The sequence below is a fragment of the Gopherus evgoodei genome, chromosome 2, assembly GCF_007399415.2.
Source record: "Gopherus evgoodei ecotype Sinaloan lineage chromosome 2, rGopEvg1_v1.p, whole genome shotgun sequence".
NCBI classification, from domain to species: Eukaryota; Metazoa; Chordata; order Testudines; family Testudinidae; genus Gopherus; species Gopherus evgoodei.
The window spans coordinates 91424097-91567620 of record NC_044323.1 but is presented as its reverse complement, the minus strand read 5'-3'; the positions used below and the strand labels follow the sequence as shown (position 1 = coordinate 91567620).

At 42.9% G+C, this 143524-nt stretch overlaps 2 protein-coding genes across 5 annotated transcripts; one reads left to right on the top strand and one right to left on the bottom strand.

The window, feature by feature from the left end:
- Window positions 1-1336: 1336 nt before the first annotated feature.
- Window positions 1337-58265, bottom strand: ANLN (anillin actin binding protein). 4 transcript variants are annotated; one of them, XM_030551360.1, is made up of 26 exons: window positions 58057-58265; window positions 57278-57330; window positions 48008-48161; window positions 47124-47420; window positions 45815-46155; window positions 44843-45047; window positions 42052-42245; window positions 41775-41882; window positions 40894-41014; window positions 39716-39832; window positions 38951-39186; window positions 37017-37168; window positions 36206-36353; window positions 35363-35498; window positions 34798-34980; window positions 31085-31211; window positions 29404-29452; window positions 29263-29322; window positions 26769-26807; window positions 26387-26408; window positions 25517-25629; window positions 23850-23903; window positions 16512-16598; window positions 7165-7272; window positions 4475-4647; window positions 1337-3986 (listed from the first exon to the last, which is right to left on the bottom strand). In XM_030551360.1, the coding sequence occupies exons 3-26, from the start codon at window positions 48111-48113 to the stop codon at window positions 3863-3865; spliced, it is 3300 nt and encodes a 1099-aa protein (XP_030407220.1). In that variant the 5' UTR covers window positions 48114-48161; window positions 57278-57330; window positions 58057-58265; the 3' UTR covers window positions 1337-3862. The 4 variants fall into 4 exon arrangements, with proteins under 4 accessions (XP_030407220.1, XP_030407218.1, XP_030407221.1 ...); XM_030551358.1 differs by lacking the exon at window positions 57278-57330; XM_030551361.1 differs by lacking the exons at window positions 39716-39832; window positions 57278-57330.
- An 18014-nt stretch (window positions 58266-76279) lies between these two features.
- KIAA0895 (KIAA0895 ortholog) lies at window positions 76280-134784 on the top strand. The gene is given in 10 exon segments (XM_030551357.1): window positions 76280-76705; window positions 92111-92115; window positions 101872-101958; window positions 101961-102076; window positions 102078-102555; window positions 115879-116022; window positions 117713-117845; window positions 118924-119229; window positions 119853-119950; window positions 131468-134784. Coding segments are annotated over 10 exon segments (1557 nt in total). The 5' UTR covers window positions 76280-76677; the 3' UTR covers window positions 131630-134784.
- The last annotated feature ends 8740 nt before the right edge of the window (window positions 134785-143524 follow it).

Here is a 143524-nt window from a genome sequence, read left to right as displayed (position 1 = left end):
ACACTGGCCCGCCCAGCCCTGCACTGCCAGCATGCCCCTCTCTCAGGGGCAGGCCTGCACCACACACACACCAACCTCCAGCACAACACCCCCACCCCGATTCCCTATGCCCAGTGCCCCCGCCCAGAGATCCCTCTACAGACCCTCCCACCACAACTGCACAGCACCCTGCACCCCATCCAGCCCTCCCCATGGCCCAGAGCCCCAACACAGTGACCCCTCTCCTTGCCAAGCCCTTTCCCACACCCCACTGTCTGCTGGGGATCACACTGGCCCCTCAGGAGAGATGTGATCAGCCAGGTTGGTGCAGAAGCAGGGCTTGCCCAGGCCAGGCTCCCTCAGGACCCACTTACCCAGCAGGGCCCCCTACCTTGGGCTACTCAGCTCTTCCCCTGCCACAGGGGGCTGCTTCACCTTCGCTGCTGGCAGGAAAGCTCCAACAGACTGCATGCATTGGTGGATTAGCTGACAGGGCCCATGCCCAGGCCCCCTGGAAAAATGTGTGACCTAACCCACTCCCCGGCAGCAGTGCTGGGGGAAGCCCAGCACCCAAACTGCGGCTGCGGCCCTAGAACTGGATGAGCTGTCTCACTCCCGCTGCAGTCCCGGTGCCATGGCAGGGGGTGGAAACGGAGCTTCTCCGGTCTCGGGGCTGCAGCGGGGGGGTGGGGGCAGAAAGGTGCAAACAGATGGGAGGAGTGGAACAGGTCAGCACAGTGAGTGGAACAGAGGCAGGGGCCACAGGAGAAGGGGCAGAGTGAGTGGAGCCATGGACAGGGCTGTCGGCAGAAGGGGTGAGGAGCCCTCTCCCTTCCCATTTGCTGTGGCCCAGGGCCCCACAAAACCTTAATCCACCTCTGGCTGCATGGTGCTGTCTCCCTCCCGCCCACCAGACCAGAGTGGGGAAAACTGAACTTTTTGAGCACACAGCTGGGACCCCAGAAGCATGCTAATTTTCCCCCCAGTCCTTGTTACACCCACTGAGGTGCTACAGTCAGCAGTCCAGATTCAAAGTACGTGGGAACAGATTTAATTAAAATACAATAATTTTTTTTTTTAATTGTCACTTTCAAGTCCCTCAAATAACCTTTTTAACCAAAAAAAAAAACCTTATAGTTCACATTTAAGAGGATTAAAAAGACACTGAAATATAACTACTGAAAATTTAAACACCTGCTCACTGATAAACTAATGAAGCATGTTTCTGCTCACTGCAATCCTACAAGACTCAATCGCTCCATCCAGGTCAGCCTGTAATACTAAAATAAATTAATGTGAGTAGAAAGGCAAAACTGGATGTTACAATTCACACACACACAAAAAGTACACATGAGAATAAGTGTTTTATCACCCAGGTTTATTGACTAATACCCTCGAGTGAGTTAGGCAGGACATTGAAACTCTGAGAAGACATTTCTCACATCAGCTTGTCATGGGATCTGAACACACCATGTATTTACAGACTAAAATTTAGAAATGCACTATTCTTTTATCCTTCCACTTATAAAGCTACGATCCCTTTGTACAATAAGACCTACTCTATAGATCTCAGTTTTACAAAGTTTTAAAAACACTTCCATACACATAAAATTTTGGATCCAATCTCTTGGAGTTTTACTAGAACTGGAAACTAGCTACTAGAAGGATGGGAGTCCCTGGCTTTCTGTTGGGACAAGGCATTTCCCCTGACACATGGAGAAGAAGGTTCTAGCTTTGGAGTTACAAGGTATCAAAATATACCCATCGTTGTGCAGGAATTACATTGGCAACAGAAGCTTTTTAAGCTGCTCAGGAGTTTGGACTGCTTGCAGTTCAAAATGAGATCGATCATGAACAGCATGCAAATTAAATAGTCAGAAGTTCAAAATAGAGTCCAAAGTTTTCATTTCAATAAAATTTAGATTCACATAGCAGGCCTGATAAAAAAAAGCAGGGAGGGCAGTTTTCTGTAACTCGCATCGAATTCTGAAGTACCTACATTTCATATGTCATCAGCTCCATTACCCTCAACTTGAGAGGTCTCCCTTGACTCTGCTTTGAGCGTTGCTTATGTTTTGAGTGTGTCCATTACTGGTGGCCCAGAGACTTTCTTTGCAGTTTTCCTGGAAGCTGTTCACTTGTCATGGAAGATAGGTGCATAAACTTGGAGACTAAAGTCCTCTATCCAGATAGAGCATAGACAGTGGAAGTACAAGCTTTATGCTGCCCTGTCAACATGCTTCAGTCCTGACCAGGTTGGACCACCACTAGGCCCCATACCCAACACTTGGTCTCTGATGAAGTTGCCAAGAGGGTAGAGGTTTGTAGCTTGATTACTTGACCACTGAACTGGAATGAATATATCAAACAGACCAGACAATTGTCAGATCACTACAGACTTAGCACAGTATGGGCCAGACCTCAACAATATACGAGTCAGTCTTCCCCACCACTAAGCACAACCCAATCCACCATCTTATATGGACTAGAAGCCCTGAAATGTTATACACTTCCTTCACAGACACTCTTCTCCCCCTCCAATCCAAAGTTTACTTCTATGACTGCAGACAACCCATTTCTGAGAAGCTTACTCAGTGTTTTTATTCTTTACATAAAGGAAATAAAATAAATCTTAATACATGAATCTGAAATATTTAAAGATCCCCCCCCGTCCAAAAAAAAAAAAAAAAAAAAGCTAGATTCAAGAGCGATAGTACAAAATGACAGGATGAAAAAGGTATAGGTGACAGAATTTAGTGTTTCAAGTGTGAAAATTTAACAGCCTATAGCAATTTAAAATGCTGTAGTACTTTATACTAAGTGCGGTGGAAAGCTTGTGAACATTTCATATTTGGACTTCAACTGAGTAGTTCTGCCATTTTACTGATGGCTTGAAGTAAAGAAAGTTTTACCTGCACTTACAGCCAACTCTATGGTATTACTTATGGCCAGAAAAGTATTAGTTGGTATATAGCAGCTTTGTTGAGTTTTATAAAAAAACCAAACAATTTTACAATATATTTTCCTGGTGCTCAAATGCGGAATAGTGAGAATTACAGTCTGTACAAATCATGAGATTCAGGAACCATAATTAGGGCAGTTTGAAACTAAATTTATAAAACCCTAGTAAAATATTCAAGATATTTTATTTCTATGAAAATGTGCAACATACCGCATACATAATTCAACTCCTGTAAACCACATAGCGTGTGCCATGCACTTGTCCATAAGAAATGGCAGACAAGATTAAGAATGTAAGAAACAGTTATGCATGTATCTGTACATTTTTTGTTCTGACCACAAGTAGTTTCCACAAGTGAAAGTTTATACTGCGCTCTGAAAAGTGCACAAAACTGGCAACTTTTCTGCCTAAGGAAGAATTACTAACAACCTCAAAGCACTGAAGTTCTGTCCTGCTTCAGCACCCTACCTAGTAAACTGTGTGTACTCTGATGAGTCGCTGTTCTCTTAAGGAAAATGCAGTTAACTAGTAACACTTGTGGTTTACAAGAAATTTCTGGATTTCCTGTGAAGTCCTGATTTAGCTGTTTCAGAATAAACTGGTATTTTAAGAGAACATACTAAGCTGTATAGATTTCCAAAAAGTGGAAGTTTATATTAATATTTAGCACAAAGAACTTAATTGCTTCCTATCACACTCATTAATGCTAGGAAAAAAAGATCAGTTAAAATTCTAAACAGAGAAATACTGCATAATATAGTCCTGTATAATGAATGGCACATACTCTTCCAGATTTAAAGCATGAAGTATAATAAGTAACCCAGAGGACCTTAGACAATCCTATATATATATAAGGATTTATAATGTAGTTTGTGTTTGTTTTCTTGTACATAAAATCTCATGGCAATTTTCCTCATAGTTTCAAGGCTTTCCAATAGGTTTATAGCATGCGTCAGGCTGCCACATACGAAGGTCAACAAGAACTTGGTTGAGTTTTTGCATCCAAAGATTACGCTCTTCTTTAGTATCAGCAGATAACCAGTTCCTTTAAAAAAAAAAAATTAAAAAATTAATAAAAAGTCTGTTGCTACATCCTTCCCACTCTCCATCTAAGTCACTAAAGCCAACCACCCTTCTGAAAAAGTCCTGCTAATCCTCCAACCAATCAAGATGCAAGGCTCAGAAAAAAAATGAAGAAAAAAAACAAAACCAAAAACCAAAAGCCTTCAGTCTGCCACATAAAACACAGCTATGCAAAGTGCTGCCAGACAAACTATAGGACACTAGTACTGCTCTCAAAATGAGAGCTGCAGTTCCTCAATCTCACAACACTGGATGTGAGCAGAATAGTAAAACAGAGCTAAACAAAATGGCTCAAGATTAACCCACTCAGTGTCTTAACATAGCAGTTGATGATGGTCCTATTCAAATTCTGAAGACCAACAGCATCACAGCCTGTTAATATCAATCCTAATACTCTGCAGAAAGGTTACAGCACTTTAAAGCAAAAGAAAGTCATATGTATTCACTCACTTGGTAACACAGAGAGTGTCTTTACATTGGCTGACTAGAGTCTCTTTATCATCTTCCCTCTGAGGTCGGACAGTGATTAGCTCAAAAGTGTTGGGTCGGGCACAGAACTCTCTGTTGGCTGGTTCAATCTGACGATTAGTGCAGTTAGCCAAGTTTATCCGGCCCATAGGATGCTGAAAGTTAGTGGAAGAGTCAGGTTATAGCAAACAGGATTTGTAATGCTACATAGCACTGTTAGCCAAAAAGTATCCTATTACGTGCACCCAGAACAGATTTTCCACTCATGCATGAACAGGGTTCTGTTCACCCCAAAAGTTGAAACAGCCACATCTGGAGTGGGAGACTGCAGATATTACAGTGGAATAAGCAAGACCTACCCTGCCATGTACTCCATGGCTGCAGAATTCAACACTTGCTATAGAACTATGCTCCAGCATCTACTTAAATTTTCAGAGTTGAATGACATAAGGGGGAGGAGGTAGGGGTCAGACAATTATTGACTGACAATTGTCAGCATCACATGTCAAAATATACAAAACAAATATCCTTAAATCAAACTAAGTTCTCAAGTAGCACTTTTCTTACTTTACCTATCATCTATGCAAAAAGGTAGGTGTGTGTGTGTGTGCGCGCGCACACGTGTGCACACTGTGAAATTAACACTTAGAAATCAAATCCTTACAAACCTACTCATTAGTCACAAAGATAGCTTTGGAAGTATGAACGAAAACTGGTGCAGTGATGGTTGCCCAAATCTACTGAAAGCCTGAAACAGTAGCACTGAGATGTAAACTGCACCATTCATTTTAGTGCACAGCATGATTAGCCACAAGGAAAGTTAGTTTTATTACATTGTACAATCCCTGCACTGTTCCAGAGGCAGAGCTGTAGTCTAGGTTTGCAGCTAGGTAGCCAGGGAACAAGGGTAGGGCTCATAAGCTGAGCAGATGAGCCACTTAAGGCATTTCCCTTGACACATGGAAAAGAAGGTTCTAAGCTGGGCTACTGAAACCACTATGGAGATACAAAGAGCCCTGGGGCACCTTACAGACTAACAGATGTATTGGAGCATAAGCTTTCGTGGGTGAATACCCACTTTGCCAGACGCATGTAATGGAAATTTCCAGAGGCAGGTATAAATATGCAGGCCAGAATCAGTCTGGCGATAATGAGGTTAGTTCAATCAGGGAGGATGAGGTCCTCTTCTAGCAGCTGAGATGCCACAGGACTCTTTGGTGCTTTTTACAGATCCAGACTAACATGGCTACCTCTCTGAAACTATGGAGATATGTTTTCTTAGACAGACCAACCTATTGTTTAAAGTAATCATTGACAAATTTTAATGTTACAGGAGCCATAGTTCTAGTGGGGAATGAATGACTTTGAGATAGAGTAAGTTAGCACTGCCACGGAATTTAGGGGTTCTTGCCATGGTATACACAAGACCTTGTGTATAGGCCAACAGGAAGAACAGTGACAACAACAGTTACAACAAAAATTACATGCTGTTAATAATGTTACCTATTACCATTGCTGCCCTGCCCACAGTTACTAGAAAGAGGCAAGGATACAACCTGGAAGATTTGATACAAGGAAGTTTGGGAAGCAATCTCAAAGCTCCTTAGACAGCAAGGTACAGAGAACTTTCCTATCCAAGCCATCTTTCAGGCTGTAAAATAGAGTATAATCTCTCCCAGGCAGCAAGGAGGAAAAGTATATGATACATTATGGCAAAGCTGGCCAGTGTACTGTCTTCTTCTGCTAACAGGGAGATGCAATATCTATGCATGTGGACTGGCATAGAAAGCCCAAGAGGTTCAGTGTTTGCCCCAGAAGTTTAAGCAGAAATTTGTGCTTTGACAATAAATTAACCTTTTAACGGTAAACTACTTAAGTGAGCCAGAAAACACCTTGAAGGGAGCCCTCGTGAATTGAAAATATTTACATACACATATAGAACCTGACTGAGGAGCCAAGAGGGGTCCAAATCAATGAGAGATTAACCTTTTTGATTTGGGCTATTAGTTAAAGAGTAACTCAAACTGTCTACAAGATGTGTGTTTAAGCACGACAAACTCAACCATATTAAGGAGCTGCAAGACTACAAGCCATAGTTGTAACATGGTTTAGTGAACTCCGTAGGCAGTAAATCATGCTATAAATACAGTTGGCCCTCTACTTTGGTAAAGCATACTGCTTAAAAATAGGCTTTATCGATGGGGTTTGTCAGACTAAGGATGCTATTCTTTCTGACAAACTTGTGAGGCAATCCACATACCATTTAAATGAAACTTGCTTATTAGAGTTGTCAGGGGATGTTACATCACCTCTTTTAAATTGAACAAGACACATCAATCATCACACAAGATCACTAATGGAAAAAGCTTTAAATCTTGAAAATTAAATAGTGAAAATGAGGACCTCCTGCTCCACTACCATGGAAAATGCTACCAACTTCAGGATCTGACTCTCCATTTTTGTCCTGGGTTGTAAAGAACTTAATCAAATTGAGAGAAGAGTTATCTTGCACATCCTACCCCAAAAAGCTTTAAGAGCTTAGGTTTCTAAGGACTAACTCTGCATCAGTAAAAAATGAATGCAGGATTAAGGGAAAACAGATACTGTGAAATAGTGCAGATTAAGAACCCCCACATTAAGCAATATAATAGGTGGATCATAAACTACATCACCTTTCGCTTTTCATCATCTGGATATGTCCAATAAGAGATGCAGTTTCCAGAAAGTACACACCAGCGCCGATGCCAAGCCCCAAATCCACTAACATCTTCAAACATTGTCTAAAAAGAAAAATTAAGTGACCTGTGTGAGTTAGACATGTTCTGCACACCTAGTTTATCCTGGTTTAAATTATGTTGGCTAATCATACTGGTATAAGCACCTCTATATTGACCACTGTTTGTTTTGCAGGGAGCATACCACTTTAATGATATTAGTATATTCAATTTGTGTATAGTCAAGGCTGTAGTAAATCAGAGGCTAGATCTTGCCTTTAGACACAGTAGGACAGATTTTCAAGAGTTCAGCACCCAGCATGCTGAGGTTTTGAAGTCTAGCAGTGTCATGGCGTCCCTATGCATTTAGGAACCAAAGGATAGGATTGGCCACCACCAGCATTTAGAATTCAATATACATGTAACATTTCCTCCCCCTCCCTAAATATTAAAACATGCTTTGTCTTCTCACAATACTTAATTCTCATATAGGGCTTTTCACAAGAGCCGATTCACTGCTAAGAGCTGGTATTTGTGATGACCATGATGTGACACGAGGTTGCCTTCCAGGGATGTCACATCCATTAATGTAATGAGCTTTAATGTTTGAAAAAGCTCTTGATATGCAAATTGAGCTTTATTTTTTTAAAAACACATCTGCAATCTAGAAGTTAATTCTAGGTTTAGAGCGCTACTACCCCCAATATTTCATAAAACAAAGTTAAGAAGTTAGTTTAAAACAAACTTTTTTATAAACATTTTATATTCTAGCACTGAATTGCAAGCATCTCAAGTGTTAGCTAGAATAGTGGTTTTCAACCTGTGGTCCGTGGACTTCTGAGGGTCTGCAGATTATGACTCAAATTCAGGGGTTCACATCTCCATTAAAAAAATTTTTAGGGGTCCACAAATGGGAAAAAAAAAAAAAAAAAAAAATGACTGAAAACCACTGACCTAGGACAGACACTGGCTGAAAAGGTTCAGCAAAATGCAACTGTAAGAGTGCAATATAGAAGTCATTAAAAACATTAACCAATCACAGTTACACAAAAATCAGAAGCTCATTTAACATATTATTATGCAGAATTTGGCCATGTTACGATAAATTCAGTGAGGAGTCAAGTAAGCTTAAATAAGAAGTTGGAGGGGGATTTGCAGATGTTACAAAATGTGGTTTGAGCTTTGGCCTGCTAAACCCAGGGTTGTGAGTTCAATCCTTGAGGGGGCCACTTAGGGATCTGGGGCAAAAATCAGTACTTGGTCCTGCTAGTGAAGGCAGGGAGCTGGACTTGATAACTTTTCAAGGTCCCTTCCAGTTCTAGGAGATATACCTATCTCCAATTATTATTTAAAAATTACTGAAGATAGCTAAGTCCCAGGCAGATTGCAAAGAGTTACAAAGGGATCTCACAAAACTGGGTGACTGGGCAACAAAATGGCAGATGAAATTCAATGTTGATAAATGCAAAGTAATGCACATTGGAAAACATAATCTCAACTATACATACAAAACGATAGGGCCTAAATTTGTTGTTACCACTCAAGAAAGATCTTGGAGTCATTATGGGTAGTTCTCTGAAAATGTCCACTCAACATGCAAGGACAGTTAAAAAAGCTAACAATGTTGGAAATCATTAGGAAAGAGAGATAAGAAGACAGAAAATATATTGCCTCTATATAAATTCATGGTACGCTCATATCTTGAATGTTGTGTGCTGATCTGGTTGCCCTACCTCAAAAAAGATATACTGGAATTGGAAAAGGTACAAAAAATGGCAACAAAAATGATTAGGGGTATGGAACAGCTTCCATATGACGACAGATTAAGACAGGGACTTTTCAGCTTGGAAAAGAGATGACTAAGAAGGGAGGTCTATAAAATCATGACTGGTATGGAGAAATTAAATAAGGAAGTGTTATTTACTCCTCATAAACACAAGAACTAGGGGTCACCAAATGAAGTTAATAGGCAGCAGGTTTAAAACAAACAAAAGGAAATATTTTTTCCACACAACACATACAATCTATGGAACTCTTTGCCAGATGATGTTATGAAGACCAAAGATTATAACAGGTTCAAAAAAGAAAAGATGGTTATTCACCTTTGTAACTGTTGTTCTTCGAGATGTGTTGCTCATATCCATTCCAGTCAGGTGTGCGCACAACGTGTGCACGTTCGTCGGAAGACTTTTTTACACCCTAGCAACACTCGGCAGGTCGGCTAGGCGCCCCCTGGAGTGGCGCCGCTATGGCACCGGATATATACCCCAGCCGACCCGGCCACCCTTCAGTTCCTTCTTGCCGGCTACTCTAACAGTGGGGGAGGAGGGTGGGTTTGGAATGGATATGAGCAACACATCTCGAAGAACAACAGTTACAAAAGGTGAGTAACCGTCTTTTCTTCTTAGAGTGATTGCTCATATCCATTCCAGTCAGGTGATTCCCAAGCCTTACCTAGGCGGAGGGGTCGGAGTGAGATGTGACAGCGTGCAGAACCGCTGAGCCAAAGGCTGCATCATCTCTAGACTGTTGGACCAGAGCATAGTGCGAAGCAAAGGTGTGGACCGATGACCAGGTCGCTGCGTGACATATCTCCTGGATAGGCACATGGGCCAGGAAGGCAGCTGATGAAGCCTGAGCTCTGGTAGAATGTGCCATGAGATGGCCCAAAGGGACATGAGCCAGGTCATAGCACATGCGTATGCACGCCATTACCCAAGAGGAGATCCTCTGGGAGGAGATTGGTAGACCTTTCATCCGTTCAGCCACTGCCACGAACAGCTGGGGGGGGGGATTTCCAGAAGGGCTTTGTCAGCTCAATATAAAAAGCGAGCGCCCTACGGACATCTAAGGAGTGCAACTGCTGCTCCCGTCAATAAGAGTGAAGCTTCGGAAAGAAGACCGGGAGGAAGATGTCCTGGTTGGTATGGAAAGCCAACACTACCTTAGGGAGGAACGCCGGATGAGGTCACAACTATACCTTGTCCTTGTGGAAGACAGTATACGGTGGGTCCACCGTAAGCGCTCTAAGTTTGGAGACCCTCTGGCCGATGTAATGGCCACTAGGAAGACTGTCTTCCACGACAGGTACAGGAGTGAGCAAGTCGCCAATGGCTCAACAGGTGGATGCATAAGTCGGTTTAGGACTAAGTTGAGGTCCCAGGTGGGGGCAGGGCGGCGTACTGGGGGGTAGAGGCGCTCCAGGCCCTTAAGAAATCTAGTAACTAAGGGGTGGGAAAACACAGAGTAGCCACTTTCTCCAGGATGGAATGTGGAGATAGCCGCCAAGTGCACCCTCAGAGAAGATATCGCCAGGCCCTGTTGTTTAAGAGACCAGAGGTAGTCCAAAACAGCGGGTATCGAGACCTCAGAAAGAGTAACATTCTGCGTTGTACACTAGCAGGAGAAACGTTTCTACTTGGTCAGGTACGTTGACCGAGTGGAAGGCTTTCTGCTACTTGGGAGAACATGCTGTACCAGAGCGGAACAGCGTAACTCCGGTCTGTTCAGCCATGCAGGAGCCATGCCGTAAGGTGAAGGGCCTGCAGGTGGCGCCCCCAGAACATGAGGAATGCGTCTGTGATCATCCTGGTGAAAGACCCTGGAAGGAGCAGAACGCTTGGCATTTCCTGTTCGTACAAGAGGCGATCAGGTCTATGAGGGGCAAACCCTACCTCTGGAAGATGGAATGAATAACGTCTGGTCTTATCGACCATTCGTGACAGAGGAAGGATCTGCTCAGCTGATCTGCTAGAGTGTTCCGAACCCCTGGGAGAAAGGACGCTACCAGGTCTATTGAGTGGGCTATCCAGAAGTCCCAGAGTCGAATGGTCTCTTGACACAGGGGAGAAGAGCGAGTCCCTCCCTGTTTGTTGATATAATACATAGCCGTTGTGTTGTCTGTAAACACTGAGACACAACGGCCGTGAAGATGTTGCTGGAACGCCTGGCACGCGAGGTGGACTGCTCTCAGCTCCCGGATGTTTATGTGGAGCATCAGCTCCTGTGATGCCCAAAGGCCCTGGGTATGAAGGTGACCGAGGTGAGCCCCCCAACCGAGAAATGACACATCTGTCGTTAGGGACAGTGAGGGCTGTGGTGGATGGAACGGTAGCCCTGCACACATCAGGGAGGGAGTCAGCCACCAGTCGATGGAGCGTAAGGTGCTCGGGAGAACAGTCACCAGAATGTCTATTGGGTCCCTGCCTGGGCAGTAGATCAAGTTGAGCCACGTTTGAAGGGGCCAGAGGCGGGGTCTGGCATATTTGGTCACGTAAGTGCAGGCGGCCATATGGCCTAGTAGGCCGAGACACGTGCGAGCCGAGGTGGTCGGGGAGTTCTGCAGACCTCGAATGATCGCAGTGATCGTCTGGAAACGTGGCTGAGGTAGGTAGGCCCTGGCTTGAGTGAAGTCCAGGGTTGCCCCTATGAAGTCCAGCCTTTGTGTGGGAACCAGTGTGGACTTTTCTGCATTGAGGAGCAGCCCCAACCGGGAGAATAGGTCCGTGATTATGTCCACGTGCTGTCTGACCTGAGTCTGGGAGGTTCCCTTGATGAGCCAGTCATCCAGATACGGGAATACATGTATCTGCTGTCGGCGGAGGTGGGTGGCGACGACGGCCATACACTTCGTAAACACCCTTGGGGCCGTAGAGAGACCGAAGGGGAGGACTGTGAATTGGAAGTGATGGTGATTGGCTACAAAGCGAAGATACCTCCTGTATAGAGGGAACATGGCGATATAGAAGTACGTGTCCTTCATATCGAGGGCGGCATGCCAGTCTCCAGGATCTAAGGACGGGATAATAGTCCCCAGGGAGGCCATGTGGAACTTCAACTTGACCATAAACTTGTTGAGGCCTCGTAGGTCTAGAATGGGCCTGAGGCCTCCCTTGGACTTGGGGATCAGAAAGTAGCGGGAGTAAAACCCTTTTCCCTTCTCGTCTGGTGGTACCTCCTCTATTGCTCCTGCGGCGAGGAGACACTGCACCTCTGGCCAGAGGACTTGCTCGTGAGAGGGGTCCCTGAAGAGGGACTGGGTTGGTGGGTGGGAAGGTGGGGTTGAAACAAATTGGAGGTGGTATCCTTGTTTCACTGCTCGTAGGACCCAGATGTCTGAGGTCAATTGGGAAGTAGGAGAGGCAGTTGGAGAAGGATCTTGTCCTGAAACTGGTACGCTGTCCTCGTGCGTACCTTCAAAAAGGTAGACTTAGGCCCCAGAGGTGCTTTTGGGGGGCCCGTGGTTTTGACCCCCTTGGGGTCCGGACTGGCGTCTATGGCCACCCCGCCCGCGCCTTCTGTTGAAGTCTTGTCTGTGCTGGGGCACAAAGTACGGCCGGTGGGGTTGGGGCCGGAAGGGTCTGCATTGGGTCACAGGCGTATGCATGCCCAACGAGCGCATGATGACCCTGTTGTCCTTTTAACTCTGCAACCTGGGGTCGGTCTTCTCAGAGAAGAGACCCTTGCCATCAAAGAGTAAGTCCTGGATGGTGTATTGTAGCTCAGGTGGCAGGTTGGAGACCTGTAGCCATGAGATACGCCTCATGGTGATACTTGAGGCCAGAGTCCTGGCTGCCGAGTGGCTGCATCGAGAGAACCTGGAGGGAGGTTCTAGCCACCTTCTTCTCTTCTTCAAGGAATGTGGCAAATTCCTGGCAAGAGTCCGGGAGTAGAAGTTCTGTGAATCTACCCACCTCCGCCCAGGTGTTGTACTTATAACGGCTCAGGAGAGCCTGCTGGTTGGCCACCCAGAGCTGTAGGGCACCTGCCGAATATACCTTGAGGCCCAGTAGGTCCATCCGCCTAGCCTCCTTTGATTTGGGGACTGGCACCTGTTGGCCGTGGCATTCCCTCTCGTTGACCAATTGGACAACTAATGAGGAGGGAGGAGGATGGACATATAGGTATTCGTACCCCCGAGAGGGTACCATGTATTTCCTCTCAACTCCCTTTGCCGTAGGGGGAATGGAGGCTGGGGACTGCCATAAGGTGTCAGCAGTGGCCTGGATGGTCTTGATGAAAGGCAAAGCCACCCTAGTGGGGGTATCTGCCGACAGGATGCTGACAACTGGGTCCTCGACCTCCGGGACTTCCTCTACGGGAAGATTGATGTTGAGCGCTACCGTCCTAAGGAGGTCCTGATGGGCTCTGAGGTCTATCGGCGGGGGCCCTGATGATGAGGTCCCTGCCACCGCCTTGTCCGGGGAGGAAAAGGATGATATGCCGGGGATGAGGGGATCATGAATGGCCTCTTGCTCATGGGTCAGTTCCTGCTCCAGCAGTACCGGGGAACCTGGTGGATGGGTTATCTGCTCCTCTGTCTCAGCTGGAGGGGGACGGCTAATGGTGGCCTCTGAAGCTCGAGGCTCTGAGGAAGCAGAGCAGGTCTTGAGCAATGGAGCACCTTAGGCCTGATGGTACACCCAGGGTGTCCAAAAGGACCACTGGCGAGGTCCCAGGTCCTGAGACCGGACCTCCTGGAAGACCCCAGTAGGCACCTCCGTATCTCGCTCCTGGTCGTAATAACTGTCCGCGTGAGAGGACACCGACGTCTGCCAGGATGGCCATGGAGGAGCAGAGAAACCTTGGGCTGAGGTTCTGACGGACCTCGCTCCCTTCTTTAACGGGGACCGGTGCCGGTATTCGTAGCGGTACTGGGATCGAAATCGGGACCTGCGACCAGACTGGTGCTGGGAGGTCGACTGAGATCTCAAGTCTTTGCGGTGTGAACGGCTCCGAGAGGTACGGTGTCTGGATCGGCGCCGAGAATTGGAGCGGTGCCACGGATAGTGAGGTGGAGAGCGGGCGTCTGACTGGTGCCGCGAGTCTGACCAGTGCCATGTAGGAGAACGGTGCCAGGACTGCGAGTGTCATCAAGAGCGGGAGCGTCGTCTCAACCTGGAGCGTTTGCGGGACCGCGATCTTGAGCGGTGCTGGTCCGCTGTGCCGACAGACGGTGGTCTAGTCAGGGTCGGCTTGCCCCGAGATTGGATTACCCGCACCGGCGGTGCCGAGGGTAGAGGCAGTGCCGAGTCCATTAAGGCGATTAAGTCTCTCGCCGCCGAGTACGCCTCTGGCGTGGATGGCACGGTGAGCTCTACCGCGGCACGCGCTGGGGAGCTATCAGGCGCCGGACTCGACTGCCCTTGTGGGTCCAGAATCAACGGTGCCGATTTAGTTGGTGCCGCGGCAAGTATCGGCACCGGGCGGTCCGATCTGGGCGCACTCTCTGGCTGCAGCGTGGGCGGTGCCAAAGCAGGAGTCTTGGCCTTCTTCGACATCGGGGAGAGGGAGCGACGTGGAGTCGACTTTGGTGCCGGTGGTGGCTGGTGCCGAGAGTCTTTAGGCGTACCGGTGCGATCTGGTGCCGTAGGGGTGCCTCTACTCACCGAATGACCGGCACTCGGTGCCGAAGGTGGCAGTGTCAAGGCCGCCTCCATGAGGAGCTGTTTCAGTCTGATGTCCCGCTCCTTTTTAGTTCGCGGCTTGAAAGCCTTGCAAACAGGGCACTTAGCTGTTAAGTGCGATTCCCCGAGGCACTTCAAACAGGAGTCATGTGGGTCTCCTGTTGGCATCGGCCTGTGACAGGCCGAGCACGGTTTGAAACCGGGTGAGCCGGGCATGAGCTCTGGCACTGGGTGTGGGGAAAGGGCTACTCCCCGAATCCCGCTAAGTAGCACTAAACTAACTATACTATTAATGTAAGAACTTACAACTAAATCTATCTATAAGAATAATAACTATGTATACAATAACGAGAAATTACGAGTAGCTAGGGAAGGTGGAGGTCAGCTAAGCCGCAATCCACTGTTCCAACGACTGACACGGGTGCCACTCCAGGGGGCACCCAGCCGACCCGCCGAGTGTTGCTAGGGTAAAAAAAAAAGTCTTCCGACGAACGTGCACGTGGCGCGCGCACACCTGACTGGAATGGATATGAGCAATCACTCGAAGAAGAACTAGATAAAGTTCATGAAGGATAGGTCCATCAATGGCTATTTAGCCAGGATGGGCGGGATGGTGTCTCTAGCTTCTGTTTATCAGAAGCTAGGAATGGGCAACAAGAGATGGATCACTTGTTCTGTTCATTCCCTCTGAAGCACCTGGCATTGGCCACTGTTAGAAGACAGGATACTGGGCTAGCCTATGCCCCTGTATTTCTTTAGTTTATACAGAGCATTTACTTCTCTTGGCAAGATTGACAGTTTCCCTGTATCACATTAGACACCCTTTTCTAGGCAAGTCAGAAGGCAACACATTTCAATAGTGCAGGAAGCCAGTGTAAAAAAGCCCACTCTAGAAGGCTTTTAAGACTATAGTGAAAACTTAAATGTTATTGTTTGTGCTTAGCACAGTATAGCAGTCCATTTAAACACATGAAAATAGAAATTTAATGCTAACCCAAAAGAGATTGTTAAGGAAAGCGGGGGCATAGATAACTAAGCATGCAAAAATTTGCAGCTCAAAATGATGAAGGGGATTCCAAGAGGTAGACTGTAAGCTCCAGTTTTTTTCCTACATAGAGAGGAAAGGAAGACAGACCTTGGACTAGGAATTAATCAAATTATAGTAGACACTATTGTTTTGCAAAGGCATTTTCGCAACACATTTAGTGCCATCTGCTGGATACAAATGTAATAATGCATTTCACTAGGCTAGAATGGCAGCTACATTTAAACAACCAAGGCCAGATTGATTAAGGTTTGGTTTTACAGATGTTGATTTTAAACAATTTGTTTCTGATACAATGAGAGTAACTTGCCTGCTATAAGCCAAAAGCTAGAAGGGAAGCATAATGAGTACATTAAAAAAGTTTTGCCTGTTCACAAAAAAGAATACATTCTATTACATATGATTTGTTTTTAATAGGTCAAAAAAAAAAAAGAGTCGAAGTTGTCAGAAAAAAAGCTTCCAGTAGCCTCTAGACTCTCACTCAATGTCACTATAGTTTACTAGCCAGATTAGCTCCTTCAAAGGGAGATTAACAGAAGGGCACGATGACAATAAAACATCTGGGCACAACCATACAAACAAAAAAAAATCAGTTTATCAAAAGGCAATATTGATACAAAGCAATTTCAGCCTAAGACAACTTTGCAGATTCAATAGGCTCTGCTGTTTAGCTAGGCAAATAAAATATCTTAAACTGGTTTTACAAACTACTTTAAATCAAAAGATTTAGGTAGAGTGGAATCATTTCAACTTGAACACTTATTAAGCCTGGTTTGGTTACTGACAAGATACATTAAGTAAAATAAGCACATTTAAATCAGAGTGATTTAGCAAACAGTGAACAAATTACCTACCAAAAATCCTTTTTCCTCCACAAAGGAGTCTACTTGACATTTTAGTTTTAGATGTATATGGCCTTCCAAAGGAGACAAAAAGGGAACCTGCAAAAAACCAAAAAACCTAACTTAGTTATTTAATTTTGATGCATCTCAACAGCTTTGTTCCCAGTACAAAACAAATCAACACCACCAAGAGATTAGCAAAGAATGGTTTTGACATCTGTCACTGGAAGAGTGGCCAGAGATCCCTAAATACCAGGGCCAACAGCCACTTGCTGTCAAAAGTGTTATTGATCTTCAGACTCCACTTATCTACACAAGGAACTATTCCTGATGAACTCCATGTGTGGATGCTCTTATTTGGAATAAGAGTGCCATATTCCAAATAAAATTAATCCATTCCCAAAGGCTGCACAGGAATAATCAGGAATAGCTACTCCAATTTAAATTCACAACCCACCTTAATCTGAATTAACTTCTCAGTATAGATACGCCCTTACTTTTCTAGGGTATGAGCAGGGATGCTATTTGTATAGCCATCTAGAAAGATTCAAGTTCATGGTTTGGCTATGTGCACATAATCTACTGTCCTCAGTATTAGGAGGCACTGGGATGCCATCTGAACTCTCCTTTGCTTATTTAACCACCCACCCATGCCCCCTCGTAAAGGGGAAAACATAACCACAAGACAATATATCCACCAATAGTGTTTTGTAGCTAAACCTAAAAATCTTGGTTAGAGTATTCATTACAGTTAAGCCATGAGATAAAATAGGTTTTAACAGTTGTTTGTATAAACCTATTAAAACATTACCAAGCTAAACTAGGACATAAGTAGGTTCTGTGTAACTAAAGGGTAATTAAAACACTAAGCCTTGAAACAATTCCATGTAAACATGAAGACTCATATCTAAATTCTATCATCATCCCATATCATTAACAGGTCTCTATTTCAGGGACAGATAAATTGTATATAACAAGACAACTGTTAAAACCTCAAATTTTGCCTTGTAGAAGCTGTTTCAGTAGGGGGAAAAAAAACTTCTTGCAATAAAAGCTAAGAGGTTCACAGAATCTCCCCAGGATTGGAATGATTTGGTAACTCAAAACCGAAGTGTGTTATTCTGAAACATAATATTTTGTTTACTAGTGTTTGGATCTCATCAATAACATGAAAAACAATGTAGCCATGCAATGTCTAAAAGCAAAAAAGCCCATGCTTCCAGCAGATATACCAATATTGAACCACCTGTGTGCTCACTACTATACAAGAGTCCCTTCTCCCCGAGATGACTTTATGTGTATATCAAGTGAAGAAACATCCAATGGAACCAATGCCATCCATCACAATTGATAGAAGTTTTGCCAGTGACTTCTATGGGAACAAGATCAGGCCCTTCATATTTACTGCTTAAGGGTATGTAAAATATCAAGGCGAAAACTTCTTAAATAAGATGACATTTTAAACCATGCTTCTATTGGTAGTCAGAAATGTTAACACTCTTTGGCCTGATCTACACTATGCGTTTAAACCGATTTTAGCAGCATTAAACCGATTTAACGCTGCACCCGTCCACACAACGAGGCCCTTTCTATCGATATAAAGGGCTCTTTAAACTTGTTTCTGTACTCCTCCCCGACGAGAGGAGTAGCACTGAAATTGGTATTACCATATCGGATTAGGATTAGTGTGGCCGCAAATCGACAGTATTGGCCTCCGGGCGGTATCCCACAGTGCACCACTGTGACCGCTCTAGAAAGCAATCTGAACTCGGATGCACTGGCCACGTAGACAAGAAAAGCCCCGCGAACTTTTGAATTGCATTTCCTGTTTGCCCAGCGCGGAGCTCTGATCAGCACGGGTGGCCATGCAGTCTCAAATCCAAAAAGAGCTCCAGCATGCATCGTGTGGGAGATATTGGATCTGACCGCTGTCTGGGGAGACAAATCTTTTCCATCAGAGCTCCGCTACAGAAGATGAAATGCCAAAGCATTTGAAAAAAATCTCCAGGCTATGATACAGAGTCCACAGCACAGTGCTGTGTGACAAGCGTAACGGAAAGCCAAAGAATCAAACGGATGCTCATGGAGGAAGGCAGGGGGTACTGAGGACTCCAGCTATCCCACAGTCCCCAGCAGTCTCCGAAAAGTGTTTGCATTCTTGGCTGAGCTCCCAATGCCTGTAGGGTCAAACACATTGTCCAGGGTGGTACCGAGTATATCTTGTCAATTTGCTCCCCCCCCCCATCCCCTTGAAAGAAACGTGAAAAAAGTCATTTGACTTTTTTCAATGTCACTGTATGTTTACTGCATGCTGCTGGTAGACACGGTGCTGGGGCAATGAACAGCAGGATCCTCTCCCCTCCCTTCCCCGGTGGCAGATGGTACAGTGCAGAAGAACTGGTAGCCGTCCTCGTCATCAGCCTGTGAGTGCTCCTGGCTGTCCTCAGGTGAGGTCGGCCGGGGTGCCTGGGTAAAAATAGCAATGACTCCCAGTTATTCCTGGTAGATGGTACAGAACGGCTGGCAACAGCCCTCATCATAGCAACTGGGGGCTGAATTCCATCAGCCACACCCTTTCATGTCTAAAGAAAAGATTCTGTACTGCCTGGACTATCATAGCAGCTGGAGGCTGCCTCCCCCTCATTTTATCTCACTAAAAACTCTGATTCTTATTCCTGCATTCTTTATTACTTCATGAGACAAATGGGGGGGGGGGAACCCTGCAATGGTAGCCCAAAAGGGTTGGGGGAGAAGGAAAGCAATGGGTGGGGTTGTTGCAGGGACACCCCCTAGAATGGCATGCAGCTCATCATTTCTGTGGGATCTGACATGGAGTGGCTGTGCTCTCTGGTACACGGATTCTCTAGTACACTTGCCCCATATTCTAGGCAGGACTAACTCTATTTTTAGATATAACATAAAGGAGCATGTACTGGATGTCGCTGACAGAGGCGGTACTTCAGCGCTACACAGCAGCATTCATTTGCCTTTGCAAGGTAGCAGAGACGGTTATCATCGTTCTGTACCGTCTGCTGCTGTCATGGGTGCTCCTGGCTGACCTTCACTGAGGTCAGCTGGGGGCGCAAAGACAATGACCCTCCGGGTCATTCCCATTGTCGTCTTTGCGCCCCCAGCTGACCTCAGAACCGTCTCTGCTATCTTGCAAAGGCAAATGAATGCTGCTGTGTAGCGCTGAAGTACCGCCTCTTTCAGCGACATCCAGTACACATACGATGACAGTGACAAAAGGCAAAATGGGCTCCATGGTTGCCATGCTATGGCGTCTGCCAGTGCAATCCAGGGAAAAAGGGCTCGAAATGATTGTCTGCCGTTGCTTTCCTGGAGGAAGGAATGAATGACGACATTTACCCAGAATCACCTGCGACACTGTTTTTGCATCATCCTGCATTGGGATCTCAGCCCAGAATTCCAGTGGGCGGGGGAGACTGCGGTAACTATGGGATAGCTACCCACAATACAACGCTCCAGAAATCGACGCTAGCTTCGGTACATGGACGCACACCACCGAATTATTGTGCTTTGTGTGGCCGCGTGCATTCGACTTTCTACAATTTGTTTTACAAAACCGGTTTATGTAAAATCGGAATAATCCTGTAGTGTAGACGTACCCTTTGTATTGAAAAGCTTTTAGGTAGTAGGTATGGTTAGCCCAGATACATAAGGCACGTCTGCAGAGGCAAGCAATCTGACCATTTTTAGAGTACTAGATTATCCCAGATGAAGTGTGTTGTTTTATTCCTGCACTAGGTACTTTAAGTAACAGAGAAACCATGGCAAATGTATCTTGAGAACCAGCAGAGAGGAGGTCTTCAGGTACCAGATCAGTTTAAAAAAAGCAAGACTATTATAGATTGGAGAGAAAAAGCACTAATGCTGGATTTTTGCTTCCAACAGCAGAAGTCCCATGGCTAAACAGTTTACTGTGTGTAATGAGAAAGTTACTTGTATTCAAACTACAGTAAAATTCACTTTAAAAAAGTTAGTTTAAGCAAGTAGTGTCTCCCTTATTAAATTAAAAGGGTCTCTATAGTGGCAAGAATAACATTTCCAGTGAGGATCATAGCTATCATCTACTTTGTAAATGATAGGAAAGTTATCAAATACAGCTGCATGGCAGCTAAAGAAGGCTCTTGATCATGTGACTAACAAGTTGTCATTGAGGGTATGTCTACACTACGGGATAATTCCGATTTTACATAAACCGGTTTTGTAAAACAGATTGTATAAAGTCGAGTACATGCGGCCACACTAAGCACATTAATTCAGCAGTGTGCGTCCATGGTCCGAGGCTAGCGTCGATTTCTGGAGCGTTGCACTGTGGGTAGCTATTCTGTAACTACCCCATAGTTCCCGCAGTCTCCCCCGCCCCTAGGAATTCTGCGTTGAGAGCCCAGTGCCTGATGGGGAAAAAATCATTGTCGTGCATGGTTCTGGGTAAATGTCGTCAGTCATTCCTTCCTCCGGGAAAGCAACGGCAGACAATCATTTCGCGCCTTTTTCCCCTGGATTTCCCTGGCAGATGCCATAGCACAGCAACCATGGAGCCCGTTCAGCTTTTTTTTTTTTTTTTTTTTACTGTCACCGTATGTGTACTGGATGCCACTGACAGAGGGGATACTGCAGCGCTACACAGCAGCATTCAGACAGCAGAGACGGTTATCTGTTTTTCTGTACCTTCTGCAGCTGTCATGGGTGCCCCTGGCTGAGGTCGGCCGGAGGCGCAAAGACAAAAATGGGAATGACCCCCTGGGTCATTCCCACCTTTATGGTATCTAAAAATAGAGTCAGTCCTGCCTAGAATATGGGGCAAGTGTACTACAGAACCAGTGTATCAGAGAACCAGAGACCACAGCCGCTCCATGTCAGATCCCGCAGAAATGATGAGCTGCATGGCATTCTAGGGGGTGTCCCTGAAGCAACCCCACCTGTTGCTTCCCTCCTCCCCAAACCTTCCTGGGCTACTGTGTCCCCCCCATTTGTCTCATGAAGTAATAAAGAATGCAGGAATAAGAAACATTGACTTGTTACTGAGATAAAATGGAGGGGAGGCAGCCTTCAGCTGCTATGATAGTCCAGGCAGGACATTAAGCGGTGCGGGGGAGAGGAGCCCAGCATCCCACTGCTATGATAGTCCAGGCAGTACAGAATCTTTTCTTTACACGTGAAGGGGGGGGGGGCCTGATGGAGCTCAGCCCCCAGTTGCTATGATGAGGACGGTTACCAGCCGTTCTGTACCATCTACTGGGAATGACCGGGAATCATTCCTATTTTTACCCAGGCACCCCCGGCCAGCCTCACCTGAGGCCAGCCAGGAGCACTCATGGGCTGATTATGACGACGAATAGCAGTCATATTGTACCGTCTGCCACCAGGGAGGGGACGGGAGCGGATACTGCTCTTCACTGCTGCAGCATCGCGTCTCCAGCAGCATTCAGTAGACATAGGGGGACATTGAAAAAAGTCAAGAAACGATTTTTTTCCCTTTTCTTTCACCAGGGGGGAGGGGTACATTGACGAGCTACACCCTGAGACACCCCGGACAATGTGTTTGACCCTACAGGCATTGGGAGCTCAGCCAAGAATGCAAATACTTTTCGGAGACTTCTGGGGACTGTGGGATAGCTGGAGTCCTCAGTACCCCCTCCCTTCCTTCATGAGCGTCCATTTGATTCTTTGGCTTTCCGTTACGCTTGTCACACAGCACTGTGCTGTGGACTCTGTATCATAGCCTGGAGATTTTTTTCAAATGCTTTGGCATTTCGTCTTCTGTAACGGAGCTCTGATAGAACAGATTTGTCTCCCCAGACAGCAGTCAGATCCAGTATCTCCTGTACGGTCCACGCTGAAGCTCTTTTTGGATTTGGGACTGCATGGCCACCCATGCTGATCAGAGCTCTGCGCTGGGCAAACAGGAAATGCAATTCAAAAGTTTGCGGGGCTTTTCCTGTTTACCTGGCCAGTGCATCCGAGTTCAGATTGCTGTCCAGAGCGGTCACAATGGTGCACTGTGGGATACCGCCCGGAGGCCAATACCGTCGATTTGCGGCCACACTAACCCTAATCCGATATGGTAATACCGATTTTAGCGCTACTCCTCTCGTTGGGGAGGAGTACAGAAACCGATTTAAAGAGCCCTTTATATCGACATAAAGGGCCTCGTTGTGTGGATGGGTACAGCGTTAAATCGGTTTAATGCTGCTAAAATCGGTTTAAACGCATAGTGTAGACCAGGCCTGAGATTTATCAAGTGACTAAGAAGAGTTGGGGACTACTGTCAGCTATTGTGTGTGTGGGAGGGTTCTTTGAGACCTCCTCTTGCGTGGGAGAAATATGCTTCTCTTGCCAAAGTCTCCCTCAATTTTGAAGTTTCGTTGAATGAGAGGTAGATTTGCTGGACAACTGCATAAAGAGAAAACTCTAGTCCATGATCTTTGGTTAGCTAGCCTGGGACTACCATTTATACTGATGGATTTAGAGCTGCTCTGTAGTTTATGAATACTGTATGCTGACATGGGTATTGGCATGTTGACTGCAGGAATACATTATTTTTCCTTATAGACCCTAGTAAACTAAACCAGGCAAAAAGAAAAAAAAAAGTTTCTCAAGATAAGTCACTTCTCCACAAACACTTGAGGGCTTAAGAGACAATGCCAGGACAGAAAGAAACTCCTTTCCCCATACACCTCAAAGTTGGGGAGAGCAGTTCAGGGGAACTAGACTAAGATGCAAGTACCTGCTGAGGTGTCTGAAGTTACCTAAAAGCTTGCCAATCAGGCTAAGATATATGTGGAGACTGTTTAACAGTAGGAGAAAAGTATTTAGAGAAAAAAGGATTTAAGGAAAACAATACTTTAGCTTTTAAAAAAGCTATCTGATCATTATATACACAATAGAATTTGTGGGATGCTAAGTGTTTTCTAATCCCTTCTATTCTAGAAGCATAACAGTTAACCGTATCCCTTTGATGGAATTGTGTGGAAAAGTGGAAGGAGGATCACTTGACAGCATTAGTTTGTAAAGAAATAAAAAAAAGGCACATAGTTTTAAATTTGGAAGCTTTGGTATTAAGTAAAATCATTGGCGGCATTTAAACAAATTTGAGTTCTAGCATGCTGGACAGACTGACACTGCAGATTTCTTTTTAAACGATTCAGTTGTATTATATCTCACTTGTCAATTTGCTAAGTTTATAGGAGAATCTTTGTAAGTGTCCTTCTAGAAAGATTTCAACTTCTAACTACTGCAGAAGCTTAGAGCAACAGACATGAGCATCATGCACTAGGAAAAGAGTGTCTTGAGTTTTAGTCACAAGCAAGTAAACATAGCAACCTTGTCCTGGAACATAAAGTCCAGTAGCTCTCTTTCCTTCCCTCCATAATTTATCTGGGGAGAAAAAGAAACATGCTGAATGTGACTAGGTGTGAAATGAAGTTTTTTTAAAAAGCGGCATAAAACTACATTTGAGTATGTTTCACTCCTCTCTGCATTCAGTCTTGCATTATAAGATATTAAGGGCAGAAGCAGTTGTAACACCACCCTGGTGGTCATCTAAGCCCCCATAAGGGGAAGTATAAAGCAAATTAAAAAGCAGTTCAGTGCAGATGAGGGGCAGGACATAGCTAAAGCTTTTAAAAAAGTCACATGCTTGTAAGCAGTGTCAGTTCTCCACTCTTCCTGTAAAACAATGTGCATTTATGCTATTGAGAAACTAAATAGCTTAACAGGATATTGCTACAAGGATTTCTAGGAAATCTGTATTTCCCAGCTTGGCCCATAAACTCATTCAAACACTATCAGATGATCATCATGGCTTTTATAATATACTTTTCCCATCCAAAAAAAGGAGAATACTCGCACATGAAGCACTGAGCACTAAGGTAAAATAGACACTACTTCCCCAAGAACCAGAAGACTCCAATAACTAAATCAAGTGCTTAATAATCCAAGAACAATTCCCACAAGAGGCCCAAGTCAAAAAGGAAAAAAAATATTTTTAATAAAAAGAATTGAAGGAAGCATCAAAGGGGAACAGAGTTGGTATCTGGAGCTTGTTCGCAAATCCCTAGCCTGTCATGGTCTATAAAGATAGCTTACTCCAGAAGTGAATTGGATTAAGCCCAATCCTTCTCAACCAGACTTCAGAATGACATTTCAAAGTTTATTAGAGAGTTCTTGAAGTAACAAGAGTTAACCTGCACAAATATATTTAAAAAACCAACAGACTAGAACAGCTCTTGGCATATAGTAATAAAATTGTTTAACAGGGTATTTACACTGTGACGGGTCTGTTTTCTCTTTGTTATGCAGTTAGTGTTTACAAATTCCAGAGTTATGCACTTATGTGGAATGTAACTGTGACAAAGCCATATTTACACAAGACAAGTTCTACAGACAACAGCTCTCCAGTTTTTAAAAATCCATCATCGTGAAGAACATGGATGCTAACCAAAGTTTTAATTAGTACCTGAATTAAATCTGCATAAGAAAATTGATACTCCTGACTATATTTACATGGTAAGAATATTTTTTGGTGGTCTTTTTTGTTTAAGTCAACTCCAAACGAAATTCAGTGCAGAGGAATTCAGATAATGTGTCTTCTGACAATAACTGATAAGTTAAGTGGCTTATTTCTCGGGTTATAGCATATTTAAAGAATGGTCTATAAACAACCAATTCTAAAAAGATCGGCATGAATGAGCTTACTTCTGATAAATTTCATTAATCTAGAACTGATACAATGCATTGGTGGCCATATGCTACTGTATATTACATTTAGCTACAGTAACAGTGGCTCTCAGTGCCAAATTAGACTTTTTTTGTATTGCAAACTTGTACTTCAGTCCTCTAAAAACTACAGGTGGTATTGTCTGAGATAAAATCATTTAAAAATCTTTAGTAGTAATATTGCCTAGAAACACTAGGCCAGGCAAAATTCCACTCTTTCAAAGTAGCACACAGATATCTTTTAAGTAGTAGAGAGAAATAGGTTCCATTACCTTGTCCAAAGTAAATTTGGAGTTCCCTATTGAAGACAGGGAAATCTTGTGAGATCCAACAAGTACAAAGTTACTAGTGCGCACGGCATTGGGGCCACTTGGACTGGCCATGACTGTGTTGGGTTAAAAAAAAATAAAAAATAAAAAAAGTTAAGACAATGTAACACATGCAAAATTATATAAGGTGCTGCTGGGCTCATACACTACAATACTAAGCAAGAGATGGAAAGAATGAAAAGGGAAGGATGTTTTGGTTTTTTTTGCTTGCAACTTCTCTCCTGACTTTGCATGAATGGGCTGTGCCTCATCCCTGTGAAAGGCAGAGGCACCGGGCATTTATGCAGAGTTGGGGAGAAGCCATACTGTAGAGATGACTTCCTCAAAGATAGGAATGTAGACATGTGAGAAGCGCCAATGAAATGAACATTGATGATACTTTAAAATCCATTCTTATAATTGGTTCTCAGAGTTAGTCTCAACAAACAAGACTGTTATAAAATTATGTTATGTGATATTGCATCTGTTGAAAGTAACTGAGTCCAATATATGGATTAAAAAAAGATTAACCACCAAGTGTTAGTTTACTTAAACATACTTTTCCAGGTAAGAAATGGATGCTATAAATATTTGATGCTAGGTATTAATTTTGGCGTTGTACAGTAAAATTCAGCTACTCACAGCAATAATTTACATATAAACCTAGGGCCAGATTCTCAGCTGGTGTAAACTGATATAGCTTCATGACTCACACCAACTGAGAATTTAGCTTGGGATTAAGTACAAGACAATCCTGTTGAGAGATTATTATTGCTTTTGCTATCCTGTGTTAAAGATATTCCCCTTGGTACAAGAAGTTTAGGGTTTGCTTACCTGGCGTAAGAAGGATGCTTTTCTGGAAAGAGAGAAAGATTCATTAGGGAAAGAAAACAGCGAAATCAACGGATTTTAGAAGCTTGCTTTGTGTAAATTAAGACCGGTGTTAAGTCAAACACTGCATCTGAAATTCTAGATCTCTTAAAAATAAAGCATATGTAATAATTTTATCTTTTTTAATGTATTTAGAATTCTCAGCTAGCACATGGTTATGTGCTGAAAAGGCTTCAGAGAAAGCTAGGTAGTTTAGAGTTTCAAGCGAAAGCAGATACAAGCTGTTTGAAATGGGGAAAGAATGTTGTTCAGAATGTGTGAACATGGCCTTTAGAAAAGGTAGTTTAATTTCCAGAAGTCATTAGAGTATTACACTAGTACTTACAGTAGTAATAGATGTCAATAATCTCTTTGGAGTAATAACCTATGAAAAAAAGACAGCATGAAGGCCAAGTACATTTCAGCTTGCACACTTTAGTTAAAACCAAGTATAGTTTTAATATGTATGATAAAAATGCCATTCAAGTTTTATAGTCTAAAGCAATTCTGATTGGTGATTAATTCTTGTCCTGAGTCAACCAGGTTTGTTTTCCTATACCCGAGACCCAAGGCTGAATAATTCCACTGAAGCATGTAATAAAATACACAGACCAAGAGGCAGAAAACACATTTACATTTGTTGAAATGTAAAAGTATCCATTAATTAGGTCTGGATGGCAAGTGTTTTAAAACAAATATCCAAGCCTTCCATTTATGTGCAAATTTTTGGTGCATTTAGCAGCATAACTTGCATCTGTTACTCTAGTAAGTTTAGCAGTTAATTGAAATGAGAATCAAATAATGCATAATATTGTAAGTAAATGAGTGCCTAATGTTTGTGTTCTTGTATATTGACAATGTCAAGTTATAACTTGTCAAATGAACATAAATATATTACCTGGGGCTTTGTTTAGTTTAAGACAAAAATACATGAACAGTAATTAAGAACAAGACAAGTGTATTCTGATGGAAAAAGATACACAACAGATAATTTGTCATCAAAAGCAGATACAGCAGACCAATCGCCAGGAGGCTGGAACTGAGAAAGTTTTCTAGATTACTTGATTCCTGCAAACTTTCACTGAGCACTGAAAAGTACCTACTGAATGGTCCTGGTTCTCCCTTCCCTAGACAACAGAAAAACTGCAATTCCAGCTAACAAGTCAATGCAGTGCTTTTAAGAAGGCTGGTTCCTGGCAAACTTTGAAGCACCCCAGAAACTATAGCACACGGGAGGGAGGTGGACCCAGGATCTCAGACTCTCAGGCTTGCATCAGGTGGAAGAGAGAAAGAGAGAGAAAATCAGACATTCCCTTCCACTCTTGAAGTCTGTGGCAAGTATCAAGACACTCAAATGTTTTTAATCAGTGAGTTATGAACACAATGAAAATCCTTCAACAAGCTAAGACTGATCTTAAAAAGTAAGATCTTGGTTCTGTGATCATTCCTCTCTCCCTGCTGCAACCAACTTCCTCAGCAGAAGTCAGAGCTAAGGAGTTGCAGCACTATCGGGTGCTTTGAATGGATGGATTAAAATGGCACGTAAAACCTTAAATTGGAGTGAATAAATGAAGACTCGGCACACCACTCCTGAAAGGTTGCCGACCCATGCATTAGCGGGTTCAAAGCTCTCCCTCCCCATCCACCCCACCAAAAAAAAAGTTAGCCTTTTTTTAAGCTTTTTTTTTTTAATTATTTTTTCCCCCCATAAGTCACACAAAGTTCAGGTCTCATCTGTCCTGGAAAGTCTATAGTAATCTTTACAAATGTTTAGTCATAGAAAAACGCCACAGTTAAGGTTTCAATCTTTGTTCTATTACAGTGGTGATATACTGCCGCCCTTTTCCCAAAATAACCTTTGGTATTTTGAAAATGTGTAACTCACGGAAGTATATTTTCTCCTAAATATGAAAAGAGCAAAAAAAAATTGTTTTTTTAAATTTAAATAACTCAAACAAAACAAAAAACTTTAAATACTGTAGCTTGTCATAGTCCTGTGCATAGAGCTGTAATTAGTGCTTGCACTCTATACTAGCTTCAATTTGCTTTAAAAAAATGATAATCTTGTTAAAACAGCATTTGCTTACTTTAGCCCAATGACTAGATTGGCAACATTCTTTTTCCAACTTTAGGTGCTTAATACATTTCCACTGAGCAATCTAGAGCCTTGCGCAGATACAAAATTTAGATCCACACCCATCCGCAATCCAAAAAAAGGTCCATGGATGCAGATATCTGCGGCTGTAAATTGGACATCTGTGGATTTGCAGGGCTCTACCCATCTGGCTGCAGTATAGGGCACTGGCACACAGTTTACACGTTTGGGAGCCTGAGGAGGTAGAGAAGGGAATAAGCACACTAAGAATCATTACCAAAGAGGCAAAAAAGTGTCTTGTACTAGATGAAAGCTCGGAAAGCATGCCATTTTGCAAAATGCTGGAAGAGAAAAACAACAAACTTTCAGACCTGACATAGTTAAGTGCCATGTGAAGATGGCCAAGTCTCAATTCTACTCAGCTGAAAGACTCCAAATAGAAAGACATTTAGAGAGAGAGAGAGAGAGAGAGAGAGAGAGAGAGAGAGAGAGAGAGAGAGAGAGAGAGAGAGAGTACATTAAATGCACTGATCAAAAGAAAAAGGTAAAGTGATGAAAGGTAAGGATATAGACTTTTTATGAACGAAGAAAGCTTCCCAGTAACCAAATCAGTTAGAGGAAATTGCATCTGCTTTCAATATTTTCAGAATTAAAAAACAGATTGTAGCTCAATTTTTCTCTCCTTGTTTTAAATTGCTCCTAGCGTACCTTCTTATTGAACTAATGTATCAGTTCTTGTGTTTACCTTTGACTTATTTGTCTTTTTCCTCTTATCAGTAGTGCCTGTGCCATCTTTTCTCTGTACCTGTAAGACAAGAAAGCATTTGAGAAATGTAGAGTGCTTGGCTCCCCCAAGTGGCCTTTTAATAAAAAGACAAGTACATACCAAATGGTAAACTTCAACATTTATTTCAAAGTCATTGGACACATCTTGCCTAAAATAAAGAGGGTAAACTACAGTTAAAAGCATTAATAATGCCAGTAATGTTTTTAAAAAGTTAGTTATCCCCTCAAAACAGAAGAATAGTTCACAGTAACTAGTTATTCTGAAAGCAACATCTACAGTAGTCAAAAGTGTTGGGTGTGAATCTAAGATAAAATGTAATAGCAGATATTCTTTATCAGTACACCATAGCACTGCCCTTCCAGGCAAGCATGGTGGTCTGTCAAGTCCTTTCCATCTCTACTATGAACCTGTTTTCAAGAAACAAAGCAAAGCATTCTAGCACATGAAATATTAGAATATTTGAGACTAATACATTGCTATCTTGAGACAGATTCCAGATGTCAGAAGCAAAAGCAAGTGAAATACAAAAGAACCTTGATTATATGATCATTCCCCTGCTCCCAATGGAAAAAAGATAAAGCGATATTAAAGAACAAGTTGATATCCCTTCACATTATAAAACCTTCAGTGCATTGGAAATCTCTTTGCAGTGGTTTGAAGTACAAGAAAGTGATGCAACGCACTGTACTGCAATTTATGCATCAGACCTTCCGTTATTTTGAGATGTTCAATTTTATGAACTCTCAATCCTCAATTAGTTCATAACATAGGGGTTTTATGTAATACATTAGGTTGTATATACTCCCTCCAAACAGTGTTCCATCTACAGCAGGACAAGAGTATGTCCAGAATGCTGATTTAGCTCTCCAGACCAAAATTTACGTAGAATAGTTACCTTTACCAGCCACTCAAAATAGGTTTCAGTGCCTTGCATGGCTCCTCAGTTTCCAAGGTTTAAAATTTGAGACTATAGTCATTTTTAACAGGGTTAGCAGAATTTTTATTTTATAATTTAGAAGGATATTGATATTTAAGCATTTTTTCAGTCAGTTTTCAATTTAAGGAAATTATGCAGGGGGGAAGAGATCGGACAATTATTTAATGACAGATGTTGAGATTCAAAAAGTTAAAGCTATATAACAAATTAAAAAACAAACAAATCAGCAGCATCACGTCAAAATAATATACAAAATAAATATGCTTAAATCAAACTAATAAGTTCTCAAGCAGCATTTCTTTGTTGGTTTGTGCATGAACAGTGAAGACGACATTTACCAAATTTTTTTTTATCATTCCTAGTCTACTTTTTAAAGTAGCTTATATCTCATCCTGATCATCCAACTAAACTCACATTATTTTAAAGAATGCCTTTAAGACAGCTATTCCTCTAACATTTGACAGGTATGTAGTTAAATTTTAGTCCAAAACAGCATTGTCATCAGAGACAACAAAAAACAAAAATGGCCAAGTAGAATGTCAGTCATTACAGCCAGTAGAAAAAACTCTCTCTAAGGGAGAGTAACTAAGCAGACATTGCAGGTGTCCAAGAGATAATGACAGGAGAAAAACAATCCATTGATTAACTTTTTCTTTATGGAAAAAGGTTTGTTCCAAATATTTCTAGAAGAAAATAGCCATGCCACAAGACCTCTGAATGTTTGTGGAATACAATACCCTTACAGAAAGATTAACATTTTTAACTAGTTTAGACAGGATTCTCAGGTACGCTCTTCTTCAAAAGCCAGCTAGTTGAGTTCTGAAAAGGTTTCTTTGTACTTACAGAGTAAACGTTGTAGTAAAAGTAAGAGCGTCTCCATTTAGGGAATTTGCAGTGCTTGCTACGGGAGTTGCTACCATGTTTTCTGCTCCCGATCTCAACAATATTATGTAGTAGTAGTTAGTTGCTTCTGTGGACAGATTTGAGATGATCACTGTAAGTAGAGTCTGTGCACCCCTTTGAACAAGGACCCTAAATTCTACAAAGTTAGCTTATTGCATGGCCGTGAAAATACCCTTCATCCCCACCCTCCACCAACATTTCAGTCAAAAATACTTGATGAATTAAACAGTGATTAATTCTTCTCCACTATGTTCAGGCAGTCCAGCTCTCCAGGCTTCAGCAGTTAAGATATGGTCTGGGTAGTTTATCTAGGTCTTACCATGACCCGCTACATGCCAGAGGATTGAGGGGAGCTTGTAGTCAAAATTCAGCAGTTCCTTATCTTAGCTCTACAGGCTTCTGCTGCTGCTCTGTTCTCTGAAAAGACTGACTACCCAAGCTACATACTAGCTTCCTCTGCTCCATGGCTCATTAACCCTCTTCTTCCTGCCTACATCTGTAGAACAATGAAGGCGTATATACTGTTATCTCCTTAATTCCCCCTTGTGGGGAAAGGTACAGAGTAAGATGCAGCTGCAGGTATATCTGAGCAGGGCAAGGAGGCAAAACAAGAATCCTGGGTATCTGGCTGCAGCAAACAAACTACAGCAAAAATGCTGAGTTGGGTGGTATCTTGGAAAAACACCAAGCTCCACAGCTGCATAGAGTCCATAGGACCCAAAATGAGATGACTGGAACAGTTCTCTCAGAGACATCGGTTCAGGCACTTAGACTCAATGTTTCACACCAGTGGTTCTCAAACTTTTGTAATGGTACCCCTTTCAAATAGCAAGCCTCTGAGTGCAACCCCCACTTATAAATTAAAAACACTTTTTAATATATTTAACACCATTATAAATGTTGGATTCAAAGCAGGGTTTGATGTGAAGGCTAACAGCTCGCAATCCCCCATGTAATAACCTCAGGACCCCCTGAGGGGTCCCGACCCCCAGTTTGAGAACTCCTATTATACACTGTTCACATTTGAGGTTCTTGTCAAACAATAGAGGCAGAACACTTCCACCAAAAAAACGAAAGCTGAGATTTCTGAAGCACAATTATGGCAAATTCTACATTTGTGCAATACGTAGTGACCTGACTGCAAATGAGATGCAAAATGAAAAATAGTTTTTGGTTAATTTACAGAACGCAGTTGACAGAATCACTAAAAAGGAAATAAAATACAGCAGCATGTTTGTAACACATGGGGATAGAAAGCAAGTATCACATTGGATACATGTGCATCCACGCCGCCAAGATTCACATTGGAGAACGTTAACTGAATTTACATTTTAGATTTTATGATTCATTATATGTAAAAACAGGCTGTTTAAAGATAGTTGTATATCTCATGCAGTCAATAAGAGTTACTAAACCAAATCTTGCCCTCACAATTTAGTGCTGCAAAAAGCAGTAACACATTAGAAACCACTGAAGTTTCTGGCGGTATTACATAAATCACTGACATTGGATAAAGCGTGCTGGTTAATGCAAGCTTGCAAATGGACAGATTTAATCACCACTGGGCACAGGAATTTCAGGTATGCAAGTGTTTGCCATGAAAATCTTCAAAAAGTTATTAAGCAGATATGATTTTAGTTAGTTTGGCTAGATGAAATATTGCTCCTCCAGATCCAATTTTAACAAATTCAGATCTTAACTCTTCTCAACTCATTTGATTTAGACACACCAAGCAGACAGATGACTACTTCTCAGAAAGAGTATTTAATTATTTTTTAATTTGAAACATAACTCCTCCTGTTTCTCAGCAACCCTAGTTTAAACATGTACTAAGCAAATTATTAAAAAAATAAAATAATAATAAAAAAGTCCCTCAAATCAACATCCACATTGATACAAGGCTAATACTAGATATTAGTCAAGAAATTCATACAGCACGTTCAAACAGCACAGAAAGTAGAGAACTAAAATCCAAGATTTTCCCCCCAGTACATCAGGGAAAACTACAGGATCAGATTTTTTTTTTTTTTTTTGACCACCAGGACTTAGAGGAAATCAGAATTTCTTGAACATTTTTAGTGAGTCATGAGGTACCTTATCAAAAGGAGGAAGTTTACTTTTACATTTCCTTGGTCTATTGATCAGAACAGTTTGAAGTCCAGAGGATTTTCACTATACTAGTTCTGGATGCGTCAATTTTAGTCTCTCTTCTCTTAATTTATACTAATTAAACACCTAATTATTCCACACAGGCAGTCTAATTTGTAGGACTGGGGCCCAAATAGGCTTATTTTCTGATATTATTCTCACCTTACTGGAAGAACACAGTGCAGGCACCAGACTAAAGAGAATCAAGGTTTTCTGAAATTCAAGTTTGACGACAGGCATTTTTGGCACATTTTTATAAACTGCTGGGGATCACCTAAATCTGCAACTTCAGCCTACTGCAAAGGGCTTGACAATAGGTTTCATTCAGGATTTTCTTTGCATATGAATCATTTCCAGGCATTACCTTATCTCAAAACAACATTATTCTCTGAGAAACCACACTACGAAAGCAATCCATCCAAAGACTAGGCAGTTGGGTACTCAATAATATTGCCACTTTATTCCTATGAGAAATCAGTGTTATAGCATTTCCTTAATACTAAATCCCTGTTTTTATTATGAAGAGGGTCTGGGAATTTTTGTTCCCTGATCCTAGAAATATATTTCTCCCACAACCCCAGAAAGATAAAAAGGAGAGCTGTGGTCTTGAGATGACTCAGCAGTGGCACGTGTAGCGCAGCTAGAGCAAATCTTATGTTTCCCAAGGCCCTGATTCCAGAGTCTTTATCCCCCAGCAGAGAAGTGCCTACAATAGGACAAACACCACTTCTGAAATGTCCACTAGCATCTCCCAAATCCTCTACCTGATTGTTGAAATAGTAGTGAAAGTGCAAGCAGGAGAAGTTCTTCCATCAGCGCTGAATCCATGTTGCTAACCCCAGTTACAGGAATGTGCCGATCCAAAAATGGCTCAGTTGGATGTGTTGGTGGGTAAGAGCACTGCCAGTCAAGTTCTGTGAGATGGACTGTCAAGTTCTCCCACAATACACCACAAACCAAGCCCTGGGATACATCCCCTGAATCAGGGTCTTGAATCATGCCCGCACAGCACAGTATGGATGTGCTAGCATGCGTATGAGGCTCATGTAGCAACACAGCATTTCTTCAAGAGAAAGCTTGGAAAGAACAATCTGCAGGCATAGGTCACAGACCTGGGTTTACTACGTAGTGTAGACATCCCCATGGATGAGCATCCATGGGACATTTATTTTGGATTTTTTAAGTCAGTTACTTACTTTAGCTTTTAAAAATGGGTGAGAAAAGGTGATGCAATGGGAACTAAAATATCCAAAATAGGCCAGAAGTCTCATTTTTTCTCCCTACTTCAAGGTACTCAGGCTGTTTCCTGGAAGGTGCTCAGATACCATGACAGGTGCTGCTAAGAGAACTTAAAATAAAGTTTAGCTAAAACCAGGTTTGTATTAGTCACTACAGTCTCCTTTTCAAATACCATGGCATTTGTGGGAAATACCAACAACCATAATGATTAAAATGCAAGCTAAGCAGGCTAAATATATTTTCTAAATTACAGCTAAGCATCTTACCTGGTTTCTGAACTGTACTGCATACAAAGTCTGCTTTCAGAGGTAGTCGCATTTCTGAAAGAGTAACAGACCCCCTGGACGGAGCAAATTCACGGGGCGTAGAAGCAGCTTTATTTTTTTTGCCCTGAGGTCCCTCGTTTTTCAATTTGTTGAGCTCTTCAAGCAAAGCTTTTCTCTTTTCAGCTGTAAAGAGAGATTATTGAAATTGGAGTGGGGGAAAAAGGGTAGAGAGAGGGTGTAGCTAAGTACCTTTTGCTATCAATTCCTTTATTGGGTAAGTGTACCATTATGAAGAGTTTCTGAGGACAGAGCGTCAAAATGCAAGAGGAAATTGTACAAGAGAGTATAGTGGACTGATAGAAGGATGTGAGGGAATGGAGGGGCAAGTGACCTTTACCCACGTAATCACTTCTTCCTTTCAGAAGAGAGATTATAACTAATCCCTAATAACCAGAGAGAACAACAGAGTGTCATCAGAACTGGATTTTCCTGGGCTTATCTTGAAACTTCACCCATTCAGAAATTGTTCTGTAATTTAAAGGATTAGCCATTCTCTAAGACATACTTGCAAGAAGGAGAAGTCTCTCTGCTTCAGCTTCTTCTTGTGACCCTTTTCCATGCTCCTCATCAATACAGCAGTTCAGAGCTTGGCTGGCCTGATGAATCACAGTCTGCTGCAAACTGATTTCATTATTCAGCTCCTAATATAGTCCCATAATAATTTAAAAAAAAATAGTGAAGTTACAAAAGAATTTTACTCTTTGCACTAGTATCCAAGAGCAAAGCCTTTTGAACAGTATTTTCTTTAAATGGTTTCTTCCAATGTGTAGACAAACTATAAAGTTTACAGTATGAAGTTTTACTCTCACATGGGTTTCTCTTCCCTTCCACCATTGCTGACAACAGTACAGATGTGACAAGGCAACGAGTGGGGAACGTTCTAGCAGGAGTTACCACCTTCAGTAGAGCTGCTCACCAAAGTTAGGAGATACATGGAGGAGAGAGATACAGATGGATTTGTAGGCAAGGGAGGAAGGTCAGAACACAGCCTGATTAAAGCTATAGTTACAATTCCTGCATAGACCTGGAAATGGCAACATCGTAGATTAGTGAGAACAAGCAAGAGTACTCAATAGAAGAGCCATGCTCTCTCCAGACTATTGGCCCACAAGTAATGGCCTCACACAATAGCCTCTATTAAATTATACAGAACCAAAGTACTTAGCATGTATCACTTGTCCTGTCTTTAAGAGTCCTAAATTTGGACAAAAACCTTAAATTTTGCAAGTCTATGCAACATTAATTGTCTGTGGCACATACAGAACAAACAAAACAAAACAAAAAGAAACCACAAGAAAGCAGTAAGTGGGAGACTAGGTGGGTTGTTTTTTTTTAAAGTTACACATACCTGCATTTTCTGTTTAATATTAACTTGATCAGAAGTTCCATTCCTTTTTACTGCTAGTTTAGAAGCAACATCTTCTTTGCGAACGATCACTTGCTTTATTGAAGGACGATCTGTTTCTTTAAATCTTTGAGATCGATAAGCATCAATGCTTTTTAAAAGAAAAAAAAAAGTGTTAGATACATTTAACATTTTAGGGTCCAGCACAGCTTTTTACATTAAAGCATTGATGTTTTGGGATTTGGCCCACACATTCTGAAGAATGCCCAAGTCAACACATTTAGATGGGAGCAATTTTATTGCGACTTCCTGTCCAGATTAAAGGTTGTGGCAATATAAAGATGACTTTAAAAAAAAATAAAATAAAGATGTAGAAGAGGCTTTTGGTGAAGGCTTAATTGCCAGCAGGGATCATCGGGGCATTTCACATTATCAGGTCATTGCCATTGCCATTGCAGGTGCCTCTGGCATTGGTGGCATCTGGTTCTCTCCTGTTCTCTACCTTTGGCACAGTTTAATTTTCCTGAGGGCTGAAATGTTTTGGTCTAACTAGAGGCTTAACAGAGAGGTATCTGGGTGAATTTAATGGCCTGCAATATTAGCCTTAAGCTCTATGACAGTAAGAGAAATTCTTGATAAAGCCCTGTCACAGCTACATCACTGAAATAGTCTGTTGGGGGCCAAAAAGATTAAAGCTTTTTCAAGCCTCTCTTTCCCCTCCCCAGGAGGTACCCAGTTTAATAAAGCCAAACATTTCCACAGTGACTTGATCTGAATGTTTAAGGTTGAGCCAAAGCCTCTGAAAATTTGTTACCTATATAAAAGGTTGTGATCTTCTGACAAGGAGCCAATACTGTCTCCAGATTCTGCACCAGGGACCCGCGTCCTTTGGAATTTGCCAGACTTTGGACTTTCATCACTTATACTGCTGCTCTCAGCAACTGACCTACTAGGGGAAACAAAAACCTGGAAAAAAAAATAGAGAGTTATGGATCATAAATAACTGCCCAGTTAAATGTGGCTTATTCTGCTCCCCCACCTTTACTTCTCTCTCCACCCTTATTTACTCTTCCCATGCATTCCATTTGAGTAAGCAACCCCTTACCTATATTTACAATTTCCATAAAAGTCAGAAGAACTACTTAAACTGTACTTTGCAAATACTCTTAGGATATACAATGACAGTTTAATTGATTGTTCCCTGCCATCCCTTTTGGTACTTTGACAGGTGGGTTGAAACTTGAACATAAAGTTAGTCTTTAAGAACACGATGCTGTCAGCTTGACATTAAGTTGAGATCCACTAGCAGGAAACACAAACCCTTAAAATATCTTAAGGGAAGATGATGAAGTAGTATCTTATTGCATAATTAGTTCTGTTATATTTTATTCTACGAGATGGCACTGTATATAGGACCAGAAACAATTTACTAGATTCTGACTGATGGCCAAGAATGAGAATCAGCTATCCTTATGCAGCCACTGTTCCCAATGACATTAATGGGAGTTCTGGCTAAGTAAAGACTTCAAGATAGAAACATCATCTCCAAGGAAAGACAAGTATTTGACTGGTAATGTAATTTAACAATAACTTCTTGGAAGCAGTGAGTCAAAACATTCCTTTTCTAGTTGTATTTTTAAACCCTATATAAAAGAGTGTAATCTTTCTTCACATTTTTGTTCATTTTTGTTATTTAAGCAAACACCAAGCTGCAGCTATCTTGTAAGCAATAACCCCAGAATCACATAACAGCAGGAAGATTTGCCAAAATGTTTGTTATGGTTCTTTCACCACTAGACAGTGATTTCACTAGATGAAAGTTTGAGGAAATCCAGGGTTCAGTATGAAGTGCAGATGAAAAAAGCAGATTAACATATTGGTTTGTCCCTCTGATCTGCAAAGCCCTATCACTTCTTTAGAAAACAAGAAGTAGAAACATCAATAATCTTTCAGCTGTTCCATTTCCAAAGTTGATTGTTATGAAGAAATGAAAGTTAAGAAGTGAAAGGAAAGCTTTATATTCCTGAAATGCAGCCACTTCATGCATAAAACAGCAGCTGTTAAACTGCTGAGGGGCGGCAGACAGTTGCTACAATGTTGCCAGAGTGATTTAGTTGACCCTCAACCACACCCACACCACCACAGAAGGGCAAGTACCAGGGGAACTGCAGCTCTGACAGTCATAGGAAAAATAAAGAAGCTGGCGTGCACCTCTTTCAAGCCACAGAGCACAGTTTATCATGGATGAAGTATGCTAAAATAGAAAGGGAGGGAAAGAGTTTAGGATAACTACTATTTTCCCCTTGCCTTCGCTGTATCAGCAGTGAATAGTAGGTACTGAGTTAAAACTTTCAAACTGACGCTGTTTATTTCAAGGAGATCTCAGAGTGTGGGAGTGTTAAAGCTAGCAAGCAAACCCAGTGGAAAAAAATTCTGCATCAGTGATTAGGTCATGGAATAAGTGGGGATAGTCATACTGCCCAAGGCATATGATGCTTCTCTTATGAAAAGAGGTTAAACAGGATTGCATGCTATTTTAACAGTGTTTCGGCACAGTGGCTTAAATTGGAGGGATTTTGGTGAGAATGTGGAGGACCAGAACATAAGTTTTTCACTGACTGAACAGAAAAGTCTCACATTTTATTCATATTTGTTCAGGGACCACAATACAAAATACAAATATTTGTGAAATAGCATTATTGGTGTACAGTCAAATTGTAGATTCCTGTATTTAATATCTGTTCTTACCTCTGGACTTACAACACCAACAGACTCTGCTAACGGAGTTAGCAGAGACATTGATGAAATATTCAGTGACTCTTCCTGCTCATCATCACTCTCAGCTTCCAGGTTTATACGCATTTCTTTCTTTAGTTTTTCTATGTCTAGTCCATCCTCTTGAAGAACTTCATCAAAGATGTCATTTATTACCTTTGAGCTATTCATTTTATCATTCACACTCATCTCAATTTCACATACTGCATCTGAAAAGTCAGAGATCCCAAGATTACTTATGAGCATACCTGTAGTACATTTAAAGCACTGATCTTTATTAAAACAGAAGAGGAAGTAATAAATAGAAGAGGCAGTAATATTTTCCAAGTAGTTCTGTACTTGCTTATTTCTATAACTACATGAAGTATTGGCATTTGAAATCAGTTAAAGATGCACTTAGCAAACAAATCCCAACTTTGAATTAAGGTCTTAAAATTAAATGAGTGTTTCACCACTGTAGGACCAGTTATTTTTTCATTGCAATAAGTTCATAAGCAAAAGTCTTCTTATGTTCCTTTGAAGCCTGAATATCACAATATATTTCTATTGTCCAATTATGATAAAATAATTAAAGAAACCCAGGAATATTTATGTGAATTTGATCTCAAATATATGCTTTGATAGCAAAAGACACTTGCTGAACTAGAAGCCTACTTAATTTGCAGGAAATTGATGTTTTGTTGGACAAAATAATAGTGATCATGCTCATTTAGGACTAGCTAACGAAGTGTTACAAACCATTCTCATTCTCTGTAAATTGCTCAAGCTTTGAGACAGATATTACTTTTAATGGATTCTTTAGCAACGTGGTCTTCAGAGGACTGAGTTTTTCAGTCTCTTCACATTTTGAAGCATCTAGAAAGTTTAAAAAAAAGTAAGGTAAAATTACTGCAGGTACGGTCAGAACTATGCACTGTGTCTGATTTCTAATTCTTAAGAAGTCCATAAACCTACAAGTGGAAGAAAAGAATAAATGACAAAATAGTACTGTAAGTTTCTTTTGTTTTGATTTTAAAATTTTAAATAAGAAATATTTTGAACCTCATGGAACACTGGGGAAGACTCCCTCCCCTACTTCATGAATAGAGAGACACTTGGATGGAAACAGTACTGACAGACTTCCACTCTACTCCAAAGGAAGACATAGGAGTCACTTCACTACAAAGAAACTAGGGCAGAAGACCACCTGGCCCTCAACAGCTGTGTTTGGGTGTGCAGAGCCAGCCCAGCATCTCTACGCACAAGGGTGGTAAGGGGGACTCTGTCCCTTTTTCCTCTATGGGGCAGGGCACCTAGGTTCTCATTCCCTGACTGTTAAGTATTTGGTGGAGTGTCCTATAAGCCTCCCAGATCCTGCCAGATTCAGGGAGCCCTCTGTTATTGCTCCTCCTCCTTCCCCCTATGGTGACAGACACTTGGCTGCTTCATGATGCCTATCACACTGAAGGAAAGGGGATGGATGCTTCTCAGAAGTCAGGAAGGCTTACACCCAGTTGGGTTACTCCAGTTTTATTATTCCAGTGTGGGTAGTTACAGCCCTCACACATACTGTCTCCACTCCCTACATACACAAATGTCAGATTAATATTTTACAGTCAGGTTTTATGATTTTAGTTCAAATCTGCCTGTATCAGAAATGTCATTATCTGTTGACAGTCTGTTAAAGAAGCCTAGAACTGGAAGTACAGTGATGTTACATGTCAGGATCAAGATGCATTGGTAGCACATGGGGAAGTGGTATGCCTATACATTATGCCCAGTTCTAACCTGGGCTAAGAGTCCCAAATGTTCATAATGTTAGGCCTGAATAAAGATATTGCAGACACAACCAGGTATGCCAACCTGTAACAAAAGTATGAACACAGAACCTTTTACACCAATATTAATCATATCAGTTCAAGAAGGATTGTTCTCACCTGAAGATTCTGAGGAGAGAGATTTTACTGGTATCTCAGATGCTGTGGTCTTTTCTGCTGCTACAAGCGAAATAGTATCTGAACTAGTGAGCTGTTTTGAACTAGCTTGAGCTTGGCTTTCCTGAAGAAGAAAAAATTACATTAAAGTCAGTCTCAGAATGTACTATAACTTGTGGCTTGAAAACTAAATGAACTAGTTGATATTTGAACATTCGAGGCACAACCTTATTACTGACTCAAAACAAATTTTATAAAAATATCAGTCTTATTTTGAAAGACTAGAAGATAAAAGTTACAGCTATGAGGCTCCTACTCAGATGCAATAACCCAGCAAGTCAGATTCTATGGAGAGAAGGGTGTTTTTTTTTAATAAACTATATATCCAGAAGGGCAAATTTTTAACATTGCAAAATAGCACCTAGCTTGAAGGTGAGGCAAACCTACTGTTGAGATACTATTAGAATTTAAACAATAAATGAAAGTGAAGATTGAATATTTTCCTTTAAAATATTGGCAGATATAATATACTCAAGAGCGCATACACTCAACTTTTTTAAAGTACTTGAAAGAAACAACGTAAAGATTTTGTAGCGTGTAAGAAAGTGCTAAATTCAAAGCATATCATCATAAAGTTGATAAGCTCATACTATCTTTTCCCCTTCCCTTTAAACAAACAGTTATGGTTCTTGGAGAAAAAGGAAAAGGAAAGGTACTCTAGTATTATATAAACTGTTTGGAATAAAGTCTTGTACAGGCCTATATGTGTTTGTCTCCAAGCAAAGATTAATATAGATTATTGTACATTTACATGATTATCTATGTGTTCTGGGTTCCCTGACAATTTATAGATGGACACGTCAAAATACACTGACATATATTACCATTTTAATTTCTGGATGTTTGCTTTTTGAATTTTCACCTCTCTCAGCACTCCACAGACTGCCCTTGTCAAACCGGCCACGAATACAAGCAAGTTCCTTTTCACGTTCCTAAGCATAAGAGAAATATACAAGAACATTATATATATTATATATCTTTGTGTGTGTATGTTATAAACTTTTTTGCTGTTGTTGTTTTTTAATCCCTAGGCAGTTTTAGAGCATTAAGAAACATTCCTGAAGATTATAAGTAAAACTATTAAAATTTAGCAAACCATACCTGCTTGAGCTGTTGTGCTAGACTGGCAGTGGAGGATGTTTCATTCTGTTTGAAAAGTCTTTCCTGGATTGTCTTTGTGTTTGGGGTAATAATAGGTGTTCTGTATCCAGTAGTAGTTGTAGTAGGACTTTGAGTGTTATGCTCTTGAAGGCGTTCTCCAAAACGTTCCAGAAAGGGTTTGATTCCTGATCCCCCTACAAAAAACAATGGTTTTAGCTTTGTAAGAGTCACACACTTAATTTTTAGACCATAATCATATTAGCTGCTTTCTTGTAAAGCCTTCAATGTTTTGCATACCATACTCCACTATCTTTTGAACATGTTCAGCATGTAATTGTTGCTCTTTCTCCAAACAGAAGATGAATGGACATTACAGCAGTGCAAATCAAAGTTTAGAGTGAGAGATGTCTCTCAGTGCAAAGGTCCATCAACTGATAGTTAAAATGGCTTGGTTCCTCACCTACTCTCTCCAGAACCAGATCTCACTTACAAGTCAGTACAAAGTGGCTGAGAAATAGAAGGTGGAGAAGCTGCTTGGCATTTAACAATGCTATTTTAAAGTAAGGTGAGTATAATAGCATAGATTTGTCTTCTACTCTAAGTGAGTCTTGGAAAGAGAAACTTAGTGAAGCAAAACTGTAGAGCTACCCTTTAAAAAAAAAAAAAAAAGAAATAAAGTTCAGTTTCGCCAGTCCAGCTTAGTTCTTTGTAAGGCTGATCAACTAGGCACATGAGACTGTTTGATTACTTTCAAGTAGTCTTCCCTAATCTTCTAGTGTCACATCATTAAGAGTCACTAGAAGTGCTCTCATAAAAATCCAAACATTACACACATCTTTAGAAACTGAGAAATGGATGAAAGTTTCATGCTGTAACTCCTATGTAAGATATCTAGCGAACACCTCTTTGGTTCATGTGCAGCGAGAACCTATAGGATTTAATAATTTGCAAATCACTTTAAATGTACCAAGTTGGTTAGTGTGACATAGCACAACCATATGCAGTATCTTTGGAGAGTATTGTATAATCGTCATAAAGTTAATATGTATAGTTGCAGGCCAGAGATTATGTTCTACTCACAGTGAACGGTTACTGCAGCTCATCCAAAAACTAGAAACAGTAGGGGTAATTCTTGCAGTGACTGGGACTATAAACAGCTCCAGAAAAGTACCATCCCTTGGGGTGGTTTGCATATACTGGTTCAGGACAGGCTCAAAAGACACAGGAGACAAAGAAAGAATTTGGGGTATAAAAGGCCAGCTTGAACTGATTCAATTCATTATGATCCCAACAGTCAAAGGTGCTGTAAGCCTAAACCCCTGGTCAGAAGGGAAAGGGATGTTGATCCCTACCCAGAGTGGAAACTGCTAGAGGCCTGAGAGAGCAGAGTATTCCTTCAGTAGACCATGGGGAGGGTTCAAAAACACCAAAATTGTGACACCTGGTTTTAAAGGGATTGAAATATTCTTTATGTATAAAGAAGTTAGTTCAGAACTTAAAATGGTTTCAGTGAGAGATACCAAAACTATGTTCAGAGAAAGATGGGAATATGGAAGTTATATTTATAGAAGTACTTGTTAAGATATAGATATTCAGGCCTGTGTGCAAAGGCCTATACTTTAAGAATTTAGGTGTATTCTTATCACTTAGCTAGTTATTGAGGTATTTAAAAAAAAAAAAAAAAAATCAAAAATCACTGTCCGTCTCTGTAATGGCCTTCTTTTACTTGGATAGGCTAAGGCCTTCAGCTAAGATGTAGTTAGGCAGCCATAAACTGGGAAGTATATGGTCACATCCTCACATTCCAAACTAGTCACATTGAAATAAGGTGCTATTAGGAATACAATCCTGTCCTGATATTCCTATCACGTCCAGAGAAAGGGAAGAGCCTAGAAGACGTAAAAGGAAACTTAGTTTAATAGCATCCTGTCTAGCAAGAATTCACTTATCAATAGACACAGCTGGAAAACCCTTATGTCTGTATAGATGTAGTTATGAAATCCTCACTTCTGTATTGTTTTGTATGTTTATTTGCATGGGCTCTGTCTGGTTCTGTAATTGTTTCTGTCTGCTGTATAATTAATTTTGTTGGGTGTAAACCAATGAAGGTGGTGGAATATAATTGGTTAAATAACCATGTTACAATATGTTAGGATTGGTTAGTTAAATTTCAGTAAAATGATTGGTTAAGGAATAGCTAAGCAAAACTCAGGTTTTACTATATAGTCTGCAGTCAATCAGGAAGGGGGAGTGGGAGGGAAATGGGACAGGGACTGGGGATGGGGGGAATTAAAATCATGTCTTGTTAAAAGGGGAAAATAGGAACAGGGGATGGGAACAGGAACAGGGACACAGGCAAGGCTCTGTGGTGTCAGAGCTGGGAAGGGGGACACTAAGGAAGGAAACTGGAATCATGCTTGCTGGAAGTTCACCCCAATAAACATTGAATTGTTTGTGCCTTTGGCCTTCGGGTATTGTTGCTCTCTGTTCATGCAAGAAGGACCAGGGAAGTAAGACGGTGAAGGAATAAGCCCCCTAACAGTTCTCTTAAATTATTACTAGGATGCTTGATTAGAATTCTATTAGTAAAAATTTACAAGAAATTCAAAATATGAACAGCTAACCATTACATGGTATAGACCAGCATTAGCTAAAAAGGTAGTTTTAGACCTCAAGGAAAAAAGATTAGTACAGTTTGTTCGAAACATTTACAATAAGTTAAATTTAAAACTGAAGGTAATGGTTAAAAAGCAACTATATCACTCACTGCTTTAAAAAATAGGTCACTTACCTGGTGTTGTAGGCTTATCCTTATGTTCAAGTTGCACATGTGTTCTTTTGATTGGCTCTTCTTTGGACTGAACTGGCTGGGCTAAGATTGGCTTAAGTTCCTCTGTTTTCTGGGGGCTGCAGAGCTTCTTTAATAGTTGTGGTACCTCAGGTTCCTTCGGACTGGGACTGGTTACTCTAGAGGATTTTGCTAAGTAATTTGGTCCCTAAAGAGAAAAATAAATATACATTTGGCGATGATCTTAATTAAATGGGAAGACCACACATTCTTCACTCACCCAGAAAAAGCTAGATGAAGAAATGTGGCACATAGCACTGTTTGAAATCTGAACACTCTTATTTCCCAAGAGAACAACAGAAAAGGCAAAACAATTACACGATGCCCTTAAATCCAATATATAAGTTTTTCCATATTGGATTACATAATTTGCCACCTGTTAGACTAATATTAAAGAATATGTGTATCCTTAATTCTAAATTCAGTGGAACACTGCAAGTTCATGAATGGGATAATTTTCATAACAGATGCTACTACTTTCAGATGTCTGACTTGAATTTTATAAAAATGTTTACATTTACAGTTGAGACTTGCAATCAACCACATGAACAATTGATTTCTAAAAGCCAGACCCTCATAATTCCTGCCTGCTAATTTACTCAGGGAGCGTGCCACTCTTATAAATCCCTATTGATGACTAAAAAGGAGTGCAATTCACATACATTCAGAAGCCATTGCTCCCTTCTCTTGCTCATATGGTCCATCTTAATTTTTGCAATGAAAAGAGCTTATGATAACCTTTTAAGTGTCAGATCAACGGTATTAAGATTGAAATAATAAACAAGAAATAATTAAGGTTATTCATTTTAAAATGGTCATGATCATTTGTCACTAACATTCAGATTAGACATGTAAGGGTAACATCCATCCCACAAAAAAAAGACATCAGGTTAGTTGTTAAATTTGATCACTCACCAATATCTTAGAGGTTGCTGATTTATTTACAGATACCTCAACAGCCCTTTGAGAACAGGATGCAGCTTCCTGCTTTACACTGCCGCTATTGATTCGAGCAGATGCTTCACTTGTAGTGGACAATTTGGATAAACAAGTAGTGCCAGGCTGTTCTTGTGTATTGTTTCGCTTTGCAGATGGATGACTTAGATCATTTTCCCAGGAACCAATTGTAGCAGCAAGGTTAGCTAAACGGCCTTTTCTCCCAACTGGGGTATCACTTGCGAGAGATGGCTGTTTGGGTGGGGAAACAGCCTGTTCTTTTGACAGGAGTGGAGGTAGGGGAGAACTTTCAGATGGATCTGAAAATTAAGACAAGTAGTTAAGAGCTGCACGCACTTTTTGAAAGAAGACACTAGAAAGAGTCCACCTTTTGTCAAAATAAAGTTCTTATGCAACTCAATTACAATTGTTAGGTTATTTTGCAAAGACAATGGCAGATTATTTCCAGGGCCGCCCAGGACTCCAGGAGCCTGGGGTCTTTGGCAGCGAGGGGCCCCCGCTTCAGCGGCGGGGGGTCCTTCCACTCCGAGACCTGCCACTGAAGTGCCCCGAAGACCTGCAGTGGGGCCCCCCCACTGCTGAATTACCGCCGAAGCGGGACCCGCCACCAAAGTGCAGCCGGGTCTTTGGTGGTAATTCGGTGGTGGGGCGCCCCTACCGCGGGTCTTCGGGGCACTTCGGCGGTGGGTCCCGGAATGGAAGGGCCCCTCGCCGCCGAATTATTGCCAAAGACCCGGCTGCACTTCGGTGGCGGGTCCTGCTTCGGCGGTAATTCGGTGGCGGGAGGGATCCTTCAGCCTCGGAGCGGAAGGACTCCCCACCAGTGAAGACGAGCAGCAGCAGAAGCAGCTCCGGGGGCCCAGGCTCCACGAGAGTTTTCTGGGGCCCCCGGAGAGAGCGAAGGGCCCTGCTCCAGGGGCCCCAAAGAACTCTCGTGCCCCACTTGCCCCCCCCCCGGGCAACCCTGATTATTTCACTAGAACCCAAGAAATGTTAAATTTCTAAAAACTGATTACACCACGTTAACAATGATGTAAAAATCAGACAGGGTTTGGTAGAGTGTACAGATGTATTCTCAATGACTTCCCATTTTTTGGGGCACCCATTTCTTTTCCCACAGTATTCATATTACAAAAAAAAATAAAAAGTCAGAAATTTAAAGAAATCTTGTATAAGGAACAGTCACTGAGAAAAAAAGTTCTCTAGCGCTTACTTACACCATCACGACAAATGGTTTAATTTTTAAATTATATGAAGTGGGACATACCATTATCATCCCAGCAACGTCGCTGTTGTGCCAGTTTCTGCATACGTGTTTTGACTGTAAGGGCTACAGGTACCTCAGATTTCAAGTTCTGCTCTTCCTTCTCAACAAGCAGTGGAACAGGCTGAACTGAGGGAGCCCTGTTTTTTGTAGTTGCTTGTGGCTGTTCAGCCATCTCAGTAGGAAGATGTTTCATGGACGTTGAATTAACTGGCTGTCTATTCTCTGAACTAGAAACGGGAACCTCCATGCTGTCAGGACAGAGCCTTTTTGATGGGGACGGCTTTGTACTAGGTTTCACTGTAAAAGTTAAAAGTATTTGAACCAGTCAGTTATCAGCCATCATCTCCACAGCCTGCAGTTAAAAGCACTGAAATACTCCATCTTTCCAAAACAGCATTTCAATTTTTAAGCCCTCCCCTATGTCTTATGTAAGTGTTCCTTTAAGGGGAGGAAAAAAAAAAAAAAGAAAGAAAGGCGGGGGAAGAATAGCTCCCCAGTCTTTATGTCCATCATCAAATCTTGATTGTCCCTTTAAACTCTGCATTCCCAAAATGTGTTTCAGTATTACTAACTAAGGAGAGTGACTTTCATAATAGTTTAAACAAATCACTGCTAAGTGGGCACTACATTTAGTCATCTGCAAGACATTTGCTACCAGTTTAGAGGCTAGTAACATTTTGGACCTAATTAAAAAGGCAGGCAACAGCATCCCTTACTGCTGAGTTTAGAAAGAAGAGGGTTAAACTTTGGTGCTAAAAAGTAGCATTTTTTTAGTCAAAGTAGTATGTGTCAAAAGAAGTAAATGGGCATTTTCACATAGAAACAGTGAGCCATATGATTTTTCAAGAGGTTTTTTATTTCTGTACTAGGCCTATGCAAGATACCTTCTTCACTGGGCAAAGGTGACTGGTTACTAGTTTCTGACAAAGGTTCTCTAGTTCTCTTTGTCTGCATCGTGGGCCTCATTCCTGCTGTGGGTCGTTCAGCCATTTTCTTCTGCAAGTTCTCTCGCCTGGCACGGGTTCGTTCAAGAAGTTTCTAAATATTTAGAAAGGCAGATTGTTACATACTTCAGTATTCTAGTGGAAACACATTTTACTAATAAAGTATAAATTACTGAAACACTGAATTTTTACAGTAAGTTCTCAGTTACATGTTTCTAATGTCCTATGCCAGAGGCCCCCAAACTGTCAGGTGTGCCCCGCAAGGGGGCACAGAGGAACGTTCAGGGAGTGCAGCGGGACCCCATGGAAGATGCGGAGAGAGCACCACCCAGCCCCACTGCGCTCGCAGCTCTGCTCTGGCCACGGCCACAGCCACAGCTCCCAACACCGCCCCCAGCCTCAGCCCCTGACTGCGGCCTGGCCATGGCTCCACAATCAGCCCCGGCCCTGCCCCCAGCCTCAATCCCTGGCCACAGCTCCAGTTCTGGCCCCAGACTCACCCCTATCTATGGCCACAGCCCCCTTACGCCCGGCCACAGAATCTCCCCAGGATCCACAGACAGGTGTGAGGAGGAGATATGGACAGGAGTATGAAGAGGTGTGATGCTGAAAAGATTGGGGACCGCTGTCCTACACAAAAAAGATTCCCACTATGGAAACAAAAGACTGTACATCTTTCAGCTGTTGTAAGCTTACTAATTACACTATCCTTCTAAATAAAGAAATTCATAAGTAATGACAGTGACAAATAGTGAATTAGTGACAACTGACTTCTAAACTGCCAGGTGACAGTAGCATTTCTAAAAACAGTCAACTTTTTGGTTAGTTTGGGGTTTTTTAAACCAAGTTGCCAAAATTGGTGTACATGCCAGCTACATTGCAGATGTGCATTCTCTACAGCAGGGGTTGGCAACCTCTGGCACACAGCTCGCCAGGGTAAGCACTCTGGCAGGCTGGACCAGTTTATCTGCCGCGTTCGCAGTTTTAGCTGATCGCGGCTCCCACTGGCCGCGGTTTGCAGTCCCAGGCCAATGGGGGAGGCGGAAAGTGGCATGGGGGAGGGATGTGCTGGCTGCGGCTTCCCCCATTGGCCTGGGACTGCAAATCGCGGCCAGTGGGAGCAACAATCGGCCAAAACTGCCGATGCGGTAGATAAACAAACTGGTCCAGCCCGCCAGGGTGCTTACCTTGGTGAGCTGTGTGCCAGAGGTTGCCGACCCCTGCTCTACAGCAACCCTTCTAGCTGACTGAGGTGCACCATTAACAGGTTCTGAAGTGAGTATGGCCAAAGGGATGTAGGGATTAGAGGGATGAAAGAAGAGCATTTTGAAGATGTCATGGATGCAGAGGATGTCATTAAAAAGAAATCTGTACTTCCATGCTTAGATGGCAAAAAACAAAAAACCACACCATCACAATATTTATCTTTATACTGACATAAGTATTCCATTTAAAAGAAGAAAGATTTAAACAAAGATATATCAGTTACATCCCCAAATATATGGGATATTTCTTCTGATCCACTGATCTAATTGTTATAGTTCACATGCCATTTTGGGCGTACTGACCTACTCCATTACGTATAAATCACTTCAATGAAAAAAGTGTTTCTCAAACTATTGTACTGGTGACCCCTTTCACATAGCAAGCCTCTGAAAGCGACCACCCTTATAAATTAAAAAACACTTGTTTATATATTTAACACCATTGTAAATGCTGAAGGCAAAGCGGGGTTTGGGATGGAGGTTGACAGCTTGCAACCCCCAGTTTGAGAACCCCTGGTTTAGAAGTTGTAACAAGTGATATTTGGAGTTACTCTGTCTTCAAGTACTACTTAAGCAATAGCTAATACAAATACTTTAAGGAATACAGTACTGCTTGATTTAATCAATTTTTAAATGTGACAAACTCCTTTGCGCTAACTTAAGCACTTTGAGATTAAAAAAAAAGTCAGTTAAGAAAGTTCTAGTTCACTTTGAAAAGGCAGCACTTTGTGCTATCACCACAACACAGCGCTAAGCAGTTAAATTCTGTGAGCTGTGTAACCCATTATCCTCCCTGAGTCACAGCAGTCAAATATAAATTTCAGACTTTAACTGTCTAAAACACATCAGATTCTTAGACAAAGTTTCATCTGCTCAATGTGCAGCAGCAGTCAAAAGAGCTAGAAGAATGTTAGGAACTATTAGGAAAGAGACTGATAATAAGATAGAAAATATCATAATGCCGTTATATAAATGCATGATATGCCCACACTTTGAATACTGCGTACAGTTCTGATCGCCCTCAACTTAACAACAAAAGTGATTAGTGGTATGGAACATCTTCCATATGAGGAGAGTAAAAAGACTGGGATTTTTCATCTTGGGGGAGGAAAAAAAAAAAAGAGAGAGAGAGAGAGAGAGACAATTAAGGGGGGGTTAATAGAGATTCATAAAAATCAATAATAATGTTGAGAAAGTGAATAAGGAAGTGTTATTTACCCCTCCATGTAATACAAGAACCAGGGTTCACACCCAGTGAAATTAATAAGCAGCAGGTTTAAAAACAAACAAAATGAAGTACTTCTTCACTCAATGCATAGTCAACAGGGGGAATTTGATTTAAATAGTGATTTAAATCACTAGTCAGGAAGACGCGATTTAATCATGGATTGCTAAATAAAAGTGCATTCTTGTTGATTGTTATAACCTTAATACATATTCTTCACAACTCAGAGATAGAGACGACCCAAACTGGGTCTCTTTTAGGGCCTGCTGCCATTAAAGGTTTTCCTCTCTAGTTTGAGAATGGTATGGTAGATCTCAAATCAATGAAGGCTACACTCAGACCATGGCTACACTGGCGCTTTACAGCGCTGCAACTTTCTCACTCAGGGGTGTGAAAAAAACACTCCCCTGAGCGCTGCAAGATACAGCGCTGTAAAGCGTCATGACGATGTGGTTTACGTGTAGCGCTGGGAGAGCTCTCTCCCAGCGCTGGCACTGCGACTACACTCACACTTCAAAGCGCTCCTGCGGCAGCGCTTTGAAGTTTCAAGTGTAGCCATACCCTCAGAAAGACTTCTGGAATATGCTGCTCAAACAGTTTCACTTTTGTTTCTACTGCCTGTCCCTCCCTTCTCACATTTACCTCCAGACTTCTTCTCCTTGTCCAGATCTATTCCACCCCCAACAATCTTCTATACTTTGAATTTTCTGAAACTCTGCACTTTTAGAGAGGTAAATGATTGACTCTGTGTACACAAATTTGCAGAGGAACAATAGGGTTGAGGTCTGTTATTTCTCACCTCTATATATTTATTTAAAAACATTTTTGCTGTTAACAAGCATGTTATCTTTGGAGACACAAATCCACAGTTTGAGAACTGCAAACTAAGCATCTCTGGGTATGTCTACATCTACAATTTTGCAGCGCTGGTTGTTACAGCTGTATTAGTACAGCTGTATAGGGCCAGCGCTGCAGAGTGGTCACACTTACAGCAACCAGCGCTGCAAGTGGTGTTAGATGTGGCCACACTGCAGCGCTGTTGGGCGGCTTCAAGGGGGGTTAGGGGAACGCAAGAGCAAACCGCAGGGAAGCAGGTCTCCTTCTCCGCGGTTTGCTCCAGTGTTCCCCGAACACCCCCCCCCAGCAGGTCTCCTTCCCCGCGGTTTGTTCTCGCGTTCCCCGAACCCCCGTGCAAGCAGGTCTCCTTCCCAGCGGTTTGCTCCGGTGTTTTTTGAACCCCCGTGCAAGCAGATCTCCTTCCCCGCGGTGTGCTGTCGCGTTCCCCGAACCCCCCCACAAACCGCGGGGAAGGAGACCTGCTTGATTACCAGAGAGGCTTCCTCTGGTATGCTGGGATACCTGTTTATTCCACGGAGGTCAAGAAAAACGCTGGTGAGTGTTTACACCTGATGACCAGCGCTGGATCACCAGCGCTGGATCCTCTACACCCGAGTTTCAACGGGTGTATGGCCAGCGCTGCAAACAGGGAGTTGCAGCGCTGGTGATGCCTTGCAGATGTGTACACCTCCTAAGTTGCAGCGCTATAACTCCCTCACCAGCGCTGCAACTTTGTGGTGTAGACAAGGCCTCTGATGGTATCTTCTAGACTCAGCACTAAGTCCCATTGGGTAGATAGAAAGATTAACCTAAATAATCTATACAGAAGCCCCTGGAACCTCATAAGATTGGTTCCCTAATCCATGAACTATTGGAACTCAGTTACAAAACTTTTCTTAAACATTACATAAATATATTGTCTCATACTTGGAATTAGAATGTATAATCCCTATTCTATGAGGAACTATCTTTGAGCTACAATATAGCTTAATTAAAACTATCTTTAGACAGGTTTTTTCCTCAAAAAAGCATTTTGTAAAAAAAAATAAAAAAAATAAAAAAAATCCTATTTAAATCAAAAAATTTCAATTTAAAATTAAAAAATCCATTTCTTTTTAAATCATTGATTTTTATCCACCCTGATAATCAACCTGAAACTTGTTGCCAGGGCACGTTGTGAAGGCCAAAAGTATAATTAGCAAAGAATCCTGTGGCACCTTGTAGACTAACAGATGTTTTGGAGCATGAGCTTTCGTGAGTGAATACTCACTTCGTCAGATGCATGTAGTGGAAATTTCCAGGGGCAGGTATATATATGCAAGCAAGCTAGAAATAATGAGGTTAGTTCAATCAGGAAGGATGAGGCCCTGTTCTAGCAGTTGAGGTGTGAAAACCAAGGGAGGAGAAACTGGTTCTGTAGTTGGCAAGCCATTCACAGTCTTCGTTTAATCATGAGCTGATGGTGTCAAATTTGCAGATGAACTGAAGCTCAGCAGTTTCTCTTTGAAGTCTGGTCCTGAAGTTTTTTTGCTGCAGGATGGCCACCTTAAGGTCTGCTATAGTGTGGCCAAGGAGGTTGAAGTATTCTCCTAAAGGTTTTGTATATTGCCATTCCGAATATCTGATTTGTGTCCATTTATCCTTTTCCGTAGAGACTGTCCAGTTTGGCCGATGTACATACCAGAGGGGCATTGCTGGCATATGATGGTGTATATTACATTGGTGGATGTGCAGGTGAATGAACCGGTGATGGCGTGGCTGATCTGGTTAGGTTCTGTGATGGTGTCGCTGGTGTAAATAAGTGGGCAGAGCTGACTTGGTGGAGATTTTGTAGGTGTTGATCTCTGTCTGAGGAGTTAGAGCAGATGCGGTTGTACCTCAGTGCTTGGCTGTAGACAGTGGATCGTGTGATGTGCCCGGGACGGAACCTGGAGGCATGAAGGTAGGCATAGCGGTCGGTTTACAGCCAAGCACTGAGGTACAACCGCATCTGCATTAACCCCTCAGACAGAGACCAACACCTACAAAATCTCCACCAAGCATTCTCAAAACTACAATACCCGCACGAGGAAATAAGGAAACAGATCAACAGAGCCAGACATGTACCCAGAAACCTCCTACTGCAAAACAAACCCAAGAAAGAAATCAACAGGACTCCACTGGCCATCACATACAGTCCCCAGCTAAAACCCCTCCAACGCATCATCAGGGATCTACAACCCATCCTGGACAATGATCCCACACTTTCACAAGCCTTGGGTGGCAGGCCAGTCTTCGCCCACAGACAACCTGCCAATCTGAAACATATTCTCACCAGTAACTGCACACTGCACCATAGTAACTCTAGCTCAGGAACCAAGCCATGCAACAAACCTCGATGCCAACTCTGCCCACATATCTACACCAGCAACACCATCACAGGACCTAACCAGGTCGCTCCAAAATGTCTGTTAGTCTATAAGTTGCCACAGGATTCTTTGCTGCTTTTACAGATCCAGACTAACACGGCTACCCCTCTGATAAAAGTATAATTGGGGTCAAAAGAAAAATTAGATAAGTTTATGGCAGATATGTCCATCGACGACCATTAGCTAAGATGGTCAGGGATGCAATGCCATGCTTAGGGTATCCCCAAGCCTCTGACTGCCAGACTGGGTGAGAGGGGATGGAACACTTGATAACTGCCCTGTTTTCTGTTCGTTCCCTTTGAAGCACCTGGCACAGGCCAATGTCAGAGGACAGGATACTGGGCTATATGAACCACTGGTTTGACCCCGTATGGCCATTCTTATGTTCTTGTTGTATGACTAATGGAATGTCAATCTCAGCAGTTCTGTGCGAAAGCAAAACGCTGACTCTAAATTTCTGTAACTAACAAGGGAGGACTCTGGAAAACTACATGAAGCCAGGAGTGCCTGTGCTGACAAACTGCATGTCAGTTTTGGACTCCTCCCTGTTCCCTTGCGCTACCCCACTTCCCCCACAAAAAAGTGAAGTGCACAAGGAACCATGCATGTGTGAGAAAGTTTTCAGATGCAGAGACTAAGTAATAAATATGCAGCAAAGGAATAGTTAAATAGCACGTGTACAGTGGGACACGCAGAGTTATTCAAATACACATCCACATTCCATTCTGTTCCGTTAGCCCAGTTTGAGTGAAGTTTCAGTTGCTGCAGCTAGGATGTCATTTTAAAGGAATGTGCAGCCCCATTGTTGAACTCAAACTTTTACTGGTTTACAGCATGCTCAAGTTTTCCAAGTAATAGTCATAACTCAAATTCTGCTCTTACACACTTGATGAATAAGCCACACTTTGAAGTGTCTGTTAGAATGAGGGCTTGTCTACATCAGAAAGTTGCAGCGCTGGTGAGGGAGTTACAGCGCTGCAACTTTGAAGGTGTACACATCTGCAGGGCATCACCAGCGCTGCAACTCCATTTGCAGCGCTGGCCGTACTCCCGTTTTGTCTCGGGTGTAGAGGATCCAGCGCTGGTGATCCAATGTAGACACTTACCAGCGCTTTTCTTGACCTCCGTGGAAGGAGGAAGCCTCTGGTAATCAAGCTGGTCTCCTTCCCCGGCTTGCTCTCTCGTTCCCGGAACCCCGAGCAAGCAGGTCTCCTTCCCTGCGGTTTGCAGGGTGGTTCGGGGAACGTGAGAGCAAACCGCGGCGAAGCTGGTCTCCTTTCCCGGTTTGCTCTCTCGTTCCCGGAACCCCGAGCAAGCAGGTCTCCTTCCCTGTGGTTTGCAGGGTGGTTCGGGGAACGCGAGAGCAAACCGCGGCGAAGCTGGTCTCCTTTCCCGGTTTGCTCTCTCGTTCCCCGAACCCCCGAGCAAGCAGGTCTCCTTCCCTGCGGTTTGCAGGGTGGTTCGGGGAACGCGAGAGCAAACCGCGGCGAAGCTGGTCTCCTTTCCCGGTTTGCTCTCGCGTTCCCCGAACCCCCCTTGAAGCCGCCCAACAGCGCTGCAGTGTGGCCACATCTAACACCACTTGCAGCGCTGGTTGCTGTAAGTGTGGCCACTCTGCAGCGCTGGCCCTATGCAGCTGTACTAATACAGCTGTAACAACCAGCGCTGCAAAATTTTAGATGTAGACATGGCCTCAGTTTTGAAGCCCACTGGCATTTGAGGAGCGCAGGGGAAGAGAAGGAGGGGGGAGGGAAAGAAGATAGTCTTACCGTGTTGTGTAAGGGTTTTGCCAAGGGCTATAAGTTTAATTAGAATGTTTGCAGTTTTTAGTACTTGCTATAAAAACATACTTCCTAAATATATAACAAACTAAATGTGTACATAGTCCATGCATGATCTATTATCGTATCTTAAAGGTGCATACAAGTGTAGGGCTCCAAGTCATCTCATTTCTCACCTACACAGCTAACATCGTTAAGAGCATGTCTACATTTAGAGTACTGCACAGGCGTAACTGTGCCACTGTAGCACTTCAATGAAGACACTCTAAGCCCATGGGACAGAGGTGATAGCTATGTCAGGAGGAGCAGCTCTCCTGCCAACATTGCACTATCTATACAGGGGGATTGGTTGGCATAACCGTGTCGCTCAGGGGTGTGGATTTTTCACACCCTTGAGTGACGTACTTATATTGATATAGGTCTGTAGTGTAGATGAGACATAGTGATAAATTGTTAGCTGACATTCAGAAGTCAAGATTGTATTAGTTTTTGTATCTTAAGGCTACACTGCACTTTCATCAGTAAAAAGCTTTTGTCGGTCAGGAGTGTAGGGGAAAAAAACAAAAACAAAAACACACCCTGGCCAACCAAAGTTTTACCGATGGAAAGCGCCAGTGTGGACAACAATTTGTCAGTGGGAGACACTCTCCAGCCAACAAACCTACCCTCACTGGGGGTGATTTTATTTTGTCAGCAGGAGAGTTGTCTCCTGCCAACAAAGAGCAGCTACACTGAGTATCTTACAGTAGCACAGCTGTGCTGTTGTAAGGTACACTGTAGACATAGCCTATGGCTTATCAAGAGATATATTATTATACAACTAATATAACTAAAATAGTAAACAGATGGTGCTTGGTATTTAATTTTAGTTCAAGGAAAGTTGTGTTAGGCTTGACGGCTGACCAATACTAGCATATCATACTCCTTTCCAGAAATAATGGAATCAGTTCCTCCAAAAAGTTGTTACTGGAAGGACGCTTCTCTTTTGAAGCCCTGGAGAGATACCCGTTAGTATTGTGAAATATTTGACTAAAGTTTACTCTAAGGAACAACCTAACAGCTCCAGCTTGTACTTCTCAAAATTCAATTATGAACAAGATTGTGTGCATATTGGAATACTTCCCAGCATGCAAAACAATTTTAAACTCAGTTCACTAGTTTGGACTTGAAAAGGAATTTAAGACAAGTCTCATCAGGTCACTCACTACCAATTAAGGAAGCAACGTTAAGTTGTTTATATATAACAAGCGTTACATACATAGAGACTAGATGGACTCAGTTTTAACATAAACTAAAGGCAGAACTATTGTTTCTGTTCCAATTTAATTAAACGAGTGCTACTTCTTTGTGCAGGCTCTCTTCAATCATTTAAATTGAATCTCTGTAAAACATTCAGATACTCTTCAACCAGTTTAAGAGTGTTGGGGGGGTGTGTGATAATTTAACTAAAAGCAATATAGAATTCGTTTTTAAACTTCAGTTACATCAGTACACAAACTGTTTAGACCAGTTTCAGCTAAGATTTCAAATTTTATCATAGAAAATCTGATAATCTGCATTCAATTTGAATTTATATATAATTGATAAGAGTGTCAAAGGTTTGGGGTTAAAAAAGGGTAAATTGGACTTCTTGAGGCCATTAGTGTTCAGTACAACATATTAACAACCCATACAAGTCAGCTCCACATTGGTACCTCAGTGTCATCTCTTTGGAGTTAGGAGAACAATTCTTCACATGCTTTATTTTCTGTAAGTAGCAAGTTTAGATCAATTGTAGCCACCTCACTCAGTTCACCTTGACTTTACATTTTGTATTTAGAAGCCACACGTCACCTAAAGAGCAGCCACGTCTAACAATCATCTTAGAAGCAGCAGCCGCCTTGACCACATGATAAAGTCAGGAAAAGGAGACGCTCCACAAGGGTGGCTACATCTGCTAGAGGCGCTACGCGGGGGCGCCCTGCCCGATTGCCTCTAGTCTCTCCCGTGCTCCAAGCGAGAAGCCCGTCGCACCCCCCTGCACACGGGACACGGCAGCGCCGCTGAGACAGCCACGTTTTTACGGGCTGTGTAACGCGAACCGCCAGGCAGCCAACCGCGCAAGAAATGACACTTCAGCAGCAGGGGCGGAACCTTATTGTGCTTCGCCGGCTTTGGAGCTGGAACTGGAGCGGGGTTGGGGTCTCATCTTCCACCAGGCGCCCCCCCATCCCCAGACACTGCCAGGGCCACCCCCCAACAGGGCACCTCGCAGCCCAGGAGCCTGTTGAAAGAGCAACGGTTTGGGCTGGGGCCGGGGGCAGAATCGATTCACACCGAGCTCGCGTACAGCAGCGACCCCCTCCGCCCCGATCCCCCTCCCTGCCCGAGACCCCCCGGGGTCCGACATCCCAGCGCCCCGATCCCCCACCCCACGGAGGCCGTTCCAACCCCGGTCGTTTGCTTGCTGTGGGGGAGGGGACCGGCCGCTCACCTCGGTGAAGGGGTCCATTGCTGCTACTGCCCGGCGCCCCCTACTCCGTCCCTTCTCGCGCTGCTCCAGGAGTGGCTAAACCACCACCCCAAACCGCTCTTTGGATTTTGAATTTCAGCGCCCGCCTCCACTGCGCACGCGCCAGATGAGACAATTCCACCCTCAGGCCCGCCTGCGCGGTCACGTGATAGCCGGGGTCGGGCAGGGAAGGGAACCAACCACCCCAACTCCCTCTTGCGCATGTGCATTCAGAAGTCTCAGCGCAACCTAATCCACCCATTGAATGTGAATACTTGTTGCTTGGAGGGGGAAAAGGGGCGGGATAAAAGCTGTGACTGATATGGGCACTGGCCGTTCGGCGGGCAATGAGCGCGCCCATTGGCTGTAGGGGCAAAGGGGGGGAGGGTTGCCAACTGTCTAATCATACAAACCCACTTGCCCCGCCCCTTCCCCGAGGCCCTGCCACACTCACTCCATGCACCCCTCCCTCGCTCGCCCTCCCTCACTGTCTTTCAACGGGCTAGGGCAGGAGGTTGCAGTGCGGGGGTGGGCTCTGGGCTGGGGCCAAGGGGTTTGGCGTATGGGAGGGGCTCCAGGCTGAGCCTGGGGCAGGGAGTTGGGGTGCAGGAAGAGGTGCAAGGCGCAAGCTCTTGGAGGGAGTTTATGTGCTGAGGGGGCTTAGGGCTGGAGTGCAGGGAGGGTGAGGGGTGCAGGTTCTGGGAAGGAGTTTGAGTGCAGGAGTGGGTTGTGGGCTGGGGTACAGATTGGGATGCAGGGTGTAGGCTGCAGCCGGGAGGTGCTTTGGGCAGCTCCTGGTTGGTGGCACAGCAGGGCTCAGACAGGCTCCCTGCCTGCCCTGGCCCTGCGCTGCTTGCAGAAGCAGTTGACACATCCCTGCTGCCCCTGGAACCGGGGAGGAGATGGGAAGGGGGCTCTGAGCGCTGCCTCTGCCTGCAGGCACCGCCCCCACACAGGACCGGCGCTAGGGGTTTTAGAGCCCTAGGCGCACAGCAATTTCACCGTCCTGCAGCTCTGGTGGAGCTGCTGCAGTCGTGCCTGTGGAGCCGCATGAGCAGCTGACTGTGCGCAGGCACCACTGCGGCAGCTCCACTAGAGCCACAGACCAGCGGACCCTCCGCAGGCACAACTGCGGTAGGTCCACTGGAGCCGCCTGCCGCCCTCTCCGGCAAAATGCCACCCACCAATAATCCTGGCGCCCTAGGTAATTGCCTACGCCGCCTAAATGCAAGCGCCGACCCTGCCCCCACAGGAACACACTTCCTGGCCAATGGGAGCTGCGAAGTCAGCGCTCAGGACACAAGCAGCGCATGGAGATCTCTCAGGGGCCAGAGATACGTGCTGGCCACTTCCAGGAGCGGCATGGGGCAAGGGCAGCAGGAAGCCTGCCTTAGCCCCGCTGCGCCACCAGACTTTTAGCAGCCCAACCTAGCTCAGATTGGCTTCCCTAACCTCCAGGAGATAGAGCCTAATTCCAGGAGACTCCTGGCGAAACCGGGAGGGTTGGCAACCCAAGCCCTAACTATGCCCTTCCCCCGTCCTGTCTAGTGGTGCGGCTCACAGCAGTGTTCTGCAGAACAAAGCACAGTAGCTTGACATTACCACCCTGATAGGTTGCATGGACTCTTCCCTCTCAGAGCAATTTTTTCAGGCTCTCTGCAGCCTCAGGCTGCTAGTGCTGCTGTGCTTACACGCACTTCATGTTTTCAAACTTTTCTTCACACCCACAAGAGCTATTACTACACTACAAAAGCTGAGATTTTGAAATACGCAGACAATAATGCTCAGGCTTTATTCCAGCTCTGCTGCCATCTTTCCCCAAAGTCACGCACAGCATTTCCTTGTTGTACTGAAATGGGAAGTCCTTTGTCACGTCAGCTGGCATGTATGGAGATGTCTTTTGTACTGTGCTATAGTTGGAGTAGAAAGTGGCGCTCTGTGCCATCTCCTCTCTTTGTCACATTGTTCCTCTCTAGATGTACCCCATCCCATGCTATGTTTCTCGCAGCAGCCTCCTCTAGGTTATGGTCACTAATTTTGTATTTGATGAGAATCTGCCTTAGGCTGGCACATTTCACTGTGCTGAGCTACTCAAATAGCCTGTAAGCTTGGTGCTGAGATCTGTAAGAGTTTTGCTTATTGTTTTTGATTTCTTTTTCCAAATGAATAATATTCATTTCTGCTTCCCCACTTCTATCACTCTTTCCTACTTCCATTCCTCCACCCCACCCTTCCTTATTCTTCCAGTCCTGTCTCCCACTTCCAATCCACAATTTCTTCTCTTTCACCCTGCCCTCTTGCTATCCCTCCTCTCCCTTCTTTTCAAATTAAAATACGTTTATTGCCATGCCAAGCTATATTAGTGTCGCCTCAGAAACAGTGCAACACAACATGTAGTAGCATAAGTTAAAATTCAGTATACCAAGTAATTTCCAGGCTTTTCTGGAAAGTGCACAAGAATGGAAGATTGCCATTCATTTGGACACCTTCTAACCAGCAGTCGTACTTGGGCTGCTCTCATGTAATGGGGGTTGCAGCAGCTCTCAGTCCAGAGGATAGAATGTGCTCATAGGAGGTGGGCAGCATTGGGGCCCACCACAGAGACATATCACTTATGCTATGCTCTGTGATCACACGAGCAATCACAACTGTAAGAAGACTTCATTTACTTCTCCCAAAGAACAAGCAGGGGTGAAAGTAATTTACAGGGCTTACCGATACTGCTGGAGTCCTGAGGGGGGCGTGGCCTCATCTGGAAGAGGCGTGGCCTCTCAAGATTTAAAGGCCCTGGGGAACCAGCTGTGGCTGGGAGACTCAGAGCCTTTAAATCAACCAGGGGCTCCCAGCTGCAGAGGTGGCTAGGAGTCTGCCGGGGCTCAGTGGCAAATTAAAGGGCCCGGGGCTCTGGCCGCCAGGGGGAACCCTGAGATTTGCAGGGCTGGGGTAGAGATTTAAAGGGCCCAGAGCTCCTGCCGCTGAGGGAAGCCCGGAGCCCTTTAAATCCTGGTCACAGCCACAGCCGCGGCCAGGATTCAAAGGGCTCTGGGCTGCCCGCAGCGGTGGGGAGCTTTGAGCCCTTTAAATCCCCGCCCCAGCCCAGCTGCTGGAGCCGCAGCCAGAATTCAAAGGGCTCTGGGCTGCCCGCAGCAACAGGGAGCTCTGAGCCCTTTAAATCCCCGCCCCAGCCCAACCACCGGAGTCGCGGCCGGGACTCAAAGGGCTATGGGCTGTCCACAGCCATGGGGAGCTCTGAGCCCTTTAAATCCTGGCCCCAGCCCTGCCGCTGGAGCCGCGGCTGGGATTGAAAGGGCTCTGGGCTGCCCGCAGCGGTGGGGAGCTCTGAGCTCTTTAAATCTCAGCCGCGGCCAGGATTCAAAGGGCTCTGGGCTGCCCGCAGCCACAGGCAGCCCAGAATCCCTTTCAATCCCTGCCGTGGAAGTCAATGCCGTCCAGCATGGTGTACTGGCTCTTGCCAGTACACCGTACCTGACCACACCGGCTTACTTTCACCTCTGAGAACAAGCCACTACTTGTGGAATATTAGAAGACTCCATCAAGGATAGAAGTATAGATAGCAGGACATCCAAAGGGAAGATGGATCATACTGTGCTGCTGTGACAAGTTGCAAAGCCCTCCAAGCTTGCACTTTCACCAGCATTCACACAGGTAGGGACACATACAGCTTCCCAGGTTAGGAACCCAGAGCAGTACTGTCTTGCCCTAGTCAAATCTGACCAGTATACGGGTTTAACACGCAGTCTACCTCTCCTTCAATCTGAAGAGAACAATGCACACTTGTGGTAACCAAGTAGAGATTTTCCTCAAGGACTCCAGTCAAAGCTCACTGGTGTAGATTAGAACATAAAATAAGTTTATTAACTATAAAAGGATAGATTTTAAGTGATTAAGTGATAGCAAACAGATCAAACCAGATTATCTAGTAAATAAACAAAACCGCATCCTGAGCTTTACACACTAGATAGGTAGGATATGAATTAGCAATTTCGTATCCTGAGTGATAAACAGGCTGGCAGATTCTTAAGGCACAAGCTGCCTTGGATCTGCAGCTTGGGTTTTCCAGGCTTTCATACTCAGGCTAGAAATTCCTCTAGCTGGAACCATCACTTCCCACAGTTCAACCCTTGTTCCTCAGGTGTTTTTAGGTGTGTGGTTGTAGAGAGAGTGAGGTTCCTTCATCATATTTTCTTCCCACTTGCTGGAAAGCTCTTTTGCTGTGACCTGGGTCAAACACGTCCAATTGTGTAGTGCTATCTCTGAGAGGATTCTATTTACACAGTTCCTGGGCTAATTCTTGTGCTTGTGTGCATTTCCTCAATAAGACATTAAAGTAGTTTGGCCTTTTTACTGTTGTACCTGAAAGGCTGCTTGTGGAAATTCTCGACCTCACAACATGTTTCAGTAACACATACATAGCCAAACTTCATAACTTCACATACATGCATGCAAAGTTCCTCCCTAGCTCTGTGGACAAACTTAGAGGACCATACATTACAGAGAAAAATCCTAGCTGACTGACTACTTCCAAACAATAGAGGACAGTTCCCTTTCTATACAACAGATACAACACACACAATTCAAAGTGAAAGCTTACACTGAAGTTATTTGCATCTAAGTATTGAGGACATTTCAAAAAGATTTCTTATAATGTTTACTTGCAATAGAATTTTGTCTACACTAAATCATTTTTACAAAAATTCATGCCGAGTCAGCTGCTGTAGTGAGAACTCTAATATGGATGACTCTCATACTCTAGCTGCTGTTCTCAGTACTGTCAATTAAAGCTGCCATCAGTTAAACCAATTAAGAGCTAATCTAATCAGCACAGTGCTTGAAACAGCTGCTGGAACTGAAGAGCTGATATACACAAGGATTAATTCTCCACAGCATTGTACCTTGTGCCATCATTTACATCTGTGCTAAATGGGTATAAACCACTCCCACTCTGATCTGGCAGTGTTTTATATTCACTCCAGGTGCAAGGCAGAGGAGAGTCAAGCCATTGTCTAGTGCACAGGACTGGGAGACACAATCTTCTAAATGAGCTCAGCTCTGACATGATTCCAAAATTGGGCAAGTTAGACTAGCCTTTCCTAGGTCTAAACTACTGCAGTAAGTCGAGCTACGCTGTGCAACTCCAGCTACATGAATAATGTAGCTGGAGTCGACGTACCTTAAGGCGAGTTACCACGGGTCTACAACGTTGATTTACCTTACTCTTCTTGTTGGGGGTAGAGTGCAGGGGTCGACTGGAGAGCGATCTGCTGTCGATTTGGTGGATCTTCACTAGACCTGCCAAATCAACCACCGGTGGATCGATATCAGAGCTTTTATCCCCACTATAGTGTAGATGTAGCTTAAGAGGGAGGATCTTTTTGCAGAGTTTATTTGGGATTGTTCCATCAAGGTGATTATGCCATCCCTACTGTCCATGGATCCTGCAGAATACAAAAGAGACCAGGACCATCTGCATGGAAGCCCTACGTCTCTGCACCAACTCTGTGTCCCCACAACCAGGGATTCCCTTGGCCACAGCTCCCACCAGGCTTTCCATATAGGGAGATTCCTTGCCACCAGACTGTAGTACCCCTCTCCTGAGAAAGCTCTGTGGTAGCTGTGAGATGACAAAGTGTGGCTTCTGCCCTGGAACATAGTTTCCTCCTGTCCAGTGCAGACAGGGTTAATTTTGAGAGATCTGTACAAACTGCAGTGTAGACTAACCCATAACACTACAAACATGAGCATACCAGGGGATCACTCACAACAATGTTAATAAATGGCTCAATTTTCTAATGCAGTTGATATCTTAACTGTATTCCCAAATCATCCTACAGTTCTGCTGTGTCCAAGCTGATAGTACACTGCTTTCATGCCATCGAAGGAATCCCCTTTCCAGAGGAAATTCCCCAGATCACCAAGTCTGCAACCTTCTGTGCCAGTGGAGTTGCTCAAAAGAGGTTGTAGCTCAAGAGAGTATAGGGTTCAGAAAAACAAAATAGGTTAAAAAAGATGGTTATACCTCAGCTATGGGGCTGAATAGTCTTCAAATAATGAAGAAAAGACAGGTTATAAATCACAAAAAATTTGTATTTACAGGACATGTTTCCACATACGCTGTGCTATATGGCACCTTAACTCCCAATGCTATTGTTTTCATACACTGATCCTTTGATTTTAAATTATAATTCAAATGTATGTTTCTCTTTCTCTTATTGCCCCTATTTCTCCTTTGCGTCCGTGAGTCTGTATTACCTTTGTGGGAGGCTTTGCTGCCTCAGAGAGTTGCTGCATGTTTCTAACAAATAGAAACTCAAAATTTCTGTTCTGCAGGAAATTTCAACATAAAAAAATTCTGATTTCAAATGAATAATCAAAATTTTGAAATCTCTCATGAAACATTTGTGAAAATTTTTCATTTTGCATCAATCCAATTTTTTTTATTTTGATATTTTTATTTAATTGTATAATATAAACAAACATTTAAAAATAAAAATAATACAATACACTCTGGTATAAAATTTAAAATAATATACAAGAAATTTCATGATGAAATATTTTGAAACAAAAATGATCTAAACAGAACATTTTTGACCTTATAAAAGTACTGTTTGTATTATTTTAAATGAAATATCAAAATTATTGCAGCTCGTGTTGACTTTTGACAAATGGATATTTTTGGACAGAAAAGCATTCTATCAGAAACATTTCAACCAGTTCTACTATCAGCCAACAGTTAGGCTAGATCTACACTTACAGCAGTGGGTAGAGTACATACACGCACGCCCCCCTAGATCAGTGGTTCCCAAACTTGTTCCGCCGCTTGTGCAGGGAAAGCCCCTGGTGGGCCTGGGCAGTTTGTGTACTGCCGCGTCCGCAGGTTCGGCCAATCACAGCTCCCAGTGGCCGCAGTTCGCTGCTCCAGGCCAATGCGAGCTGCTGAAAGCGGCGCAGGCCAAGGGACGTACTGGCGGCCACTGGGAGCCACGATCAGTCAGACCTGCAGGCGCAGCAGGTATACAAACCAGCCTGGCCTACCAAGGACTTTCCCTGCACAAGTGGCGGAACAAGTTTGGGAACCACTGCCCTATATATCTTACATGGCTCTCTACGTGCCCAAGCAGTGCCTCCCGCATCTACATGGCTATTGCTAGCAGTGTAGTGTTCCACTGGTGGAGCCTTTCCCTGCCACAGAAAGGTTCTAGCAGCTCCTTCCTGCTAGAACCTTTCCTTACAGCCTGCCAGAGCCTTCAGCTGCTGCATATAGCTACACATTGTGGTTTGGCTGCAGTCTGCTTTTCACTGCAGTTTAGGCATGCCCTCCATGGCACCACCAGTGTCGTCAAGGCCTTATGATCTGTTCTCTCTGCAGAACCAGAGCTCATCATACATTTTCTGAATACATGTGAAAAATCATCTTGGCATTATATATTGGCAAATTTGGCAGAAAGAATATTTATTTATGACAATGGTGAGGGATGCAAATAAGTAACCTGTGGGAGTTCACGTGTTGCACGACTTTAAATGATCTATGCTCAGAGCACAGAAGTAATTTTCATTAACCTTAGTGGAAGATATGTGATCAGCACAACCACAGTAAGAGAACATGAGGTCCCTAACTCTTGCAATGTAAAGATTTGAAAAGACAGCATCTGTTTATTAGTCCAGCCTGATGAGTATCAAAAGAACAACATATGCTTTAAATCTGATCTTTGCAAAAAGGACAAACATATTGCATTTTCAAAATTGATAAAATGCACAGGGTTCATTTCACCCCCATCCCCGATCCCCTGGCCTCTGGCAAAGCTATCTCATCAAGTATCACTGGTTGCACCACCCATATTACACATTAGAAGCACCACATAAATGCTCACAGTCTGTGTTGATGAGGGCCATATAAGCATCTAGGTAGATGAGCACTGCTCTGGTTAGAGGTCAGATGCATCATCAGACACTAAGAATGGTTAGGAGAAAGTGGTGAGGAAACAGCAGTTGGAAGATAAAAACAACAGAAGGTTGTGCGGTAGAGAATAAGAAGAGATGATGAAGAATGGAGAATTGTGACTAACACTGAGGAGATAAGAAGAAGGAAGTGGAAGAACAGGAAGAGAAAAAGGAAAAGAAGAAATCAGAAGACAAAATAGAATAAGAGAGGTAGTGTTAATGGAACGAGACTATTAGCTAAATCATCAGGGGTGCACCTCCCTGCTCTGAGTGTCCCTAGCCTCTAATTTCCAGAAACTAGGAGAAGACAACAGGAGATGGATCACTCAATGACTGCCTGTTCTGTTCATTCCTTCTGTAGCATCTGGCACTGGCCACTGTTGGAAGACAGGATACTGGACCAGATGGACATTAGTCTGATCCAGTATGGACATACTTATGTTCTTTGGGCCTTGGAATCTATTAATCTTGGTCGTGCCACTTCCTTACACCTAAATTGTCTTTCTGAAGGTTTTTCTGGAATCTAGTTGGGATTATGTTTTCCAATGTGGATTACTTTGCATTTGTCAACACTGAGTTTCATCTGCCACTTTCTTGCTCAGTCACCTAGTTTTCTGAGATCCCTTTGTAACTCTTTGCAATCAGCTTTGGATTTAATTATCTTGAGTAATATTGTATCATTTGCAAATTTTGCCACCTCATTGTTTACCCATTTTTCCAGATCATGTATGAATATGTTGAACAGTACTGGTCGCAGTACAGATCCCTGGAGGACCCCACTATTTACGTCTCTTTATTCTAAAAACTGACCATTTATTCATACCCTTTGTTTCCTATCTTTTAATAAGTTACTGATCCAGGAGATCAGGAGATCCCTCTTATTCCATGACGGCTTACTTTGCTTATCTTTGGTGAGAACTTGTCAAAGGCTTTCTGAAAGTCCAAGTACACTATAGCCATTGGATCACCTTTGTTGATCTCCTCAGAGAATTCTAATAGATTGGTGAGGCATGATTTCCCTTTACAAAAGCCATGTTGACTCTTCCTCAACAAATTGTGTTCCTCTGCATTTGATAATTCTGTTCTTTACTACAGTTTCAACAAATTTGCCTGGTACTGAAGTTAGGTTTACTGGCCTGTAATTGCCAAGATTGCCTCTGGAGCTTTTAAAAAAAAATTTGGTGTCATATTAACTATCCTCTAATCATCTGGTACATGAGCTGATTTAAATGACAGGTTACATGCCACAGTTAGTAAGGGGCAATTGTGGTCAACTAGTCTAACCTTCTGTAAATAGCACAGGCCATAAAACTTCCCCAGAATAATTCCTGGAGCGTATCTTTTAGAAAAACATCCAATATTGACTTCAAAATTGTCAGTGAAAGAAAATCCACAACAGCCCTTGGCAAATTTTTCCACTGGTTGACTACTCTCATCATCATAAAATTTTGCCATATTATATTATCATACACATTATAAATAGATGTGTAAGAAGGCAGTCATCCTGTTCCCTTGTATGATTTTGTGATCTGTAGCAGACACCAACTCATACTCCACCTTGTGCTTTATCGGTTAAGATATTGATCCATAAGCATTCGAGATCATTGTCTTCTGAGTTATCAGTGACTCAAAAACAGGTAATGCTATTTTTGACAGAGTGTCACTCCCTCTCCCCTTTTGCTCCCTTGATCCTTCCTAAATAGATTATAACCATTTATTTTAGCAGTCCAATAGTATGAATCATCCCACCAAGTTTCAGCAATACCAGTTAGATCAAATTAATACTCATAAATGAGCAATTTCAATTATTTTTGTTTGTGACCCAGACTCACAAATTTTGTGTATAAGCAATCCAAGAATTTCTTCTCTTCATGTCCTTTGACTCTAGGGTAACCAGGTGTCCCGGTTTTATAGGGACAGTCCCCATATTTGGGCCTTTTTCTTATATAGGCTCCTATTACTCCCCACCTCCATCCCGATTTTTCACACTTCACACTATCTGGTCACCCTATTTGAGTTCCTGATTAACTTTGTTCTCAAAATCTCAATTTTGTGCTAACTGAGTGCTCAGATCTTTTCTCTTTTTACCCTCCTCTTCTGATATTAGTTTAATGCCCACCCAGTTACTCTAGAGGAATAAGGGCTGAATCATTTAACCCAAGGTAAGGAAACCAAAAGATATATACTTTTCAAATTCTGTCATTGTTGGAGCACCATCCCAAATTTGTGAAATGAACTCTACATGCAACTCAACAGCAGGCTTTCAAAACTGAAATCTGCTGAAGAAAAACATTGTCAGAGCAATCCAACTTTGCATCTTTCCAGGACCACTAGCGTTAAGAAACATTTCCCTGGAATTTGAAAAACTTTGCTCCATTCTTAATCTTTTCAGTGTAATGTTATATCACAAAAATCATAGAAGGTTTCCCAGGACCTCTCTGAATTGAGTCTTCTGACTTCATCATTGATGTAGAAAGGCAGAGGAGGGGGAGAAGACAAAGACCGCTTTCATTTGGTCTAATTTATTAAATATCTTCTCGTCAATCCCTTGCCATTCAATACAGCTGTGACATTTTGCTGACATAAAACTCCTTATAAAGACCAACGTCCAGATGGCAAAAATGGAAGTATTTCAATGGAATTGTGCTTATTTATGCTAACTGAAGTTCTGGCTTCAAACCTGCACAAAACAGTGGTTGCTGGTTATGTGAAATGACTCAATAATGACACAAAATCACATCATTAATTATATCCCACATAACATAACATCTTATTTTGTATTTTGGAAGGAGTTTTTGAAAAACTGAGAAAATAACTTTTTCTTTACAAGCTGGAAGATTTTATTTGAAAACCTATTTTTAATTGAAAATTTGTTTTGATGAAAAAATTTAAACCAATTACAATCTGGTGACACAACGTGGAGTAAATTCAAAGCTAATAATTTTCAGTACTCTATTGCTGCCAAGGACTGACTCTTGTCATGTTGAATTACTGTTTGACAGTACACAACAAGCATGTGCTTAAGTATTTTGCTGAATACCAAGCACACAAGTATGAGCTTAAAAGCTTTACTGAATCAGGGCCTAATATCTGCGTCTTATGGATATAATATTGGCTTATGAACTTGCTTTCTCTACCATTTCTTTTGCATTTTGTACTCTAACAAGTTAGTGCAGTAAGCCTTGAAATCTTTTATGCAATAACAACATGTTTACACTAGAGGGCATGACTTAAACAACTAATGGCTTTTAAGATTATTTAAAACGTTTTGCAACTGGGAATCTATTTTTTACATTAAAATAAATAAGCACCATTGAAATTAACAAGAGGCTATGTAAGAAGGTCAACTGCTACCACGCTGTGAGCAAATCAAATCTAACTATAATGTAGAAAATATTTTTTCACATATCTACACTGAAGAGACTTTGTTAACATAGCCATCTCTGCTGCAGTATTAAGCTATTCAGATAAACACAAGAAGGCGTTGCCAGAGATGACTAAATATCCCAAACATTTCAGTCCTGCTTTTATAAATATAATTGAGTCAATGGAAAATAGATTAACTGTAACTAAAGGGACATGGAATAAAGAGTTTGGCATTGTCGTGGTATGAGCCCCCACTCTGAACCTTAGCGTCCAAAAGGTGGGGTACCAGCATGAACTCCCCTAAGCTTAATTACCAGCTTAGATCTTATAGTGCTGCCACCAACCAGGACTTGTAGTGCCTGGAACACTCTGGTCCCCCCAAAACCTTCCCAAGGGACCCCAAGACCCAGACCTCCTGGATCTTAACACAAGGAAAGTAAACCCTTTCCCCCACCGTTGCCTCTCCCAGGCTTCCCCTCCCTGGGTTACCTTGGAAGATCACTGTGATTCAAACTCCTTGAATCTTAAAACAGAGAAATCAGGCTTTTCCTCCCGCCTTCTCTCCTTCCTCCCACCAATTCCCTGGTGAGTGCAGACCCCCTCCCCTTGGGTCTTACACAAGATAGCCAAAAATCAATCAGGTTCTTAAAAAGAAAAGCTTTTAATAAAAGAGAGAAAAAAGTAAAAGTTGTCTCTGTAAAATCAAGATGACAAATGTTACAGGGTCTTTCAGCTTATAGACACTAGAGAAAATCCTCCCCCCAGCACAAATACAAGTTTCAGCAATAGAGATACAATCCTTCCAGCAAATACACATTTGTAAATAAAGAAAACAAACAAAAAGACTAAACCGCCTTCCTAATTGGTACTTACTAAATTGAACAGAAGAGGCTGTTTCAGAAATTTGGAGATATCTGCTTACACGTCTGGTCCCTCTCAGAACCCAGAGAGAACACACAGAAAAAAATCCCAAGAAGCACAAACAGAGGCTTCCCTCCACCGAGATTTGAAAGTATCTTGTCTCCTGATTGGTCCTCTGGTCAGGTGTTCCAGGTTCACCACTTGTAACCCTTTACAGGTAAAAGAGACATTAATCCTTTATCTGTTTATGACAGGCATGCACATCAATGAGGCTCATAAGCAAAAACCTCTGAAAATAATACATAAAACTAATATGTAACGCAAATGTAGTGTTATATATTGTATAAGTTTAATACCAATACAGTATTATATAATGCATGGGTGTAAAACAAATGCAGTCGTTTATAATCCATGGACAATGGGCAGGATCACCTCTTCCTGCAGTAAAACCCAAAGGAAGAAAACACCAAAAGGATTCCCTCAAAGGAGTCCCATCATTTTGGTGGTGTTGTTTTGGGTGAGGGGAGGAGAGGGGCTGCTTGTCCTTCTACAAGTCTGATACAAAAGCCCTGCAGATCCGAGGGGGAATCCACAGGAGGCCAGTGTTACCTGTGTAGAGGCCCTGTAGCTCCACTCTACTCCCTTGATACCATGGCTTCCTAGTATGATAGATAGCTTCCCAACAGGGGGGTGCTATCGTATGATAGTACTTTAGGCTTATATATAGGGTAATATCCAGGCACTTAGGGAAGTCTACTTTCAAAAAGTGCTAGATTAGAGAGGAGTATATATGTGGAGAAGGAAACAAAGCTTGAATGGTGCACTGTCTTGGTTCTCTCTCTTCCTCTCACCTTATGCTTGAATGCTGAACACTTCCCTTTGCCGCACCTGCCTCAGACCCTGTGAAAGGGGGATAACCCACCATGGAGGTCCCTCATTGAAAAAGTCAGAGCTCCCAGGCTGTACTGCCTGCCCTTGAGGAACTCCACAGGACCGGTGAGGAGACAACCCTGGCCAGGCTAGACAAAGGCCACTCCACTCATGCAGATCCTGACTCTGGGAACTGGCTCTCCATAAATGAGACATCGCTGCAGGGGCAGCTGACTCTTCCTGTTATAGGTGCTTGAGCAGTGGCTGCTGAAGTCAATGGCAAAGCTTCCATGGTGCCGGACCAAGCTCTAGGAGAGAATTGAGATCTACATGCAAAGAAAGCTTCAGGGGCTCTTTGTGGTCATCTATTACTAAGTCCTTACCTCTTTTAAAAATCTGATTTGTTAAAAGTAGCCAAAATGGGATTTGAACTATTGCTCTCCAACAAGATTGAAGAGCACTGGAAAATCTGTATGATAAAAGGATAGAGAGTTTTTTTAGGCCCAAATACTGAAGTCTTAACTCTGTTTTTACTTAATCAAAACTACCACTGCCTTCAGTGAGAGTTTTGCCTCAGAAAAGACTGAACAAAAACCAAGGAAGGACTTCAGGATTTGTCCAGAGTTGGTAAAACATAGTGATCTAAGTTCAATGGGAAGGAAAAGGACATAAAGCCAAATTCTTCAGTCAGTTACACCTGTGCAAACCAATTAAAGTCTCTGGATGAGATCCACTCCTGCAGATGTAGGAAGATGGAATTTTGTACTAGCAATGGCTGCCACATTCCAGGGATTCACAATCAGGTGGGACAGGAAGTATTTCCAGTGCCACCATCCCTCATGATTCCATCAGGAAACAGCTTTAGGTACCAGATCGCTCCCAGGCTGTGCCACTCATTCCAGGCTGTGCTGGCTGCATGCAGTTCCTTGGCATATACCAGCACTGAATTTAGCCCCTTTATTCAGGCTAACTTAGGCCCTGCTTCAGGTCTTACTCTTTCAGAAAGATCTGCACAGTACCTTCTTGCCTTAAAGGTGTAGTCCCATTGAATAGGCCGGTTCATGAAAGTAAGGCGATTTGGCCCTCTCTAAACAAGTAGCATTGTCACCGTTTACAGGGAGAACTTTAGAATCCAGTCAGTCAGACAGTGATGTCATAGAGACTTTAGGAGAAGGTTCTAGAAAAGGTGCAACAGAAGAGAGAATCAATTAGAGGCAGATTGTTAGTGAAGTTGTTTGGTCAGAAACTAGTCAAGCAGTTAGCAGAACCATTAAACAGATAATGGGGGGAAACCCTTCCATTGCAACTGCTCTGAGTTTGTGCCAGATAATGTGAACTTTTTATTTCAGCTACCCTGGATCTGTACTAATCTTTCTGAGCAGAATAGAATTTCATGGACCACAGAAATTAGCCCAAACACAGGGACCAACACAGTGAGAGGAACAAAATAAAGCAGAGATTATTAAAAAAAAAAACAAAAAACTCGTGATTTGGCAGCATTACTTAAATTGATACAGAGTAGGGAACCACATAATATCTTTCTGCTTTTCTGGATCATACATGCACGGACAATAATGCTCCTGTAAGGATATTTTTCAATATGCAAGTAGGTCAAATTATATTTCTGATGAAACAAAGTGAAATGATCTCTGGAATGAATGCAATGTTGAAGTGGAGATTTTAAATCCCAGGTTCTGTTCCCATGTTAGCTTTAATTCTGTCTCTTAACAATGGGTGAATATGTTGAAATTGGGATTTAGATTTGTTTGTTTTCAGGAATCCTACTATTTAAGATAGTTTCCTATGAATATCATCTGATCCCAAACATCAGCCCCCAGAGCACAAGACTTCCACACCTCTCCCCACAATAACATCCATTCTCCCAAACAGTTGCTAGCTGCACCCCCAATTTATCTAGACATGTCTTTTCTGTGGAAGTCGGGGATCCTGCAGTATTTTACCCACTCTCCAACTCTACTGACTTTCCACGGAGAGCACAGTCTTTTTGTGGTGCTGTATCAGGTTTCAGTACATTTTTAAATGCACTAAATTCTTGTTATGACTACGTGAGCCAGATTTCCCTCTAGAGTGAGCTCATGTGCAGCAATGACCCCTGCTTAATAGACACTGTACAGAACGCAGTCAGTGCCTCTCCAAAGGCAATCCAGGCACTTGACTAAGCACCCTGCTTCCTCACTGCTGCTTGCTATTGCTGGCAGGGAAAATGCCAAACCTTGAGCAGCCTTCTCCACTTCCCACCTCCTGTTACCAGCAGGAAAACTGGCACTGAGGACTCAGGGGCTCCCTACCTCCAGAAACCACTGGGATCCTATGTAGTCCTTAATTCTGCTTACACTGGGATGACTGAATGCAAGCAGGAGTGTGAATGTGAGAGAAAAGAGGCATGAGGGAGAGGTAACCACCATGGATGGCAGGCAGCCAAAAAAGAATGGGAAGATGTCTGATGGGGAGAGGGAGGAATGTGAACTGAAACTATTTAATTTTTTCAAATGCTCTGGCTTCCAGTGACTTTGGGCTGTGGCCCCAAGACTCCACTGAATTAAGCTACCTTCAGGATCTATGGATCACTGAACCAATTCAGGACTCTCTCTGCATCCCCAACTTCACAGTAAAACAGAGAAAAATCAGGGAACTCTGAGTCTACATCAATCTGCAGACAATTAATTAAGTTACTTTACCAGACAGATATCCACTACCTACCACTGAGGACTTCATCTTACCATTTGCAGGATCCATGTACTTCTCCAAAATGGATCTGATTCAAGCTTAGCATTTAGCTGACTGCACCCAGAACTCATTCATATCTCCTGAGAGTAGGCTAGATTCATTAAAAGCAGCAAAGAGTCCTGTGGCACCTTATAGACTAACAGACGTTTTGGAGCATGAGCTTTTGTGGGTGAATACTCACTTTGTCGAATGCATGTAGTGGAATTTCCTGCTTTTACAGATCCAGACTAACACAGCTACCCCTCTGATACTAGATTCCTTAGTGGGTACACATTGCACTGGTATTTGCTGAAAACTGCACCCATGCAAGTGGGGGCTGCTGCACCCAAGGAAGTTCACCCTTGATGAAGAGAAGGCAATATCTGTTTCTCTGCTCCCCCTGGCTCTCAGGGTTCTGCAGGGGGAGGACAGCTCTTTAAATACTTCGGATGGGGATGTGTAGGAGCTCCACCAGCAAACACCATATGAGAGATATGCTAATTTAGCATGTTACCCAAGTGCATTGATGAACACCAATCAATTTGTTATTCTCTTATTCTGATTATTTGCATTGCTTGAACTGATTTGCTGTTTTTATTATAACTGCCAGGTATCATGTGAAATGATAACTGGCTTGTGAGCAGACTCTAACCTACCACGGATAGCTTGGTCTATCTATATTTTAAAAATGTGTTTATTAATTTCCTATGATTTTTTTGACTTGTAGAGAAGCCTGTAGGTTCGGATACTCCAGTGCTATCAAGATTTATTATAAATATACAAATTAGATCAATCTCTTTATAGGTTAAACTTAGATTTGCTTTGGACAGATTGCAAATCCTTTCTACCCCTAGAAGAATTCAAGTTAAAAAGGATCTAAAGTCTGTCAGCCTTCAACTATGTACTAGCTCTCATGTTAGTATAGATTCTGAGTTTTCATACCCCGGCTTTTGAGTACATATGAAGCTGCGGTGAGGGTAACATAAAGCATAAGGCTATCTATTTTTAAACTGTGACTGCTTGTATTGTGGTACAATCTGAAGCCTGGCTTTTAAACATTGCTTTTGTATCCTGTTGTTCTCCTTAGGTTCCTTGTACATAGCCTGGGAGAGTCAAGAATTTAGAAAACTACCAAAAATGGATGGGTGACACTTTGCTATCTAGATTCATGGCCTATAAACAGGGATAGAAAGAAGATACAAATCTATATGATCAGCATTATGTGGGGAGAGCCTAGTTACTCAGCCATTGTATTTTATATTTAAACATATCCGGTAGGAGGATTCATGGAGCTCCATGAAACATTTTCAGGTAGGACTCAGAATTAGATTTTTAACTTCTGTAGTGTCGGGGTTTGGACATTCATTTTCTGTTATATTGTAATACAATCAGGTGTCATGATTTTGTATTATTACGATTTAAGAAAAAAGTCCATATATGGTATGTTGTATATTTTTGTTAAATGGTTAATTCAAATACTAGACATTGTACATAATTGGAAAACAGTGACTGAAAGTGTCAACACAATGCTGAACAATTAGAAAATCAAAATGTATTACTGTACAAAGTGTATTCCAACAGAGTCTGATTCAAAAAATATTTATCTCAGTAATATTCTGAAGTCTGACGGAAAACAAAAACCTCCCAGAACAAATGTATGTTAGTTGGTCAAACAAATCTATGTGTCAAGGCAGTGTAACTAGCTGCTATTTGACATTTAGTGGGTATTTAAAATTTGTGTAACTTACATGTCAAGGGAGGGGGATGGGTGTCATAAAAAGAAAGGCAAACAGGCTGCTCTAACATACAACAGCCTCCCTGCTTTGAATTGCATCCACAGCATCATCCAAACTCAGATGCCAAAATGCAGCCCTAGTGTAAGTGGATACAACTAGCAATAATTTCAGTGAGAATTGACACTGATTACACTAAGATTCAATTCGGGCTCCCGAGATTTCATAGTGGTGTACGTCACACTAAGTTTGCACATGCACTTAATGTTAAATTGGCACAAGTCTCATTACTGGGGCACTTATATCCATTTTTCTACGTTATAGTCGAGGTGTAACTTACACTATAATTTATTTCATTGCTGAATTTGGTCCGGTATTTGCATTTACATCAACTAGAGTAATATCACAAGAGATCAAACTGGAAAAATAAAAGTAGGGGTATTGGCCCAACTCTGCCCACTTGAAATGGCATGGGGAGGTGTCAGCCACAGTCCACTGTGCAGATCTCCACGTCGGCTATGGCATACAAAGCACTGCCGCGTGAGTGTGGCATGTCTGGGGTTGGCAACGCTGCTTAACCTCCCTCCCAGACTACAAATTCCAGGATGCAACGCGTCACCTCGCTCCCGGCTGTGCATAGGACTGCTGGGGGGATCGTTGTGGCGCACTGCATGCTGGGACTTGTAGTCTCCATCCGGAAAACCGCATTGTGTCCCTCTTTGCGCGGGTGCTGGGTTTTGTTGTTCCGTTCGTCTCGTCCTAGGGCTGTGCCGTGCCATGGAAGGCTGGCGGGTGTCCTGGCAACAGAGCCTAGGCAGCCCTTTTCCTGCTGTCCCTGAAGCAGGGAGTAGGGGAGGCAGCAGCTGCTGCTAGGTGTGCAGTGCCCCCTCCCCACTGCTGCAGCCACCTCAGCCCTCTCCTCGCCTGCCTCCCCCTTTCACCAGCCTGTGGATAAACAAAAGGAGGATACTGTCTCCACCCTGCTCCTTGCCTGTGTCTCACAGCTCTTCATGCAGAGGGGGCACATTTAGGGTGTTAGGGCAGGAGAGGTAGACACACACACACACACACACAGACTGCAAAAGGAATGATGCTTGAATCCATCCGTGTCACTGGTGAGTATTACTATTCATTATTATCATGATTACCATTAGCTTTCAATCCTTCCTTTCCCATCCTATTCCTGCAGTTGCCAACTACCGCAGGGAAGCAACAGTTTAAGCAGGTAAAGTGATAAAAATGGCATAAAATACCCCCTCTCCCTATTAAATTATTAAATAAATGATAATATTTAGTTTCTGATGTGCCTTCCGTCCCCTGATGAAGTTGGGATGCTGCACTGTTATAATGTTTATAATTAATAACAAGCACATTGGAATAAAGCAATACTAAAACCAAACAAACCCGAAATTAAATACTAAATTACTCATAATTTTGTGGCCATCTCTCACCTGCTGATATATGTTCTACGGAACAGCCTTGCAAAAATATAAACATTTCCTAGCAACATCAATTAAAATGATATCAAAACAGAAGAAACCTGTAAAATGGCAATCAAATAAAATACTAAATGATCTCACTTAGTTTATAAACCCCTCACTTCCTGGGTGTTCAGTGACAAGGTGACTTGGGGTGCTGCAGACCTAAACAGTGTAAAAAGTTAATGAGAAAAGGGAGAGAACAAAGGAGGGAATGTAAAAATCAAATAAAACACTAAACAAGAATGCTAATAATTTTGTTTATGAGGCACCCTTGTTGTGTTGTAGAATTAAAATGTAACTGCAGCATTTTAATGAAAACATGAGAGGTAATAAAAGAAGCAAATAAAGCATTAAATAATAGTAAGAATTATTGACAATTATTTCTTCAGTATCTTTCTGATCCCTTTGCGACTAATATGCTTAGAGAACTGTGCAAACAGTTACCATATAAAACATCAATAATAGAGAAAGCAGCATAGACTATAAATACCAATTAAAAAACTACTACATAATAAATGCATTGTATAGGAATAAATATATGTACAGTACTGTATAAAATTACTTTTAAACTACAGGGATATCCCATTAACTTCCTGCAATTTGAAACTAATTGTGTTTTGTTTTTCCCTGTACAATTTCTTTGTTAAAAGATAGTCATTTTGTACATCATTTCTTAAAGTGCTTCTGGCCAATACAACCCGTCACTGGGAAACCTGTCCAGCAATGAGGGGGCATGATGGAGTTGATTGTAAGTGCACTGTCACAAGACATTGTTATGCTCATTATTAGGATTGCTTTTAATTAGCATTAACCTGAGTACCTTTATAGGCTTTTTAAATGTGTATGGCTTCAGATTGCTAGTGGCACTGTCAGTTGAGGGATGGTGAAAATATCAGTAGTTGGGGAAGTTAAAGGAATAGAAATAAGGATTAGAGAGAATAGATGAAGTTTCCCCTAGAAATGTACAGTAATAATAATCATTTAAAATTATAGTTAACCATGAAGGTATCACTTTTAGGTTCTGATTCTGCTACTGAATCTGAATAATATCATAAATGATCTGGAAAAATGGATAAAAAGTGAGGTGACAAAGTTTGCAGATGATATAAAATTACTCAAGATTTCAGTCAGCTTTGAACTTAACGAAGAGTTAAAAGGAATCTCATAAAACTGGGTGACTGTGCAAGAAAATGAGAGATGAAATTCAGTGTCGATAAATACAAAGCAATGCACATAGAAAACATAATCCAAATGACGGGGTCTAAATTAGCTGTTACCACTCAAGAAAGAGATCTTGGAGTCACTGTGGGTTGTTCTCTGAAAACTTCTGCATAATGTGCAGCAGCAGTCACAACAGCTAACAGAATGTTAAGAACCATTAAGAAAGGGATAGATGATATGACAGAAAACATCATAATGCCACTATATAAATCCATGATACACTCACACCCTGAATACTGGGTGCAGTTCTGAGCACCAGTCTCCAAAAAGATATATTAGAATAGGAGAAAGTACAGAGAAGGGAAACAAACATGATTACAGGAGTGGAACAGCCTCCATATGGGGAGAAATAAAAAAGTTTGGGACTGTTCATCTTAGGCCTGGTCTACGCTACAGGTTTATCTCAAATTTAGCAGCATTAAACCGAATTAACCCTGCACCCATCCACACAACGAAGCCATTTATTTTGATATAAAGGGCTCTTAATATCGATATGTGTACTCCTCCCTTATGAGGGGAGTAGAGCTAAAATCAGTATTGCCATTTTGAATTACGGTTAGTGTAGCCGCAATTCAGTGGTATTGGCCTCCGGGAGCTATCCCACAGTGCACCATTGTGACCGCTCTGGACAGCAGTCTGAACTCGGATGCACTATCCAGTAAACAGGAAAAGCCCCATGAACTTTTGAATTTCATTTCCTGTTTGCCCAGCGTGGTGACCATGCAGTCCCAGAATCAAAAAAGAGCTCAAGCATGGACCGTATGGGAGATACTGAATCTGATCTCTGTATGGGGAGATGAATCTGTTCTATCAGAACTCCGTTCCAATAGGCGAAATGCCAAAACATATGAAAAAATCTTCAAGGCTATGATGGACAGAGGCCACAACAGGGACTCAACATAGTGCTGCGTGAAACTTAAGGAGCTGAGACAAGCGTACCAGAAAGCCAAAGAATCAAATGGACGCTCACAGAGGGTGGGGCAACTGACGACTGTAGCTATCCCACAGTTCCTGCACTCTCCGAAAACCATTTGAATTCTTGGCTGAGCTCCCAAAGTCTGAAGGGTCGAAAACATTGTCACTGGTGGTTCAGGGTATATGTCGTCAGCCCCCCACCCGCTTCCATGAAAGCAAAGGGAAAAAAATCGTTTATCGCCTTTTTTCACTGTCACCATACGTCTACTGGCAGCATCCCTTTCCCTTCCCTTCCCTTGTGGATGGCAGACGATACAGCAGGACTGGTATCCGTCATTGTCGTCCCGTGAGTGCTCCTGGCTGACCTCGGTGAGGTCGGCCGGGGGACCTGGGCAAAAATGGGAATGACTCCAGGTCATTCTGTTCTTTAAGTTTTGTCTAATGGAGATTCACTCCTGCCTGGAATATCATGGCAGCTGGAGGCTGCCCTCCTCTCCCTCCTTTGATTTCTGCTTGCAGAGGCAATAAAGTCAGTGTTATTTCTTATTCATGCATTCTTTATTACTTCATCACAAAAATGGGGGGATAACTGCCACGGTAGCCCAGGAGGGGTGGGGCAGGAGGGAAGCAATGGATGGCATTGTTGCAGGGGCATCCCCTAGAATGGCATGAAGCTCATCATTTCTGCGGGATATCTGAGGCTCTGACCCAGAACATCCATTTGCCTCTCTGGTTCTTCAGTAGGCTTGCCTGATATTCTAGGTAGGACTGACTCTCCATTAGACAAAACTTAAAGAAGAGAATGACCTGGGGAGTCATTCCCATTTTTGTCCACGCGCCCCCGACCGACCTCACCAAGGCTGGCCAGGAGCACCCATGACAGCAGCAGATGGTACAGTATGACTGGTAACCGTCATTGTCAACTTGCAAAGCAGCAGACGGTACAGTAGAGTTGGTAACTGTCTTTGCTAACTTGCAAAGGCAAGGGGATGCTACTGTGTAGTGCTGCAGTACCACGTCTGTTAGCAACATCCAGTAGACATACGGTGACAAAAAAGGTGAAAAAAGACTGAACGGGCTCCATGATTGCTGTGCTATGGCGTCTGCATGGGCAATCCAGGGAAAAGGGTGCAAAATGATTGTCTGCCGTTGCTTTCATGGAGGGAGGATTGACTGATGACATTTACCCATAACCACCCATGACAAATTTTTTGCCCCATCAGGCATTGGTATCTCAACCCAGAATTCCAATGGGCGGAGGAGACTGCGGGAACTATGGGATAGCTATGGAATAGCTACCCATAGTGCAACGCTCCGGAAGTTGACGCTAGCCTCGGTACATGGACGCACACCGCCAAATTAATATGGTTAGTGTGGCCACGTGCACTCGACTTTATACAATGTTTTCAAAAATCGGTTTCTGTAAAATCAGAATAATCCTGTAGTGTAGACATATCCTTAGAAAAGAGATCATTAAGGGAGAATACATAGAGGTCTATAAACTCAGGAATGGTGTGGAGAAAGTGAATAAGAAAGCGTTATTTACCCTTTCACACATAACAAGTATCAGGGGTCTCCCAATGAAATTAATAGGCCAGTAGGTTTAAAACAAACAAAAGAAAATACTTCATACAACACACAGTCAACCTGTGGAACTCATTGCCAAGGGATGTTGTCAAGGCCAAAAGTATATATGAGTTCAAAAAAGAACTAGATAAGTTCATGGAGGATAGGTCCATCAATGGTTATTAGCCAGGATTTCAGGGATACAATTTGATTCTCTGGGTGTCACTAAACCTATGACTGCCAGAAGATGGGTCTGAACAACACTAGATAAATTGTCCTATTCTGTTCATTTCTGCTGGACCACTGGTCTTACCCAAAGTGGTCATTCTTATGAAACTCTGTGCCTCAATGGAACCCAGTTGAAGCCACTGGGCTGAAACTTACCCTTGCAGCTAAATTTATAGTTTTAATATAAAAAATATACTTTGAATAGCAGATATTAGGTTGCAGGATACAAATGTAAAGTAGAATTTTTAAAGAATCTTACAACCAGCGTTGACTTCTAAAATTTAATTTTGCAGGCATTTTGTAACACAGAGTAGACCCTGTAGATAGGCAATTATCTGTTTTAATGTATGAGCTATTATGATGGCATGAAAATTAGCCATTATGCATGCTCAGTGGAATTACTTTTTATTGAGCTTACTGACAAGCTGTACAATTAAAAACTATTTTCAGTCAATGGCACAGCTGGTCACACTGCCTATATGGCTCAGGTTTCCCAACACTTTCCATTGTAAGACCCACATTGTGAGCCTCTGGAAAAATCTCACTTCACACAGCTAGAGACTTAGCAGACACGAGAATGTCTTGGACACTTGTAAAGTTGTCTAAAAATGCTAAGTATCTGAAAAATGTGGTTCTAGGTGTCTCAGATTGTGCACCCAAAATTAGTGGACATTTGACAATTTTGGCTTTAACTTTGCTGTGCTACAGTTCCCCAGCTGTAAATTGGGGATAGTACCACCATCTAATCTCACAGTAGTACTGTGAAGAGAAATTCATTAATGTCTGTAAGCACCCGGATACTATCATTGTGAGAGCACTACAGAAATGCCTAGGAGCAAATTGATAATTTGGTATTACGTGCAGGGTTAGGATGGTGTGCATTAAATAATTCCTGAGGCTTACTGAATGAGTGTAAAAAGAAATATTGCCTAAATACACATAACTATACATATAATTCCCATTAATAAAGAGTGTATCATAATGCAGATGCACACGGAGGCTGAATTAAGGTTGCACAGGCATCTTTTGAGTCCTTTACTTTGCAATCCAATTGTTCTTCTAACATAGTCCCCCCCCATGTCAGATGTACTATATATGCCCCTATACATGTGAAGTCTCTGTAGATTGTAAATTCTTCAGGTAGGCATCATGGACCAGCTTCATCACCAGGACAGGGAATAAGTGGAGGTGACTGAAGGCTAGCCTATTCATGGTCAACCAGAGTCCTGCAAAGGGTGACCAGATGAGAGGGAGAAAATATCGGGACACAATGGGACAGGGGGGCCCCCGGCGGAGCAAAAAAAAAAAAAAAAAGCCAGTGCTGCCGGTAGAGCAGCGAGAGAGAGGAAAAAAAAAAAGCCAAGTACTGGTGGCGGAGCAGCGAGGTGGGAAAACAAAAAAAGCCGAGTGCTGCCAGCGGAGCAGCGAAGGGGAAAAAAAAAAAGGGCGAGTGCTGCCGGCGGAGCAGCAAAATAAATAAATAAATAAATAAGGTGAGTGCTGCCGGCGGAACGAAATATCGGGACAAATTGATCCCTACCAAAGATCAGTCAGGATGTGGGATAAACACCTAAATATCAGGATGGTCCCGATTTTATCAGGACATCTGGTCCTGCACGGACCCCGTGTAGATTAGGGCAGCCTAGAAGGCCACCTTAAGATATGTCCCTGTTTCAGCAGCATCGTAAGGTTTTGCATTGATACAGAATCACCAGAATGCGGATCTGCCTTAGCCATACTCACCCAATACATCGCTGTTCCACCTCAGAATGCTCCCTATCGTGGGGGGCACCAGGTCACTTTGCATAGGGTTCCCCAATACTGGGACTGTTCCCCAGAGAGGCCTTATACTTGCCCTAGGGCAGTGACTCACATCCTGTGTCTTCATATGTGCGTTTACAGAGCCAAACACTGTTTATTGCACCCATCCTTAGATCAGTCTCCCCCTTGCTTACTGCAGAGACTGGTTGCTACTGCAATGTAACTTATAAATAATGAGTCAGCTAGAATATGTTTATCATTATAAAAAAAGGATGGCCAGACAGGATTTTTTTGTTGTCACTGTGCTGCAAACCTTGGTCACTGAGCACCACTGTGAAAGAAGTGTTTAGGAGTCAGAAGCTGAGGCTTCAAAAGCACTGGCCTCTGTCATTTGAGCTAAATAAGAATATGGTGCACATACACATTTATGATATTGAATAGTCAACAGAATTTTGATTCTGCAGCCCTCTGCACAAACAATGCACATTAGCTTGAGTCTTCAATAAAGTCAGAGCATGTACCATCTATTAAATGTTCATGACAAATACTGAATAGTTTACAAGTTTAAAAATACCCCCAAAAACAAAACTGCAAATTTATGGGATGAGTCAGAGGGAGGACATCAGTCCTGAAGAAATTAGTGAGATATCTTCCCTACAACTTTCCATTTTAGATTTTTGCTACTTTATTATTTTGTACATGCTGTAAACTACTTGGCCTTTCTGCAAAGTAGACCGCCAAACACATGATGTTATTGTGTGTGGTTGCTGTTATTGAATAGAAAAAAAAATCATATTAGGGTAACTTATTGAGAGTTATGCTCTAAAATGACAGTCACAAGATTTAAAAATCACGGCTATATCTTTATCTTCCCACAATTAAACACACAGGAGAGTAGGCTGGGGAAAAAATCTTTCTGATGACCTCCGTGCAAAGATTCCCCCCTCTCCCAATCAATACAGTGAGTGGGACAGAATTTGCCCCTTATATAGCAAAGACCACTGTCTGTGTGTGACATGCAGCCTAATTCCACAGGGGGTCATTACACAAACTAAAAACTATTTCCCCATGCTAATTTTCCCCCTACTGTACTCACACCATCTTGTCAACTGTTTGAAATTGGCCATCTTGATTATCACTACAAAAGTTTTTTTTTTCCTTAATTGATTGGCATCCGATGAACTGGGTTTTAGCTCACAAAAGCTTATGCCCAAATAAAGTTGGTAGTCTCTAAGGTGCCACAAGTGCTCCTTGTTCTTTTTAATGTAATAAATGATGCTATTAACATGCCAGTTTCAAGATGTTGAAAGCAAATAATTTCAGTAAGAAATTATATGAAATTTAAATCTATATTAATCATTTCTAATAACCTCCAACAAATGTTTGCTGCCACTGTGTTTCTACATGATCTGAAGCTAGGTATAGGTTACAATAAATGCAGTTTATAAATGCAAAATATATGTTAACGCAACATTTTGATGAGGTTCCACATACATAAATAACAAAAGGCAGAATTATGGCTCCCACAACAACCACAACTCATCCCCAGTCTTGGGCCTGAGTCTCCTTTTGTAGTGGGATAAATCACATGTAACTCCACTTAAGTAAATGGAGCTATAGGAGTATAAAGCCATTGTAAAAGAAATCAGAATCAAGTTCTGTATATTTTCTATTGCTGTACAGTACATGGTGTTGATTTTCATGCTGTTCTATGAACCTTCAGTGTGCCTGAGCTGTAGCTGCTGTAGAAATCCTGACGATTTCCTGACTTTTGTGTGTTAAGAACTTAGCCATAATATTGCAGAAAGTATTTCACATTTAATTGCAGGTTGGTTATAAAAGCAGGAAAAGGGGAATAAGGAGAAAACTACCCAGTCAATGTACAAGTTAATCCACAGGTGTTAGGGAGGAACTGCACAATTGGGTAGGGCCTCAGTGTTCGCAGCTGCTGTGTGTTGCAGAGGGGAGAAAAAACATGGAGAAAGCCAAACTGGGATAATGTGGTTTTAAGAGACTCTAATGGTTTTTTGTCAGAGGTATTATGTTTTTGTGATACAGTTTAGTTGCTGGGTATTGTGCAGTGGCATCAACTGAAAGAACCTGTGTGTATATCATATAGTTTTAGAGAGGTCATCAGAGCTGCCCAGAGTCTGGAACAGATGCTGTTTTTAATTTTATTTTGTTGTATAAATTGAAATAAATAAAATAAAGTCAGGAAATTCATAATTATACTTCTGAGAACAGTTGTAACTTGGTCCCCTTGCACGTAGACGGTAGGGCATAAAAGCTGGCACCATGTACAGTAATGTGATATACAGTATGGTATCAACTCATCACTTATGTGTGAGGGGGCCAATTTATGGGAGTTTTAATCTTAGTATTAGCAGTTTTGTATTTAAAACAGGCAACCTCTTGTGGATTCTGTTTAATAGAACTGGTTTTCTTAGAAGCCAACACATTTTTTGATTGGATAAAGCTATTTGTTGGTAGGCTGTAGTTGGATTTAAAACAATGTACACCTGTACCCCAATATAACGCTGTTCTCGGGAGCCAAAAAATCTTACTTTGTTATAGGTGAAATTGCATTCTATCGACCTTGCTTTGATCTGCTGGAGTGTGTAGCCCCCTTTGAGTGCGGCTTTACTGCGTTATATCCGAATTCGTGTTATATCAGGTCGCGTTATATCGGGTTAGAGGTGTAGTATAACCCTTCACCACATAAATTCCTATAACACGTGAATATACTTCAGCAACCATCTTTCTTTTATACTTTTTTTATATATTGCAAATCCTGATTTGTTTTTATATGGTTTCAAAGAGAAGTAGAGAAGGTCCTGTAGTTGTAAATTAGATAACACATACCAGTGAAATGGATTGTCATACATCATTTTATTTTATTTATTCAAGGCCAGGTCATCAAGGTAGTAGAAATTCATAGGAGGGTGTTACCATGTTTTGCTTTTCTAAGTTACTCTCTTTACTAAATATTTCAAAATTAAAAAAAAACAAAACACCACCACCACCACAACCCCAACAATTGACTGGAATGGTTTTACATTTTCAAGGCTCTCTGCAACACAGAGCTAGAGAAGCATTTTACTTTCACATGAAAGCCAAGATTAGCTTTGTTTTTATTGGGGCTTTCTGCCTTAGGCTTTGTGGTCCCCAAAGGCAACCTCAGTGTGCACATCTATCACATACAAGGTGAAATTCATCCCTGTGCAGAGTATCAACTTATGGCCTATGCGCCACTTATGGCCCCTTCAATCCTATTTTGAGTACTTAAATGGAACTTAAATGGTGCAGAGGCCTAGAAACAGATTTCCATGAGTGCTCAGCACTCCCATTTGGGGCTAGGTTTTCAAACACCTAACTGAAATGGTGAGATTTCAAAAGTACTCAGCACCAGGTTGTTCCTATTGAGAGCAATGAGAAAAATGCTGGGTTTTGAAAATCGGGCCACTTTGTGTAGGTGCCTGAACAGGAATGGAGCTGCTTTGGAATATTCTGCCACTGGTGCTGGTCTCTGCACTGGGGTGAATTTCACTCACAATTACAGGCTTTTTAATGCATGAAGGCATTTGTGTGTGCATATGCAGTAATTAAGCAGCTAATTACTATATGTGCATAACAAGTGAGTGATTTTGTGTATATCAAATTAGAGGCCACATTGATGCTGCATGAAAACTTGCCTGTAGGGCACACTATTAAAAGGTATTTTCAAGTATTTCAGAACATTTCGGTGAAAAAACCAACTAGTTTTAGCAATCTCATCTGATAAAGGTCAAGCAGACCAAAGAGGTTGATTTCTTGAATGGCTTTGGTGCAGTTGTAGCGCTAAGACATTGCTTCTAGTAAACTTGATTTGCCAGCTCATGGCCCTACTGCTATTGGGAAAACAGATCTGTAAGACTTACCTTGGTTAACGAAGTGAAAACATATTAAATCATATAGAACTTGGCCATTTTGGAGTTCAGCCCAAATCAGTCAGGGGTTGTGTCACCACCTGCCGTTTAGCCCAGGGTGCCCTTGTGCTGTGCAACTTTCATTCAGACCCTTGATAGCAACAGCCTGATTACAACACAGTCACCTCACCCTGGCTCCCACCAGCCTACTTACTCCTTGCAGGGTGACACTAACAGCCTTTCCAGCCCTGGGTTTCCCCCATACCATCTCCTCTTTTGTGCTCAGCCCCTCTCACTGTAGCACGTCACCACCTGCGCTGTAGCCTGGGCTGAAGCTATTGTGCTATAAATGGGCTGCTGGTATCAGGGTTCTGAGCAGCAGCTAAACACAGAGGCACCCAGGGCTACAGGGCATGCAGGAACACAACTCCCTACTGGCCTGGATTGAACCCCAAAGTATCACAGCCATATGCTACATATAATTTTTTAAACCAAAAATTCACACTGATCTCAATAGTAATTCTGCAATTATATCAAATGAACTCCCGGTGTAGTCTGTGCTATGTCGACAGGAGGGCTTCTCTCATCTACATAGCTACCACCTCTCAGGGAGGTGGAGTACCTACATGGATGGGGGAAACTCTCCCATCATCACAGGTAGTATCTTCTCTAAACGCTACAGCAGCACTGTAAGTGTAAACAAGATCTCAAAATCAAATAGGGGAGGAGGCTCCCAGTCATTCCTAGCAATCAAGAAGGTGGCAAGGAGGGTTGCCACTTTTTAAATCATTGGTAACTGGAGCCCCAAAGCTCTGCCCCATCTCTTCCCCCAAGGCCACTTTCTTGCTCTGCTTCTTCCTTGCAAGGCTTTGCCCCCGATCTGCCTCTTCCCTCAAGGCACCGCCCATGCTCAGCATCTTCCCCCCAGGCCCTGCCCCCATCACTCACTCCTCTTCGCTTCACTTGCTGGATCATCTGAAAGAGCCTGCCTACAGGTAGGAGGCAGCTCCGGCTTAGCAGGGTTAGTGTGGGTTAATGACCCAGCGCCTTCCCCCCACTCCACGGTAACTGGACTTTTCATTCAGGTGCTATTTAGGGTTGCCAGGTCTCCTTTTCGACCGGACTGTCCTGTCAAAAATTGGACAACTGGCAACCCTAAATGGCACTCAAACACAGAAGCCAAAAATCAGATTGTTCTGGGTAAGACCTGGATGGGTGGCAGCCCTAATGGAAGGTTCCCTATTAGCAGTCAGGAAAAGGAAGAGGGATATCTTTAATGGTGTATATATAAACTGTGCACTTAAAAGGGACGCCATCAAACTATGGAAAAAATCATTGTCTAAATTTATTTGGCCGATTTTACTACTTGTAGCTCTTAGGATTACTAAAAATGAAAACAAAAATTAGAGGAAAATAACATTAGTTTATTCACTTGTGCATTTGACAGCAATGTTTCAAATCACTTTCATTCTTTCCCTGTCAGTTTTTCCTGTTAATTGTGTGGGTCTCATGCAGTAATAGAGGAGGGATTTATTTATTTTAAATGTGGTTTTAACAATTGGCAGAAGGATTTGGGGGGTGGTATAGGGCCTGCAACTAAAAAGTATACTAGATTTCAGGTGGACAGTTTTCCTTTAAGATCTGATACTACCTTGAATGGAAAAACTCCTGTTGCAATGCATTGGAGTTGGGAGCATATGGGTCAAGGACAGTGTTTTGTGCATAGCTTGTACATTTTTGCTTGCACGCCTAATGGTACAGCTCACACAAAATATAGAGCAAATATGGCTGTGTACCATGTTCTCAGTCAGTCTAACAGATCTGCAAAACTGACTTTTCTGATATTTGCTGCAGTGAAGGACATTTCAGGCCCAAATGACATTCTACCTCTTGGATGGAGCAACTGAAGTGTGTCTGCCTCTGTAGATGTAGAGGCATTAGGCAGAAGATAAGATTATGGCACCTGAGTCTCCTCTCATCTACCTCAGAGATTTCAGTTGAGCTATTCTGGTATGTCTACACTACAGGATTATTCCGATTTTACAGAAACTGTTTTTTTAAAACAGATTGTATAAAGTCGAATGCACGCGGCCACACTAAGCACATTAATTCGGCGGTGTGCGTCCATGTACCAAGGCTAGCGTCGATTTCCTGAGCGTTGCACTGTGGGTAGCTATCCCATAGTTCCCGCAGTCTCCCCTGCCTATTGGAATTCTGGGTTGAGATCCCAGTGCCTGATGGGGCAAAAAACATTACCGCTGGTGCTTCTGGGTACAGCCTCACCCCTCCCTCCGTGAAAGCAGCAGCAGACAACCGTTTCGCGCCTTTTTTCCTGGGTGAACTGTGCAGATGCCATTCCACGGCAAGCATGGACCCTGCTGAGTTCAAGACAGCAATCATGGACGTTTTGAACACCTCGCGCATTCTCGTGCAGTCAATGCTGAACCAGGACTGTAAAGCCAGGCGAGGAGGCGGTGGCTACGGCAGAGTGGCGACGAGAGTGATGAGTACATGGACACAGAATTCTGTCAAACTGCGGGCCCCTGCGCTTTGGAGATCCTGCTGGTAATGGGGCAGGTTCTAGCCATTGAACACTGATTTTGGGCCCGGGAAACAAGAACAGACTAGTGGGACCGCATAGTGTTGCGGGTGGGGGACGATTCTCAGTGGCTGCGAAACTTTCGCATGCATAAGGGCACTTTCATGGAACTTTGTGACTTGCTTTCCCTTGCCCTGAAGCGTCAGAATACAAAGATGAGAGCAGCCCTCACAGTGGAGAAGCGAGTGGCAATAGCCCTCTGGAAGCTTGCAATGCCAGACAGCTACCGGTCAGTCGGGAATCAATTTGGAGTGGGCAAATCTACTCGCTGTGATGCAAGTAGCCAAAGCAATCACTAAGCTGCTGCTATGAAAGGTTGTGACCCTGGGAAATGTGCAGGTCATAGTGGATGGCTTTGCTGCAATGGGATTCCCTAACTGTGGTGGGGCGATAGATGGAACCCATATCTCTATCTTGCCACTGGAGCACCAGGGCACCCACTACATAAAATGCAAGGGGTACTTTTCAATGGTGCTGCAAGCACTGGTGGATCACAAGGGACGTTTCACCAACATCCATGTGGGATGGCCGGGAAGGGTTCATGATGCTCGCGTCTTCAGGAACACTACTCTGTTTAAACGGCTGCAGCAAGGGAATTACTTCCCAGACCAGAAAATAACAGTTGGAGACGTTGAAATGCCTGTCGTTATCCGGGGGGACCCAGCCTACCCCTTGATGCCATGGCTCATGAAGCCATACACAGGCAGCCTGGACAGTAGTCAGGAGCTGTTCAACTACAGGCTGAGCAACTGCAGAATGGTGGTAGAATGTGCATTTGACCGTTTAAAGGCGCGCTGGCGCACATTACTGACTTGCTCAGACCTCAGCCAAACCCATGTCCCCTTTGTTATTGCTGCTTGCTGTGTGCTCCACAATCTCTGTGAGAGTAAGGGGGAGACCTTTATGGCGGGGTGGGAGGCTGAGGCAAATCACCTGGCCGCTGATTACGCACAGCCAGACACCAGGGCGATTAGAAGAGCACACCAGGAAGTGATGCGCATTAGAGAAGTTTTGAAAACCAGTTTCATCACTGGCTAGGGTACAGTGTGACTGTTGTGTTTGTTTCTCCTTGATGAAACACCCCCCCCCCCGATTGACTCATTCCCTGTAAGCCACTGCCCGCCCCCCCCTCGATCACAGCTTGCTTTCTAAGGAAATAAAGTCACTCTCGTTTAAAAATCATGTATTCTTTATTACTTAATTATAAAAAGAGGGAGAGAACTGACAAGGTAGCCCGGGTGGGGTTTGGGAGGAGAATAGTAGGGAAGGAAAAGGCCACTAAAAAAATTTCATAATAATGAGAGCCTTTTGGTTGGGCTGTCCACTGGGGTGGAGTGGGCGGGTGCACGGAGCCTACCCCCATGAGTTTTTACTCTGGCGGGTGAGGAGGCTAAGGAACATGGTGAGGGGGGAGGGTGGTTATACAGGTGCTCCAGCGGCACTCTGTGATCCTGCTGCCGTTCCTGAAGCTCCACCATATGCTAGAGCATGTCAGTTTGATCATGCAGCAGCCCCAGAGTTGCATCCCGCCACCGCTGATCTTCCTGCCACCACCTCTCATCTCAAGCATCTCTCCTGTCCTCACGTTGGTCCCTCCTGTCCTCACGGTCACTGGCATCTTTCCTGTACTTTGCTATCACGTCCTTCCATTCATTCAGATGAGCTCTTTCATTGCGGGTCACTTCCATGATTTCCGAAAACATTTCTTCTTGCGTCTTTTTTTTCCACCGCCTTATCTGAGATAGCCTTCGGGACGGAGTAGGGAGGCTTGAAAAATTTACAACTGCATGAGAGAGGGAAAAAAGAGAGAGAAGTATTTAAAAAGATACATTTTAGAGAACAATGGTCATACTCTTTCACGGTGAACAACACTATTCACCTTACGTAGCACATGTGTTTTCACTACAAGGTCGCATTTGGCATCTTAATATTGAGTGCCTGCGGCTTTGGTGTTACAGATCACAGACGCAGGTTGGGGCAGCAGAATTCGGCTTGCATGCGGCCATGGTAAGCCATTGTCTTTCGTCTTCTGCAGTCTTCATCTATCCAGCGCCCTCCTTTCCCCAACTAGCAAGCAAAGCCCATTGAGTGCTGCTTCTTTCCTGTTAACATGCAGCAGCAGAAACCCACCCGTGGCAGGTATCAGGGAAGACCACTGCTAAACACCTCCCTTTCCCCTCCCCTTCAACTGTGTGGCTGGTAGCAGGAAAGATCCCTGCTAGCCAAACACGGAAAAGCTCAGCGCCAATCACGGCTCCCCGTTTCCCCCCATTTGGCTACCTGCAGGGAAGGATTTCTTTTAAGCCACAGGCAAACAGCCTAGTAGGAATGGCCATCTCTGTCCCCTTACTTAAATTCCTGAATTTCAACCAGGTTACCATGAATGATATCACTCTCCTGAGGATAACAAAGCATGATAAAGAACGGATGTTGCTTGAATGCCAGCAATCACCGGGACCATACACAGCTAGGCTTTGTCATGCAATGATACTAGATTACTTGCTACATGCATGGCATGGTCAAGTGTCCTACCATGGAGGATGGAATAAAGCAGCGCTGCCCAGAAACCTTCTGCAAAGGCTTTTGGAGTACCTCCAAGAGAGCTTCATGGAGATGTCCCTGGAGGATTTCTGCTCCATCCCCAGACATGTTAACAGACTTTTACAGTAACTGTACTGGCCGCGAATGCATCCCAAGTCCTCAGGGCAAATTAATCATTAAAAAACGCTTGCTTTTAAACCATGTTTTATATTTACAAGGTACACTCACCAAAGGTCCCTTCTCTGGCTTCGTTGTCTGAGATAGTGCTTGGGAGGGCTGGGAGGGAAATTCCGTCAGGGTGAGAAAAAGCCTCCTGGCTGTTGGGCAAAACTGAGTGCTGTGTGCTCTCTACAAGCTCGTCCTCCTCTTCCTCCTCATTTTCCCCATCCGCAGAATCCTCAGCCATGGCTGCGATTACAACCCCCACCTCGGGATCCACGGAGGGGGTGGGGTAGTAGTAGCAGACCCCCCTAGAATTGCATGCAGCTCAGCATAGAAGCGGCATGTTTTTGGCCCTGCCCCAGACTTTCCATTTGCTTCTTGGTTTTCTGGTAGGCTTGTCTGAGCTCCTTAACTTTCATACGACACTGTACTGAGTCCCTGGTGTGGCCTCTCTGCATTATGGCCTTGGAAATTTTTTCAAATGTTTTTTCATTTCGTCTTTTGGAACGGAGTTCTGTTAGCACAGAATCCCCTCCTCATAGAGTGATCAGATCCAGTACCTCCCGTGCAGTCCATACTGGAGCTCTTTTTCGATTCTCAGGAGACTGCATTGTTACCTGTGCTGATGAGCTATGCGTGGTCACCTGTGCTGGTGAGCTCTCCACGCTGGCCAAACAGGAAATGAAATTCAAAAGTTTGCGGGGCTTTTCCTGTCTACCTAGCCAGTGCATCCGAGTTCAGATGGCTTTCCAGAGCGGTCACAATGGTGCACTGTGGGATAGCTCCTGGAGGCCAATACCGTCGAATTGCAGCCACACTAACCCTAATCCGACATGGCAATAGCGATTTCAGCACTACTCCCTCGTCATGGAGGGAGTACAGAAATCGTTTTAAGAGCTCTTTATATCGATATAAAGGGTTTTGTTGTGTGGACAGGTGCAGCGTAAAATCGGTTTAACACTGCTAAATTTGATATAAACGCGTAGTGTAGACCAGGCCAATACACAGTGGTGTAAGTGAGAGGGAAATCCGTCCTACTGCATGTATAGCCGCACATCTGGTGAAGGCTCTAACATTAGCACTTAAGAACATCATGTGGATTTGGGAACAATCATCTAGAGGCTTTTTAGTGCCATTAAGAATTTTGTTTTGACAGTTTGGGGCAGATATAATCCTGCTTCCACATGCAAGTCTTCAAGAGACATTGTAGCCATGTCTTAAACAAAACATATTGACATTTCAGACTATGAATGCGTTTTAATCTGAATAAATTCAGTATGTGAGAGTGTTATTTAGCATCATCTTGACATTTCAGATTTCTGAAGCCAAAATGGGTATGTTTTTCTTTGTATCATTGTTGAAAACAATGTGTGAAAAACAGAAAAACAGCAAACTGAATTATTTATTTTATAAGAAAGACTGACATTTTGAGGCCTGTTTGCATGTATAGCAGTGAACTGACAGGCTGGTCTCATGCTTACTATTCAGATATGTCATGACACCAAAATATACTGTGCCATGGCAGTGACAAGGCACAACCGAGGTAATAGGTCACTGATAAAAAACAGATTAATATATACCTGTCACTGGCCAGGGCAAGTAAAATATCATAAATGTTTTAATCATATCAGTCACCAGATGAATTGATTATATGCCCAAAAACAACTGAATTTTCATGACACCTTTTTCAAGGAGGTTTTGCCCATTATGTCTCAAAATGTCAGTCCACTTTATTTTGGAAAATAGTGACGATTACAGAATCAGATAGAGGATTCAGCACAACAGTTACATGCTTTTTGACCTTTGTATAATCTATGGAAATATCTGTTATAATAATTCACATCTTTTGGCTCATCCATTGACCTTTATCTTCCAACACAAATGTCCCACACAATATTAATCCTGGTTATATTCTGTAAATCTAGGTTGGAGCATGTTTAAAGAGCCCATACTGTGTTTGGCAGCTGGTGTAAGGCTTTTTCTCACAAAATGCACATTTAAATCTAACTACAGATTTGGAGGTGGCAGTTGGTGAAACATTTACAATATATTTGAGCTGTATGATCTGGGAATCTATAGCCCAGACTACAACACCCACATAGGCATATAGTTACAGCAGGGATTGTTTGCTGCTGCTGCCCTGTGTTGTGCAGAAATTGGCAGACAATTGGGTGATCCATTAATGGATTGCCATGACAGTAGTACTCAGTCTTAGATCCAAGGTCTGTTTTGGGACCGGCTCTGTTCAATATCTTCATCAACAACTAGATATTGGCATAGAAAGTACGCTTATTAAGTTTGCAGATGATACCAACTGGGAGGGATTGCAACTGCTTTGGAGGACAGAGTCATAATTCAAAATGATCTGGACAAATTGGAGAAATGGTCTGAGGTAAACAGGATGAAGTTTAACAAAGACAAATGCAAAGTGCTCCACTTAGAAGGAAAAATCAGTTTCACACATACAAAATGGGAAGAGACTGCCTAGGAAGGAGTACGGCAGAAAGGGCTCTAGGGATTATAGGGGACCACAAGCTAAACATGAATCAATAGTGTGATGCTGTTGCAAAAAAAGCAAACATGATTCTGGGATGTACTTAACAGGTGTGTTGTGAGCAAGACACGAGAAGTCTTTCTTCCGCTCTACTCTGCGCTGGTTAGGCCTCAACTGGAGTATTGTGTCCCAGTTCTGGGCACCGCATTTCAAGAAAGATGTGGAGAAATTGGAGAGGGTCCAGAGAAGAGCAACAAGAATGATTAAAGGTCTTGAGAACATGACCTATGAAGGAAGGCTGAAAGAATTGGGTTTGTTTAGTTTGAAAAGAGAAGCTTGAGAGGGGACATGATAGCAGTTTTCAGGTATCTAAAAGAGTGTATAAGGAGGAGGGAGAAACTTGTTCACTTTAGCCTCTAAGGGTTAGAACAAGAAGGCAATGAGCTTAAACTGCAGCAAGGGAGGTTTAGGTTGGACATTAGGAAAAGTTCCTAACTGTCAGGGTGGTTAAACACTGGAATAAATTGCCTAGGGAGGTTGTGGAATCGCCATCTCTGGAGATATTTAAGAGTAGGTTAGATAAATGTCTATCCGGGATGGTAGACAATATTTGGTCCTGCCATGAGGGCAGGGGACTGGACTCGATGACCTCTCGAGGTCCCTTCCCGTCTTAGAGTCTATGAATCCAAAAGCTCCATTGGCACATGCATCCCGGAATAGGCACATGATATTACGATGATGTAAGGGCAGGGTGACCAGACGTCCCGATATTATCAGGACCATCCCAGTATTAGGGGCTTTGTCTTCTATAAGCAACTATTCCGCCGAAAATAAAAGTGTCCCGATTTTTCACACGTACTATATGGTCACCCTATGCAAGAATCTCTGGGGTTGTATTTATTTTGGGCTGTTTTCCCCATTTTACTTCTATTTCACATTATCATTTCTTAGACATGCTTGTGACATGCTACTTCAGTTTCAAGGAATGCTTACATTGTAGCAATGGAAAACCTGTCTCTACCCCAACACTGTTTTGGTTAGGTTCATAGAGAAGGTGACAAATTTCCACTGTTAGATAGCTGGAATTTAATTGTTTTGTAAATACTGTGGCTAAATTTTCAAACGTGGTCAGTGAATATACACTTTCAGTTTTGCATGCACAACCAAAACTGTGTGCCTTAAATTTTGTTTCACATGATACGGCACTTAGATTGGCACTCCCTCATTTAGAGACTAGGTTGAGGTCACTTGGAAAACTTGCCCTTAAACAGCATCTACCTTTCTTAAGGCAGAGAGCCTCACACTGTTAGATTTAATAAATGCCTGAAGGTGGGTTTTCCATACCTTTCTCCTTTCACCCTCTTCCCAAGAAAGAGATGAGAACAATCCTTTTCTTCTTGTTGCCAAAAGTACCTTTCATTGAGTAGCAAAATGTACGTATACTAATGTGGTTTGTGAACTTTAGCCCACTGGAGAGTATCCTGACTGCACCATACTCTGTGGGACTGATACTTGTGCTGGGAATTGTGATTTCTCACACCAGTATACACCAAAGCAAAATAAGCTAGATAAGCAGTCTGTCCTGCATTGATTAAACTGATCTTATTAAACTTGAACTGTAATGCCCTGAAGCTGTTTCTGTGCCAAGTGTAAAGGAAGCCTCTCAAATTGACCATAAAGCAAAACTAATCTTACATAATATCACTTGTCCAGAACAGGGAAAATAACCTAATATAGTAGAACCTCAGAGTTACAAACACCTCAGGAATGGAGGTTGTTCATAACTCTGAACTGTGTGTAACTCAGAACAAAACATTGTGGTTGTTCTTTCAAAAGTTTACAAGGTGAACATTGACTTAATACAGCTTTGAACTTTACTATGCGAAGAAAAATTCTGCTTTTAACCATCTTAATTAATTGAAATGAGAACAGAAACAGTTCCTTACCTTGCAAAAAATGTTTTTAAACTTTCCCTTTCTTTTTTAGTAGTTTACGTTTAACAAAGTACTGTATTTGCTTTTTATTATTGGCTCTGCTGCCGCCTGATTGCGTACTTCTGGTTCCAAATGAGGTGGTGGTTGACCGGTCAGTTCATAACTCTGAAGTTCTACTGTACTTCTAACTTACAAATCATAGAATATCAGGGTTGAAGGGACCTTAGGAGGTCATCTAGTCCAACCCCCTACTCGAAGCAGGACCAATCCCCAACTAAATCATCCCAGCCAGGACTTCGTCAAGCCTGACCGTAAAAACCTTTAAGGAAGGAGATTCCACCACCTCCCTAGGTAACCCATTTCCAGTGCTTCACCACACTCCTGGTGAAAAGTTTTTCCTAATATCCAACCTAGACCTCCCACACTGCAGCTTGAGACCATACTCCTTGTTCTGTCATCTGCCACCACTGAGAACAGTCTAGATCCATCCTCTTTGGAACCCCCTTCAGGTAGTTGAAAGCAGCTATCAAATCCCCCCTCATTCTTCTCTTCCTCAGACTAAACAATCCCCAGTTCCCTCAGCCTCTTCTCATAAGTCATGTGCTCCAACCCCCTAATCATTTTTGTTGCCCTCCGCTGGACTCTTTCTAATTTTTTATTACTATGGATTATTGGCTCATTCGTGCAGCAGGAAAAAACCTCAAGTGAAAAACAAAAAAGCCTGCTTGAATCAATGCCTTACTGTTTTTAATATTTAGTGAGCGTTGCATGTTGATTTTTTTATTGGTATAGGACTTGTGTGGTGGAGGGGGAAAGGACACTCCAAGACTGTGTGTGGTATTTTTTTTCCCCATTTCTAGATATGTTTTGCATGAATGTACAATGTACACGAGACCACAGTACATTGATCTGTTTACTGCTTGCACCAATATCCCCAGTAGCACTGAAGACGTGAGTTCATACAGTGTGAAAGATTAAAATGAATTCATAAAGCATGAAAACTTACATAGTGGTATGGTGTTTATTTTTTTGTTTCATTTGTTCTGAGAGCCAAGTCTAATTTTACTAGGAAAATAAATCTGGAATTAAATTATTGATTCAGTTACCTTTGAGGATTTAATGATCCCTTTGTTAATGTTCTATTTAGAGCATAATTACTGTATATACAGTTAATTACAGTGTGGATATGTCTAATGCTGGACCAAATCCGAGGTTTTTATTAAGTTTAACTCTGTGCATACTCCGAGCCATATCCTTCATTCCACTGGATCCTTATAATTTAGGCACAGAAATGGGAAGTGTTGTATTTAGGGCATCATTCCCCTCTTACAGGGTTGCCAACCCTCTGGGATTGTCTGTCGTGTGATGAAACCTCCAGGAATACATCCAACCAAAATTGGCAATCTACCCTCTTAGTCCCTTAGGCCCTGCAGAAGCCTATCTGTAGTGCTGAGGATCTGCTTGGGAGGAGTGGATAGGGCCAGTGAAATGCACATCATTCCTCTACTAACTCCATGAGGAATCAGCACAGATACCACATATGGATGGAGACTGTATTAACTTTTATGTGCAGCTGCTTGGTACTGTAGAGATTCCCTCCTCCCTGAGGGATGTCACAGGGGAGGGAACCATCTGCAGACTTGAAGCCAGCAGGGCTCCAAGCCATTAGAGCTGCCCTGCCACACAGCCCAGCAAGGGGACAAGGTACTCTCTTAGTGAAAGTGGATTTAACAGTCTGTAGGTGTGTAGGGGTGTGTGGCCATCCCTTGCTGTCAGTCTCTGAGGGAGGCCACACCTCTTTGCTGTCATGCTCCTGGAGTAGCAGACTGTCAAAGGGCAGGGGGGGAATTAGCAGTCACTTGGACTCAACCCTCAGGAAAGGGAGAGCAGCGAGGTAAAGCATTTAGGGACAGTGCAGGGACCCAGGCCCCTGGGCAGGGCAAGGCACCTTGCAGTCTAGTACTCTAGCCCTCAGGCAGGGGCGAGCACCAACTGGTTGAGGGGCCAACACAAGTGGCAAGCACCAACCACAATCTATGGGCTCCGGCAACGGAGGGAGCGCCAAGTAGAGTTTATGGGTCTCAGGCGGGGGTGTCTGAGGAGCACAGGCCTCCTTGCCTAAGGAGGGGGAGTACTCCCCCCCAGGTAGGGTGGCAGGGGGACATGTGCCCACTCAGCTCCACCACATCCCAGCCCAGGGCAGAGTGGTCAGTCACTGGGTCAGCAAGGACTCCATCTGCAAATTGCTGACTGTGTCTCCAGCAGCACCACAGCCAGACAGTAATCTGGTTCCCCTGGGCTGCTTCCTATACTCCTCATCAGGTGTACCTGCATCCAAGGGTCATCCTCCATCTCCCTAGGGTACACTGCAAGCAGCAGTCCCAGCAACTCCTCGGTGTCAGGCATGTCTGGCTGTTCGGGTAGGTCAGGGGCCTCCTGCACAGAAGTCTCCTGCAGGCTCAGGCTCCAGCAGCAAGCAGGGCATATCTGTCTCACTCAACAGTTTCCACTCAACTGAGCTACAAGGCCCGCCTTTTATATTTCCTGTTCTTGTCCTGCCTCTCTGCTTCTGGTGTGGACTTCCTGGTTCCACCCACTAGGATGTGTGTGGTCCTCCCTCCCTGGAGGGAGGGCCACTCTTCTTTGCTACACAGTCCTTAAGGAACTTATTTGGCTGATGAATTTAGTTTAGTTGTCATGTTTATACTTAAAGCACATTTTTTTTAAACCCAGCTGCGTGTTTGATATTGTACAGCTTTGAGTAGATGTTTTGAAAATATGGGGTTAAGTTCCGTAAAATGGCTTTAGTACTAATTGCTCTCTTTTTTTAATAGTCTTAATTAATGGAGGGTTTTAAGTGATAGTGGATACCCTCCCCGGCAACTAAAAATGTGAGTTTGGGGAAACATACTAAATACCTGAATATACCCTACCATTTTTGTAGTGTTGAAATTTGTTCGCAAGGGCTGGCACATCCTAGATATTCTTCACCTCTCTGGGCGCTTACTCTGGAGAGTTTTCTGGAGAGAGACAGTTTCTTTATAGGTAGAGCACTTCGGTTTTGGTTATTTTAATTTTTGCCAGGAATTTATTGGTGTTATTACTACAACAATAAAAACAGGTAAAATTGGTGGAAAAAAACTATTAATATTTTTTCTGGGTAAATATTGGGGTTTATTTTGATAGATAGAAGGACGGGGGGAAGTATTCAGTAGATTAATGCTTTGATTAATGGAATTCAGTGTTGTTTGCTGCAGAACTAAAACAGAACTAAAACACAATGCCACCTCTGACTCTAAAAAGCAATGCATCTCTAATCCGAAATAAAAATGTTCATTTGAATAAACAGTTTACTGCTGTAGACTTAGAACTATCAGCCTATAAATATTTGCATTTAATAATTGGGCCACACCATTTGCAGCACATACACTTAAGTTAATCCATTTCTCCTGTTTTTTTTCTTTTCTTTTTTTATTTTGAATACTTCCTTGTTTTTCTGAAAGGTATTCTGATACAGATTTTTTGTTTTCTTCTCATTTTAGTGTGTCAGATATTTAAATCGTTATGTGTTAACAGCTTGAAAAGTGTACGTGATGGGTGTGAGATTCATCAATACGTTCAGATGTACATGCACTTCAGAGCTTGCATGCGTGCCTGTTTGTTTATTGTGTGTACCTTCCAGACTAATACATGTAGCCTTACTTCAACAGGTAGCTTTGCGTATGCATACAGACTAATGTATTATCATAACTCATGCAATGTATAGTATTTTCCTACTAAAACCAGTTACTTTTTATATATTTGAATGATACAAAAGTAGGGTGAAAATCAGAAAAAAAATAATACTTTTTGTAAAACGTGGGATTTTTTCAGTCAAAATCGGTTTGAACTGAAAATGAAGGGGCTTATTTATAGGCTAGATTCCTAGCAGGCCTAACACAGCTGCTCAGTGGAAAAGGGAGTACTAAGGTACCCCTCACTCCATTGTGTGGTAACATTAGGGCTGCTTGCATTGCAGCCTTGGCACTTGTGGCTTTCTCACACCAGGAGCAACTAGGCTGAGAGTAGCAGGTAGATGAGATCTGTGATTCTGCCCTTGCTATTCAGTGTCTCGCAGAGCAGACTAGATGCATGTGGAGAATAAATCACGCTCTTAAAGGACTTTTCACATTATTTCCTCTCCAGCACAACAGAAGAGTCCCTGAGGAATTGTGTCTAAGGGTCTTGTCTTCACTGACAGTGACATGTAGGGTACAGTAGTTACATTGCACAGTGAAAAGCAGACAGCAGCTATATGGTGGTGTGTAGCTAAAAGCAACAGTAAAGGTTCTGGCAGGGGCCTTTCCCCTCTGCCTCTTGCCTGCCAGAGTGTCTGCCCACTGCTGAGTCTTTTGCTGCAGCAGGAAAAGGTTCCGGCAGCTCTCTATGGTGGGGAAAGCTCCAGCAGTGACGGATGTCAGCGGGACACTACATGGCTAAAGATAGCAGTTGTAGACAGGAGAGGCACTGCTAGGACATGTAGAGAGCCAGGAAGGGTATATAGCTAAGGTTCTGGTGTGTCTTTATTTTACTTGCCTAACCTGTGGCTCACTGCTGTTTGTACGCATGCTAATGGGGCACTACAGCGAATGTACTCTACATGCTGCTCTATGTGTAGACATAGCGTAAGAGGAGAGTTCTGAGGCAGGTCTTACTTTTGGTGAGGTGCACCTATACACGGTCCCTTACTGCTTGTATAATTCAAGGATCTTTAAAGATAATCATCATTTGCTTCAAAATAAACACAAGCAGAAAAGCTGATTACATAATTGAACTATTTAAATGTGTATACAACATGCACAGCACCTGAATTTTAAACAAGGTGGTTGCAGAGCTGTGCACGAGTTTGTATACCCATATTAGGCAACTGCAGATGGAGATGGGCATAGTTGCTTGCATAGGCGCCAACTCCGTGGGTGCTATGGGGCTGGAGCACCCACAGAGAAAAATTGGTGGGGTGCTTAGCACCCACTAGCAGCTCCCCACCCCGCCCCTGTGCTCCAGCTCACCTCCGCCTCCTCTGCACGCCGCATACCTGCTTTTCCCCCCTCCCTCCCCGTGCTTGCGCTGCGAAACGTGTTTCGCATGGCAGGGAGATGGGGAATGCAACGCGCTCAGGGAAGATGCGGGAACGGGGTGGGGATTTGGGGAAGGGGTTGGAATGGGGATAGGGATGGGGCAGGGTGGGGAAAGGATGGGGTCAGTGTGGAGCCAGGGATGGGGAGGCACGAGCACCCCACGGCGCCAGGGAAAGTTGGTACCTATGGTGCTTGTGCAAATTAGGCCTGAATTCCACATCTAGCTTGTTAACAATATGTTGCATGCTCTCTCGCTCTCTCTCTCTCTCACACACACACACACAGAGAAAATGCCTGTTTCCTTTTATCTTTAAAATCAAGATTTCTGTTTTCTTCTTTTTCTTAAATTGCAGAAAGCTTCACTGGCCTGAGCAAGAGCTCTCTAAAAAGTCAGTCTTAAATCCAGAAGAACATAAGCTGACCATAAGAATGAAAGCAGTCTTCAGCACCTGTCCTCTGGAATCCTTAAGGATATTTTCACAACAGGAACCAGTAGCTCCAATGTCCTTCTGCAAAGCAAAGAGAGAAAAAACACCCACTCTCAAAAGCTGTCATCTGCCTCACCACAAGAGGCACAAAAAGTGCACAAGTCTTCTACTACCTCGCGAAACAACGAGCACCGCAAGATCAAAGTCCCACTGCCTTTGCTCAGCAGTGGCTGGTATTGCACGAACCAGGCAGCCATCCATCTTTATCGCTAGCCCAGTGTCTAGCAGTGTGAAGTTTACACACAGTATTTCTGTTGCAGGGAACAGCATAGGACTGCCACCTCGACCCAAAGCAGAGGCTAAGAGACATTATTTTTCTAGTCTAACAAAGCCAAAGCAGCCTCAGTTGTCAAAAAGCCATGGTAAAGAGGTAGATGTCTCTGGCCGAAAACTCTGTATACTAACTGCCATCAAGCCTTCCAATGTGGAAAAAGAGAAGATTAAATTCTTCAAGTCCGATTTTACCTATAATCCCCAATTTGAATATGCAAATCCTGCATTGCCAAATGTGTTAGCTAAGCACAGCCAAGCATCCAACAAGTTTCTTAAACAGGTACAGTAATTGTTACACATGCTCCTTGTTCACGCCGCTTTGTAGTACCTTTTCCCATTTATAAAGACAGCATTTGGCTTTGTTTGCTGAGGTGAGAACATTCTTCATTATCTCATAACAGGCTGCATTAAAATAGAGTATGAAAATATGGCATTTTGACAGAATACAAATTATATGCCACATTAGAAGTACTGAATGCACATCTGTATTATAGCAGCCTTTTCACTTTGAACGTGTTTTGATTTTAAAATCTTTTTCAGGACTAAAGCACCTGAAACATACTATCATAATCTATAAGGGTTTGTCCACACAAATGTTAATTACTAGATGTCTTTCTTATTTCTTGGTTTCCTTTGACTAGCCTGCCTCTACGGATCAAGATTTTACAATAACATTTTGTGGCTCTAACCCCAGACTATGAAGGGGGCCCCATAGTAATTACATTTTTTGTATATTTCAAGGGGGCACCGGAGTGAGGGAAGGAAGGAGGGAGGGAAGAGCCTAGAAAACCTGCAGTCCTCTTGATGACACAAGGATTTAGGGGGCAATCATACATTCATTATGCTTGCCTTAAGGTCACGATTATTGGATAAGCATGTGTTGATTTCATTCGGTTTAATTAGCTTGGAAGGATTTTCACATTGCATCAGGCTCAGTCAGGCAGCAAATCAGTTCCCGTGCCCTTGACTGTGACTGAAATTCTGTTCCAGGCTCAGGTAAAGCTGCATAAATCAGTTTTCCTATTATACATGGCCTAAATTCAGTGTGGATTATTGTGGGATATTAGGTTAACCTTGTTTGTCTAATCACTAAGCTGCAGAATTTTCCATTCATTTTAGTAATGTGGCTTCCTACCTATGTATTCTCAGGCTCAAATGTTTTTATTTTAACTTTAAACTACACCTCTACCCCGATATACCGGGACCCGATATACATGAATTCGGATATAATGCGGTAAGCAGCGCTCCAGGGGATGGGGCTGCGCAGTCCGGTGGATCAAAGCAAGTTCGATATAATGCGGTTTCACCTCTAAGGTAAGATTTTTTGGCTCCCGAGGACAGCGTTATATCGGGTAGAGGTGTATTTTAACTGTAAACAAAATAAGATGCTGTCAGTGCTTATTACCAGTTTCAGAAGTGACCCTCTTTTCACTAGTGCTTTTTTTGGTAAGTTCCTTGATTAGCCTAGGGAAATAAAGGGTGTTTGGAAATGTGTTTAACAGAGAATCCAATATTGTAAGTGATGCCCTGGTTACAAGCTCTGTCATTGTGTACTAGGTTTCTGGTTTTGTGAGCATGAGTAGGTAAATTATTTCACTTCAAAACAACAAGAAGCTCAGTGCAAAAATTGACAAACAAAAAACCAAGCACCCATGATTCTAACATCTGATTTAGGGAGAATTTTTTGGGCCGCAGACATGTTCAGAGGTGCATTTTATTGATACATATAGCTATCTTATGATATTTAAAGGTGTAGTTTGCAGATGTAAATTAAAAATAATATTAATGTAACCCACTAGCTTTGTTTATATTACCTTTATGAAAAACAGCATTTATAACTTATCTGCTCTGTCCTAAAAAGTGGGAAAAATCCTTTATTGAGGACCATGTATTTGGCTTTTTCTTCCTCTTTCTGTCTTTTTTTTTTTTTAAACCAAATGTCCTTTTGCTCACTGGATAATTTTAGAAGCATTAAAAATAGATAATTGCAGATTCAGGTCCTTTTTTTCCTTCTATAACTAATAAAATAGTTTTATTGTTAAACTAAATTTTGCATATTGCACTTAAATTCAAAAAGAGCTAGGATATTATGAAAAACCAAACAATTCAGCCTGGTATGGTGGAATTGTTTTTAAAATGAGACCTTAAAAACATTTTATGTGAAGATCGCATATACAGAAACCTGTGAATATCTGTTTAAAGGTTTGATTTCTTTCAGCCTATTTCAGTAAACCAAAACACTGTAATAATGAATAGATGCCTTTTCTGATAGTGAATGGTTCCTCAGCAATATGCTGTCTGGTTTTAGGGACTGACATGTCACTTTAAGCTTTTCTATTTTATAATTAAATGCAGAGAACCACAATTTTAATATCATAATACAAAAGTAATGCAGTATGTTTGTGTTCTGTCCAGTGAACTGTGATATTTCTGATGGTTTCTCTTTAGTCAGACACATAGCAAGGGAAAATGTCTCTTCCCAGATAGAGCTGCAAACGGCTTGATCAAATGAATTATTTAAGTGATTGAATCGTAAGGAATAACATCATCTCAAAGTCTGATTTCTTAAGAAATTGAATAAACAGATTCTGGACTTTAAATAAACAAAATATGAGCAGTCAACTCAAATAATACCAATCTCAGCAGATGGCACTTTTTTTTTTTTTTTTTTTAAATGGAGATAGCCTATCTCCTAGAACTGGAAGGGACCTTGAAAGGTCATCAAGTCCAGCCCCCTGCTTTCATTATCAGGACCAAATACTTATTTTGCCCCAGATCCCTAAGTGGCCCCCTCAAGGACTGAGCTCATAACCCTGGGTTTAACAGGCTAATGCTCAAACCACTGAGCTATCCTCTCCCCCCTTTTCATTAGCAGTAGAAAACCTTCCTTTCATTAGCAGTAGAAAACCTCATCATGCAGATTTGAATTTAGACTCTTACAGATTTTGTCCAGATGGATCAACATATTATCTAAAATGACAATCAGTAACTTGTATATTCTTGCTAAGATGTGGGCCAAGTTGTTGCCTCACTTCAGTGTGAACTGAAAGTCTGAACTGAAAAATGAATTTGGGAAGAGAAGGGGGAATTCTCTATAGCCTTTTATAGTGACTGATGCATTCTGAAGAGACAGTTCAACTCTTGCAACTAGTTAACAAACAGTACCCAGTATGTTAAGTAGTTTGTAGTCAAATACTGCTATATACAGTACGTAAAGCATTTTCCCTGTAACAGGACATAGGCCTCAGTGTTTTTGCAACATTCTCAGGCTTTGATTGGTTATCATAATTATTCTTTCTTTCTACAAGAGATACCAAATAAATTCTAACAACTTACACATGGCTGACTTCCTGGAATGTAACACTGTTGACTGGATCCCATGACTATGTCTTTGTAACTGGTTTGGCTAGTTTTCCATTCTTTCAGCTCTGTGCAGGAGAACAGTGCATTGTCCTATTTCTTTGCAGGTACTGCTGTGTGCTAGGTTCTCTGTACCTTACTTTAGCATTGAGATAACTGCTCAGATTTCCCTCAGCCTGCACAGATAGTGTAGTAATTGTGGACACACAAACTCAGTTGACACATCGCTGTGTCCTGAACACAGCTCAACTATGTTTATTATAATTGGATCAGGTGAGAGCATAAAAATGGTTGTATTTGCACTGTGGATGGGTTAGGCTGCTGTTAGTGTCCTCAATCTATCCTAACACTTTTTCATATTTGGACAGATTATTCTCCACTGGAGTTGAATTCATCTAGCTAAGAAGGGTGCATCTCCTGATCCTCAAAAGATTTTGTCCACATCTTCACAGGAATGAGAACCTAGTATTTACATAGTGCTTTTGATCCACATGTCTCAAAGCACTTTACAATGGTTAGTAAGTATCACAGGCCCCACTTCCAGATAGGGGATAGAAGTACAGAGGAGTTCAGTGACTTGCCCAAGGTCACACAACAAGCTATAGAACCCAAGTCTCCTGACTCAGGCCACTGCTCCATCCTCTGGTTTACAGAGACTCCCATACCTAGCATTAGTGATGGGAGTTCCTGTCACTAAGAGCTTCATTTGTGTTCCATGTTCTAAAGAAATTTCCTCACTGCTATTTATAATGAAGTAGTAGTAGAAAATATTTCATTCTGCTTAGTTAAATGGCAGAGCATTCTTCTGGGATATTACCACATGTAAGAGCTGCTTTTATTTGCTAAACTGCATCACAGGTAGTATCAACATTCCTCTATAAACAAACAATGTCAAAATGCAGGATTATCTACTAAAGATTACCTGTAATTGCATTTACTAAACCTCTTCATTTTCCTTTATCTGTGAGCTTTCATGTTGGAACAAACTTACTCAGCCCCAGGCATTACATATATTTTCATCCACATCCTCAAATCTCTTCTCAATCCCTTTGTCCTTTGTCATCACTCTAATTTATTGTGCTCTTTTCATATATCATCCCTCCCCTAGCTTTAGAGATTCATTCTTATTCTCATCATGTTTGCCACTCCTCTTGCCCAACTTTGCTCTCAAGATTCCTTCCAGCTCTCCCTCATTTATCTCTGTTTCTTAACAAGGCTTAGTCCCCACCAGTAAGAGCTGTTTTTTCATTTAATTTTTTAAAAAAGTTGAACTGGGACTAGTGTGGGCTGCCCTTCATGTTTTAAGCATCTCTCTGAAGCCCTGATGAGATACTTGGTTCTGACAGAAACAGTATGTTGAAACCACTGCTGGTTTCACACACATCTCTCAGCAGCTTGTAGCATCAGAGTAGGCCTGCCTTCTACTCCCACTTTCACACCCCAGCAACAGAGATGATTCCAGTCCTAGAGTCTATGAGTCTATGATGCCACATGCTGCTTCCGACTCAGCATCTAGTAAAAATTAAATGAAAAGAAAGTCCTAGAGTGGTGGCTAGGGTGGAAAAAGCAGAATGAAAAGGACTTGGAGAAAGTCTGGGGAGTAGGAAGCCACTTAAAACATGTAAAATAAAGATTTTGTAAAGTTTTTATTTTTATTTAAGATAAGTTGAGTGATCAAAGTTGGGGACAGGAGTCAGGATTCCTGGATTTCATTCCTGACTCTGTTACTGACTTGCTGTGTGACTTTGAGCTAGTCATTTTCCACCAAATTTTCAAAGTGGCGACTAATTTGTCTGCCTCCATTCTTGGTGTGCTCGTCTTGAGACTGACAGGGCTTGGAAGTGCAGGGCACCCACAACTACAAGTGAGGTCAGTGAGAGTTGTGAGTGTTTAGTACTTTCTGAGTGTCAGGCCTGAGGTATCTTAAGTTGGGCTTCCAAAAACTGCAGCTCCCCAAACCAGCAGCCACTTCTGAAATGTTAGCCTTGACCTATCTGTGCGTCAGTTCCCAGCTAGTAAATAGGGATAATTAGTATCTCCCTGAGTCCCCCCAAGAGTGTAGAGAGGCCAATTTTAGCAACGTGTGTGAAGCTCTTTGACTTGACTATTAAAGTAATGATTTTAACATTTTTTTCTGTTTACAGAATTGAAAAGATGAAACTTTTTTTCACAAGGATTTATTACAATTTTGATCAAATTATTTAAGAGCTTTTTAAAGGCAAAGTCGTAATAAATAATTGCACAGAGTAACTTTAGACATATTACGGCTTCTTGGGGAGTTGCATTGCTCTGCCTTTGGCCTCATGACCAACAACCCACTCAAGGTGTGGCAGGATCCTCGCCTGGAACACTCCCTATTGTTCATTCTGTAAACATATTATGTGATTATTATATCATTAATGTATTACTGTTGTGGTGAAATTATGAAGTTTAACATAGTTGTGACAAAGTTTTAGGGCCTGATCTAGCTCTCATTTGAGAAGCTCTCATTGGCATTTATGAGAACTGGATAGTACCCACAGGGACAGATTCTGCTACCCTTATGCTGAGTAGTTCTATAAACTGCAAGGAGTTCATTCAGTGTGAGTAAGGGTGGAGAGTTGGGCCTTCACTGATCAATTAGTGCAGTAATTTCACCTACCAGAACTGCCTGTTAAATTTCATTTAAATTCTTATTTTCAGCATCTTAATGCATTTTAGTAAAAGCTATCCATTACTCATTTTTGAGAGGTGGAATTGAATAGACATTGGGGTAAGAAAGAGAGAAGAAAGGAGGGCTAGGAATCAGAATAAGAGACTATTGGTCAATTAAGTTTCATTGTGAATGCAGATCTCTGTTGCACGTTCAAAGGGATTTGAGCCTCAGAGCCTCAAAGTGCCCAATCTTAGCATTTCAGGTGCTTACCTAACAGCCTTCATTGAATTTCCTTGTTTAAAAAGCAGTGAAGAAACGTCTGTGCCAAAGGATAAAATATTAAAGGAGACATTCTGTTTAAATGAAATTAAATGTATTGTTCAGTGAAACCAGATAGCAACTAATAGGTAACCTGAATATCTTAAAAGATCTGGTAAGCTATAAGAGAAAATGAAGAACTGTTGTACTGAATTATTCAGGTTATTCAGTGAAAGTAAACTGCACTCCTGTAACTAAGCAGGAAACTTATTTTTCTTATAAGTGATGTATACAAGCATGAGAGCACACATCAGAATCTGCACAGTAACAGGAAAGCATCAATTTAAAATGAATATCAGAAGATGGCTAGAACAAGTTAACAATTCAGCCTTAAAAAAAAAAAAACTTGGAAAAAGCACACAGGTTCTTTGACTAATAAACAAACTGGGTTATTAACTAAGAACTAAATGTTGCTTAGATAAGTCCTGGGAGAATTCTGCACCACTGCGCATGTGCAGAATCTATGTGCCCCACATATTTCTTTGCTTCCCCACAGAAAAATGACTCTCTCATGGGGAAGCAAAGGAAAGCCACAAGAGCAGTCACACCACCCTCCCCAGCAGTATGTTTTGGGTGCCTGGGGCAGACGGCAGAGAGAGAAATCACAGTGGGGTAGGGGATGAGACTGGGAAAGACTCAACTGGTGGCTCCTACCCTGCACCAGACTCAGCTGCTAGGTCCAGCTGTGCTGGGGACGACAAGACTTCCTCTTCCCCATAAAGCATCCAAGGCTGTGTCAGACACACCCTCAGATTTCTCCCCTGGCTGTAGGATGCTCTGCAAACTCCCCCGCTCCCATGCTTCCTGCATCCATTGCTCCATAGTTTCAAGGAGAGGGATCACTGTACAGGAAACTGCTCCCCCATCCACCCAACCTCTGTGCATCCAGACCCCCTCATACCCAAACCCTCCCACTGAGCCTCACCCCCCTTGCACCTGGACCACCTCGACAAGCTACTTGCACCCAGATCTCCCCACCAAGCCCCAACCAGCTACACCTGGATCCCCACCCCACTGAGCCCCACTCCCCCAGCATCTGGACCACCTCACTGAGCTCCCCTCACCCAGACCCCTCTGCCAAGCTCTATCCACCCCACACCCAGACCCCTCACCCCCCGCTGAGTCCCAACCATCTTCACCTGGACCCCCCTGCAGAGTCCCATTACCATTTCACCCAGAACCCCCTAACAAGCCCCTGTGTATCCAGATCCCCTCGCACCCAGATCCCCCACTGAGCTGCCCACACCCTGATTGCACCTCACAGAACTCTCTCAACCCACACCTGATCCCTCCACACTAAGCCCCTCCACACTTGGATCCTCCCTTGCTGAGCCTGCCTGCCCACACTTAGTGCACCTGGTATGGAGGGGCAGGGTCCTGGGGTGTGTCTTGGGCAGGCCTGGTCCTTGTGCCTCCACATTTATTTGACAAAATTTGCTGAATTTTAAAATATTGTGTGCAGAATTTTTAATTTTTGGCACAGAATTTTTAACATTTTGGCACAGAATGCTCTCAGGAGTATTAGATTTATTTATTGCTTTTCTCCCCTGATCCTGAGAGTTGCTAACAGCCAGCAATTGTAACTGAAATTAGCATTGTACAAAGACTGGGCCTCACATGAAAGAGGAAGTGTAAACACATAGTGCTCAACTGGCACAAGGGCTGTGTATACCTACCAATTGTTGCTTAAATAGGACTTCATTGTAGGGTGACCACCCCTCCCCAATTGGGTAGGACAGTCCTGAAGTGCAGAGTTCAAGTTCTAGTCCTGGGCTGAATGACTCTGGGACAGCATTTGTCCCAAATTCTCTGTGGCGCTGCTCCACACCAGATGGAGGCACGGGGTGGTGCCAGTAGGGTGGCCAGGTGTCCAATTTTCGACCAGAAAACCTAGTCCAAAAGGGATCCTGGCGGCTCCAGTCAGCAGAGCTGACCCGGCCGCTAAAAGTCCAGTTGGCTGCTGTGCCTGTGGGGCAGGCAGGCTCTCTGCCCAGCTCTGTGCGGCTCCCTGGAAGTGGCGGCATGTCCCTCTGGCTCCTAGGTGTCCATGGGAGTTCTGCATGCTGCCCCCCGGCCTGAGCGCCCAGGGCCGCCCAGAGGATTCAGGGGCCTGGGGCAAAGCAATTTCGGAGGCCCCTTCCATAAAAAAAGTTGCAAAACTATATAATATTATATTCTCGTGGGGGCTCCTGCGGAGCCTGGGGAAAATTGCCCCATTTGCCCCCCCTCTGGGCAGCCCTGCGAGCGCCAACTCCACAGGCTCCCGTTGGCCAGGAACCATGGTCCATGGGAGCTGTGGGATTGGCACCTGTGGGTGAGGACAATGCACAGAGCCCCCAGCTACCCTTCTACATATGAGCCAAAGGGACATGTCGGTGCTTCCTGGGAGCCGTCTGAGGTCAGCGCTGCCCGCACCCCACATCCCCTCCCACACCCCAACCCCCTGCCTCAGTCCGGAGCCCCTTCCCACACTCCAAACCCTACAGCCCCAGCCCAGAGCCCCCTCCTGCACCCCAAGCCCTCATCCCCAACCCAACCCCAGAGCCCGCACCCCCAGATGGAGCCCTGGATCCTCCACCTGCCCTGGGCAGCACATCCTGAGGGGGAGCAGCAGGGGACATGGGCTAGGGGCTGCTCTTAGGCACCCTGTTCCCCTGCACCCACGGCTGGTGGAGGGTCTGAGGCTCCGCACAATGGCCTGGACTCTCTGGGCAGCTCTTACCATGGCCTGACTCCAGTTTCTGGGCTGGCCAGGGGGCAGGGCCTTGAGGGGAAGAGGTGGAGCAGAAGTAGGGGGCTCCTGCTTGTGTCCCATTTTTGCCTTCTGGAAAGGTGGTCACCCTGCTTCATTGATGTACAGACCTTGTGCTTGCCCTTCTGCACAAGGAAGAATAGGCACTAATAATAAAGATTTGGTCTGTGAGAAGCAAGCACTTTAAGGAACTCCTATTCCTCCCTTAAAAACAAACTAGTGCATAATCTGTCTGAGGTCATTCTTAAATTAGGCAAATTAACCTGTCCTGTTGCAAGAGAAATAACCCTGTTATTAATGTAGGACAATTCCTTTAAACTTCACTTATCCATTAGACCAGTGGCTCTCAAACTTTTGTACTGGTGACCCCTTTCACATAGCAAGTCTCTGAGTGTAAACCCTCCTTATAAATTAAAAACACTTTTTTATATATTTAACTCCATTGTAAATGCTGGAGGCAAAGCGGGGTTTGGGATGGAGGCTGACAGCTTGTGAACCCCCATGTAATAACTTCGTGACCCCCTGAGGGGTCCCGACCCCCTGTTTGAGAGCCCCTGCGTTAGACCCACTCACAGCTGTGCATTTATGTAGGCCTGATCCAAACCCCACAGAAATCACTGGAAAGATTCCCATTGACTTCAGTAGGTTTTGGATCAGGCTTATGGTACACACATCCAGTCATAGTTCTCCTTACTCAGACCTACACCTATTAAATAAGCCAATGAACATACAAGTGAAAACAACAGCACTAACTAAACATCTATTGAATGTTCAAAATTATCCTCACTTGGTGCCAACTGGTGTAACTCCCTTGATGTCAGAGTTACTGCAGTTTACTACAGCTGAGGATCCAGCGTCTGTATTTTATAAATATTTTATAAAATTTGATTGTTTTTCAATGCAGTGTTTCCATAGCTTTGTGTTTTTCCTATCTATAGGATTTATTTTCCATACCATCATTTCAAAACAGAAGCTTCACCCTCTGTTGAACACCGAACTGTACAGCTGTACATACACATTCCAGGGGTCGAACAACATCACAGTAACCACAAGAGCCGAAGTAAAGCGGTTTGTGATGCCATCATAAACCTGAGACGTGTGCATGACTTTATGCTGTATCTATTCTCTCACACACATATATAATCACCTCAGGTTTCACAAGAAAATCTTTTTAAAAGTTAAAATATATGAACTACTGCTGTGTTTGTTGGTAATAGGACCTGATCCAGTTCCCACTGAAATCAATGACAAAAATCCTATTGGCTTTAGGGGGAACAGGAGAAAACTCCATGTGTTCTATTGCTGGTTATTGGCCAGGTCCAGGGGTCTTTGTCTGAAGGGGAGAGAAGTGGTGACCTTTGCACTCCCCTGATCCTGGAACTACCCTGAGCAGGGCTGGTTATCCAGCGTAAGTTAGAACAGCTGAGGGCTCTAATGTGTGCCAGCTGCAAATGGCCTCAGTGGGCTGAAATGGCAGCTAGTATGGGCCATTAATATGGTATGGGGCCTTCTGGCCACTTTCTTTCCTCTGCTCCAGCAGCAGAAGGGAGTTGAGGGTGGTGTAAAAGCCTCTACATGGCTTTCAAGCACTAAAGATCCTACTTGTATTGGAGTAATCCTTCCAAGGCCAGATACTCTGACTTTGGGGACAGATTGTGCTGGCAGTGCTGCACGACACTGCTGCATGTACCTGAGGATCTGGCCCTGTTGCTCCAACTGTAATGAAAACCTCCTTTTTATCTGACATACTTCTATACTGTGCAGATTATTATTCACTCCATTCACGTCACTTATAAAGCAGTTCAGTAAAGAACTTGATATGATAAATCAGGTGCAGATGTCTGTTAGGGAGGAAAGGTCATCCTAATTACTGTACACATAATACACAGATATATCCTTTGCCCCTGAACCTATGCATAAAAACAAAAAAGGGAGAATGGCTTCTATAGAGCTAAGTTTAGTAACTATGCTGCTGATCGACACAGTTAAATAGAGCCTTCAGTTCTCACAGGAGGTCCTTTGGATACTATAGTAAGTGAGAGGCAGCATTCTAAGCTTGATCATAGGAAAATATCAGAAATGGAGTGGAATATTTGTTCAGCATTCAGAGAATCTCTCATTCAGCTAAAAGCTACAATACTTAAAGAATGTCTCATGCATAACATTATAGTGTGTTCCAATGATGATTGCTTGGCATTGCTCCATTTTAGTTAAAACAAAACTAGACTATCTGTAGCTGTGCAAGTTTCTACATTAATCATATTTTGTGGACAGTAAGTCTACCCACCAAGTTCCCCAAATATCAGAATAATCTAGTCGCAAACTGTGTGCATAATCACCTTATTGTTGCAGTATACTGGGAGTCAGAGCATTTTAAAAAAGAAGTCTTGTGTTTCCCATTATTATTAGTGGTATTATATTTGCAGTATTCATGTGGTAAGGCTCAGTCCTGTTCTAATCTATTTTATATCGTTCTTATAGTGCCCTTATCATTGTAGCATCTGGGCACCTTCCAGTAGTACACTAAGGCTTAGCAATGTGACTAACATTGGTAAAGTATGGTTCCTTCTTGCTGTGATCCTCTCCCCAAGGGAAGGTGCTGAGTTCTTCCTAACTTGAAGGAGCAGGCTTATAACCAACAACACAGTTTGCACATGCAGTTCTCATAATTAAAACATTAAAATCTCATTTTTGCAAGAAACAAAGGCTATGTCTACATTTCAAGATTGCAGCTCGAGTCAGCATACCCGAGCTAGATTTAATCTAGCTAGCCCAGGTCCTGGAACAGTGAAGCTGTGGCAGCATGCCTGTCAGTTGGAACCATGGGTAATTGCTTGTGGGGCTAGCCCACGCTGAAGTGTGCGCTGCTACGCTTCACTACTCTGGGACCTGAGCGAGTTAGATTAAAGCTATCTCGGGGTATGTCTACACAAACCACAGTCACACGCAGTGACTGCAGTCTAGTCCTAGCCTCAGAGATACTTTCAAGGCCCAATCCTGTAAAATGGTGCAGACCCTGAAATCCCATTCATATTAACTGTATTTGAGGGCAGTAGGTTCAGGCCCAAAATAAGGGAGCAACAAGAAATATTGGAGGAATACATTTGAAATGATGTGACATCATCTTAGATGGTTAGTTTTCTATAAACAGTCCAGTGCAGCATTGTCAACTTTGATATATTTATAGCAAGTCTCATATTTCATGTTTGTCTGAAAGCTCCAGCTCCGGGAGTCTTGTGAACATATGAGAATCTCCGCTTATTTTATTTTTTTAAAGGAGATTACTATCCCTGATAGTTATAGAGAAAAGCTTGAAAATGTGACCCAAATGAACCCTAAAGGCTCAAAAAACTGCAGGGAAATAAAAAGAACTGAAACCATTTTTTAAAATCTCATGATTGTTACGTCAATTTCATGATTTTTTAACATTTGTGGTTGGCAATACTGGCTGGCTGGAGTTCCTGAGGGCTCCTTGTAAAAATTCTCCCAACAAATTGAATTCTCCTTGGCCATCCTGCCTCTGAAGGAGTTCTCTTCCCTGCTTTGCTACTGCTAAATCATCCCTACTAAAGTTGACATATTCTGGATATCATAAGTATTTTATTGTCTTTGGAATGCACTGAATGGCATATTTGAAAATAAATTGGGGTGGGCTATCCCCATCTCTCCTATAAGATCTTCAGCCACAATAACCTCAGTTCCCATCATACAGGGCTGAACACTGTGCTGTCTATATTCAGTTCTGTTTTCAGCAAAAATACAAGCATTTCCAGGTAAATATGCTTAATATCAGTTTGTGTGCCAAACATTTTTTGCCTCCTTTCTTGTGCTTATGAGAAAAATAATTCCATATGTAAATGGGAAAACTGAACTGATTTCCCAGTCCTTCACCCTGCATCTCTCCAAATATGTGCATCCATTGTACAGAGGGGTTAAAATATCAGGAATCATCAGGAATGCTCAGTCATGATTCAGCAGTTCTAAATTAAAAACTATCAAAAAATAAACAGATTGTAATAATGCTTAACATTTGTACATTGAATGAGAGAAGTGATAACTCCTTAACCCTCAGATCATCCCTGTGAGGTAGGAAAGGACGTATTTTCATCTCTGGTTTACAGATGGGGACATTGAGACAAAGGGGCCCAGATCCTCAAAGGTATTTAGGTGCCTACCTCCCATTGAGTATCTGGGTTTAAGTGACTTTTCCCAAAGTCGTAGAGGGAATTGGTTTCCATTTACTGAGCTAATACTAGGCGTGTGGAGCATGGTGGTGTCCATAGAAGTCTAATATGAGTAAACCAGGTTCCAGCAACTTTTTCTAATGTATTTGCATTCATATGTGGCTCTGAGGATGACAGAAGTTGATTACTGAGGGTATTAGCTTATGTGTAACTACAGGAGTTCAGTAATACATCCCGTAAGAGTTAAAGGGAAAAATCCAACCATTTGTCCCATAGCTGCAGAGGTAATACAATTGCTAGTCTGCAGCTGGAATCTTACTGCACTTATGTCTGCTATGCTTTTGTCTTTTGCAGTCTGTCAGTATTATGGAACGGACATTGCAGAAATATGGAAGCTATGAAAAGTTTGAGCAGGCTACAGGAGGCAGCCTGCTACCAAAAAGTCGCATTTGGAATCATGTCAGGAAATACATGGTGAAAGAAGGCTGCCTTGGTGAGGTAGGATGCACACAGGGTCAATGGAAAAGCTTTTTAATCACAAAATCAGAAATTAGAGATAGAAAAGACCTATAAGGTTATCTAGTAGCGCATCCCTTGTCAATGTAGACTTGCTCCTTACATTATATTTTCTAATGGGTTTGTCTATTCTAGTTTTAAATGATCTAAACAGTGTGGCTTCCAACTGCTTCTCTTGGGAGATTATTCCACAGCGTAATAGATCTCCTCAGGAAGCTTTCCTGCTACCTGAATTAGGTGTTCCCATTCTTAATTCCATTCTATTAGTTGGAGGTGTACCTGAAATAACAACTCTCCTTCCTTATCCCTTCAGTGGCTTGTAGAGTAGCACATCCCCATTTAGTCACTTATGTGTATGTCTGCCCCAACCTGTGCTGGGTTTTTCTAATGCTGTATCACACTACAAACGCCTCTAATTTGCAATCATCTTATATTGCAAAGCTTTTTTTTTTTTTGCTGCTTCCTATATTTCTTATTCCTGTTGTATACATTTATGCTGAATTAGGTTTCAACAAGAGAGCTCTGCTGGATTTTGAATTTTTACCGGATAGACCTCATTGGTATGTCTAGTCTTACCTGAATGTCAGGAATGAATATTACACACACACACACACTCGGTGAAATTTACTCCTGTGGAAAGAGTCCACACAAGGACTGTGCACCACATCAATCCACTAGAATAGGATTTAAGTGAGTATTAAGTGGCCCATTAAGCATCAGAGTGCAGGCAGGGGCGGCTCCAGGTCTCAGCATGCCAAGTGCATGCTTGGGGCGGCAAGCCACTGGGGGCGCTCTGCCGGTTGCCGTGAGGGTGGCAGGCAGGCTGCTTTCGGCAGCTTGCCTGTGGAGGATCCGCTGGTTCTGCGGCTTTGGCGGACCTTCCGCAGGCGTGCCACCGAAGCCGCAGGACCGGTGGACCCTCCACAGGCAAGCCGCCGAAGGCAGCCTGCCTGCTGTGCTTGGGGTGGCAAAATGCCTAGAGCCGCCCCTGAGTGCAGCAAGATAGTATACTAAGCCTTCCCACTTCAGTAGGTTACCTTTACAATTTTAAATTAATTTTTTAAAATAAATCTTAGTTTCAGTGTATTTTTAAGTGTGTGTGTGTGTGTATATATATTATATATATAATTTTTAAAAAACCCTGACAAATAGGTACTTAAATTGACTGAGTATATATATATATATATATATATATATATATACAGTCAATTTAAGTACCTATTTGTCAGGTTGTTGTTTTTTTTAATTTACCATCTCTTGCTACTAGTAATATGCAAGGTTCCAATAAATGACTTAAAAGAGAATTATTTTCTCTTTTCTCAGTTTGTTAATTTAGTGCATTTGACCACACTTTTTTTTCAATCAGATTCACTGTTCCCCTCTAGGACAGTTAGGTTTCAATTCTGCCATCTAATTTGCATGTCTGAACCCTTATGTTCATGCGAAGTCCCACTGAAGTCATTGAGGCTTCACACAGGCACAAGGGAACAGAACCTTTCTAGAGACACAAAAACGTAGCGTGGGAGTAATTTGTGTCTTGTTGGGAAGAGTCTTGAGAGGCATGTAACTGAGTCCAGATAGAATGCTGGGAGAGTGAGAGGGAGAATAGAAGCGTCAAAAAGCCGGAAGGGAAAAGAACTCTTTTATGCCTCAAGCCTTTCTTTCTCCTTAGATTGTAGTTCATCTCACTGAGGACCTGCTTTCTCGTGCCTCAATGACAGTGGTGAATGGCCGCCCAACTCTGACTATCAATGTTTCCACTGCACGTGAGCACTGGCTAGAAGGGATGCTGAGGCATGAAATAGGTATGGACACATGTTTTGAATTCTTCGTGCCGGAGAGAATATGTGCATTCTTATTTATTTTCAGTAACACTGACAATGTGCTAGGCGTTGTACAAATCCAAAATGAGTTCTGGCCCCTGCTACTGTAGATGTGATAAAGCATAAGAAAGGACTATTTATAATTGTAGTATACAGTAGAACTAAAACACCCAACTAGTACCTTGAGAGATATAGATGTGAGAAATATTGCCAGTGAACCCCAAATCTGTGCAAGCCCCCCCTGGTTTTGAGTTATCTGGGGAGAGAATGAGTAAACAAACACTACAACATATGTGTAGTAGTCATATTGCTTAATGCGCTGCTGGAAGACACTCAGACTCTACACTGATGAGCATGATATAAAAACCTCTGTAACAGAATAGTTACAAACATTTAGCCCAGGATGGTAAAAAGTTTAACCTTTTTCTAGGTTTTGGGTGAACCTGCCCCAGTTTAGCAGACTAAACCCAGATGAAATCCAATGGCTTTGGCCAAGTTACTGTTTTAGGTTGTATGCCTGTGAATGCCCTGCACCACTGGTATAACTGCTCTCTTGTTACAGGGCAACAGCCTCCTCTACAACTGCAGTAATGCTCTATGATCAGCCTCCAGGAGACAGAAATACTAGTGCATGTTGAATCTTCCCTCCTCTGTCCTCCCTACTTCCCATTCACAGCAAGGCATTGTCTGCACTAGAGAAATGGTGGTCGCTTATGCACTTCTGAAAAATCTCCCTGCAGGGATTTAGGAGCACAGAGTTCCAGTGATGTTCAATGGGACTTGTGCTCTTAAATCCCATAGGACCTTTTGAAATCACCTTGTGGACACCTGCACTGTTGGCACTTAGATGAGTGCTATTCCACTCGTTTAATTACCATTGATTACATTCTCCACTGTCCTCAAGGCCAAAGTTACCTCCTTTCCCAGTCCCCCATTGTCCCAATAGGTGAGAATCCTGAAGTTGGGCCCTAAACTTAGTTAGCTCATGTGGTAGCTAATTGTACCATTATTTGAGACACAAATTGTTACTGTTCTAAGCTCCCTGCTTCTTTCCTTTTAGGAACTCATTATTTTCGAGGTATTAACAACAACAGCCAGCCTTGGTGCAATTGGCACGGACGTAAAAAGCTTGGGTTAAAGCCAATCAACCCTACCGAGGAAGGCCTAGCGAGTATTCACAGTGTCCTGTTCCGAAAAGACCCCTTTCTATGGAGGGCTGCCCTTCTCTACTACACTGTCTATCAAGCTAGCCAAATGTCCTTCAGTCAACTCTTCCAGGATGTGGGGAGATTTGTCAAGGACCCCAACACTAGGTGGGATTACTGTGTACGAGCCAAGAGGGGGTGGACTGATACTTCCCTGCCAGGTTGGTTTCCTATGTAGTTTGAGCACATTCCATCTTCATTCTCCAAAAGCTTTATTTGAAATAAGGGGCCTGTGCAGCTCTGTTGGCAGGTGATAGGATTTGTGCAAAGGGTTGTGGAAAAATTAAACTCTTTGTTTTCTAAAATGGATATTATGAAGTGGCAAGGATCCTTCATTTAAAACAATGATTGAGATGAAAAACAGTATTTTTTTTCCAGGACTTTCAAAGTAATTTGGTAAAGGAATTTTTAAGGGATGTTAAAGGAGACACTGTCAAGACGTTTGGGTTTGCAGTTTGCCCTCCCTTGTTTTTTATGCCCTGGGCAGGGCTTGTTACAATAGTGCTGCAAATTTCTGTTACCAGGGGTTTTAAAGCTGCTGAGTGCCCTGCCTTACACTGTCAGATTCCCGGCAAGCTAGTCTGCCTAACGGCCAGTGTCTTTGCTTAGTGTCTTTCACATAGGCTTAATCCTCTAGCCAACAGATGTCAGGTAAATTTTGCAAGTTCTTGGACAAAAATATCTAAAATTGCAGGAAATAAAATAATTTTGTGTACAATTACTTTTGATAAATGCATTGCTTTGAAAAAGCCTGAAAACATTACCATGACTCTGATTCCTTTAGGCTGCTTCAGTAAGGATCAGGTATATTTGGATGGCATCCTCCAAATCCTAAGATACAGGGAGTCTATCGATTTCCACTTGCTGATGGCTCTTGGAAAGGTGAGTGGAATCAATCTCCAAACAGAAACAATAGTAGTATCATTTTAATAAGCGCTTTCTTAAATAGTCATTAAGTTGCATGAACTTTACAGGATCACTTCCTGTAGGTGTTGTCTTAAAATGTGCTGGTGCCCTTTGCATCACCTTGATCTTGAATCTCCACTGTCTGTAAAATCAGACATCACTATACATTAAAGTATAGAGACACCACCAACTTGAAACATAGTCAATTTCAAAGAGTAAGTTAGGCATACTTTCCGGACCTACACCTTCCTGTCAGGTTCCTACCACCTTATACCTGCCTGTTTGTGGTTTTACAGTCACATTTCTCTGGTTCTTAAAAATGTTTTTCTCCTCCCTGTTTGCATGGGCCTTTTGCACCTCAACAAGTGGAACAATGGGCAGACTTTACACAAAGTCCTGTCAAATTTACAAAGTACACGAATGAAATAAAAAAGAAATAATGTCTCTCTCTCTCAAAGTCATTTTTATCTTAGGCGTTTTTAACAATGGCAGGTAATGTATTTGCAAACAGAAGTGTGATTTTATGTCAGTGGGTTTCCTTTAGCCCAGTTGTAGCATTAACTGCACAGACAGGGAACTAGCCACCAGTTCATAACCCCAATGTGGGATTTGACTTTCAGATGAGAGTAGGAAGTGTGATCTGGTAGTTGAAGAAGGACACAGGGTCCATCCTGGGCTCTGCTCCCAACTTTACAAGTCACTTAACATTTCTGGGTATGTCTACACTCCAGCTGGGAGCAAGTCTCCCATCCTGGCTAGACAGACTTGTACTAGCAGGGTTCAAGCAACCGTGCTAAAAATGTTGCAGCAGTAGTGGAAACTTGGGCTCTTAAGCCCACCCAGCTGCCTGGGTCTGAGCTGGGGGGAATAGCCTGAGTCTCTGCTGGTGCCACAGCATCCACACAGCTATTTTTAGTTCATTGGCTCATGTAAAGCTAGCGTAGGTCAGTCTACCTGGGCTAGAAGAAGGCTCACTTCCAGGTGCAGTGTAGACATAACCTCTGTGTCTCAGTATGCTCATCTATGAATGGATGCTATTATTATGGCATTATAATAGCATCTAGAGCCCCAGCCACATTCAGGACCCACCTGGCCCTCTGGTCAGAGCTCAGGTTGCTAGCCCAAGTGTCTGGCCATGCAGCAACGTCCACACTGCTGTGTTTAGCATGCTAGCGTGAATCTGTCTACCTGGTCTGGGAGGCCCAATGTGTTGGCCCTTTGGGTGTCAGCTGAGGGGAAATTACATGAAAAAAATGTAGAAATTACCTCAATGTACAAGTTTTGCCAAAACCACTAAAATAGACTTTCCCAAAAAATCTGCTGAGTTCCACTTTAAGCAGAGTCCTCTGCAAATAAGGTTCCCCTCTCTTAGCTGTTGCTAGCCATGTGATCCATTGTCTGGACCCTGCAGAAGTGGGGCACACTGGTAATATTTCCATGTAATGGTTTCACCACGGCTTCAGCGATAACCACTGGCAGGCTTCTTGCTATGCACTTGAAAACTTAATTTGCAGTTACCTCATTCTCTACATAGCTTCAGGAAGGCTAGAACAAGTTCCTCATATTTGAAGGGGCTGGAAATGTCAGGGGCTGACGTCTAGGAGAGCCAGTGAAAGACCTTGGTCTATCCAAGGCCTTTGCTCCATTTCAGAAGCCTGGTCAGGAACATGTGACTCAGGACATAAATTGCTTCCTGCCCTCTAGAGAAAATTATAGGGAAGTATTTTATTTATATTGAGAGAAAGCAAATGTGGTTAATATACAGCAAACAAGGAAACGATAACAGAGAAGTCATTGACATACAGATGTTACCAAGTAGTTTGACTTTCTTGTTTGCAAACCATTTCAGAAATACACAATGGGCCAAATCCAGCACAGTTACATTTGGTCCATATAATATTAAGCTGTATAAATAATATGTCACATTGGGTGGACATGTGACAAATGGACTTTATTCATAGGTGACAGTGGTAGCAATATCTATAGTTAAGGTTGTCTAACATTTTTCATGATAAGAATCTATTTTCAGTTGTTTCTAACTGCTGAACCTTACCATTTGGGCTAAAATTGTCCACAGTGAGTGTCTGCCTTAGAAACTTTCCCAAAAAAGTCAGCCTATCAAAACAGGTCAGCTGTTAGGTTAGGGGAAAATATGTTATTTAGCCCATATTAAAAAATTCTTACAGCTGCCATGTTTCCATGCTTTGGAGCAGGGGTGAAATTTGACAGGAAGTCACTCTGGTATCAAGGATGTGCTTTTTGATGTCCTTGTGATTTCCCTGTTAAGTTATAAGCCTCTGGATAAATTAAAAAAAAAATCACAGTTCACACAGACTCAGTAGATGTATTTTAGAGGCTGGCAGCATTATTTTCTGAAGGTTCTTTCTGTGCTGGCCTTCTTCAATACCCAGAGTTCCTGTCTGCCAGCCAAACTGAGCATTTGCCATCCCTGAGAGTATTGCCAAACCTCAGCATTAAAAAAAAAAAAAAATCACAAGTCAAGCCCCTCAAAAATCATGACATTGGCTTAAAAATTATGAGATTTTTAAAATAATAAATTTTGTTCCTTTTGTCTTTGGTGTTGGATCATTTAAGGTTCATAGTTTCATAGTTTTCTTTGGAAACATGAGGACTAGAAACTTGCTTTTTTATTTTAATGAAATCTGAGATTTTTCAGGTAATAAGCTGACTCCAGTAGCTGGGTCTTTAAAATAATCAAATTGTTGGTATTGGCAAGGCTGCAGCTGCTCTGTCATAGCACTGCTGGGGCTGACCAGGACGTTTTCCTGCAATCACTTCTTCTGGTTGCCAGGGGCCACTGTGGCATCAGGCACTGGAACTGAGAGCAGGGGGACTATTTTTCCTTTGCACTCTCAGTGTTCCGCTTACTGGCACCCAGGCAACAAAGAAGAGTTGGAGGATGTAGACTAGCTTGAATGGAAAGGGGTCAGGGAAGATAAGCAGAGAGGGGTAGGAATGGGGCATTGGGGTGGACAGAGACAGCAAGGTCTATAGACATTTTGAACACACTCCCCTTCAGAACCTAGACCTGAACCCAGGACTCCTGAGTTCAGCATTCCTGTGCTGTCAGCAAATAGGTGTGAAACCCACTAGCAAACTGTGGCCCAAACCGTCAAAGATATTTAGGCTCTCACATTTCATTGATTCCAGTGGAAGTTAGGTCCAGATTCTCAACATTATGTAGGCTCCTATGTGTCTAGTGGCTGGTCCACATAGAGGATAATAGCCAACTACTGCTACCACAGCTCTATGAAAATCTGGGCTCTGGATCCAAAGGTCTCATGCCAATGACCCATGTAATTCTATATGCCAGAATTAAGATTTCCTGTGCAACCTTAATTTTGCCTCTTGCGTGCATACATTTGGATACAATTACATAATCATATACTATTTTTCCTCACAGGACCCAGCCTCATTCAGTGCACAGGATGGGTTAGGCAGGGAATGAAGGGAGTTGGTGTATGTGTGAAGCTGTAGTGTGCCTGGAGGACCCCTCCCTCATTTGCTGCAGAAGTTGGAAAGTGTGTAATGAATGAGACGGGCTTGCAGGAAAAGAAAGGAGAGACTCGTGGTTAAGGCAGCTGAATGCTACCCTAGATAACTGAATTCTGTCCCTATCTCTGCCATAGAACTCATATGTGATGCTAGGCAAGTCTTTTAAACCAGCCTTTTTACACACAGTCACTAACTGTATGTTCCTCATTTTCTGGGTGCCCAACTAGAGATCCTGAGGTCTGATTTGCAGAAGAACTGAGCACTTCCAGCTGCAAATGAAGTCAGTGGAAGCTGTGTTTTGAACATATAAACTGCAGTAAAAATGCTAAGTACTCTGAAAAAAAATAATCAAGCACTAGATTCCTCAAATTGGGCACCAAAAATTAGTCAACATGTTTGACAATTTTAGTTTTAATCTCTGTGCCTTTCCTCCATCTGCAAAATGGCAATGATACCGCCTTACGTCACAGGGATATTATGAAGATAAATTCATTATTGTTTGTGAAACACTGAGATATGACATGGATTAAGTTTATGGAAGGGATGGTATGATGGAATAGCTTAATTTTGGCAATTGATCTTTGATTATCAGCAGGTAAGTATGCCCAGTGGTCTGTGATGGGATGTTGGATGGGATGGGATCTGAGTTACTGCAGAGAATTCTTTCCTGAGTGCTGGCTGGTGAGTCTTGCCCACATGCTCAGGGTTTAGCTGATTGCCATATTTGGGGTCGGGAAGGAATTTTCCTCCGGGGCAGATTGGCAGAGGCCCTGGAGGTTTTTCACCTTCCTCTGCAGCGTGGGGCATGGGTCACTTGCTGGTGAATTCTCTGCAGCCTGAGGTCTTCAAACCACAATTTGAAGACTTCAATAACTCAGACATAGGTTAGGGGTTTGTTACAGAAGTGGATGGGTAGGATTCTGTGGCCTGCTTTGTGCAGGAGGTCAGACTAGATGATCATATTGGTCCCTTCTGACCCTAAAGTCTATAAATGTAATAGAAAAGCCCTTGAGGAAATTAATAATTTTGTGTTGGTGCAGGATTTAAATGGTATGCAATAAATATAGCCTGCAGCTACTACATATTGAATGAGGAGGAGGATTAAAAGAAATATTGACTAAGTAAGCACTGTCCATCCTGTGCACTGAATGAGGCAGGGATCCTGTGGAAAACATAGCATTGGATCATGCAGCTAGACTGTATCACAGTGTATGTACACTAGAGGGCCAAAGTACAGTTACACAGACTCTTCATTCTGGCATTTGCAACATTAGTGTTCTTTTAATGTAGGTTTTTAATGTAATGTTAATACATTATGTTATATGTATCTTTTACAAGAAAACTAAGACTGAGGCTATTCTTAGAAAGTCAAATTCTTCCATCAGATATGAACAGAAAGCTCCCACTGGAATTTGATGTATGGTAAAGAAGTGTTATGATGAGACCAATTTAAAAAAAAAAAAAAAAAGAAGAAGAGGATTTGGATGTTCCGAAAAGAATATTAAGCTTTGCTGAAAGAGCTTGAAAAAGTAAAGGATCCAATCATAGTGAAGATTTCATCCACTTTGGAAATTCTCACTGCAAATCAGAAAATGTTCTCATGGCTTATTGCAGCAAATGTACTGATTATTCTGGGCAGATGACAGATCACAAGATGTGCATTTTCCTACCATGAATATAAGTTCTATGTGGGTCCAAAATGAAATAACTACTTTTTACATTTTATTGATAGATTAATATGTCTGTAAAATCAATCCCTGATTTATCATGGGAATGTGTTTAGTATAGTTCTCTATGTCTTCTTCCCTTACCCCAGTGCTGAAAGCCTTGTCAGTCCCAGGAAAAGTCCTGTCTTTTGCTACTTCTCATTTTACTTGGTATTTTGAAGACAGTAGTGTGTAGGAATGCATAGAGTAAGACTAATGTGCTAGTGCAAGCTGTTTGGCCTGCCCAGAGGGGAGAAACAGATGAAAGAGGCTGAAGCCTGGAGAGAAATAATACTGAGCAGTAGCCATTTTAGAGATTTGCAGTGGTTTAGCTAGGAATTAAATCTTGGAATCCTTACAGCCCAGAACATGATAATTATGCACAAATACAGCTAGACAATAGAAACATAGCTCATACCTTGCGCATAATTTCTAAATGCATCAAATCATATAATTTTTAAAGTCAGAATGTAAAATGTCGCTAATACACATTTTTGGAAAACAATCTGATGAGCGTGACAGAAAAATCAGCTTCAAAATCAACTCAAAAACGAAAATCCCTTTTTTTAACCCAGTACAATAGGTTTGCTTGCACACAGTGGTGAAAGTAGCCTATTAAGAGAGAGCTATGTGGTGAATCATATCTTTCCCTCCTGAAATGTTCCCAAATACCATATTTAGTGATGGCAGTGCCTGGGGGAAATGCAGCTTGATTGGGGCATAGTTTGATCACTGCTATTGAGCACCTGGGTAGATGCAGGTCAGATAGGAATCTGACTTTTTGTAAGAAACAAAAATTCATTGTCTTGTGGAGGGAGGAGGTTGAAATTTGAAGGCAAGGTGCTGAAAAGGTGGTTTCATAGAGCGACCCTGCCTTGGGCACTCTCCAGCGGGAGGCCACTGCATAACAGGTGTGCCTGCTTCAGTCTCCCTCCTTTGGAGTCACCAGTAACTCCACACAAGCTTTCTTGACTCACTGATACCCTCCTGGTGGACAGGATATTGCCAAAACATAGTTTCAAATCCATAACATGGTCCATTTCTCACAGCCAGTATATGTAGTCTGTAAAAATCCCACATCTTTGGATACATCAACATAGCATATACCATGCTCCAGCATCTTCACCACACCCAGGCTCTTCCTGGAGCCTCTCCAGCCCTTTTACTAGGACAGCCATCCCAGCCTGCCAGCTTAAGTGCAACATTGCTCTTCCCAGGTGGGATCCCCCACAGCCTCTTTGCTGGGAGTTCATCCTCACATAGGGAACATGTGAGGATGAACATGTAATATCCCCTTGGCCGTCAGCCCTCTGGCTTGGGAAGACCAGCCAGCAAATCCTTCTTGCTCCCCTGTCTTTAGCATTCTCCCAGGAACAACCTAAACTTCCCTCAGGGACCTCTCAGTCTCCTGGTGTCTGGCAGCTCTCACTTACTGATTTCCTGGCTCTCTCAGGGTTCATCTACACGGCAGTAAAATAACTGCAGCATGGCCGTGCCTGGGCTGGCTCAGCTGACTTCGGCTTGCTGGGCTCAGGCTGTGGGACTAAAAATTGCAGTGTAGATGTTCCGGCTTGGGCTGTATCCCAGGCTCTGAAACCACACAAAGGGGATGGGTCTCAGAACCCAGGCTCCTGTCCGAGCCTGAATGTTTACACTGCAATTTTTAGCCCCACAGCCCAAGCTCTGTGCACCTGAGCCAGCTGACCCAAGATGTGAGACTTGGTGCTACAGGTTTTTTTTATTGTGGCATAGCTGTACCCTCAGGCTGTCAGGCACCTTTCACTTGCTTCTTTCCTGACTGGAGCCCTCTCAGGTCCAAGGCCTTCACTTAACTCATGTGTGAAGTAGCTGATGAACCACGTGTGCACTAGACACCACTTCCTCTTAAAAGGGGCCAGTCAACTTGTGACATCTTGTAGGCATCTAACCTCAGCCATCCTACCTAGTACACAGCAGTGCTCAGGGCCATGTCCCCAGTGTGAGGGGAAAGATTCCATTCCCTGTCACTTTCCACATAGTTTCTCTGCACACAGACAGTTAACTTGAGCTCAGGTTTGGCTTTTAGATGTTTCTGTATTTACACTAGTCAGGCTGTAATGTAGATCTTCCCTTTTTGTGGTCCTCTTAAAAAGCACGTCTGCCATTTGACCTGGATTAGCCTGTGTGTATTCTCTTTTTATCAGGATTTGTTTTTCCACTGTAGCTCAGAAGACATATCTGTGCACAGACAGGTGCCTTTCCCAACCTGCTCTACAAACACAGTCTGCACACTCTATGAAGTCCAATCTTACCACTTTCCTGGAATGTGGAGTTGTTAAGTAACAACAACGAGATAACGTAAGAGCAGCTCCCCAGATGTGGCTGCTCCTAGTTTCCTCCAGACTGCTCAGTCTAAACCCTCTTTCCACCCCACCCCCTTATGTATAGATACATTAACAAGCCACCTGCCTCACAGAGTCAGCAGAACTTTAACTCTTTTCCCAATCTGCTATGTCACTGCCAGCCTGTTCCACTGTGATTAAAGCTGTATCCTACAGAAGCTACATTTCTTTCCATCCCTGCAATAGCACATGGGAGAAATGTGGAAGTGGGAGAAATCTATGCAATATTACAAAGCTCTCTGGCCACCCTACTACATTTTTTAAAAACAAATGGTACGTACTGTATTTGTTCCTTATTTAAAAATGAAACAAAGAAGCTCTAATAGAAATCCCTTGTTGCAGAAACATTTTCATTTCTAAGGTTGTTTTAATTTTACAAAGACAGTTTTTTTTTTTAACTTAGTAACTGCACGTGCTTGATGAGTAGGGCCCCACGAAATTCATAGCCATTGAAAAACATGTCACAGACCATGAATCTGGTCTTCCCCTGTGAAATCTGGTCTTGTGTACTTTTAATCTATACTATACAGATTTCAGGGGGGAAGACTAGCATTTCTCAAATTGAGGGTCCTGACCCAAAAGGGAGTTGCAAAGAGATTGCAAGATTATTTTAGGGGGAGGTCATGGTATTGCCACCCTTACTTCTCCACTGCTTTCAGAGCTGGGTGGCTGGAGAGCGGCGGCTGTTAGCCGGGCGCCAGCTCTGAAGGCAGCACCTTGCCAGCAGCAGCACAGAAGTAAGGGTGGTGATACCATACCAGGCCACCCTTACTTCTGTGCTGCTGCCTTCAGAGCTGGGCGACCAGAGAGTGGCAGCTGCTGATTGAGGACTCAGCTCTGCAGGCAGCAGCACAGAAGTATGGGCGGCAATACCATACTATGCCTTACTTCTGCGCTGCTGCTGACAGTGGCTCTGCCTTCAGAGCTGGGCTCCCAGCCAGCAGCCACTGCTGTCTAGCTGCCCAGCTCTGAAGGCAGCGCTACTGCCAGCAGAAGCGCAAAAGCAAGGCTAGCAGTACTGCAATTCCTCCCCCCCGCCCCACTATAACCTTGCGACCACTCCACAATTCCTTTTTGGGTCAGAACCAGGGGCGGCTCCAGGCCCCAGCACGCCAAGCGCGTGCTTGGGGCGGCAAGCTGTGGGGGCGCTCTGTCGGTCGCTGCGAGGGTGGCAGGCAGGCTGCTTTCGGTGGCTTAGCTGCAGAGGGTCCACTGGTCCCGCGGCTTTGGCAGATCCTCCACAGGCAAGCCACTGAAGGCAGCCTGCCTGCAGTGCTTGGGGCAGCAAAATGCCTAGAGCCACCCCTGGTCAGAACCCCGACAATTACAACACCATGTCATTTCAGATTTAAATAGCTGAAATCATGAAATTTACAATTTTTAAAATCCTATGACCGTGAAATTGACCAAAATGAACCCATGAATTTGGTAGGGCCCTATCAATTAGTAAAGAGAAGCAGGTAGTTGTGTAAGGTGAGATCTTGCAGAAGTGCTCATGAGAGCATTCCTCATCCCCTGCAGGAGCAGGGCAGGATTATAGCCTTGTACTTAAGACTCATAGACTTTAGGGTCAGAAGAGACCAATATGATCATCTAGTCTGACCTCCTGCACAAAGCAGGCCACAGAACCCTACCGTCCACTTCTATAACAAACCCCTAACCTATGTCCGAGTTATTGAAGTCTTCAAATTGTGGTTTGAAGACCTCAAGCTGCAGAGAATCCACCAGCAAGTGACCCATGCCCCACGCTGCAGAGGAAAGCGAAAAACCTCCAGGGCCTCTGCCAATCTGCCCCGGAGGAAAATTCTTTCCCGACCCCACATATGGCAATCAGCTAAACCCTGAGCATGTGGGCAAGACTCACCAGCCAGCACTCAGGAAAGAATTCTCTGCAGTAACTCAGATCCCATCCCATCCAACATCCCAGAGACTTCTAGGGAAGAGGATCTGGCACAACACAGCCTCAGAGAAATGCGGTGTGCCAGTTAGTAGAAACATCCGTGCCTCAGACCTGCCTGTGGCACAACAATGAAGGAGCAATCGTGCTGGACATTGCCCCAGTGGCTCTTGTAGCTAACACCTGAGCCAGCACCACTCCAGTCCTCCTCCCTGCACGATTCAATCACAGTGCTGTCAGCTCTCAATTTTATCATGAGTCTTGGGATACTTGGGATTTTTCTTAAAGCTCCAGCTCCTGGAGCATAGTAATTATGTGAGAATCTCAGCTGTCATTAAAAAAGTAACTCTATAGTCTGTATGGTAGTGGAGAAATGCTTGAAAATGATCCACCTGCACTCTGAAGGCTCAGAAGGCTAAGAAAAATCAACCCAAAATTTATTATTTTTGTAACAATCTCATGATTGTTGAGACCTTACTCATTGTTTTGGAATGCTTAGATTGCCAATACTGCAATCATAATTTGTAAGAAGTTACTTACTAATCGGGTTGCCACCTATGTAAGTTTTCCCAGTATCATTTGTTTTGGAGATACTGATTTCCTAGGACAGCTAAGTACACCCTGCCAGCTGTCCAGTTGTATGGGCCCCAAATCATCCTGTATGTCCCAGATTTTTGTAACTCAGAGGTGGCAACCCTTGTACTAGAAAGACACGTTTTTATTTTGCTCTGCACAAGCAGAGATGAATTATTGGGGGTGAAACTAAAGCTTTGGAAGCTTGGTCATATTAGCACTGACAGTCTGGCTGCTTCCTCAAAACTTCTATGAACCATACAAGGACTCCTCCCATCCCTGCAGTCTCCATACATCCACAGAGCCTTTTCATTTCCCTTTCTAGTTTCTCAAACCTTGGCCATAACAGCCCTGCCGTCCCTCCTCACATCTCCCATTGGGCCTGCCACTCCCCTTGCATGGGAACATGCGTAAGAGCAGATTTTCCAGATCTCTTCACCCTAACCTAAGAGGCCTGCAACAGCCCTGATCCTTCATGTGCACAAGCTCATTCTGTCTTTCACATCTTGCTCACATGGTGGCTTCTGTGTCCCAATTGCACTCTGCATCTCTGTCAGGAAAGCTCCAGAGCACATAAGGTTTGCAAGGAGAAATGAGTCTTAGTATAAGAAACTGGATGTCTGCTGGTACATACAACAGGACTGTCAAAAAAGAAGAAAGACCATCCTTGTGGATGGGAAGGAAATCAGTTTTTCCAGACTAATTCATTCATCCTTAACAGCCACCAATCCTGCTCCCGTTGACGTTACTAAGACCTGGTCTACACTGCAGAGTAAGTAGACTGTGTAAGCGTCTACACTACAATGTTCCTCCCACTGATTTAACTTGCCCGCTACACTGACCTAACAACTCCATCTTTGCTAGAGGCATAGCACAGGTCGATCTAGTTAAGTTGATGGAGTGTCCGTGTAGACACTGCATTACTTACATCATCTGCTGCTGCCTTTGACAGCTGTCAGCCCTGGTGCAGCAGGGCTCTGGCTGTCAGTGCCCACAAATGCCCCACTTAAGTTGGTGCAAGCATTCCTGATGAGGACACACATCATTGACAGAAGGAGCATAATGTGGACACCAGTGGTTGATTTAATTACTATGGTGGCTGTACGTTGACTTAACTTTAGTTGTGGTGTAGACATGCCCTGAGAGTCTGTTCATTGACTTCAGTGGAAGGAGAACCAGGCCTCCTTTGAAAGGATGTAGTAATTTCCTGGCGTCATGTTCTAATGCACACCTTACTGGACCATGCATAAAACCAGACTCTACTATCACCTTGAGAGAAGGATTCTGACAAGATGCTTTAAAACACCTGTGCCCTGGAATCCGTTGTGTCATCTGTAAGAAGGGAATGAAACTGTGTGTTTTAGACATGTCAATTTGCAAAATGGGTACAGCTTTGATTTAACCCCGTCCTCTCCTCTAGGTCTCTTACGAGGATGTGGATCGCTTGAAGGAATTTGCGGTGATGGAGAACATGAGAGTACCACACTTCTTGCAGGACCATATCAGATACATGGAACATTTGGAAAAGATCATGGAGGTGAATGAGCTGACTGACCAAGAGCTCCAGGATCTCATAGTGTAGCAGTCAGTCAGTCTCTTACCAGAAATCTGTTCTGTATGCAGTCAGTTATACAGAACTAGACTTCACCACAGCTTGCAAAAATAGAATGAGTCAACTTTTGTTTTATTTTCTGGCAAAAATCTAGACTATTTAGATTTGTTAATTTTTTTTTTAAAAAGAAAAAAATTCAAACCTCAGTCTATCGATTCAGGAATGTTTCTTTGAAAAAAAAAAAAAGTTCTTTGAGATTCTTTCCTCACTCCCATAATATATATTGGTGGGTTTTTTTTTTAAGGTTTTGTGCCTCTTCCAAATTAAATTATGGATTGAACATAGGCACATCATTTAGGATTTCCCTTGTAACTGGTCAGTCCCATTGTCCCTTAAATGTTCTGTACACTGAGCAGGATCGTTTGAAATGTCTTGCTTTTATGATATGCTGCTTTTTATTCTTTCTAAAGTCTGCATTTTGTAATTTTTCCCCTTGGCTCACTGGCATTGGCCTCATTTCTGGTCATGGCCTTCACAACACTCCCCCTACAGCAGCACAGTTGTGGAACTACTACAGACTATGCCACCATCTTCTTAACTCTACCCCATTGTATATTGCTTCCCTCCTTGTAAGATCACAATGCGCAGACACACGCCTTACACAACAGTATTGTAGTTTGGACATGCGAGAAAGGCGATTTCCATACTTCACATTTCAAATAGCAGCAGTTAAGGTTGCTGTGTAAATGGCTGTAAACAGACTAGAAAGTTGCCCTCTTCCTCCCTAGAGGGTTTGTGCTGTTGCAGCATTGAATATATGCCTTTCACTGTCCTCCTCTGGCTTGTACAGTACAGGTTTCAAGAGGATGAGCTGCAGGAAAGGGCCTTTTTTTGCCCTGGAGGACCCATTTAGCAAATGGAACATGTTAGTGGTTTGGAAGAAGGACTGGGCTGAACTGAGTTTTCTGACTAATGTACATAGTGAATCCAGATACGGGGCCATATTTCATTTAAAAAAGTAAAAGCTCCCCTTCGCTCTAGCACCTGAACCCTGTGTGGGTTTGGTTACTTGGAGTGGTTTTGGCCCTAATGCTGCCAGGAGCTTTGCCCTCATGGAGCTCACTGCCAGACTGGGAACTTTAATGGGCAGGGGACAAAATTCACAAGTGCCCTATTCCAATATTCAAAGCACCTGAAGAGTTCTGGCACATCTGAAGCAGCCTGAGCTCTGTTTTGAATGTGGGTTCCATACAAAATAAGTAGCGAAAGCACACAATTGTAGGGTCATCTATTCAAAGTAATAACTTAGGCAAGGCAAGAGGGTTGTTCACTACAGAGACCACATTTTCTGAGTCCAGAGTATTAGAAAAGTGCTAATAGTGGCTCCCTAGCACATGCTGAATCGAGCTTTGCACCTGAAGTATTGGGCTTACTTTAAATTCAGATCATTTTACCAAGGCTAAATGCAGCCATTAGGCCCTTGGGTTTCTGGAAGAGTCTCAGACTCACAACTCCTTCCCTTGCGCCTATGGGGAGTGGGGACAGGAGCACCATACTGCAGCTGTGAAAACGGTTCAGCTTGCTTCCCTGCCCCCATATGGGCTCAGCTCTGCTGGTCAGTGTGTTCTCGGATGGGGGAAGAGAATTGGAGCCAAAGTTCCACTCCCCTGCTTTGCGGAGGGAATACTGGCCACAATCTTCCCCTCCTCCCATAGAGCAGGCACTGCCTGCAGTATGTGGAGCATTAATGCAGACACACCATGGGGGTAGTGAGGTCTGACTCCTCAGCATGGCTGCATCTGGCTCAATGACAATCCAGCCCCCAGCATCGAGTTGCGTGGAACTTAGTGGCTTTTGATTAAGGAATGGAATAACTTTCAAAGACTCTGACTTTACACCAAGTATGATGATGGTGTCCATTCCAGATTTAAAGTTTAAACACATTTTGTGACCAGTGAGCAGAAAAGAAATCTCACCTAGCATAGAGGTTTTGACGTTTTTGAATAACCCATCAAACCAGCTGCCTTTAAAGTACTATTACATATCTGTGCTGTGGTGGCTGCCTGGTTGAAAAAAATAAAAATAAAAACATTTGAGCTGCTCCGGGAATTCAATAAAGCAAATTTGCTGATCTGTTTTACAAGACATGGACCAAGAACACCTCACAATAGCCTTAATTTTGTATTGTTTAACAGCTTCAAATTCTTTTAATCTCTGCATTCTAGTGGCTGAAACTTCCTCTCTGCCCTCAAAATATCAGTCTTAGCCTTGCCTGCCTAGCTTTGTTCAAAGCCCTTCAGGCCAACTGGGAAGCTGCTGTATGACTGCATCAACCTGGTGGAAATATTTGCACAGCAGTACCCAATAATTCACCCAGACATTCAGAATGCATCAGCTCATCTATTTTGCTGTGAGCAGCAGAAGTGCAGATCAGACTTTTCACATGTCAAAGATTGAATGTGAAGATTTCAGGTAAAATCCATCCTTGGGGGTAATTGGATTGAGGCCTGTGGAATTACACCAGGGATGAATTTGGGCCACTGCGTTGAAGCATAGATACATATATCCCATTCTGTGTGAAAGGGTCATAAGTTACAGGTGAACTTTTTTTAAACTGAAATAACCCCTGCATTTCTCCAATTGCTTCTGTAGTAAATACAAACATATGCTTAAGCAACCCAATATAGTCATGAGAATAGTCTTGAATATTATATTTACAGTAATGAGTCACTGAAAACATTATGTTTATGTGTAATTATTGTCACAGAATATGATATAGTTACCACCCCTTCTCAACTGCCTGCTGATACTCCATTACTGCTCTGGGGGTTTGCTGATATAAACTCCAGGGGCTTATTTTTCTTCTTTAAAAGACCTGGGATTTATTTTCCCCACAGAAGTTGCTCCCATTCCACTTCTACCATTCTCCATTATGCAAATAGGTGTACTCCAGTACAAGCTTAGATTCTGGAAGTGGCAGCATGATGTGTCAACATAACAATTGTACTGTAGCAGGCACAAATATCAACCCCTATTTCTCAGCACCAAGCTTGTCCTGCCTCCTTGTAACAGCGTTTCAGATTTGTAATGGTAGTTTTGTAAACTCTTTGAAATTTTTATTGTGATGGACCTTGTTATTGTCACAGTATTGAAGTTCTGTAATAAAGTATTTGGATGATACTGCATAGAAGCTCACATCGTCAGAAAGTCTCACAGTGTCTCTAATGTGAAAACAGACTTCTGATCTTTAATAACTGTTTAAGTTGAAAAGTGAATATCACCAAAGTATCCCACATGCCCTTCCTTCTCTCCCTCCCTCCCCTCCCCTTTCACACCCAGAGCCTGATCTCCATCAGAAAAGTCACGTTTCTAACTTAAAATCACTTTTAAGGCCTTTAGATGCAAAAGTTGAAAATGTAAACACACAAATTAGGATTTGAAAGAGTTGTGGGTCTCACTGCCCTGTTAGCTCTAAAGCAGGGGTAGGCAACCTATGGTACGCAATCCAAAGGCTGATTTTCAGTGGCACTCACATTGCCCGGGTCCTGGCCATCGGTCTGGGGGTCTCTGCATTTTAATTTAAATTTTAAATGAAGCTTCTTAAACATTTAAAAAACCTTATTTACTTTACATACAACAATAGTTTAGGTATATATTATAGACATATAGAAAGAGACCTAAAAATGTTAAAATATATGACTGGCACACGAAACCTTAAATCAGAGTGACTAAATGAAAACTCGGCACACCACTTCTGAATGGTTGCCAACTCCTGCTCTAGAGCAAGTCAACTTTTTTTAACTCATTTTAGCCAAAATTGTCCACAGGTTAAAAAAAAAAAATCTATCAAAAATTTTCCATGGAAAATTCTGACTTTTTAGCAAAAATTGAAACCCAAGAGTTTTTCGCCAAAACTTCAGTTGCCAAGTGCTGCCACTCTGTCTCACAGGAGTTATGGTTGGGGTTTCTCATACCTCTCTCCCTTCTTCTCTATACTGTACTCTCATGAAATAGCAGTGTATACGTTACCAACTCTAATTCAGTGTGATAGAACATCGATGGTGGAATGTTTCCCCATTTGCTCTCAGTACCAATCTGAAATTCATTAGACACACTCCAGTGGCAAATCTACAACAAGAACATATCTTAGATCTCTTTTACAGCATTTGAGTTGTGTTGGTGTAAGCCATCAGTTAGAAAGCTTTACAAACGATCATTCTTAATTCACACAATAGATAAATCATGGGCAACAGCTGTGCAAACTTCTCCATACTGCACCATCAATGTTGCTCTGGAGGGGCCATCTCTCAGGGTGTTTTCCATGTCCATTTGATCTGTGGCCTTTCTGCTGAGAATGCCCAATATAGCCAAGTCCAGTGGATTTCAGGATGTGGACCTTGCTCACTGGAAACTGGACTGACCACAGGAATTGATTTTACATTGATCGCCACAAGTCACCCGATGATACTAATGCCTAGGCACTTTACTCCTAGGGGCCTGAGCCAGTTTTGAACCAGTAATCTGCCAAATAAAGAGGAACTCCTTTCCAGAACTTCTCCCCTCCCCCATACTATTCTATACAGCTGGTCTGAAAATGTGCTCCCACACCTCCCCTTAGAAATTTTTTAAAAATATGAAAACATGTAAATTTTCCACAAAAAATTTCAATTGATCACAAACAAAACATTTTGGCCAAAAATGGGAATTGATGCTCCTCATGTCCTAGTCTCGTCTATGGCCGGGATCCCCAGTTAGACTGTAGTCTTGGTCTACATTCCCAACTTATGTCAGTTTAACTACTTTGCTTGTATTTTCTACACCCGAGTGACAGTTATACCAACCTAACTCCCAGTGTAGACAGCACTATGGTGACAGAAGAACATCTCCTGTTGACGTAGTTACCGCCTCTTGGGCAGATGGATTAACTACACACGTGAAGACATTACCTAAGCGCTACAGCGGCGCTGTAAGTATAGACAAGCTCATAATCTCCCCATTTGGTGAGTGCTGGAGTCCCTGGTTGTGGTTCATTATGGGAGATGTAGTCCAGCTATGGATCCTGGCCAGTAAAGAAGAATGGGGGACACAAAGGAGCAAACTACAACACCCATAAGGCACTACAATGTCAAAATTCTAAATATTTAGACAAAAAAAGCTGTGATGGGGCAAGGCCAGATGGCTACAGTAAAGTAGTGAGGAACAGGTATGTTAGCCCCAGGCTAAACAAATCCCTGGTTCCATGGTAACCAAATGGCACTTGCTCCATGTTAATCAAGAGACACTGGGGCCAATTAAGATCTTTCCGGAAGGCAGTGGAGATAGCTACATTGATTGGGCCACCTGAAGCCAATCAAGGGCTGGCTGGAACTAGTTAAAAGCCTCCTAGTTAGTCAATGAGGTGCATGTGTGAGGAGCTGGGAGCAAGAGGTGCAAGGAGCTGAGTGGGAGTGGGAGTGGGAGTGCTGCTGGAGGACTGAGGAGTACAAGCATTATCAGACACCTGTGGTGAGGATAAAGAAGGTGTTTGGAGGAGGCCATGGGGAAGTAGCCCAGGGAGTTGTAGCTGTCATGCAGCTGTTACAAGAGGCACTATAGACAGCTGCAATCCACAGGGCCCTGGGCTGGAACCCAGAGTAGAGGGCAGGCCCGGATTCCCCCCAAACCTCGCAACTCCTGATCAGGCGCAGGAGGAGTTGACCCAGACTGTGGGTTCTGTTATATCCTTGGGGGCAGCCGGTTTAGGAAGAAATCACTTGAAGCCAGAGAGCAGACAGCTAACAAAGCTACCATTTATTTACAGACACAGAGCTCACCTGACCAGCTGAAGCAGGCTGGGCTATCCCCTAATAATCTAACTCAGTTGCCATCGGAACAAAAACCATGACAACCAAATACACAACAGGTTCTGCCAGAGGGGAAGATCACTGAGGTGAGCAAATCCGCCAGTAAGCGCAGGACCCACCAAGACTGATGAAGTTCCTCCTCTCAAAGCCCAACGCAGACACTTCTCACCAAAAATTTCATTTATTTGACAACCCAGTTTTCTCTTGAAAAAACAGTTCTGATGGAAAATGTTTGACCAGCCCTAACATTAAACTAATTATTTTTGCAGGCAGCACTGCAGTCCCTCCCACCCCCTTTGTCAATGACAGAAACAGCTTGTCTGGCTATGCAAATAGCTTGTATGGAAAATGCCTTATAGAGGAAATAGCTTTTAGCTGGCTGGGGTCTTGGTTCCGTAAGAACTCTAAGAGTAGCATGCCCCCTACTGAATCGACACCACCACCACTTTCTGGAACACATAGTGTTTGCTTGAGGAGGTCGCCAAGCCAAGTAGTGAGCTGGCCTAATCCTGTTCAGCTTGTGTGAGGGGATAGCAAACACAGAGCCAAGTGGTACGGGGGACAGAGAGCAAGTTTAAAAATAAAAACAAAGGGCCTGAACCTCCACTCACATAAAATTGTGTAAATCAGGAGTAACTCAAATGAAGTCAATGTGAAACTGGGGTATGTGAGAGGAGAACAAGGTCCAAAGTGACATGAAGGAGGAAAGGCATAAGGGGGCAGACTCTATCCCCCCACTAAGGTGCATTTACACCACACTGGACTCCTTAGAGCAGGAGTGGCCAACCTGAACCCGAGAAGGAACCAGAATTTACCAACGTACATTGCTGAGGAGCCACAGTAATAAGTCAGCAGCCCCCCACCAGTTCCCCTCCGCCCCCCTGAGCTCCTAGCACCTCCCACCTACCAGCAGCCCCACTGATCAGCGCTTCCCTGTCCCTGCACCCCCTGATCAGCAGTTTTGTGGCGTGCAGGAGGCCGCGTGTGTGTGTGTGGGGGGGGGGAACGAGGGCATGTCAGGCTCAGGGGAGGGAGGCAGGACCTGTGGCAGAGCCAGGGTTGAGCAGTGAGCACCCCCCGGCACATTGGAAAGTTGGCACCTGTAGCTCCAGCCCCTGAATCAGTGTCTATATAAGGAGCTGTATATTAACTTCTGAAGAGCTGCACGTGGCTCTGGAGCCACAGGTTGGCCACCCCGGCCTTAAAAGTTGTGGAAATGGCTTTTAAGACAATACTGCCAGTGGCAGGGGGGAAGGTGCACGGTGCACGGGCAGCAAAAGTGCATGCTAAGGGACTGGCTGGAGGACACCACACTCCAAATGTTATGGGCAGTAGAGCAGCTATAGCCCAAGTAAGTCACAAGGATTGCTTGTGCCCAGGGCTATGCTGGCCCCTCAAGCAGCACAGAATGTGGGAGGTGCAAAGATGTCTTCAAGAAAAATGCCTGGAAGAGCAAAATAAAAATAAGAAAGTGCCTCTAGCAAAAACAAAGGTCCCTGTAAGGTGTCTCAGTCTGAACACTTAAATATCAAGGCATCCAAGAGTCACTAGTTACTTTTAAAAATCCTGCCCATTGAACCTAATCTAAACTGCTCTACAGGTTGGACCTGCTATAAGGAGAAGTTCATAGATTAGTAGCACCGCAAAAAACATACAAATAGTATCAATATTTTTAAGTCAAACGAAAGAGAATTGAAACATCACAATCACAGAATACAAAAAACAATATAAGGTGTCCACTTATTTAGCACTGTAAAGACAGTAAATACTCATTGCTACATATTTGGCATGATGCTGGATTAAGTGGATCACATCACAAGACTAAGTCAGTTCATGTCTTGCAAAAGATATTTGAAGGGTCATCATTAACAAGTTTAGGACTAGGGGGGAGAGAAGAGAAAGAAAGACAAAGGGGAATATTTTAAATAAATATAAAATGAGTTAATTGAACCAAGTTTAGTTCAGATTTAAATAGTCCCAGATGGTGAATTGTAGCATTGGGAAAAACAAACAAAACAACCCACCATAATGGAAGACTGACTCGAAACAAATCTAAACAGAAGTGAAGCAGACATATTCATTGCCTAAACTGAGAAATGCAAAAAGAGTACATGATTGGCATAAAGAGTTAAAAGTAAGATGGAGTTTAAAAATTAGTCACTTTTCATAAAATGAAAATACCAAATTAAAGGTTTCTTTTTAATCTATTATTTATAACCAGACAGAGAAGCTTTAAAATAAAATATGAAGGACAAATACCAGCAGAAAAACATCTAGTAGTATTTTGGGATTACTAGGGAATTTTAGGTACTATCTACACTAATATAATTATAGACTATATCTCAAAACGGTCCATATTAAATTAAGGTCTGCATGTGACTATTGAATTTTAATGGCATGTTTGTATTTAATATTTAAATCAAAAGAGATAGCCATGTAAAGTTATGCCTCCAGCTTTAATCCTATCTAAATTAATTCCTTATTGACATTGTTAAAATAATTATGTTCCCCATTTTTAATCACACAGACCTAAAAACAACAGGGAATGAAAATAGCAAGCAACATAATGAGGAGTTGGAAAAAGGTCAAACATTTTGACAACTGCACAGTGTCTATGAGATTCTCTTTCTCTTAGACCATTTGTCCCAAGTGTCCAGGGGATCTGCAGACTCTTCAAAACATTTGGGATGAAAATACAGAGGTCCCTGGCACCATCGTGATGGTTCAGTGAGAGAACAAGCCATCATAGGAATGCATGCAGGATCATGCTGCATAAGGATCTGTCTGAATAGGAAAACACCAAGAAAAAGACTAGTGATGCAGGAAACGATGTTAGCGATTCAGCAGATGGCGCTCTTCTCCAAGTCAGTACTGTATCAATTCCTCAGCATGAAACGAGGGACACTGTGGTGTTGGAGTGAGGTGCCATCTCTCTGAGGAGACATAACTGAAGTCTGTCACTGGTGGTCATTTGATTACAAGATTAGAAATACTGCCCCAATGTCCTGGCCTGATTCCAATTCACATAATTCCATGCTGCCTATTGTAGCCAAATTTCCACTACAGTTAGGGCTATTAGATTTTTGAAGTGAATAATCAGGACAGCTGTTTCTGTTCAATCGCTGTGCGTCAATCTGCTCACTCTTCTCTTCCCTCTCTTCCTTTCTCCCTGTTACCTGCCTATCATACCATGTGCTGCACTTGTTCATTCCCAATCTTTTGTCACCTATGAAACATGCTCACTTCCATGCCCTTGCAGGATTGCTAATCCCTAGTATTCCAAAATTGAGCCAGACCCAAAATGCATGAGACTGGCTTAAAACCACATTGAAGTTTGTGTGTTTTTAATCACCTGGATTTTTGCCCTGCCTTCTGATTCTGGAGCTTTTGGGAAGGAAGTTCCAACCCCAGTATGTCTCTGATTCTTCAGTGGACACATGCTGTGGGTGTCCAACCATGAGTGCAATGAGACAAAAACCACATTCCCTGCCCTAGCCCATGGGAGTGGGGGAAGCTGTCATTCTGCCCCCCTCCATCCAACTCAGCTTGCATTCTCCTGCCTACTTGCCCCATCTTTAATGTCCTCCCCTTCCAGTCTCTGGTCCTGCCCCACCTCTTCTTTGCTAGTCTCACATTCTTCCCTCCTGCCAGGGTCTGTTAAATTCATCTATTCTCCTCCCCTCCTTTGCAATCTCATCTCTTTTCATCCTCCCACTCTACATTACCTTGAATCTATATCCTATCCCCCAATCCTGGATAATCATAGAATATCAAGGCTGGAAGGGACCTCAGGAGGTCATCTAATCCAACCCCCTGCTCAAAGCAGGACCAATCCCCAGATTTTGACTCAGTTCCCCAAATGGCTCCCTCAAGGATTGAACTCACAACCCTGGGTTTAGCAGGCCAATGCTCAAACCACTGAGCTATCCCTCCCCCCAATAAATAATAATTGGAGATATACCTATCTCCTAGAACTGGAAGGGATCTTAAAAGATCATTGAGTCCAGTCCCCTGCTTTCACTAGCAAGACCACATACTGATGTTTTGCCCCAGATCCGTAAGTGGCCCCCTCAAGGATTAAACTCACAACCCTGGGTTTAAGCAGGCCAATACTCAAACCACTGAGCTAGTCCTCCCCCCTCATTTATTGCCCTCAGTTCCACCTCCTCACCCCCAACCCCTCACTACACTCTTTTCTCCCTATCCCCAGTCTTTCTGCCCTTCATCCATTTCCAGCCCTTCTTAAATCTCCTTCCCCTACCTCCCCTTGCACTAGTCTCCGTCTCTGCTGCCAAAAGTCATGAGAACGAGAATCACAGTGTCACTTTCTTCTAATACTGAAGAAGGAACTTTGTTAGAAGACGGGAAATAGTGTTGTCCCTAAAGCTGCACTTACTCAATGTCACTGCAGAGCTTCTGCCTAGAACCTTCCTTAGGCCCCTGTGGCCTGCCTTCCTGCTACAGATTTAAAAAACATAGCATACCTATCCTCACATCTGCCCTACATAGCTGGGAAACCCATTGATAAAGTGTATGTCTCATGCCCCTGTAGTGACAGGCCCACATTCAGGATGAATATCTGCTACTGCTGCCAGTAGAGGTTTGTGCCGATGAACCAAAAGTCTAGTATTCCAAAGTCAGGAAATACCAACATTAAGGTTGCCCATGCAACATCAATTTGTCCCCCTTGTGCCTACGCATTATGATATGGTCTTAGTTAACATGATCACTTACTATTTTTGAGTGCTTGACTTTGCAACTTTAATGGTCTTTTAACGCAGGCTATTTTTGATGTAGTATACAGTAAGGTTGACAGTGACCAGAAAACATTAGTTTTAAAGTTTCAGTACCATGGAGGAGTTTGCACTAGCCATGCTTTCTTTGAAATTCTCTGTGCAGAGAATAGGTAATCTCCTGCACTGTCATTCAAGTCCTATGAGATACATAGATCAAAAATATTTCATTTCAGTCAAGGGGGAAAATATACAAGCTGCCCACAAGAGTCTTAAAATCCATTGAGCTACTTATGATGTATTTAGTAAATGTTTGCAGCCCTCCCATATCCCCTACCCAGGTGATGGTCGGTATCAAACCCGAATCGGCTACATACCAGTACATGGCATCAGTAGGCCAGTTCCATGGTCGAGCCTTGTGAAAGGATACTGAATCTGATGTTTTTTTCAGAGTCATGATATGCTTGATTGATTAACATTAGATCTTTATCTAGGTATGATTCATCCCTAGCCACTGATCGCTCATTAGCTTGATAAAACCCATCTCTAGGACAGAATTACTCATTTAATCACTCTTTGGCATTCACTCTTTTAGGTTATATTGGCCTGAGAGACCTTCCAGGAAATGTTTTGCCCAGAGACGGACTATTTCTGCAGACCATTTAGAACACTGTGTTGTTAAATAAGTCACTGAAGTCATCTGACCAACTGACGTGTATTATACACTGTGGTATCAAGCAGGCAAGGTACTAACAAGCTTCAACGGGACTTTATTTACAGTGGAAACCCCTTTACCAAGCTGCTGCTGCACCCTCTGTAACTCTCACTCAGCCTCCTCAACTCCTTCCCCCTCTTTCCTCTCCTTTCAGACTCCCAACAGCCCGTGCTCTCTGTTCTAATAATTACAAGCACATCTAAACACCACATACACACACTCTTAATTGTTCAAGCTGGTAACCAATATGCAACACAGGTTGTTGGTATAGAGCATAGGCCAGATCCTGAAGTCAACAGGACAAGGCAGCTGAAGAAATCAAGGAGAATTTAATTCTTTGTGTTCTAAGATGTCTGTCAATTCGGGTATGTGGTGGGAGGAAGGAGATGGAGAGAAATGATACTACAGAGAACTAAACACCTCACTAATTACAGTTTTGTCTAGTGAAATTCTTCTTAATTGTGATCTGAAACTGGGAATAAAACAAACTTGACTACAAAAGATAGGGTCCCAGTAAAGTTGTCTATCTAAAGGTTGGTGGAAGACAGAATTAACTGAGGTGAATAGCTCTGAGCTATAGCTATCCACATATCTTTACTCCAAGTGGGTCATTTTCACAGATGCCTAAAAAAAT

Excerpts from the sequence above, each read along its gene's own strand:
- ANLN (XM_030551358.1), bottom strand. Across the intron at positions 41,015-41,774 it reads AACATCCAGAAATTAAAATG|GAAAGCCAAGCTCAAGCTAG; the intron begins GTAATATATGTC and ends TTTCTTCTTCAG. Across the intron at positions 34,981-35,362 it reads GAGACTTCTCCTTCTTGCAA|CTGAAAAGAGAAAAGCTTTG; the intron begins GTATGTCTTAGA and ends CTCTCTTTACAG.